General features: G+C 43.1%; 1 protein-coding gene across 1 annotated transcript; it reads left to right on the top strand.

The window, feature by feature from the left end:
* Positions 1 to 63,786: 63,786 nt before the first annotated feature.
* mmp16a (matrix metallopeptidase 16a (membrane-inserted)) lies at positions 63,787 to 139,542 on the top strand. The gene is made up of 10 exons (XM_084565918.1): positions 63,787 to 64,312; positions 82,485 to 82,633; positions 83,947 to 84,069; positions 91,550 to 91,854; positions 111,670 to 111,831; positions 117,015 to 117,232; positions 127,043 to 127,181; positions 132,564 to 132,714; positions 133,082 to 133,197; positions 137,501 to 139,542. Exons 1-10 carry the CDS (start codon positions 64,187 to 64,189, stop codon positions 137,833 to 137,835), a joined length of 1,824 nt encoding a protein of 607 aa, XP_084422044.1. The 5' UTR covers positions 63,787 to 64,186; the 3' UTR covers positions 137,836 to 139,542.
* The last annotated feature ends 4,637 nt before the right edge of the window (positions 139,543 to 144,179 follow it).

Here is a 144,179-nt window from a genome sequence, read left to right as displayed (position 1 = left end):
AGAAACTCTACAAGTCCAGTTGCCTTTCTTTAATATTTTTTGGATCTTCTTTATTCTTTCATCTCCCAAATTCATAGACAGAAGTAAAATATATATATGTTTTTTCAAACCATGCCTCCATTTCTGAAGTCGCTTTACAATCAATGTCTTGGATGTCAGTAGATCTCTTGGCTCTTATTACATAATTCAATAGGCATAGGTGATTGGTTATTATTTCCAGTAATGCAGCACACACAGCTGCTGAGGTGTGACCATTAGTGGATGTGTCTTGAGGGAAGATGGGGCGAGACCGTGGACATCGTGTCAGCAACTGATGGTAAAAGGTATTAAAGGTGAATTTAATTATAACAGCACTTGAGGGTAGCAGCCGACTGCTGCCCATATCAACACGCCATATTTCTCTGACTGAGTGGGCGTAGTGAGAGGTTTCATTTACAGGGAATCATCTGATTAAATTCACCTCACTCCGACACGGTCCGTGTCAGCGGAGGGCGGACAGGAGGAGAACGGCGTTATGATCTGCGAAACCTGAAATTCGACTGCGAGCAAATCTTGTCCTTGAGTATGTAAATGATAGTCACAGTTCAGAATTGTTCCAGATGCGGCCTCACTGACTTTTGTGAGGTAGTAGTAGTAGTAGTAGTAGCAGTAGTAGTAGTAGTATCAGGCACTTTGACAAATTTTTGTTTTAAATTACAAATATGTTTTATTTACATTATTTATCATATCAGTTCATCCTCCAATAAAACATGAAGTAGCCTACATCTGGAATTTACACCGCTCTCAGAGGCACGGATCATTACGATGGCTCGGGGCACATTTTTGGATGCTTCTTGCAGGAAAAACCTGGTGCGTCTCCACATTTAGAAGACAAATGCTCAGAAATAAATTCAGATGACATACCTGGGGTCTCATGTACAAAGACTTGCGTGGATTTCCTACTGAAACGTGGCCCACGCTCCGATCCAGAAGCACATTTCCTTTGTACATCCCACCCTATCCACGCCTCTTTTGAATAAGCAAATTATATTTAAATTGACCCTGCACCTGAGATTCCCCTCTCTGCACGATCAGAAAATGAAAACATAAGAATGAGTAAGACGGGAAAAAAGAAGAACTTCACAGAAAGCGAACTGGAGACGCTACTCACTGGAGTGGAGGTGCGCAAAAATGTCCTCTTTGGCACACTGTCCTCCACAGGCCATAATGTTGGTTAATTGCATTTGCGCATCACACATGATCTGTACATTGATCGAATGAAAATGTTTCCTGTTGACATTTACAAATTCATCATGTGATGGCGCTTTTATAGCAATGTGTGTGCAGTCGATAGCTCAGATTACATTCGGAAAACCGGTTCTCACTGCAAATTGCGCTTTAATGTTGACCTGTTCAGATGCATTGTATGGGAACTGAAGAAGCTACTCGGATGAGAGGTGAAACGTCTTTTCAAAAAACTCTTCAAGTCCAGTTGCCTTTTTTGAACCCTTTTTGGATTGTATGGGAATTTGATATACACCTGGCTGACATGCGGATAACTCCATCCCACACGGCTGGCATGGCTCTGCTCAGGGTCGACCGGCACAGTCCCGATCAGTCGGACTAATTGTTTTCACATTTCTGACAGTTTCCCAGCATCACCTCTAAGTGTCACCAAAGGATCAAGAGCTGTAGAAGCCAGTGTACGCCAGCCCTGAGGTTGGCGTGAGGCACGTACATGTTTGCGGTCGTTTCACTCTTGATACATCTGAACTTTTCCGTGAACAAGAGCGTACGGAACGTTTTTTTGCGTACGCACCCCTTGTACATGAGGCCCCAGGTGTCTTAAAGTCTAAATTTACACCTGAATATTCTTCTCCTTCATCTGCAAAGATTTTCGCTCTTATATGAATCAAATATCGACTATTTTCTTGTTTAGTTCTCTTTCTGTTTTCTTTTTATCAAATATTAAAGGACAGAAGTAAAATTTACTAATTCTTGTGCTAGCATTTGTCGTTTTTGCCTTTTAAGCTGAAAGTCAAATAAACTTTTGAGTGCATATTGGCGTTAATAGAAGCGTCAGTATGGGATTTTTTTTTTTTTTTTATAATTTCCTGGTTTCCCTTCTGCTCTTTTTTATTTATTTATTTTTTATTTGATATTAAACACTACTTTGGGACTCCATACCACAGATGTCTGATGTCAGTCGGACTCGCATTAACTTGTCTGTTTCTAATTCTCCTCACATATCCTGTGTCCGGCTGCCGCGAGCTGATAACGAATGGAAACAATAACCGTAAACACATCATGCAAATAAAAGATTGCCATCCCAAGCACTTTGCACTCCACTTCATCATTTTAAAAGTGCGGGGCCCTGTCAGGCATAAACGGATCCTGAGGAGAAACAAAGACTATAAAAAATATACAAAATAAAAACCCAAAGAGATGTGCTGCTGCAGATAAACATAACAGACAGACCGCGGGGAAGCAAAGCAGCTTTCAGCGCCCTGGGGGATTTGTTTAAAAAAGAAAGAGAGAAAAAAGGTTTTAACATACGGAGTGAAGTGGGTTTTGTTGCGAGCTGTCGGACATCCACTTAACTGAAGCAAACGGCATCATAAAAATCAACATATCCACAAAGCAAACAATGAGCAATGCAGATAAGTAAGCCAAATGCTGCGGGGGTATTATCCTAAAAGCAATGAATTGTGTTTTGAAAGTCTCTGTTCTGAATGCAAGAAGGTGAATAACTGAATGTTGTTATTTTAATTTGGCCCCGGAGTTGTTTATGCGTTACCGCCCTCCCCAACCCACGCTATGCTCTGCAGATAAGCGTGGATTATAGCCAGCTAATCTAATCAATATTAATTACAGCAAAATGAACGATTCAGAATGCTGCTTATCATCTATCATCCCCAGTGTGCCGCTTTTATATTTCTTTCCAGTCCATACAGTCATTTCATCCTGGGAGTGAATCATCATGCCCGAGCTGTAAGCCCTTTTTATTTAAGGGCCAGACGAGTTTTTTTAAATCGAAGATCCTGCAGGCCTCTTCTTCTCTCCTGAATTCCTTGGCGTAACAGAACGTCTATCCGAGCTGACCTTTTCTCTTTTGCCCATGACTCACTAGCCTCTTTCTGAGCTCCTGTTTTGGTGAGTCAGCAGACAATCACCACCGATCACTCCGAATATCACAACCCGTCAGCGGAGACGACAACGGGAGCTTCACTCGGTCTAGAGATGGTGAGGGGAAGAAACCTGCTTTTACAAGGCAAGGCGGTTGTTTGCAAATTAAATAGCAGCGTTTCGTTAAGACATAAGTGACAATCCTTATCATTTTATACCACATGCAGTTCCTTATGTGCAGCTATTTTCGATCACCCACTGATATGACAAAGTAGTGATTCATGGTACAGGCGGTTCAGTGAGTACCTGGTTGCATCATCTGGTCTACAGATCCAAACTAGCAGTTAAAATGAACAGTTCAGAGGGAGGAGTCGTGATTTGTTAAGCTGTGCCAAAAAAAAATGTAAAACGCAACATTTCGAAGTATAGTGAATGCAGATACCAGTAGTTGGCAGTAGTAGCCCTTAACCCTCATACCTGATTTTAAAATAGTTACGTTGTTACCACTAAGGGACAAAAGTGTCCTCTTTTAAAATGCCATAAAAATGGCATATGTTAATATTTTTTTCTGCTTTTTTTTGCATAAATCTTTTCATCTACTTCAGTCCTAATCATAAATACTAAATGTTTGATTATTTTCAATATTTTAACCCTTTATATGCCAGTGTTTGTGATGGCATCCAAAATGTATTGTAAAAAAACACACAAAAAATGAAATATTTTCAATAATCTGAATGCAAAGTGGATTTTTCTTGGGGGGATTATTAGAGCCTTGGATATGTCAATGAACAGTAGCAAGATTGATTTGGATGGATTTTTAGTTTTTTTGTAGTGTCAGATTTACAAAAATAGTTACGTTGTTACCACTAAGGGACAAAAGTGTCCTCTTTTAAAATGCCATAAAAATGGCATATGTTAATATTTTTTTCTGCTTTTTTTTACTTAAATCTTTTCATCTACTTCAGTCCTAATCATAAATACCAAATGTTTGACTATTTTCAATATTTTAACCCTTTATATGCCAGTGTTTGTGATGGCATCCAAAATTTATCGTAAAAAAACACACAAAAAATGAAATATTTTCAATAATCTAAATGCAAAGTGGATTTTTCTTGGGGGGATTATTAGAGCCTTGGATATGTCAATAAATGGAAGCAAGATTGATTTTGATGGATTATTTTGATAGTAGTATTAGTATTGTTTTTTTGTGCTGTGTACAAACAACTCCCATTGAAATCCAATGAACCTACTGTTTTGTACTTTGCACCTGCACCTGTGTGTCTTTGAAGTAAAAGGATACATGTTATAGATCAAACGCCTCAATTAGACACGCACTGCATCATCGTGTGGTATGGCAGCACTATGGCCGGGACCCCAAACGCCTGCAGAAAGGATCACCAGGACTCTACTGCCCTCTCTGCAGAATATCTACAAGCATAGAGTCCGCAGGAGAGCTGCCTCCATAACTAAGGACCCCACCTGCCCCCAACACAGACTGTTCACACTCCTACCTTCAGGAAGGAGGTACAGGAGTGTGAAATACAGGACCTTGAGACTGTTCTTCTTCCCCACTGCCATCAGAGTCCTCAAGAGCTGACAGGAGTCTACAATCACAGACTAAAATCATGCCATGTTCACTTTCCAGCTTCTGTTTACATTTTTTCAGTACATTGTTTTCATTTCATTTGCATATCGATATTTGCACTTCGTCTTCATCTTCTCGCGCTTATCCGGGTCCGGGTCGCGGGGGCAGCAGCTTCAGCAGGGAAGCCCAGACAGCCCTCTCCCCAGCCTCCTCCGGAGGAACCCCCAGGCGTTCCCAGGCCAGACGAGAGATGTAATCCTTCCATCGTGTCCTGGGTCCGACCCGAGGTCTCCTTCCAGTGGGACATGCCCGAAACACCTCTAGTTACGTTGTTGACACCCGGGAGGCGTCCAGGAGGCATCCTTACCAGATGACCTAGCCACCTCAACTGACTCCTCTCGACGTGGAGGAGCATCGGTTCTACTCTGAGCTCCTCCCGTATGTCCGAGCTCCTTACCCAATCTCTAAGGCTGAGCCCGACCACCCTGCGAAAGAAACTCATTTCGGCCGCTTGTATTTGCGATCTTGTTCTTTCGGTCATTATCCAAAGTTCATGACCATAGGTGAGGGTTGGAACGTAGATCAACGGGTAAATTGAGAGCCTCACCTTTCAGCTTAGCTCTCTCTTCACCACGACCGACCGGTTAAGTATCCACATCACTGCAGATACTGCTCTGATCCGCCTGGTGATCTCCTGCTCTCTCCTACCTTCACTCGATACGATATTTGCACTAGTTATCTTATATTTTTGTATTATATGTATCTTTTTATATTCTAATTGTACGATTTTTTTTTTTATATTCGTAGGCATTTGGGTGGACGGCAAAAGAAGAATTTCATTGTACAGGGAAACATGTTTCTACACCGTGCACATGAAAATAAACTCTTTGAATCTTGAACATACACGCGCGCGCGCACACACACACACACACACACACACAATCAATGCAAGGATCCCTTTCTCCTCATGAGCAATAACATCACTTTTATATCATAAGAAACTTGGGAGCTCCAAATCACAGCAACTGTGGAAAATACATTTGCAAAGTTCACACATCCTTTTGCTGCAGTTCCTGTGTATGAGGGTGAACTGAACTCACACACATGTACACACACGCACAAACACACACAACATTCCTGATGCCATTGATGTACTTTTCTGTTCCACATTTTTAAATATTTATGTTTTACTTCTAGAGCGATCGAAGTTGTTGGACACTGCACTCCTAATTGAAATGCATTGTATGTAATGCATTGTGATGCCATCACAAACACTGGCATATAAAGGGTTAAAACATTGAAAATAATCAAACATTTGGTATTTATGATTAGGACTGAAGTAGATGAAAAGATTTATGTAAAAAAAAGCAGAAAAAAATATTAACATATGCCATTTTTATGGCATTTTTGAAGAGGACACTTTTGTCCCTTAGTGGTAACAACGTAACTATTTTTGTAAATCTGACACTACAAAAAAACTAAAAATCCATCCAAATCAATCTTGCTACTGTTCATTGACATATCCAAGGCTCTAATAATCCCCCCAAGAAAAATCCACCTTGCATTCAGATTATTGAAAATATTTCATTTTTTGTGTGTTTTTTTACAATAAATTTTGGATGCCATCACAAACACTGGCATATAAAGGGTTAAAATATTGAAAATAATCAAACATTTGGTATTTATGATTAGGACTGAAGTAGATGAAAAGATTTATGTAAAAAAAAGCAGAAAAAAATATTAACATATGCCATTTTTATGGCTTTTTAAAAGAGGACACTTTTGTCCCTTAGTGGTAACAACGTAACTATTTAGGTTACACAGTGCAAAAATAGAGTATTATGGGATTTGTTTTTGAAATATCAAAATTTGTTCAAAAATACACACCTTTACCAAATATCATAGCAGCAAGCATAACCAACACTGAGTAATCAAAAAAATAAAATCTGAAAAGGACACTTTTGTCCATATCAGGTATAAGGGTTAAACTAGCTTGACAAACAGACTTGTGTTGGTTCATTAGTTGTCACGTTAAAGCTGTAGTCATTGTTTGGTTAGCGAAATCATAGTTTGTATAAAGATGGACAGCGGAACTGCTCCTCAAAAGTGAAGCCAAAGCAAGTAGAGCTCCCCCTGGTGACTGGTTGCAGTATAGGTCATAAGCTCCGCCTCCTCCATGTTAGTGGATGGGACTTGGGCCGAACTAAAATGCTAAAATACACGTTAATACTTGTGGTTAATATAAGGCTGATGCATACTCAAGTGTCAATATTTCAGATAAGTTTTATTTTTTATTTTTTTGATTTGACACTATAGAAACAGGATGTGACCTCATGATGACTTCCAGTTGCCATGCCAACCACTCAAAAAAAAACCAAAACAACAATGATAAGTACAGTGTTTAATCCAACGTTTCTACGGAGGTAGAGCAGAGTGCAGTATTAATTAAATGAAAATGCAAGCGAGTCTGGCAGAAGTGCAGGCGGTCCATCGATAACGTTGCTCCACTCTTGGACCGTACTGCGCAAACTCTGGCTTTAAATTCGCAAGATGCCACCTAGAGAATAGCATCAGTTATGCCAATTCAAAGAAGTGGGGATGCGTCGTCCGTATTTATATACGGTCTATGAGCGATTCACAAACTGTTTGTTATTTGATGCTGGTGAGACCCAAGAGACTCAACCGAAGTAGTAGTGTTGAGCCTTAAATCCAAAAACAACAAGCTGAAAGCATTTCATCCATTGTTGATGTAAAAGTTCTGATCGTGGCAACTTTAAAGGAAAACGACTTAATTGTATAAATATGTAATTTACCTCTGTAACTGTACCTGTTGCTTTAAAAACAGTTGCTTGCTAGGCTATAGCTTCGAGAGTGCATTGCGACATTATTTGAACAGCTCTCTTAAACTGGCAATGTAGAAAAACTGCCAGTGAAATTTCTCTACTAGAGGGAACACCATTGAGCCAGTGAATATATAGATACATGCAAGTGGATCTCATTCACTGTAGACCCTCTTACACTTACACGCATAAATTAATGGTATAATAATCAGACAGATTTTTTCCCCCCCCTCACTCAGTAAAAGAAATAGCCGCTTCTATTTTTAATCTTGCCTAGAGTGCACCAATGGGTTTCTCTAAGGACACTGGACCTGTTTGAATCACTGAAGCTGCGGGCGGCGATTTAATTGGATAGAAATGTATGTGAGCATAAAGATATTTGAAATTAAATTAAACTTAACACTATTTCTATAAAAGTTTATTGCTTCAGTGAGTGTTTATGGTAGAAAACTAAAGTCCCGTCCACATGTAAAACCATGCACTCGTTGTCCATCGCTTTGTAGCTGACAGTTGGTCACTGATGGACGTTCTAGGCTCTGGTTGCTGAGGTTGTAGGTTTCCCACCTCAAATATTTACAAGGGAAACAAGCTGAAACATCGAATTATTCCTAGTATATGGACAAAACTAGTAGGCGCTTCAAAAATTACCACTCATTTACTTTTCACAGACCTAGTACAGTTTTTTTAGCTCTAAACTGAACATTATAGATCGCCAAGAAAGGAATCAGCACTGTTTTCACCATCTCGGTTCACCCAACAGTCCAAGCCTATTGTTAGCATTGCGAAATTGGACGTTGGGAACCAAAGTCTTGGACGGTGTTTCCTTGTGGGAACCCACTGGTCATCGCCTCAATTGCGCCACCTCAGCGTTGAGATCAGTTAAACCTGGTACCCACCCACTTCACGTCTCCAAAGCTTTTTGTCTTTTCAGCTTTCTAAATGTCATTAATTAAATCCCTTAAATTAAAAATAAATCAAAGAAAAAGTTTGCAGACGCCCCCTAGAAAGTTTTGTGTGAAATTGTTTCTGCCGTGACTGTTCAGTTAAAACACCAAAAACATACAGCAACTATTTAAATGATCGTCTAGAAGGTAAAAAGTGCATAAATCTGTAAATTAATTATAAAATAACCTGTCGTACATCACAATACACCAACCCACAGCTGCACAATAATACCATTCAAAACGATTGTCTGAATTTAAGCTCTGACTATGAGATGTATGAAGGACACATTAGTATGCGGTCTACATGTGCAGTAGGTTGCGTATGCAGTGTGTGTATAGTGTGAGGTCAGTGTGACTGCATGTGCTGCCGCTTTAATGCATTTTATTAAGGTAAATGAAAGGCGGCGGGGTCCCGGTGTCAGCGTGGTTAACATAAGTGTTTTGGTATTTGGGGCGAGGTTGAAGTGCTGAAAGGTCGAACTCATTGTGGCGTCGCCTTAATATACGGCACAGCGACGACCTTCACCTCTCCATTGTCCTCCATCCTCCATCTCTCACCCACATCCCCACACACACACACACACACACAAACTTGACTTATATAAGAGGAGGGTGCGTTCTCCTGTATGCAAAGACTGTAACTAGAGGAGGGTTTCTTGAGGAAGGTTGTTGAGTCTCTGAACAACTCTCAGAGGACCTGTAGGCTTGTGCACAGTTAAGAAAAGAAGTTTTTTTTTTTTTTTTTTTTTTTTTAAAGATTGCGTGATGGAAATATTTGGAGGTCCTCCGTGGCCTCTATCTTGGTACGCTCTTAACGAGTCTCCGTCGATTTTGTTTGTCGCAGCTCTTCCTGGAACGGAGCTGCTCCCCTCCTACAGTTTCTGTTTTCATGCGTTCTGCTATTCTTTACTCCGTTTTCACACCTGTCTTCGAGCGGCTCGTACTGACGTCACTGGGTGTATGTAAATGCCACACATTAGACACAGGCAACTAAACGTATCTCTCCTTCATCACTTTGTTGTTGTTTTTGTTGTTCTTTGACATACTTTTTATTGCTGGCTTTTTCTTTCTCTCTCTGTTCTTGTTCCTCGCAGCCTCCCACGTTTTTTTTTAAAGCAGCATTTGTCCTCAAAGCGTTTATTATTACAGCACCACAGAGAGCAAAGATAAAGCAGAAATTGCCACGAAAGTAATGGAAAGTCGATTTAAAAAATTTAATTATAAGCTGAAGCATTTGTTCGGATAACGGCCTACAGTCATATATTCTCATGGAGGAAAAAGGAAAGAACACACATGACGGGAGGAGTGACTCACTTGACATTTCAAGTTTCTAAGTACAATACATGTATTTGACCGTAAGGGATGCCTCACGCCGCGGTGATATCATGTTGCTGTGAGTACACCCTCCTATGGATCCATGTTGTCCTCGCAGACAGAGTGATATCACAGAGTGAGTTTCTGCTGGATGATTACACCTCTGATGCGCCGGTTAATAACCTGATATTGGATCTGAAAATTGCTGTAAACCTGAGACCTTAAGGTGCATCAGAGCAACTGACATCACAGACCATTTACTCACTGTGTGAAGCACCGAAGAGTGTTAACCCCTTGTCTGTAGACCATTACTGATCAGGTGCATGAAATCTGGACCCAGGCAAAAATTAATTACGACCGACACAAGACGCTAGCAGCTGTTATGGTTCGACCATTACTAAGCAGCATTTGTGGGTAAGGGTTCCAGTCTGTGTCCTAGGAATCAATACAATGCACTTCACAGTTCACGCGATGTGTCTCCTAAGTGTTCCCAAAGGGAGCTGCTAATAAAATTAACTCCTGGTACTGTAACGGACGTGGACATACAGTAGAAAAAATAATAATAAACCAGAATCTGTGCATGCAAATAATTTTCAGTTAATCTTTTAAAGGCAACATAGGTTTTGCTTAAGAACTGTCTGCTTTAAATAAATAAATAAATTCTTCAGTGGCAAAGGGAATTTTTGACACCTGCTTACATGTACTTCATGCAGATCAGGTGAACAGCAACTGGGTGAGTTTTTAGCAAACAGGGCAGACAATAGAATAAAATATTTCACAGCAAAGAATCGCCTGATTTTCATAGTTAAGCCACGTTAACGCAAATAAATCATGTTTCTTAAATCTGTTTTAAACGTACCTGGAACTGATATTTTTCAAGTTTCTACGATTCTTGTCGACATCTCAGCTGCTCAGAAAGCTCCCTGCTCAGTTCACAACTCAATTTACATCAACAGTAAAACTTTGATAACTTCTTATCGAGAGAAGCGTCAAGCGAAGGCTTTGAAGCTGAATTTGCCGTCGAAAGATGCGTGTCTTCATCCTTTTCTGCTTTTTTGTTTTAGTCTGCTTTCTTCTGCTGCTTCTTTTGGGATTTTTGGCAGTTTTAAAGCTGCTAGGTGTATTATTTGACATGGCAGAGAAAAATTATTTACTACAAGTGCACTACTTTAGATTCTGCTTGCTTTTCACAGCGTTAGTGCTGCTTTGATCACTTCCTCACTTCTCCTAAACTATGGTGCGGTTTCCATAACAGAAAAAAAAGCTGAATCTGTGCATGCAAATTAACTTCACTTAACCTTTATATGTGCTTGAGAACTGACGCTTTTATAATTTTCTTTAGTATCAAAGTGACTCTGTATGTTTTTGATAGCATTCATTTGAATTTAAAGGCTAGATTTTACAGAGAGATGATTCAAATTTAGGAAAAGCAAAGATCTTCCCAGGAGGTGGGGAAAAAAAATCTTTTCAAGATGCAAGGACCAATGATTGTCCTGGAAAAAAAGAAATAAATGAAGGGAAGTAAATGTGGTCTGACAGTTTATTTTCGACAGTATTGCTGCCTTCTGCAGGGTAAAATTATTTATCATGACCACACTTAAGATTCTACTTGCTTTCCACAGCTTTACCGCTGCTTTAGTCACTTCCTGATTTCCCAAATTATGGTGCGGGCCGAGGTCATAATAAGAAAATGTGAGTGCGATAATCACACGTGACAGCCCTAATAAAAATTCAGCCCTTGTACAGTTGTCATAAATGAAGAAAACAGGTTTTCGTAACAGGTTTTTGACATGTTTGTGTCATGTAGGTTGAAGCCTGTGCATTTATCCACTTCACATCTCAACTACTTAAACACTTGATGTTTCTATACACTTGCAGAACCCGTTTGTTGCTTTTGCACATGCAAAACATCAGTAAATAACAGTAAACTTTGTCACAACACTCGCTAGGTATAAAATGTTTAAACTTGGATATAAATAAGTGAACATGTTGGCATCAACCTTAACTTCAAAGCATATGGGAGCACGAGGCTCAGTGCCGTGACTCCTTTATGTTGGACCGTATTGGATTTCACTTGGATCTTCCCACAGCCATACATATTTAATATAGGAGCATATGGTTGTCATCGGAGGAGGTCAGCGCTGTAGGCAAAGCTGCGGTCGTGTCCTGTTGGCTATACATCTGCCCTTCCCTTCCTTGGATGGGGTGAAAAGGGGGGGATGTAGGACTGCCTGATGAGTGGACTGTTAATGTGTAAAAATATTGTCTTAAAAGGGAACTACACATAAAGAAGTCAGTTTAGTGGTTTGATCAGCTTTTGATGGCCTCTGATAGTGTGAAAAGGATTTGCATCACTGAAATGCGCCTGGGAATAGTCGTTAATGTCTCATCTTGTGTTTTTAATGTACAAATTCTCATTCCTTTGACTTTCAATCAATGAATGAAGGGTGTGTCCTCATCTGTTGTTTATGGAAAATACAGGATCCAGGGTTCTTGGGACTTGGAGCAATATATAAAATCCGGGAACGTATCAGAACATCACTTTTTATCTAACGTCACTTTTGACAACGATGTCCTGGAAATCGGAAAGGACATGTGTCATTCTCAGCAGTTTGATCAGTAGCAACTAACTTTGACTTTGGGGAGATCCAAAGTCCCATTGGACCCATTGGGGGATGGGGGGAACAATAGAAATCCGCATGTATCCATATGCTCCAGAAATGTCCAACAGCCTTGTTATCTTACCATGGGAAACATAAGTGTCGTTTCATGTCGATTCTCTATTGAAAAATAAACCAGCTGCAGCATGGAAGTGATGAACACGTTAATTCATGTATAATTTCAATCCAATAATACAAAATATAATTCTGAGACCTGAGCCATAATGTGTAATGAGTAATGATTACATGCTGCCCTTAATTTATTATGCTAGCTTGTCGCTACGAATGCCACGGTGGTGCTGCACGACGGCGGGACACACAAATCAGTCCCAGGATTCGTCTGTACTATAGGTTTAAACAGTTTCGTCCTCTGCTACTCACTCACTGCTGGCTGACTTTGCCCCGTTAATTTGTCCATCCATCCCAGTCAGTCTTATTGACAGACAGCCTTAGGGCGGAGTAAGGTTGGATGCAGATGGGTGCACAGGATAAATCATGTAACTTCAATGCACATGACATATAGTTCAATTTAGTCTAATGCTGCACGTAAACCACTAAAAATATTTAAAAAGCTTCTTTTTACATACTATTCTGTTTAGATGTTGTCTATTTTTCGAGCATTGTTTAAGTCTCCAACCACCAATGATTGATGGAAGGCTTTCATATTGTTCAAATTGTAAGGAGACATCAAAAATGTCTACTCCGGTTTTAACTGAACGCACACGCTCCCATCTCCCGTCCCTGCGCGTACGGTGGCGCGACGCTTGGCCTCGGTTGACGTGGCTGATCTTCCTAATGCACCCTCCTCTGCAGAGGTCATAAATTAGTCTGAAATACAGAGCAGGCCGCTTCTGCCAACCTCATCTGCAAAGTGAGTGAAGTGAAGCAGAAAGCGGCAGCACCGAGATGCAGCGTCAGGCTCCTCTCGATACAGAAGTCTGGTATGTATGCGGTCTTCTATTCTGACTCAGAAATGAGATATTACATTCTGTCGTCTCCGAGTCCTCGTTTGTGCTCCACGGCTACGGCTGCATCGAGCTCCGGCTGTAGATAATATTGAGTGATCGGCCTCATTTTACAAACCCAGCATTAATTAGAATTTCTATGTGTAATAAAATGTGTTGGATTTCCATTATTATGGAGGAAGAGAGAGAGAGAGATAAGGAGCTCTTTTTGTCTGAGAGGATTTTCTTCGCTTTGCACGGCTGAAAGCACGAAGGACTCACAAGTGGAAAATGAAACAAAGATACAGCCTTTCCTAAATTTTGATTGTAATTTAATTTCCCTAACCTTTTGAACCGCCACAGAAATTGAAAATCAGACATTCCAAGAAAACACTAATTTCATTTTGACCCAAAAGGCAACCTTTTTATCGCCATCCTTCTATTATGTTCCCAAATGGTTTCTTTGTTTGGTTTGATTGGAAGGTAATTGTGCACTGATTGATAGTGTGACACCCTGTGGGCCTCAAGGCCTGTTTTTTGTTTAAGATGGCTACTAGGATCTGGGGAGGGGCTTATTTTCCCTTATTGATGACACCTGTTACCGCCCACCTATATATACTGGGGCAGGCAGTCTCAAGCTCCCCTCTCTTTTCTGGGTTGTGGTTTGAAGGAACACAATGGTTTGAATGTTCTCGCTTTTGTGCGGTATTGTTTAAGTTTGGTTAATAAATTTGACTTTTACTTTGAAAGAAACGTGTGTGGTCTCCACATTTTGTCCTTCCTCTGAGCCAGGTCGTGACAAAATGGGGGCTCGTCCGGGATGAGATTGTGAAAATGGCAGTTTTTGTATCTTTTTGTTGGAGCATCACACATGATGAGTATGTATTCTTAATTTGGAGAGCTTTCATTTGTAAACCATTTTAGCTCGTTGCTATTGAGGATGGCACATGGTGCTAAATTGTTTGGTGTGGTCTTGGTATAACTGGGGTTCTCCTCTGTTAGGTGTAGCAGCAGTTTCCCATAGGGACTCTGCTGAAAGGGGTTCTTAGTGTGACGGGGAAAGTGGTTAGAGCCATTGGCTCGGGATCACATTCAGGGTTTTGGAGTATTGCTGTTTCATGCAATTGCTTTCCAAGGCCGCTGAGTTTCAGTGAATAAATACCCACCACAAGTACCTGTACGAAGACTAGGTATCAGTTTAGTTATTTCTGCGGCTAGGTAGTTAGTGGGGAGACTCCAGTTTATTTGTTTGTTTTGGCCACTTCTCATATAGTCCAGTGCTTTGTACAGTGTACCTTGATTTGTTTTGTGGATTGTCCACTTTAGTTGGTGGGGATGGCTGACATTATTGCAGAATTCATTCAATCGCCCACCGAGGAGTTGCTGGATCAATGCACCAAGGAGCAGTTGGTCAAAATTGCTCAGCATTACTCTATTGCAGTTGATCTCAAGCGGACAAAGGACACCCTGAAAAGCATTGTAAAGGCTAACCTCCAAGATGGTGGTTTTCTGCCAGCTGGGGAAGGTAAGGGTAGAGTAAGTACTTCTTTCTCTGGCTTAACTTTTGAACAGCAAAAAGAATTGCTGCTGTTGAATTTAGAACATGAAAAGGAGTTGGAAAGAATGAAATACAAAATGGAACAACTGAAATTGGATGTGGAATTGCAAAAATTAGCAATGATTAAGGATGGTAAAATGTCTGCATCTCCTTTAATGGGGGAGGGCGTTGGTCCACGTTTTGATGTAGCCTATAACATGAGATTTGTGCCACAGTTTAATGAAAAAGATGTGGAAACTTTCTTTTGTATGTTTGAGCGTGTTGCAGATGCGAGAAGCTGGCCTGATGAGGAGCGGACGCTAATGCTGCAATGTGTCTTTACAGGTAAAGCACAAGAGGCTTACACTGCTCTATCCTCTGAGGACTGTAAAGATTACAAGTTGGTGAAAGCAGCAGTTCTGAAAGCATACGAGTTGGTTCCTGAAGCATATCGCCAACGTTTCAGGGGTTGGCGAAAGACCAGTAAACAAACACACGTGGAATTTGCACGTGATTTGGTTTCACATTTTAATCGCTGGTGCTCTTCGTCTGGTGTGAAAACATATGACAAGTTATGTGACCTTGTTGTTTTAGAACAGTTCAAACAGTCTGTGCCAGATTACATTGCAACTTACATTAATGAACACAAAATCATGTGTCCCAGCAAGGCTGCAGTACTGGCTGATGAATATGTACTGACACACAAGCGCATCTTTGGTGAGCGGTACCAGAGTGACAAATTCCAGAAAGTAAATTCCTTGTCTCCAAAGTTGAAACAGCATGCTATGGGTAAAAGTGATTTCAATGTATGTAATTATTGCCAACAGGAAGGTCACTGGAAAAAGGAATGTCCTCTGTTGCAAGGAAAAGGGAAAACCTCTCAGGTGAAGTCCGCTGGTCTGGCTGTTTCTGTTCCTAACCCCGCAGCAAAATTGGTGGCTCCATTTGAAATGCAAGTCAAACCAATAGGTACTTGTGAGATTGACGTAGGTTATGCTCCATTTATGTCTGATGGTTTTGTAACATTAGTTGGTGGTAACAAGAAGGTTCCAGTTAGAATTCTGAGGGACTCTGGGGCTTTGCATAGTTTTGTGAGGGCAGCAATCCTGCCCTTTTCTGCTGATTCGGACACAGGAAGCTGTGTTCCAGTCAGAGGAGTGGGTCTGCACACCATTTTTGTTCCTGTTCATAAAATGTTCCTGTCCTGTGGTTTGGTACAGGGGGAGGTGAAGGTTGCTGTTCGTCCCGAACTCCCAGTAGAGGGGGTTGACATGCTTTTGGGAAATGACCTAGCAGGTGCCCGGGTGTGGGCAGATGCTGTAAGGCCGGACAACGTACAAACATCTGATGCATGTGTTTTACTGCCAAACCCACTAGAGGTGATTAAACTCGAACTGTCTGGTTCGGGAGTTGGTGCTCCAAAACCGCCAGAGGATGCTAAACCAGAGCGAACTATTTCTTCAGTCTGTGCGGTGACTCGAGCAATGGCAGCTGCTCCTACTGATATTGGTGATGGGGTCATAGAAAAGTCTTGTGCATTTAAAAAGTTTGCATTTTCAGTGCCAACTGAACTTTCTGTTTCTCGTTCAGAACTGGTGAAGGAACAGAGGGAGGACCCAGCCTTTAAGAACATATATGACCTGGTTTTGCCTGTATCTCAGGTGGGAAATACTAAGCAGGGGTATTTTCTCCAGGATGACCTCTTGCTTAGAATGTGGGCTCCTCACGGGGAAGCATTCAGTGGTGATCCGGTTGTACAAATTGTTCTGCCATCAAAGTTTAGGACATCAGTTATTCAAGCAGCTCATGATGATGTTGGAGGACATATGGGTGTAAATAAAACCTATCATCGTGTGCTTCAGCATTTTTTCTGGCCACGTTTAAAGCGAGATGTTTCTGGATACATTAAGACATGTCATACGTGTCAGGTGACAAGCAAACCTAATCAGGCTATAAAGCCTGCACCTTTGTATCCCATACCTGCTGTGAGACAGCCTTTCGAGCATCTCATTATTGACTGCGTGGGCCCTCTACCCCGGTCTAAGTCGGGTAGTTCTTATTTGTTAACTGTGATGTGTCAGTCAACCAGATATCCAGCTGCTTATCCCCTGCGCACTGTTACTGCAAAATCTGTAGTCAAGGCCCTCAGCCAGTTCATTTCTGTGTTTGGGATCCCTAAAATTATACAGAGCGACCAAGGATCGAATTTTACATCCCGGTTGTTTGCACAAGTTCTTAAACACCTTCACGTAAAGCACAACATGGCCTCAGCGTACCATCCTCAGAGCCAAGGTGCTCTTGAACGCTTTCATCAGCATTTAAAATCGTTGCTGCGTGCTTACTGCACAGAGTTGAAGGCAGATTGGGAGGAGGGTTTACCATGGCTCTTGTTGGCAGCCAGAGAAGTGGTCCAAGAAAGTACAGGATTTAGTCCTAATGAACTTGTTTTTGCACACACTGTCCGTGGTCCCTTGTCGGTGGTGCATGATCAGTGGATGTTGCCTGACCCCCCCCAGAACTTGATAACTTATGTCAATGGTTTCAGGCACAGACTCTATGAGGCGGGGGAAATGGCAAAACAAAAACTACAGGCCTCTCAGAAAAAAATGAAAAGGTTGTTTGATCGCAGAGCAGAGAGACGTGAATTTAGTGCTGGCGATCAGGTTCTGGTTCTGTTGCCTCTTGTTCAGTCTCCTTTTCAGGCAAAATTCTTTGGTCCCTGCAGTGTGATCCGTAAAGTTTCGGAACAAAATTACCTGATTGAAATGCCAGGTAAAAGAAAGTCAACTAGGATTTGTCATGTTAACTTACTCAAACCTTATCATATGCGTGGTCCCTCAAGTTCCCAAGATTATCCAGTTTTACTTGCCAATACTACCAAGCAACCACTTGAGGAGGAGAAAATGTCTGAGGAGTTGTTACAGCCCAGACTTAAAAATTCAGAAGCTTTGTCTCAGTTAGATGCACTGCTGGGACATTTGGATGAGGATAAACGTAAGCAACTGGTGAATGTTATTCAAAGCTACCCATGTTTGTTTTCAGATACTCCATCTTGTACCAATTTAATAGAACACGATGTAGACGTAGGTGATGCCAAGCCAATCACACAGCGGTTCTATCGGGTTTCTCCAGAAAAAAGGAAAATCTTAGACTCAGAAGTGTCCTACATGTTGGCCAATGGTATAGCTGAGCCCTCTTCCTCTAGCTGGGCCTCTCCCTGCATTTTAGTTGGCAAACCTGATTCTACTCACAGGCCCTGCACGGATTTTCGAAAAGTTAATGCAGTGACGAAGCCTGATTCCTTTCCCCTTCCGAGAATGGAAGACTGTGTTGATCAGGTGGGGGCAGCGAAATATGTCAGTAAGTTCGATCTTCTTAAGGGTTACTGGCAGGTTCCCCTTTCTAGAAGAGCTAAGGAAATTTGTGCATTTGTCACACCATCAGGTTTATATTCTTACACTGTCATGCCATTTGGACTGCGAAATGCCCCAGCGACATTTCAGAGATTAATGAACAAAGTTGTGTGTGGCCTAGAGGGGTGTGCGGTTTATTTAGACGATGTGGTCATTTATAGTGACACATGGGAGGAACACCTCCAGAGGGTACAGGCTCTTTTTGACAGGTTGGTGTGGGCTCGTTTGACTATCAACTTATCGAAATGTGAGTTTGCAAAAGCCACAGTAACCTATTTAGGCAAGGTTGTGGGACAAGGGGAGGTTCGTCCCGTTCATGCCAAAGTTTTGGCAATACAGGCATTTCCTGTTCCGTCCACTAAGCGGGAGTTGTTGCGCTTTCTTGGGATGGCAGGTTATTATCGTGGGTTTTGTGCCAATTTCTCTTCAGTAGTGGCTCCACTAACAGAACTGTTAAAGGCTGATGTTAAATATGTTTGGTCTCCTCTTTGTCAGCAGGCATTTGACCGAGTGAAGAGCCTGTTGTCATCAGCCCCTGTGCTCGCTGCTCCCCAACTGGACCTGCCATTCCAGTTGCAAGTTGATGCAAGTGATTTTGGGGTTGGGGCAGTTCTCTTGCAGACAGATGAAAAGGGGATTGAAAGGCCAGTTAGCTTCTTCTCTAGGAAATTTAAAGTGTACCAGAGGCACTATTCAGTAATAGAGAAGGAAGCCCTTGCTCTTATTTGGGCTCTTCAACATTTTGATGTTTATGTTGGGTCAGGTTCTGCCTTGACAGTGTATACTGACCATAACCCACTAACTTTTTTGCGCTCACTTCAAAATCCCAATCAGAGGTTAATGCGCTGGGCCTTGTTTTTACAACCATATCATTTGGACATACGACATATTAAGGGCCGCGAGAATTTAGTTGCAGATGCACTGTCACGTGCACCTTTGTCCTGAGATGTCCTGGAGTAGAGTTGGTTACCTACCCTTTAACTGAATGTTTCTCCTTTCCCAGTTTTTTTGGTACTCTTAAATATGCTTCCTAAGGATCCAAGGTTGCTGAGACACATTTATTGGAAAGGGGGGGACAGAAGATATTGGGGGGGGGGTTTAAAAATAAGACCCTCTGACAAATGGATATGGTTGGTTGTTGTTTTTTTTTTGTATTTAATTTCTTTTCTTGTTTGTTCCAGGGTCCGAGGTGGTACCTCGCTCTTGGGGAGGGGGATGTGACACCCTGTGGGCCTCAAGGCCTGTTTTTTGTTTAAGATGGCTACTAGGATCTGGGGAGGGGCTTATTTTCCCTTATTGATGACACCTGTTACCGCCCACCTATATATACTGGGGCAGGCAGTCTCAAGCTCCCCTCTCTTTTCTGGGTTGTGGTTTGAAGGAACACAATGGTTTGAATGTTCTCGCTTTTGTGCGGTATTGTTTAAGTTTGGTTAATAAATTTGACTTTTACTTTGAAAGAAACGTGTGTGGTCTCCACATTTTGTCCTTCCTCTGAGCCAGGTCGTGACAATAGAAACCCAACAATAGTTAGCTTGTTTTACTACACTTCTGGTCCCGTATGTCTGTTCAAATCCTCTACTTCGCCAAGAACTTTGATAATTAACAGGATGCAGGAACTAAATAAATTCTACATCTGCTCGCTGCCAGGAAACATCAACTGCTTTAAAACCAATTTAAATAAGCTGTTCTAGGTCATGCTCTGTCATTTAAATGATTTTCTGAATATTTTCAAAAAGACACCGCATAGAAGTGTGTGTAAATCAGCACTCCGGCGAGTTAAAGGAGGAGAATCAGCTCGGCTAGACCGCTCGTTTATTCAGATTAGTTTCAGATTATACACGTCCCCTGAAAACTAAAGAGATTTGAAAATGTTGTCTGTCTTGTACAAGGTGAGATTTATTCCATGAGTTGTACAAAAAAAATTGATTAGTTTCTCTTTTATGTGCCCGAATAACAACTTATTTTGTTGGTGCGCATAAATCAAACACTGTCTGGTTGGTAGGTTGCAGTGTTGCTGCAGAGGTGTTTGCCTTGCCACCTCCACTTGTACAGACTTGCAGCAACAGCGTATTTTTCAGAGAAGAAAATATGATCACTAATTGGATACATTGTTTGAGGCTTACAGTATCAAACACATACAACCTTAAGGCCGTATCTGTATAAATATATATGAATAGCAAATTTTTTTATGTGTGTTAGCAGTGAAACTTTAAAACTCATATTATAGATGTCCTTCTTGGAGAATAGACTGTAAAAATTTGGACTGCTCCTCAAAAGTGAAGCCAAAGCAAGCTCCCCCTGGTGGTTGGCTGCAGTATAGGTCATAAGCTCCACCTCCTCCATGTTAGTGGATGGGACTTGGGCCAAACTAAAAGACCAAAATACACGTAAAATATATATTTTTTCAAGGATGGCTTCTGTCATTTTAGGTAGTTAATATAATGTTGAAGTGTTAATTGTTTGGATAAGTTTCAGTTAGTTCTTTGACACTATAGAAATAGGATATGACATACGACTACCAGTTGCCATGCCAACCACTCCGTAAAGCGCCCCATAGGACCGTGAGAATTGTATCAAAAAAAAATAAAGAAAAATAAGTACAGTGTATAATCCTACATTTCATTGTAACTGGTGGAGGTAGAGCAGAGCGCAATATTAATAAATTCTGGAAGCGGAAGTGTGGGTGGGTCATCGATATCGTGGCTCCGCGTGGCTCCACTCTCGGACCGTGCTGCGCAGACCCTGGCTTCAAATTTGCAAGATGCCGCTGCCTGTATACCCGGGAAAGTAGTGTCAGTGTTGCCAATGCAAGGAAGTGGGGATGCATTGTCCATATTTATATACAGTCTATGGTCTGGAGTTGGGAACGCCTGCAATTGTAGATTGGAATTGTGTCTGGCTAGCAGCAAAAACGAACTATTTTTGTTTTAATAAAGCAAACATGATCAGATTTTATGATGCACACGAACATGCATTAGCAGAAGCTAGTGAGAAGCTGAAGATTGAATCCTTGCAGCTCACATGCAGCTCTTCATCTAACAGCTTACCGTGGCTGCTCCTTCTTGTTCCATTACTCCCTGCAGTGTTTCTGGTTCTGGATGTCGAGAAACACAAGTTAAAAGCAAAAAATGAATGTTGGGCTTATATGAATCAGATGACCAAAAAGCGAATGTGTGCTGGTTGAGAAGGCGCACACACCTCACCCCACACACAGTCTCGCTCAAAGCAACCATTTAACATTTACAGTGTTTAATCAGCAGACGATGAAGGAAGAAGCCCGTTACGAGATTGGTTTAATCAGCCTCTTCCTGCTTCTCTTCCTGGCTCATTACAGCTCCGACACTAATGGTTTGGCACGTGTCAAGGTGCACATCAACAGGTGGGGCTGATACCTCAGGAACCTCTTCGTCAAGTCATCCAAAGAACAGTTCAGAGCCCGCTCACTTTTATGTATTTCACACTATGCATACTTCACAAATCATCACTTTTATTCTGTATTTAAGGTAAACGATTGTTCTGTAATCCATGGCTAGAAACAACAAGCTGACAAGACGAGCGTTCCAGCCATTTCAGTTGTACACCTCACATCCTCTCATTAATTAACGGCGTCCTGTGAGATCCTCCCTTTTGAAAAGCTCGCTTCAGCAGTCCTTGCCTTTGTGCATCCGAATGCCGGGCGCTCACTGTCTGCTGCAGACACACTTAAGATAATGAATAGCTGGAGGAGGCTGGCGTTCTTTACTGCAGCCCACTAAAAGGCCACTCTGTCTGGATCCACCAGGCAGAAAGAGAAAAATCTTTCCGGCAGCATCTGGTTGGACTGTGAAAGTCTGCACTCTGCTGAATGTTTTTAGATCCAGGCAAATTCAGATGGCCGTATTAAAGATGCATCATTTAATGTGGCCGTGAATGGCATATTTTTTAAAAAGACCACCTGAGAGCCCACAAAACGTCCTTATTCGCATTCTTTACCTCTTTTCGGTGCCTCTCCTTCCTGTAACTCGTCTGTGACGTGCCACAGGAAGGTCACTGCTCCACGGAAACAGGCTGGAGATGCCAATAACTAAAATGAGAAAAGGTCAACTGAGCCAGACTGGGGCTTTAGAGGAGCCATAGAAAGCAGATGATGAAGCCATTCGGGCTTTTCATTGTCGTCAAATTCATCTGCCAAGGTTTTCTTGGCAAAATCTTTTAAGTCTTTTTGAGTGGTAACCAATGAAATAATCTCAACTAAGCCAGCTATTGTCTATTGGCGCTTCTAATTACCCCTCTTTTAAGCTACGAGATAAAAGATGCTGTTTTATTGGGCACAAAATTTCGTTTGAGATGTTGGCTCTTTAGACGTATTTAATGAAGCTCATGTTACCTGGGAACAGATGGGACAACAACCACAGAAAAACTTCTTTATTAATATTTATTTATTATTTAGACACCACATGAGTTTGATAGAGAGTTTTCATTTGGTTTTATTAAAATCAAATCTACAATTTAAAGGGGAACTACTGTTTTTTACAACCTGGACCTTATTTCTGGCATAAAATACGATCGTTTACTCACCCATATAACTTTGGTGTAATTTGTAGTCATTCGGGAGATATTTAGATCTGCGTATATCCATATAGTGGGAGTGACTGGGGCACCGAAACGCAGCCTCTAAATAACGCATTATCTGCCGCGAAACTCGTTCATTTCACCAATATTTGTTATTGTACGCTAGTGCTATTCCCCGTTGAGTCTGGAGTTACCTGTTATCATCATCCAAACGAGCTACGCGGCAGATAATATGTTATTTAGAGGCTGCGTTTCGGTGCCCCAGTCACTCCCACTATATGGATATACGCAGATCTAAATATCTCCCAAACGACTACAAATTACACAAAAGTTATATGGGTGAGTAAACGATTGTATTTTATGCCAGAAATAAGGTCCAGGTTGTAAAAAACGGTAGTTCCCTTTAAGGTTTGAAGCAATCAGTTGCTTGTGAAAAGCACAGAAAGTTCGATTTTTAAAAATATGCTTTGTTTTTTCCTGAATAAACGAGACACTTAAAGACACGAGTAAGTCTAAACTTAAAATAAAACTGCATTGAATTAAACAGATATTGTTTCCATCCCCGAGGTCCAGTTCTCATGTAAATTAAAGCTTCTCCTGTGATTTAAGAGGTGCCTTGTTTATTCAGAAAAACATCTTTATTTCATAAAAATGTAAAAACCTTCTTAGAATTCTCATATAATAACCTTGTTGATTCAGAAAGACGGAAAAACTTCTTCTTTTTCCTCCAGTGAATGCATTACGCCTCTATTAAAATATGAAATATTAAATAAAGGAAATTACATGTTGTGTACATAAAAGTGCCACATAAATTAAGTTGTTTTTTAAGTCAGGCACAGTGGAAAACAACAAAACTGACTGCTGGCGCTTTTATTGTCAACACTGCATTAATTTAGTTAAACTCACTCCAATAAATTAACTTTATAAAAGACGAGCAACAGTCAACAAACAAATTAAGAATAAGGTTGATTTATATTGAAGATTTAAACTGTCGAAAGTCAATATCTTTGACAAAATCCGTCAAAAATCTCTCCAGAAATCACTTTAGACAGTGCAAAATAAAGCATCATTGTCAACTCATCAATATATGACCGGTAAGCCTGCACAAATCGCAGCTGTTTTGCTCACTGAACTGACAGAATCCACTTCAAACTCCAGCGGATCAGCCCCACTCTTTCTCTGACAGTTTTCTTCCCCTCCCAGACTGCCGACAGTATTACAGCAACCCTCCCAGACGGCCTTTTTATGCAAGAACAGCGTACACTGTCTCCGTCGAAAGCCTGAAGTGGGTCAGGGGATATTTAGGGACAAGACTGCGCCCGGGGAGTGAAGAAGGGAGGATTCGGAGGGATTTGAGGAGCTGCTTGTTTCATCACCATTTGTTATTGACGCAGAGGGGATTATGGTGCTAGGCCTGCATTTTTTTATCACTGCTTTCAGCATTACCGAGTGCGGATGTTTACTATTGCCAGGCGAATTGGGCCAAAAGGGCACTGTGCTTTAAAATGCAAGAGATTCTTTTAAGGTCGCCGACTTACTGTAAGCTATTTACATAATGAGCTCCCTGGATAGTTAGCGTTCCCAGGCTTGTTTGTGATATCTAAGACTGCACTGTAGAGACAAAAAACACTCTGCTAGCATTAACATAACGCTCTGATGTGTACAGTACATGCTTGCCTCTTTCCGTCTTGTCACTGTTGTCATTGTCTTTGAAATCACCTCTGATTTGATCTAAAGGAGCTTTCCAGATAACCATATGAGGAAATACACTTCATCGCTGAGCTGAATGATTTTTTTTCTTATTTTAAAGAAGTTTGAAGGATTATAACTTTCTGGTCTAATTGGCGAACAAATAATTTAAATAAAAAAACCTGAGCAGAGCCCTTTCATTAAATTCTAGCGCTGTACAGAACCAGTCAACTGCAACAAATCCAGTTGCCATTAAATCCAACAGAAAAACTGGAGCTATATTTTTGCAAATGCTTTCCAAACAGATTCCTGTGTGTGCACATGCAGCCCGGGTGTCCAACAGCACGACATTTAACTTAACGTACAGTGGGTTTGCCTGTATATCTGACATCTCTGCACTAGTTTTCACATCTAACAACCTTACCTCGCAGCTGACTTCTCTTGAGATTCATGTAAGAATGCATCACACCAGGCTCCAAGCTATTGCCTGGTAGCTGAATCTGTGTCCTCTGAGGCCACAACCAGTGTGTTGTGGCGACGGACGGACCGTGGCAAATACAGCTACGCACAAAAACAACTATGGTTGAAATTTGCCATAATGTGGTGACAAGAAATTCCCAGAGTTGTAGTGACGATTGGCAAAAAAACCTTTGGCGGGCACCAAGTTGAGTTAATGTCAAATTTGAGGCAATGACGACTGATGCAAGAATACCGGTCTACAGCCAACAATCAATGGTTGTTCAGCAAGTTGTAGTGATGATAGGCAGATGGGAACCTTTAGTGGACACATACCAAGGGGAACTAATCTCAGAGCATGGAAACTCTGTCGACAACTTTATGTTCTTATTTCCAAAATCTTAGTGCTTATAGCGGATTTGGGCTGGATTGTGTCCCACAGATACTTGATCAGTTTGGGATCTAGTGAATTTGGAGGCCAGGTCAACACCTTGTGCTGTTCCTCATGTTTTTTGAGTTCATTGCTATGGGATGGGGGTGCCTGGTCTGGTCTAGGCGGGTGCTACATGTCTAAGCAACATCCACATGAATAAATGCCAGGTCCAAAAGTTTCCCAGCAGAACACTGAACTGTCACAAGATGGTCGATATCTACTTCTCCTGTCAGTGGTTTTAATGTTGTAGCTGATCGGTGTATGAGAGGTTTACCGCCCTCAAACGTCCACTAGCAGCAGTCAGTTTAAAGCGATGGGCAGTGAGCGTATCACTTTATGCATGGGCTGGGTTTAAGAGTGCCTCTTATGCCCAAATTTACCGTACAACAAAGGCAAGAATACAGACACGCTAAAAATAGCTAGCTACACTGAACCCTTGCTTGCTTTCAAAGCTTCTCAGACGACAGCTTGTTGTTGTCTCTTCTTTTTTGGCACTCTGCTATGAATGATTTGCTAATACCTGCCAAGTATTGTAAGCACCTGACCTTTCTATGGACGACATTGCATATAGTTCTGTGTAACAAACAATTTGGCCACCCTACGTATATAAGCATTTTGGGGCGGGGGGTATTTCTGGGAAACAGTGCTATATATTCGTCTGAAAGGGCAATAAAAGCAACAAAATAGGACGTTCTGTGAAAGCAAAGTCCTCTGGTTGGACATATTTCATTTTCACCCACTCACTAACTAAGTACCTGGGGGTGTCTTAAGTGGCCTCCCATCTTGTCAGTATCACAGATGTGTCCCCATTGACTTATTTCATTCCCTGTATACGGGTCAGGCGGTGACACACACTGTAGTGCCAAGGGCCTGTGAACGCTCCTTTCGTCCTCGCATCACAAACACACTGCGACTCCATGCACGCTTGCATGCACTTGCAAGCAAACACAGACGAGCAGGCATGTACTCACACAAAAACACGCATTTGCAGCCTCGCTCTCACATACACAAACGCATATACGGGGTCATTTCTCGCTCTGGCGCTCTTCCACTCTCTCAAACACACACGCACACGCACACGCTGAGGAAAGAGGCCAGATGGAATCACAGCGTGGGTTGTTGGCCTTTCACACTCTGGAGACTCGATTTCTCACTGTTTCTTCTCCTTCCCCGACCCCTTTTCCCCCCTCTCTTCTTCCCACTTACCCCCTCTCTTCTTCGCTCTTTCATCTTTGTTAACGCGTCCTCGACTCGCTTTCACCTTTTATTTTCCTGCTGTTGGACCTTTCCATTTGTTCTCTGATTGCAGGTCCTTTTCATCTTACAAACAATACATGACCCAGAGTTGATTATTGTCTTCAATTGACAATCAGGTGAGCGTTCTCCGAAGACGCTCTTTGACTTCCAGAGGTGCAGTGGAAGGTCAAGAGTTGTCACATAGTGATGCTGGGAAAAAGCTGTAACCAGGAAGCGTACTTTCAATCTGGCTGCAGTCTTTCTTAATCAAATCAGAGGCAAGAGAAAAGAGGGAGAAATGCTTAGTCCTCCAAGCCTTTGGGTTGCCTGTGCCGTAAATATTGATTTCAGGTTAAAGGCAATTATAATAATGGACCAAAAAAAAAAAAAAAAAAAAAACTCGCAGCCTCTGCCAAAACATTCTTGGCTTTGACGTGCAGTTTATAGAATAAAGATGGTAGCGAAAGCTTGCAAGCAGGCCGGGTTCTGATTTAAAGAGTTTGGAGTGCCTTACCGAAATAAGCCCTTAATACGTCTAACAGAGAATAGTGCACATTATACAGCGCTGATCAAGATCCTGAGCAAGGGAAACCTGCTGCCAAGGGCTGGAAAGTCAAAATTAGACAAGGAAATGTGTTTAAGGAAAATCAGCAGCCTGAAAACAGGGATTTCATTAGTGGGAATAGGCAATTATATTCACAGTAATCTAGAGATGCTGCATAGACAAGTGGTTTCCAACCTTTTTTTTTGTCTGATGTACCGCCATCGTCCTGTCAGAACGCACTCCATCTTCTACTTGTGGCGTTCTAAATGCATTGATTTGACTCGTTTTTATATTTTTATATAATTTAACACCATTGATAATATAAAAAAGAGGATATTGTTGCAAAAAACCTTTGTAGAAATGAACTGATATACAAACTACTTATCCATTACTCTTGCTTTTTCAGCATAGTCTTTAAGCTAGCAATGTCACCTGTCACCTAGATTAATTGTTAACGTAACAATATCCATTACTTTTGTACTTATTTGCCACGCAGGCTAGACAACTGTTCTGTGTTTATCTCTTGCACAATCTGGAAACCCATCTGCTGACTTATCCTTTAGGGGGGGCAACAGCCAGTGTGTTGAGGACTCCGGTGTAGCGGGCAGATGTCCGAGGCCAAGACGTCCTGTTCCCTGGGCCGGCCTTTGTTTCATTTCAGGACACGATGCAACTTGAGAAGACGAGAGCGGAGCTGAAAGCTGACGTAAACAGTTCACACTCGCTTAACTGTTTATTCTGATAGATTTTCCTTTGAATAATTGTGTGTTTGTCGTCAGTAATTGTTGTCAAATATGATGGTTGAGTCACTGCATTAATATTGTTGTCACTTCTGTAGCTTAGCCCCCGGGCCAGTCGAAGAGGAGGCGGAAAGAACAAAAAATAACACTTAATAACCGGTCAGCTTAGGTTTCTGTAACCGCTTGTCCTCTGAAGGGTCGCGGGGTCTGCTGGAGCCTATCCCAGCTGTCTTCGGGCGGGAGGCGGGGTACACACTGGACAGGTCTCCAGTCTATCTCAGGGCTAACACAGAGAGACAGGCAACCATTCACACTCACACCTACGGCCAATTTAGAATCACTAATTAACCTAACAAGCATGTCTTTGGACGGTGGGAGGAAGCTGGAGTACCTGGAGAGAACCCACACAGACACAGGGAGAACATGCAAACTCCCCACTGAAAGGCCCCAGTCGGCCACTTTGCCATCTCCCCAATCAAGTTAGCCATCAGGAAATTTAGCTGATTGACATACGATGCTGCCAACAATGTTTTCAAAATGTCTGCTGCAAGGAAACGACTTTGGCTCCTACCACTAAATTCACCTTGCTTACAGCGGCCCTGTAGCGTCGCCCAGATGGAGCGGTAGCGACACTGACATATATTCCAGTAGAGAGCAGTGATTGAAAGAAGAGCTAGCTCTGTCCATATGCTAGCAATACTTCCATATTTGCGATAGACGACCAAGGCCTGGAGCATGAACTAGTGACAACATGCCGGCCACGAAGCAACATCCTTGACTGAACCGATCAGACTCAGTATGTCAGTAATCTTCCCACGGTTTCTATTTTTGCACTACTACTCCGCAGCTATTCAACGTAACTCTTGCCAGTTTGGTTATATATAAACCCCTGGTTGGCATATCTCCAGCGGGATAATGACCACATCCCTGATAGCGTATCATGACACGATCTGTATGAGGTGTTTCGATGCCAGGCTGCAGATGGCGGACACCCCCCAGGGCCCTGATTCAAAGCGAAGCAAGCAGAGCAGTCCAGTTATGTCTTACAGTGTCGCCATACAGCTCAGGGCAAAGTCTGTACTACACCCCCCCCCCCCCCCCCCCACTCTCTCTTTCTCTCTCTCTCTCTTTTCTCTCTCTCTTTTTCTCTCCTGACACCGGCTTTGTGTCAAAATGTCACATAAATATTTAAAGCGTGATCTGGGGACAGTGAGGCAGTCAGAGACCAGGGGCCAGACAGAGGTTTTTCCACAGGGGCCGACGAACTCCCATTTCTAGGCTCTCAATGTGATCCATTCTCTGCACATTTCCCACAGATCACAGAATGTGATCGACTCCAACACACACACACACATCCACACACTCTTTATCAATACAGGCATTCAATCAGCCGCACAGTGGGAGTGCTCTGTGGAATATACTTTAAATCCTACACAGGGCTAAGAACACTAGATAAAGCTCAGCTCTCTCTTTCTTCTAACGTGGAAGCTTCTTAGAAACCTGCACATTTTCCTTGTCCTTGCAGCTGGCCAAGAAAATTCAATCATCCAGACCTAAATCAAACACTCGTGATTTTCTAGGTCGCCGCAACTTCAGGGGGGTAAATAACTAACTCTGCTCATGGTTAACTACCTCCACCTCCAGTAAGAATCGCTCCTTCTGTGAGCGGATGTAATGTTATTTTTTCCTACCGTGACCAAATAAAGCGTTCTATTAGATGATCCTTCTCCGTAAGTCTTGCAGTCAAACCTCGGGCAGTGAAAATAAATCAGTCCTGCTTGTCCATTCAGCACTAACTGAGGTTCAGGAATGCAAACTGGGTGACGGTTTCACCTCAAATAAACATGGGGACCTCCGTGGCCCCTCAAGTGCCTCCCATAACCCCCCCAGTCCACTCACTGCAGAGGCTTTAAGGATGTTCTGGTACATGGTTACTCTCAAACTGACATGCTTTAACAAATGTGCGAGTTTAGGCATGCAGGGGAGTACATATTTGCTTGCGCTTGGCTGTGTACATGTGTAAACATGTGTCAGTATGTATGTATGTCCTTCGACTGATTGATATGCAGTGTGTTTGTGCGTGTGAATGGGGGTGTTGTGCTGCTTCTATGACAGCTAATGTTTCACGTGTGGGTGCATCACCCTCAAATGAAACATATTTAAACATTCTGGGTTGAGATTTAGCATGTAGCGACAGGGCACTTAGCTTAGAGGACGTAGCTTAGCCTAGCTTAGCATAAAATCTGGAATCAAACAAACTTCAAAAACCTTTAAATGCATATATTTCACATGCTTTATCCAGCTTGTTTAATCTTTAAAGAAATTAAAAGCAGCTAAGCTAATTGTTTTTTTAGCATACAAATGTGACCAGGACAGAAAACTACCAATAAGCGCATTTTAACGAAATCTAATCCAGTCAATTCCTATAAACACAATCACACTGGAACATGCAGTGCCCAGACTGGAGGCTCGTGTTGCTGCAGTAACGAGGCTAACATAATTGCACAAGAAATCGATGAAACAAAATGTAGTTATTAAATATTCAGCTCCAGCCCCTTCCTCCACCGCCTCACGCAGACAGGAGCTTATAAATCTTAGGCAATCAGGTCGCACGCCGAACGGACCACACAGAACTCTTAACTTTGGGGTATTAATTGCTTGTGCAAGTTTCCAAAAAGGGAGTTACCAGATATAACTGCTAGTTCACAACGTTGTTTTTAAAAAATATAACAAGAGTTAAATGAGGTAACTCTTTTCAAGCTTTCAAGCTCTCTACACTGCCCGGCCAAAAAAAAAGTCGCCACCAAAACAAAAAGGTCACACACTCTAATATTTTATTGGACCACCTTTAGCTTTGATTACAGCACACATTCACTTTAGCATTGTCTCAGTAATCTCCATCCATTAATTTTTCACCAAGATCTTGTATTAATGATGGGAGAGTCTGACCACTGCACAAAGTCTTCTCCAGCACATCCCAAAGATTCTCAATGGGTTAAGGTCTGGACTCTGTGGTGGCCTATGTGTGAAAATGATGTCTCATGCTCCCTGAACCACTCTTTCACAGTTTGAGCCCCATGAATCCTGGCATTGTCATCTTGGAATATGCCCGTGCCATCAGGGAAGAAAAAATCCATTGATGGAATAACCTGGTCATTCAGTATATTCAGGTAGTCAGCTGACCTCATTCTTTGGACACATAATTGTTGCTGAACCTAGACCTGAGCAACTGCAGCAACCCCAGATCATAGCACTGCCCCCACAGGCTTGTACAGTAGGCACTAGGCATGATGGGTGCATCACTTCATATGCCTCTCTTCTTACCCTGATGCCCCCATCACTCTGGAATAGGGTAAATCTGGACTCATCAGACCACATGACCTTCTTCTATTGCTCCAGAGTCCCATCTTCATGATTCCTAGTAAATTGAAGCCTTTTCTTCCTGTTAGCCTCACTGATTAGTGGTTTTCTTAAGGCTACACAGCTGTTCGGTCCCAATCCCTTGAGTTCCCTTCACATTGTACGTGTGGAAATGCTCTTACTTTCACTATTAAACATAGCCCTGAGTTCTACTGTTGTTTTTCTTGGATTTGATTTCACCAAACGTTTAAGTGATCGCCGATTACGGTCAATCAGGATTTTTTTCCAACCGCATTTCTTCTTAGAAGACGATGGTTCCCCACTATCCTTCCAGTTTTTAATAATGCGTTGGACAGTTCTTAACCCAATTTTAGTAGTTTCTTCAATCTCCTTAGATGTTTTCTCTTCTTGATGCATGCCAGTGATTTGACCCTTCTCAAACAGACTAACATCTTTTCCACGACCACAGGATGTGTCTTTAGACGTGGTCGTTTAAGAAATGAGAAGCTACTCATTGCATCCGTTGGGGTTAAATAACTTGTTGTCAGCTGAAAGATAATCACCCATGCAGTAATTATCCATTCAGAGGCTCATACCTCTTTGCTTGGTTAAATCCAGGTGGCGAATTTTGTTTTTGGCCAGGCAGTGTATTAGCAATGTAATTATGTATTTAAATAAGGTGCATGAGTGAAAGATCTTTTATTACTTTTGTGTGGATGTTACCTAGATATGTACCACCCACCTAGACCAGACCAGACCAGGCACCCCCACCCCATAGCAATGACTCTCCTTGATGGCAGTGGCCATCCCCAGCAGGATGCAGCCTGACACAGACACACACACAAAAACGCTTTAGGAACAACTCAAAAAACATGAAGAACAGCACAAGGTGTTGACCTGGCCTCCAAATTCACTAGATCCCAAACTGATCAAGTATCTGTGGGATGATCCACAGAGGCCCCTCCCCTCAACCCATAGGACCCAAAGCCCCCTGACTAACAACATTCTGTTACCAGACACCACAGGACACCCTCAGAAGGCCAATGTCCGTTCTCTGATGAGTCACAACTGTTTTAGAGGCACAAGTGAGACCTACACAATATTAGGAAGGTGGTCATAATGTTATGCCTGATCGGTGTATCAATCGTCGCATTGTTAAACAAGCCTCAGGGACACTATTCAAAGCACCAGTTGAAGTTGGTTTCTCTTGACTTCACATAATCTGAATGAAAACAGTACAAATGGATCATCTTGACAAGAGATCATCCCAGATCACTGACCTGATCTCTAAACCTCTGAGTTTATTCACTTTGATCCCTGAGCCTCCTCTATCCTCCCTCCCTCTGCAAAAGCCTCAGATCAGTCCGTGAAACAGAAACACACCAAGCAGATCAAAAAGAGGCCCTTCAATACAGAGAGAGCATAAAGAAGCCAAGAGTATATGGACCATGTGTGTGTGGACAGATATACAGTACTGTGTGTGTGTGTGTGTGTGTATTATAAAGGTGCTGTGATATAGGATATACCCGCCAGCAAGGGAAGAAAGACAGAGTTGGCAAAGTTGCTTTGCAGAAATTGCTTCCAGCTTTAACGGAAAAGAGGAAATACCATTCAAGGAGAGAAATCCTCGGAGTCTGTGTTAAACATCATAGGCGCTGTTCATGTCTGCAGTGTTTAAGCTGAAACACCTGCTCAACGAGCCCTGCTCAAGCTGAAGAAGCCAGTTTCGCCGTGTTCATTATTGAAGGTCGTCTTTCGAAAAGATGTAGACTGGAGACAGTTGTCGTATAATGGCCACGGTTAACCTGTTGGGGCCATTAGCATTTAGTTCGGCGCAGGGAGGCAGAAAAATGTTCCACACACTAAAGCAGGCAGGCAGTTAAAAGGGAGGAAATCACAAGGACTGACTTGTATTGAAAATATGCTGCAAAGTTAGAGTTCTGGACATTTAGCCCTTTTTTTTTTTTTTTTTTTGAACAACTGAAGCTGCATTGACTACTGACTGAGGAGAGGTGGGCATGTGTCGACTTTATAAAATCCACATCTGGTGTGATTTCATTGTCCAAGAGAGAACTAGATTGGTTTTGGACATCTCTATGGAATCCACGTAGCATTGTATTATTTGTATCTGTGGAAGTTCTCCATCCAGGTTGTGCTACATCCAAAACCAAGACGTTTCACCACTGATCCAAGAAACTTCTTCAGCCCTTGTTTCATGTGGACTGAATGTAAAATTGGAAAACCCTTCCCTAAACAGGGGAGGTGGACCAAGACATCATTTATCCACCACTTACAACCATAGACTGTATATAAATATGTCCCCGCTTTCTTGCATTGGCCAAACTGACGCCATTTTCCCAAGTATACGGCCATGTCAACTGGTAGTCGCCATTATGTCTGTACGTAACATTTGACACTTATCAACATAGTAACTACCTAAAATGACATCTTTGAAAAAAAAAACATGGAGGAGGCGGAGCTTATGACCTATACTGCAGCCAGCCACCAGGGGGAGCTCTACTTGCTTTGGCTTCACTTTTGAGGAGCAGTTCTGCCGTCCATCTTTATACAGTCTATGCTTACAACACAGTCTTAACATCTCTCCCCAAAAAGCTTCATTCACGCCAAGTCTGGAGTTTCTCACCGTTAATGAGCACTATTCACTGGGCGGGTGAATACAAATTAGTCATTTAAAACTTGGGTGAGCAGCGAAAAGACAACGAATCCAGCTGTCTTTGTTTTTGGACACAGAGCATCAGTTATTTCCATTAAGGATTCAAAGCATCTCAGGAAAATTAAAGTTCTGACGTTTCAGCGTCACTAAGTTTGTAGTATAAAGTGGTAAACCTAGTTTGCTGACACCAGTACTGATTTGGTTTGTGAGTCATTGGCAGCCCTTTCTAAACAGTGCTCTCCTCTTAAAGGCTGTTTGTTTGTTCTCGCTCCTCGGGCCGTGAGAACAAAATGACGTCGGCCCTCGTTTGGAAGTTCTCGCAGTTTGTTCTCGGCCGGGCAGAACTTTTTTTTTTCCTCATGCGGTGTCCGGTTACTATTCTGTGATTGATCAGAGATTGGAAGTGGATCTGCAAACTGTGTGTGGATACATGCTGAATCAATGGCATGATCCGACGGACACAGTCGTCAAACTGACTGGCTGGCGTCCGAAAATAATAAGAAAAGTTTCCCTCGTTGTCCGTCTCCCACAATACTTAGCACATGTGACGTATGCTGCAGTGGGAGGGCCCTATGAGGACTTCCCTGGAGTTTGGCACTTGAGTTTCTCGTGAAGTATGAATTACTTGGCCAGAAGAAACTTTTTTCTCACTTCTCTTCTGAAGTTCAAGGAACGTCTGGGAACACGACATTCAAGCGATGTAGCCTCTGCACGTAATTGGTTAGTTCTACAACCAATCAGAGCCATTATGTTGTAACTCTACTCAGATGGCGTGTATGACTACGTCGCTGTTATGCTTCTGTCTGTCACCGCATGAGGCCCCGCCCAAATGATTTGATTGGCCGGGCAGATCTTTCCTGGAGCATAATCAGTCCCCAACAAACAGACTCCAGACCAAAAACTTGATCTGGGAGAATGTGTAGAACTGATCTGGCTTCAAGGCTATAACTATTATACTTTTTCTGAAAATGTAAAAGAAAAAAAATCTCCCTTTGTCCACAAAAAAGTAGCAAAAAAATAGCATGGTGTGGAGGCCTCGGGACATCTGTATTTAAAAATTCTGGGCACAACCCTGCATATATGGAATTTGAAAATCTTGAACATATTGTATTAATTTATCCCGCTGAGCAGAAGCTGATTGAAAGGATCCGTGGAAGCTCCGTGTTCAGAATGTGATGGCTGACCCAAAGTACAACTGCATTTTTGTGGTGAAGCATATAGAAGGCAGCTGAAAGGCAAATCCCATTAAATAGCTCCATATAGGCCAAGGGAAAAAAGAAAAAAAAAAGTCCTCAGACGTTTCCTGAAAAGAGGTTTGTTGCTGATATAATCAAACACACATGCTGTACATAATGTACCACGCCAGGAGTATAGATGTATAACTATCAAATAGAGCTGAGACATTTTGGGCCAAATGTTCTGTTTTTAATGATCAACGGACCGGCCGTGATGACTTATGATGATCACTCAGCGGAGGACATAGTTCACCCACCCACCTCGTCTTATGTCTCTCTTTCTTCACTCTGTAGAGTTTGCAGTGCACGCAGAATCTCGTCATCGGCCATTTGGGCCCAGACTGCAGCACCAGATGGATAAAGCGAGAACCTTTCATACTGCAAAGGGAGGAAAAAAAAGAACATTTTCCAGCTGGTGGGAAAAGCAAAAGAATGTTTTGACACATACAAAATACTTTTTTGCCAAATGGGCCTTATAACAACCAGCATCCAAGCCCATGGTCAGACTTTTTTTTTCCTCAGTGCTGGGCCGTCACTGAGCATCAGTCAGGATTTTAATGGCGTGTCCCACATTTTTGGCACTAGTCAGACCCCTGCCTTCGACTTTTCTGCTAATTTAGCGAGTCAATTTTGCAGCACAGCAAGAGGATAATGAACCGCTGCATTAGAAAAGGAACGGAGGTGACAAAAGTTATCTAAGCGACAAAGTTCAAAAGGCTCTCAGTGGGCTTTTTTTTCGTTTTGCATCTTCATCTAATCTAAATTTTCACATACACAAATATCTACATGATCATCATAAATAAACTGTAGACCAAGTGATGGCTCGTAACTCTTTACAGCCTCCCAGCTAATTATAGCTACTCCGGTTTCCCCAGAAGCTTTTTTTTCCCCTCTCATGCAGGTGCAGAACATGCTGCATGCGCCAGCTGGGCATTGGCTGTAGTCTCTGCGGTGTGTTCAAGTGCAACCTTTTGGTCCAGAGTGATGTAACATTTGGCTTTTGTTGCCTGCTGTGTGTCAGTTTGTTGGCTCCTTGCAAGGAGAAGGAGGCTAATTGCTGAGTTATTTATTGAATGATGAATTAATGTGTGAAAATTCTTGCGGAAAACCTCTTTGCATTGCGCTGGGGATGTCTGCTGCCATCAAGGAGTGTCGTAGCTATGGGGTGGGGTTGTCTGGTCTGGTCTAGGTGGGTGCTACATGTCTAAGTAACATCCACGTGAATGAATGCCAGGTCCAAAAGTTTCCCAGCAGAACAAAGATGGTGACAAGATGGTCAAATGTGAAATAGCCTTAAAGATGCAACTTTCTCCTTAAAAAAAAAAGGTTTCTATATAATTTTCAGTTTGTAAACATCATCACATAACCTTCAGCTGAAATGGCTAACAGAGACTTTCAGTTATATCTTGTTCCAAGGTTGCTTCTACAAAGAGCTATTGCAGTGTTGCTGCAAATACAGCTCTCTTGAACGGATCTATAGCCTCACATCCTCAGCATGTCCTCCTGTTCACCCCTGTTCACCTCTGAATAGATCCTTCACTGTCTCATCGAGCCAGTCACTCCTATAAGAAGAATAATCCTAAGACCATGATACCCTTGAGTCTGCAGCTATAAACAAGGCTGCGTACATGGACGCACCATTTTTCCTTATTTAGCCTAATGAGATTGATGCTTGATCTGTCGTGTGAACTGTTCGGCCTCCGAGTTAACATGAACGGGGGACGGCGTAAGACAGCGAGAGGGAACAAGAGGGGAGCGAGAGAGATGAGATGGCGTCGGCTGGTCATGCCCCTCCATCAGGGGGTATGTTGGATATAATTCAAAGCCGGGACACGGCTGTTGACAGCACTGAGTGCCATACACTGCTATCCAGCTCTTGCTCTTTGATTTAAAGCTTACTTGTCCTTGACAGACCAGCCTTGAGACGCACAGGATTGTCAGGAGCCGAGTTTGTTCAGCAGCGTCGGTGCGGTTAGACCTCTCGATGAAAGAAAGTCAGAAACTTGTACTTTCGACTGAGCTACAGTTCACCGCACATATTGAGCTAAATTGTTAACTGTCTCAGTTGACCTCCGTCTGAGGCGCAGAGAAGCATTTCCTGCCCGGTGAGTGCCATGCTTGTTGAATCAAATTCTACTCAATTACTCTCTCCCATAAGTGCACCATGACCCCGGTGAAAGTATAGTGCTGCAGGGCTCGCAGGAGAGGAGGAAGATGGGACTCATTCTGACAATCTCCAGCAGAGTGTCTGGGGTTGATAACACCCGTAACCCACCAGTGTGTCCAATTTTTCAAGGTTTCACAGGGTTTGGACGTAAAAACACCCCCCCAAGGCAATCATAGCAGCTTGATTTTTATGCCACAGTGTGCTCTGACTCCATAAAATCTTCATGTCCTCTCATAACTGGCATTGCTACGCAAGCAACAGCGTATCAAGTCTTTATTGATAATGATTAGGTGTTTTTCTTGTCCTCCAGCCACTTTCATGGCTTCTGTCTGCAGCAAGTGACACAAACAATGGGAGGCTAATGTCTTAGAACTCCTTTCTGCGTATTAAGATCGGGTTTATTATTATTGCTCCCATAGGTGCACCGTCATCGTAAAAGTTTTCCCAATAATGATGCACAAGCCGCAGTGATGGCTGCAATACAGGGTTTCAGCAAGTTCTGAGTGTGCTCAGACAGTTTGCCTAAAGGGGAGATAAAAAATAATTGAAGAGCAACCTGTTGTTTTATGATCCTTTTCATATTTTTCAGAAGAGAATGTCTGGAAGACTTTCAGCTCTTACCCCAACAATATTTTCCTCCGAACGATGCAACCGTCGCTGGCTAGCGGCTAGTGCTTTGCTGGTTCGCTGGGTTTAATGTGCGACTCGTGATTTTGTTGGCTAATTGACAATCATCCTATTGAAAATGCACTTTGAAAAGTTTGGTAATGTCAACAAAACAAAAGAATGCAAGGGAGCATTTTGAAACATTCTGCTGAAGTCTCCATAATCATTATTGCTACATCTGCAGCGGTGCTTATTTTAAGCCAGACAGAAGAGCCACCAAAGGTCATTCCTTCATCACCTGTATTCCACGTGTTTCATAATGAGCAACGTACACCGACCACTGACAGGAGAAGTCAACGACATTGACCATCTTGTGACAATTCAGTGTTCTGCTGGGAAACTTTTGGACCTGGCATTCGTGTAGATGTTACTTAGACATGTAGCACCCACCTAGACCAGACCAGGCATCCCCACCCCATAGCAATGACCCTCATCCCCAGCAGGATGCAGCCTGACACACACACACACAAAAACGCTTTAGGAACAACTAAAAAAACACGAAGAACAGCACAAGGTGTTGACCTGGAATCCAAATTCACTAGATCTTAAACTGATCAAGTATCTGTGGGATGCTCCACAGAGGCCCCTCCCCTCAACCTATAGGACCCAAAGGCCCCCCACTAACAATATTCTGTTGCCAGACACCACAGGACACCCTCAGAAGACCCATGTCCATTCTCCACAACTTTGTGTATTTCCCTCGCCAAATCCCCTGTGGTGTCTTCTTATGATGAAAGACTGTTTTCGAGGACTTGACTTGATCGGACGCCATTTCTTTATTTTCCCATCGACTGTTGGTCCTACTTCCCACGGTGGCTGTATAAAAAAAAAAAGTATTCTGGTTTAGATAAACTTGATTAACACTGGCGTTGACAGTTTTACGTGTGTCAGAAATATTTTCTTATCTTAAATTGCGGTTGATGTTTCTTAAAAAATAACCTTCTTCCCAAGCACTACAGTGGCTCAGTGTACTGGCACATGTGTTAAGATTACACTATAGTAATTGGCCAAATAGATCACTCTGCCATTGTCCTGTTGACATTAGAACAGGGCAATATTCAGGCCAAGGTTTTATAAAATTTTAATGGGAATCTGTCTAAACCAGGTGCTTTGCCAGAGGGCATTAAGTGATTGGCGTCCTAAATTTCCTCCCCCGGTAAAACGAACATTTGGAAGAGCCGATGTTCATCTTCTGACACAGCAGGGTGAGGGCTCCTGTCCAAGTAGACCATTAAATCTTCTCATGAGCCCCTTTTTTTTTTTTTTACTTGGAGGCAAAGAGGGGTTTTTTAAAAAATCATGGAATCTGCTTTTAATGACCAGGAGAGGATAAGTAATAGTTCTTGGACTTTTTATTCTGCTTTCAGATGATTTGCAGATGACTGGGATGACTGAGTCCAAACTGGTAGCATGATTAATATCCCCACCTACTGAATTGTTGTTTAGTAAGAGCTGTTCTCAACATATTAAAGGGGAATTACCGTTTTTTTACAACCTGGACCTTATTTCTGGCATAAAATCATTTACTCACCAATATAACTTTGGAGTCATTCGGACGATATTTAAATCCGTGTATATCCATATAGTGGGAGTGACTGGGGCACCGAAACGCAACCTCTAAATAACGCGTTATCTGCCGCGAAACTCGTTCATTTCACCAATATTTTGTTATGATACGCTAGTGCTATTCCCCGTTGAGTCTAGAGTTACCTGTTATCGTCATCCGGGGTCTGGAGATTGACCTACTAACCTCTGACCTGGATGATGTCATCTCTGAGCGAAGTGCGTGCACCCGCAACAGTCGGTTTGTTTACCTGTAATTTGCTACTGCTAGTTTTTTGCAACATAGCTGAATATTTTTCCACTTCTGAGGTTGTGGACGACGACTTTGTTTATGATGGACGTCTTTACCGTTTTGAGCCAGAGTATACGGATGAGGAGCTCGTTGAAAGGAGGAAGCAGAGGCAGAGAGAGGAACAGCGGAACTGTGGACTCCTTCCGTTTCCTGGGCACCATCATCTCCCAGGACCTCAAATGGGAGCTGAACATCAGCGCCCTAATTAAAAAAGCACAGCAGAGGATGTACTTCCTGCAGCAGCTGAAGAAATTCAACCTGCCAAAGACAATGATGGTTCACTTCTACACTGCCATCATTGAGTCCATCCTCACCAACTCCACCACCACCTGGTATGCTGCAGCCTCTGCTAAGGACAAGAGCAAACTGCAGCGTGTCATTCGCTCTGCAGAGAAGGTGATTGGCTGCAGTCTGAAGTCTCTCGACGAGCTGTACGCTTCCAGGACTCTGAAGCGTGCAGCTAAGATTGTGGCTGATCCCTCTCACCCTGGACACGGACTATTCAACAGACTCCCCTCTGGCAGACGGCTGCGATCCATCGAGTGCAGGACCACTCGCATGGCGAACTGTTTTTTTCCATCCGCAGTGCGTCTGCTGAACAATGCCAAGCCCCCTCCATGAACACATCAAACCCACTACCATCCCACAGTAAATGTTCTGGTGGAATATACATATATATATACTGTGTATATATTTTTGTATTTTGTTGTATTTTTATGTTTATATATCTGAGAGCAAGTTTCTATATTTATTCTATAATATAGTTTCTATATTTTATTTTATTTTATTTTATTTTATTTTAGGCGTAACAACACCAAAGCAAATTCCTTGTATGTACGATCATGCTTGGCAATAAAGTCTATTCTGATTCTGATTCTGATTCTGAATAGCACTAGCGTATCATAACAAAATATTGGTGAAATTAACTAGTTTCGCGGCAGATAATGTGTTATTTAGAGGTTGCGTTTCAGTGCCCCAGTCACTCCCACTATATGGATATACGTGGATCTAAATATCGTCCGAATGAGTCCAAACGACACCAAAGTTATATGGGTGAGTAAACGTTCGCATTTTATGCCAGAAATAAGGTCCAGATTGTAAAAAACGGTAATTCCCCTTTAAGAGTTTAATCTCCAAAACAAAATTAGTTGGAATGTCTTATGCAACGCTTATCTGCTCCATTAGCATGTCCAGCTAACTAGATATCTTAAGCCCACCTATTAACCTGTCTAAACTACAGTTAGGTCCATATGTGTTTGGACAATAATACAATTACCTTTGCAAAATACCTCTGCATGCAACTGGATGGTCCTCCAACCAATCAGAGGCATTTCACTGTAAACAATTTCGACTCCACATCGCTCGGATTACAACGCTGTTTGCATCACCGCATAAAGACTTCCCAAGCAATCTTATTGGTCCAGCAGATCTTTGCTGGAGCATAATCGGTTCCTAACAGAGCAACTCCAGAACAACTTATTCCCACAATAATTTAAAGGGTGTTAGAAGTTTGGGCAATCTTCCAGGCAACCATGTTGCTGTATCCAAGGTAGCCTCTGTCCCTATATTTTGTTCTGATTCAGCGAGAGGTTGATCCAAAATAGTATCAAAGCTGCATTTAACCTTGTTTCGGTTTGTAATCACAGGGTAATCATGTCCTAAACACTGCGCTCTTGAAAGAAGTTTTGTGTGAAGCGAAAATGGAGCATCAGCAGCTGGTGTGGGCCCTGGCACTTATTTCTCTTGTGGTTCATGTCCCAGAGTTCGGTTATTGTTGATGTTCATGTTCAGTTAGATCAAGCAGCCGAGGCCATGTGTAGAACACTGTTTATGTATATATAATGAGAAGGAGGACTGCTGCTGACAGACACCGCTGTTGGTTGCACAGCAGTTCACGCCTGTCACTCAGTTTTTTTTCATTATAAGCTTATAAATAGTAGTTGTATCAGTCTGTGGGTAACTTGTAGTCACACTGTGGACAAACTGCTCTAGGGAGTGATTGCATTCGGCTCTAAGAACTTTTTTGAGTTCGGCTCATTTCTTCTGGAACGGAGACTGAATGCTGTGAAACTCCCAGAAATTAAACTCTATCAACATGATTATAATACATCACTTTTTCATGTTATATACAGTATTCCTTCTACCCATTCCAGTTAATCATTAAAAATGTATTTACTTGAGTAAATACATATTGCAGGAGAAATATACAAGAAGTCTCTTGGCAACTTTCTCATCTATCCAAGAGTTGAGAGAGCAGTATTCCTCTAAGACCAGATGTTTGGCCTCGGTTTAAGGTTGCACGTCGTCGAGTGAGAAGAAAAAGCTGTGCAACGCTGGTTTTCCCTGAGATGCTGGGAAGTGCAGCTGACGCATGTACGGGCCGTGAGGGAGGACATGTTTTGAAAATGACCTGTAATCTAATCCAAACTCCCCTCTTCCTCCCTGATGGGATTCCATCGCCGGGCCACTGTTGTTTTCATTTCTGACAACACGCCGAAGAGCATTTTATCTCCGCGGCGTGCGACCTCCTCCACGAGGAGTCATCCAGTACGCGTCCCTGCGATGATGCGGAGCCGGACGCCCTCGTTCAAAGGAGGACGTTGGTTTTCAAGGCGCTGGGTCTCCTGTGGTGAGAAAAAAAACAAAAAAAAACACAGGCTTTGCAACAACAAGCCTTAACGCCTGAACTGCACGGGGTTCATAGCTGGGTGCTCTGATTATACTGGGATTAGACTTTCATAGCAAATCACAGATGAATAGAACAGACAAAAGAGGCCCTGAACTTGTATTTATTATGTTCAGGAATGAGAAAGTGAAAGTGTCAGGAGATTAGCCTGTGCTGAAGGCAGATAGTCCTCTATAATAGTACATATACTGTATCCCTGAAGCTCTAAATATCTTCCTCAAGGAAATGCACATGGAAATTTGATCAAACAATAACTTAAACAGGATATTTATATTATTAGGATGTATTAAGAAATATTATATGACATTGAGTCAAGTCAAGTCAAGCCAATTTATTTATATAGCACATTTAAAAACAACAGAAGCTGACCCAAAGTGCTTTCCAGTCAGGGCAGATAAAAACATCTGCCTCCATACAAGTAAAACCCAATAATACAGAGGAACAGTAATGCACAGTATAATACAATAACAATGAAGCAGCAAACCGAAACCAAAATAATAAAATAAAAGTACAGTAAGAGAGTGAGTAAAATACAATAGGGGAACAATAAAAATCAGTTTAAAGTGGACTGGACAGAATTAGCCATAGGGCAACCTCAGACCGAACTAAACGCAAGAGAAAAGAGGTAGCACTTTAAATGATATTTAAAACAGTTGATAGTGGAGCCATGTGGCATGGAAGGCTATTCCACTATAGTTTTGGAGCGGCAACTGAAAAAGCCCGGCCACCTTTTGATTTAAGGCGAGAGTTTGGGACTGAGAGGAGTCGCTGTGAGGATGACCTTAGTGACCTGGGGGCTGAATATGGAGTTAGCATGTCGGAGATGTATTGAGGAGTTATGGGGTGGCAGCAATCAAGTTTTAATAGCACCACAAATGCATCCTCCAGAATAATCATACAGTTGAATAACCACCTTTCTGATGCTGTTTCAACACAAACTGAACATTAAAATAGTCACAAACAGAGGCTTAGTGCAGGGCTCTTATATTAGAATGCACCGGTCCTTTAAGAGAGCCCTAGATGTCATGTATAAGTTTCAATGTCAGCGTTAAAGTACTTTGTTTAAACTTTTTATTTAAATCTGCTCACTCTGCTGGACACAGATTCAGCCTTAGTTGTTCATTGATACGTTTTCTCTCTCGCTCTCCCTGTCCTTGCCCTGCAGCAGATTCTTCTGCAAAAAAAGTAGGATGCACAGCGAAAGCTTCCTTCGCCTGCAACGGCTCCATCTGGGCACCAAATGACGAGTGGGTGGAGAGAGGGGGAAAGTAAATGAGAGAGAGGGAGAGAGGGAGAGAGTGACCAGAGTCCCTCCCCAATGTCAGCTCGGTAACCGAGACAGATTGCAGTGGGAGGGACATGTCCCATTTCTGAGTGTGAGTAACACCGAAAGCAGATGACGGCGTGATCTCAATCAAAGATGTTGTCAGTGATGAAGGGATGGACGGAGAGAGAGAGAGAGAAAGAGGTGCAGAGCCAAAGCTCTGTGCAAAAACACAAAACAAAAAAACTGTTGTTTCGTTTTTGAACGAGTCTCAAAACTGTTTGGTGGATTGCGGCGATGAAAATCATCAATCGCCTTGACGTCAGACTTTTAATTCTTCTCACCTGTTGAGGAGGGAAACACAAGCCGATCTGATATCGCAGCTGCTGTGAACATATTTCCCTTTTTTCTTTTCTTTTTTTTTTTTTTAAACAGGATACAGTTAATTTGGGACATTTTTGGTGGAAACCGTCTGAACCTTAAGCCTTCGTGGTTCGTGTTTCCACGGCAGCTGTTGACCGACACGATTGCTGGTGTTGCTAGAATACGCGCTGTCAGCTTCCATAGGTGCTACATGTGAGTCCTTGTTGGCCACGAAGCTTCACATGGCGTTAGCTGCCATTAGCAGTTTTGCACCTCCATCCCTTTACGACATTCAGCATTAGGGAGGACCATCATGGTGTTGAATTATGTTTTGAATCATATCTGAATTCCACACACAAAGTAGAACAATTGACTTTAGTAGCTTGATATTGGGGATAGTTAAATTTTTATAAATGAAAGCTAGCTAGACACACTTGCTAGCTTCCCCGCTAGCTTCCCATATCCTGCGATATGAAGCATCAAGCTGACGTCTGGCAGTGGTGCCGGTCGTGCGACATGAACGACGAGTTGGCTTCGACCTTTTTTGTCGCTCCTCTGATGCCGTGATATGTCGACAGGTCGTATGCATTTAGCCGTTGCCATGTTAGGTGCATACCGCCAAAGCCCGTTCCAAACCCACCTGTTGAAGACGTCACAGAACGCTTGAGTGACTACTCCATCGTAGATTCAGCGCCAACGTCGCTGGCAATGCTAAACCAAGTTCGTTTGTAGTGTGAAAGTACCTTAACAAAGTCGGGAAAGGTCACATGTTGATATTGGGTTTGCGACTTATTGTGTCCTTGTGTGATGTTGGGAAAAGAAATTTCATGCATGACTGTCCCAAGTTGTTGGTGTCATATATGCCTATGCAAAAGAAACATGGCTGCAGTAAGTACCCTAATGCAATCTTGGCAAATTAAAGGGGAACTACTGTTTTTACAACCTGGACCTTATTTCTAGCATAAAATACAATCGTTTACTCACCCATAAAACCTTGGTGTTATTTGCACTCCTTCAGGAGATAATTAGATCAGCGTATATCCATATAGTGGGAGTGACTGGGGCACCGAAACACAGCTTCCAAATAATGCATTATCTGCCGCAAAACTCGTTCATTTCGCTAATATTTTGTTATGATACGCTAATGCTATTCCCCGTTGAGTCTGGAGTTACCTGTTATCATCCAGGGTCTGTAGATTGACCTACAGACCCTGGATGATGTCTTACAGGTAAACAAGCCAACCGTCGCGGGTGCGCGCGTTACTCAGAGATGACATCATCCAGGTCAGAAGACATTGGATGATGATAACAAGTAACTCTGGACTCAACAGGGATTAGTACTAGCATATCATAACAAAATATTGGCGAAATGAACGAGTTTCACGGCAGACAATGCGTTATTTAGAGGCTGCGTCTCGATGCCCCAGTCACTCCCACTATATGGATATACGCTGATCTAATTATCTCCTGAAGGAGTGCAAATAACACAAAATTATTGTATTTTATTGTAGAAATAAGGCCCAGATTGTAAAAAACAGTAGTTCCCCTTTAAGTTAACAACATTTTGCTACGAATAGTTTATTGAAACAACAAAAAGCAAAAACATACAGCACATTCAGTTGTAGTGTCCACATTGTTTCTACAGTCCAACTTAAAAGCCCACCAACGTCATGAAGATGGAAGAACAACTTAGCATGTGAATTCACAATTAATACCGGTTTTTCCAAACATCAGCATGAACCTGATCATCTCTGATCAAGTGGAAACAGAAAATTTCATTAATTTGTCTTTGAAAGTGCTCAAACTAATTATTTTGGCTTTCTCTTTGCTGCTGTGCCTTTGTGTCGAGCTTATTTTAGATCCCGTCTATTCAAGTGAGCTCTTTATTTTTCTAGAGTCCCCTCCCACAAATGTAACACAAGCAAATTAAATTCACACTTTAGTTTGTTATTAGTTTCATTTAGTATTCTTCCAAAAATCCCTTTCCTATCTGTTATTATTGTCGGATAAAGACACTGACAAGGAGATCCTGTGCATACTGACTTCTAATCAACATCTAATTTCAGTATCAGGATGATTTGGTAATAGAGGACTAACTTATAAATGCAGGATATGGAACATTGTTTGCTAGCTACAGATACCAGAAACACTGATGGAGCATTAAAAGCATACAGAATAGCTTCAACCCAGAATATCAACACGTCAGTGAATTTACGACCCTTTGCATCACTGCCGCTCGTGTCCCTGTGGCTCCGGCAGAGTGATTATGCTGTTCCCACTTGGACCATCCACCCTGCAGCTGGCTAAATGCTCAATAGCCACCCAGACAAATCACAAACAACCCAATCAGATAATCCAATTCCACCTGGTTGTCCAAATGACCGGCTGAGCTGCCTGAATGGTTATTAGCCATTGATTATAGCCTGCACGGAAGCCTATCGCGGTTCTAGATAAAGCTTTAAGCATTCATGTGCTGAAAGCCCATACTGGATTAAATGGATAATAATGCAGATAGCAGACAGTGATAGCAAAGAGAGCAAGCTGATTGCAGCGGCTGTCTGCAGCAGGCCACACCAGTGGCAGAGGACACTGACTGGATTCATTAGGAAACACAAATGGATGCGATTGGGCATCATTTGCTTTTTTTAATGGGGGTTAATGGTGATGATGAACTTTGCCGGCTTTAGAAGTTCAACAAGTTTGTGAGCAGACGCATTAAAGATGTAGATGCACAGATCAGGCATAACATTATGACCACCTTCCTAATATTGTGTAGGTCTCCCTTGTGCCTCCAAAACAGTTGTGACTCATCAGAGAATGGACATGGGCCTACTGAGGGTGTCCTGTGGTGTCTAGCAACAGAATGCCTTTGAGGGGAGGGCCCTCTGTGGATCATCCCACAGATACTTGATCAGTTTGAGATCTAGTGTATTTGGAGGCCAGGTCAACACCTTGTGCTGTTCTTCATGTTTTCTTGAGTTGTTCCTAAACCGTTTTTGTGTGTGTGCCTGTGTCAGGCTGCATCCTGCTATTAGGAGTGTCATTGCTATGGGGTGGGGGTGCCTGGTCTGGTCTAGGTGGGTGGTACATGTCTAAGTAACACCCACATGAATGAATGCCAGGTCCAAAAAGTTTCCCAGCAAAACATTGAATTTTCACAAGATGGTCAATGTTATTTACTTCTCCTGTCAGTGGTTTTAATGTTGTGACTGATCGGTGTATTGGTGGATAGTGTCTGGTGGTGCAGTATCTGTGATTATCTGCATATTCTTTTGTATATTGTCACATCACAACAAATAATGTCGAGAAGTGTCCTAATTCAATCTGCATGCAGACACTAGCTCGTTTGATCAATTGAACTTTCCTCGCGTTCGTTCATCTCGAGGACACCTTCCGGCTCCAGACTGTTCGATACACAGACAGTTTAATATTTGCAGACGCCTTCCCCTGCCCGCTTCAGACGAGTCCGACCTTTCACATGAATACGTCTTCTTATCATGAATACACCTCTGATGGATTTGTTTGCCGCCACGCCGAATGCAAACAGCAGCGCTTCCTTTGGCTGAATTTATTTGCGGTGGCATTTCGGACGAGGCACCCGCGCCCCACGCCGAGGGCCGCTCATCAGGAGGAGATCGCTGACCCGCGTCACACGCTAGTGACAACCCAGACCGAGGATAAAACGTCTGCTCTCCAACCCGTAGTCAACAATCCTCGCCCAATCCACAAACCTGTCTGGAGTTACGTAATGAAAAATGTACAGTGTGAAATTTACTGTTGGTGTGTGTAAACCCAGTCCAACACCATCAGCTCTTCTATCTGTCCTTTAAAAACAACCCTGTTATAAACCTGTATCTACTTTTTTTTTTTATTTGCAGTCCGTGGTGTTGCTAGATTAAACTGTCACATTAGAGACATTTCATCTCAAAAGTTTCCCCCTGAGAGATCTCAGCTGATCAGCTCTGCATTCGACTTTATAATGTAATCCTACAGACAAGCTGCCTTGTACTTATACCACATATACAGTACAGTATGTGCCACCGGATGATCACACTAGCTGACTTGTGACAACCGGCCAACACACAGTAAATATCAGAGGATGTGACCTATTACATCCTCTGTGCAGGGATCCAAAACGGATTCAACACACACACACACACACAGATGCACGTTGTACATCATCCTCACCCCAGTTGGAAGTTTGGTTTATGAGTCAGGGTCAAAAGCAGCAGGTAAACTTCCTGTGATGCCGTCACTTGTGTGTGTAGGGGGGCCCGGGGGCTGCCAGGAAGGGACACGTTGTCTGTGTGGCGATGCTGCCAGGTTGAAGTCTGACAAGCACAGATACACACACACACACACACACACACACACCCACACACACACACACACGCTTTGTCAGTGTGTTTATGTCTGTGACGCTCCCATATGTTTCTTCATATGATCTGCATCACTCGTTTCATTCATGTCACCGCCACATGGACCATGTGATCTCAGCTGGTTCTTGCCAGTAGTGTAATAGGCGGTTTAGTCTTCTGCGTCAATTTGACGTCCAGACTCTACGCAGACCCTAGCGCCGTACATGCACCTCCCCAGAAATGTAACGAAGCATCATGGCGACGCAGACCGCAAGAGCTGTGATTGGTCCGCTTGGTAGTAGCGTGTTTCCGCTTTAGTATTTCCAGCTGCTTCTGTTTTTGAATTTATGGTTTTGGATCATTACAGATGGAACACATGGAGGAAAGGTTAACTGAGGAGGTTCAGCGAAAGTTTCAGTCACCATTGTTGAAAGTGAAGCAGGAAGTGGAAACAAAAATGAACCCGACTGGCTGAAAAGACACAGCGCCGACTAGCGTTTGGGTGGAGTTTTTACAGAGCGAGCCAGACTGACAACTGCACAAGTATACATGGCTCGCACCGGCGTAGGTGTGAGGCGAAAAAAGGAGTCACTGCTCTTGCAATGAAGCCACACAGAAAAATGAAACAGTATTTATACACAATGGTAGATTATCTTCAGTACACATCATGCAGACTATCAACAAGCATGTCATCCATTCTCTGGAAGAAGGGAGTATCTCCCTTGAGACGGCAGCAAGGCCTCAGGCCTCATGCGCTCTCTTTGACCTACATCCAAAAAAGGTTAAAAAAAAAAGGCAACTGGACTTGTAGAGTTTTTTTGAGAAGACGTTTCACCACTCATAGGAGTAGCTTCTTCAGTTCTAGGGGACTGGTGGGAAGTTTGAGGTTTAAATAGGAACTCCTACTGAAACTTGCTTGTTGTGTTAACAACCAGAACCCGGTGCAGCTAATTTCCATTAACGGTTGGGTACTTACCTGTTGTTGAGGGGGGACTGTTTTGTCCCTGTCCTCTTCCCTATGAATGGTTCTCTAACGACTCTTGTCCGTCAGAGGCTCCAGTGTCAAGTTGTGAATAAGTTTGAAACTTTTTGGGGGCAGAAGTTAAAACTGTATTGTAAATAGATGGCAGATTAAATCTCAGTCCACCTCCTCTGTTCAGAGAAGGTTTTTCCAGTCTGACATAGATGGCTTCCTTTACTCCTCTTTCAAACTATCGCTCTTCTCTGGCTAAGATTTGGACGTTGTTATCTTCAAAGGAGTGCCCTTTGTCCTTCAGGCGTAGGTGGACCGCTGGATCATTTCCTGATGAACTGGCTCTCCTGTGTTGGTACATGTGTTTATGGATGGGTTCTTTGGTTTCTTCAATGTATAAGTCTCTTGCCCGGCTTTACATTTTCTCTAGGGCCTCCTGCAGCCTCTTTGAACTAATAGGTTTTCTACAAAAACAAAGCACTTAATTGTGCATGAATACAACCTGTTTACTAAACCTAGTTACTAAACCTAATATTTTTTGTAGGCTATGTGCGTAGGTTACGGTGTCTATGTCCCACAGTACTTTAAATGAGTCTATGAAGCTCTTCAAAATGAATATTGAGCCATTTTACTCCAAGTAGGCAACAAATCTTGTGTATTTTTCTAAACAAGCAAAAAAATTATTAACAAATCCATTTTAAACAAGACTCTAGAGACTCTGGAGACTATGTACAACTTTACGTAGCCGACACCCATGCCAGCAGCTCTGGCTACATTCTGTACTTTGCGCTAACATGCTAACGTAATTCACAAATTACGTTAGCATATGTACTGTTTAGACACAAATGAGGATTCGTCACTACTTTCTTACTTGAGTTTATTCCCATTCTTCATACTTCATACTCCTATCAGACAACATATTTTAAACTGTTATTTCCTCTTTATTTACTATCCTCAAAAGCTCTAAGTTTAGCATATTAGCATTGCTAGCATTTGCTAATGGGCACTCAACATAAAAAGAGTTGATTGGAGTGTCGTTTTCCAGATATATGGCGTGGATGGATAAAAAATATGACACGCTTGAATGAAAACCACCAGTTTCCCATTTTTCTTTTTGCCTGCAAGTGCCTCTGCATTGTGTAGCCTGCTGCACATGTGCATTTCACCAATAAGATTAGTGTTTATTCATGCGAATATGTCTGCCAGTCTTTTTATCTGATCAATTTCTTATTGTCTACTGTCCGAACAGTGTTCAGCAGTAATTTGCTGCACCTTAAAAGGTCAGTTCAGATCGAATTTAAAAAGATTGAAACAATCTTTGCATCGCTGCTCTTCGCTCAGTCATCCAGAGTCTTCTCCAACACTCCTCATACAGAATAATGACGACAAACATCAGCAGATTACGTACCTGGATGGAGTCACTTTAACAACCAAAACTCGCTCTGAAAGAAAACACGGCGCTCATGTCGGATCTCATTGCCCGTAGTCACAGACTGGTAGGGGGAAATTCATTCCGCAGAGCCTTTAAGTGAATTTAAATAACCATGAAAACACAGGACTGTTGTGTTTGCACTCTAGCTGCAATGGATTAGCGGTCTTAAGTCAGCTTAATGTCTGAGCTGCAGGTGTACTCTTTAAAAAGAAATATTTTTAATGAGATTCCATTATTTGGTGTTAACAAGCTCGGCAAGCCCTTGAATGCTCCCAGAAGTTTTTCCTGCTGAAAGTTGACATCTGCTTCAGAGTTAAACACAATAAATATCTCTCGGTCTCCTTTCCAGTGTCCCCGTTTCACCCCGCCTGTTAACAAAGAACACTTCTCTTTATGATCAAAATCTGTACATCTGCAGCATGGCCTCCTCATAAACTGCTTCTTAATTTCTGGAGCAAATATGCCTTTAAACGCTCAGGGCTTTATGCTTCTAATTAACATTTTTAAAAGCCTCTAATGTCATATCACCTCTGTTTTAATGTGATTCTTCATCTGAGAAGCATCTTTAGGGAAAGGGTTTTCCCATGGCATATTACATCTCATGATTATTCTTAGCCCCCGGGCGAATTAGTTTTAGATGTGCACTTGTATCTAAAGCTGTAGCATTTAGCTCTATAGCTCTATATCTCCATTAGAGCTGCTATATAATCAATATTTTCATACTGTACTGGCAACAGGCCACATAACTACAGGTAATGCGGAAGGTATAGCTCATGAAGACAAACCAACAGAGCATAACATTATGACCACCTTCCTAATATTGTGTAGGTCTCCCTTGTGTCTCCAAAACAGTTGTGGCTCAACAGAGAATGGACATGGGTCTTCTAAGGGTGTCCTGTGGTGTCTGGCTACAGGATGTTGTTGGGGGAAAGGAAATTTACGGTTTTTAGATGAATGTCTGTGGAGGAGAGAGCCTTTATTGTGGCGGTCGAGGTATTTCTGGGGTCCCTCTTTTCCGTGCACTTGGCCTCCAGGGTAATTAATACGAACACAAAGAAAGTGCTGCAGGAGAGAGCATTGGTACAATCGGATGCTATATAAAACCCCTTGCAGTGTGTAATTTGAAACGGCACAAGTGTGCAATTACGCCTTCCTTTTGCCACATTTTATATTTTTATTTAGTTTCGTTTGAGCGATGTTAACATTTGTCCGCCGTGGCTTATCGGGAGCTTAGCAGATGGAGTTGGGAATCTGAACTGATGTGAACTCTCGGCGCGGGCTTTGTTAAAAAAATGTATAGTTCCTGTACATTTTCTTTTCCCCTCCCTTGAGCTGAACTGACAGAAACTCTCTCTCTGCTAAGTCTCTTGCTTCACACTTCGTGACCTTGGCCAGTCTGGGCCGGCAATTCAGACACTTTTGAAAAACCAAAGGAGTGAACCCGACTGGCCCTGAGCCTGGTCGGCAATCAGGAGGTGTTTACTCTTCAACCCACTCAGACTACAAGATAATCTGTGCCGTAACAGCTGGGTTACTGCAGTCGCACTTTGAATAAGTATGAAACTAATCTAGTGTAAAATTGCTTTAATTTATATGCTAACCGTGGCCAGTCTGGGCTAACCCACTTCCGCAGGCTACACTCTGCTTTGTGATGTTCCGGCGTGACATGGTGCTTTGCCCAAGGCCAGGAACCAATTTAGCACTTGGCTAGGACCGGTGTGAGAACCGCTTCAGGGAGCTGTAATCAATCATAATTGCTTAAAGTAGGTGGTGAGTGCTTCGCTCACCTTTGCTGCTGTGGCAGTCCCGCCACCGCCGAACACGATCCATTCAGCTTTCTATTCAGCTGCGTGCCGAAGTGGACGACAGCCAGCAGCCGTCCGCCGCCGAGCCAGAAGTGCTTGAGTTTTCCGCCTTCACATAAGCTGTGTTAGAACGTGAACTCACACAAAGCCCAGATGTTTCCTGTAGTCTTAGGTCATAGCCAGCTCCTAATTCCTTCATCACACACGAACGCAAGCCTTTGAAGAAAATATTGCAGACATCATTAGACCCCGGCTGGTAAATTATAGATCGGCCGGTAATCACGGCACTCCCTTACTGAACTACAGCATTTTGTGCTTCTTCGCTACAGCATTTCAAAATATGACTCTACTAATTAATAATGTTTTGATGTCAGGAATTTATACTATCCAATTTATCTTTTCTCTTTACAAAGACAAGTGGCTCATTATGCGTCGTGTAAACTGTAATCATCAAAACTGGAAAATGTGAAGCGTTATTAAATCTTTTTTTAATGCCAATTCCTCCCTGACTTATCATCGCTTTGAGAGTTAATTTGACATTTTCTGTGCGCACTTTCCGTCTGAGAGAAGAAACCGCTCTGGGAATTTTTGTTAAATACGAAACTGCTGCCAGCAGCTGGTCCTCTACGCTTAGAATACAGACTGGAAACAGCTAACCTGTTCGCAGGTGACAAAATATGCCAGCCAGGACCTTTAAAGCTTACACTCTTTCACATATATTTGTTTGTTTATCCATTCATCCATGTTCCTGTTGATTATTCTGTGCTGGATTGTGCTGGTAGCAGGCAAAGCGACGTCTTCCAGCTCGCCCTGGGGTATTCCCAAAGTGTTCCAAAGCCAGGAGGGATGTATTATCCCGCCGCCATAAGGAAGCCAAACCTCATCCTCTGCTGGCTTTTCAAAGGGTGAGCCCAGCCACACTGCAGAGGAAGCTCATTCATTCAGCTTCTACCTGCAATGTCATTATTTCAATCCCTACCCAAAGCTTGGGACAATAGGTAACCTCACCCACACAGATACTCGGCTCACTGCCAACGCAAAAGAAGACAATCTGCCATATTATATCTGCTCTGCTTCCAACCCCTTAACACTTAGCTGCAAACTACCGCAACGCTTGTTTCAAGGTTATGGTCGCATTGTCTGCAAAAACATCTCTTGTGCATAAAGTTGCACCTTGAGATTTGAGATCCACTTCATGAATATGGAAATAATCTGAATGCTCTTGCTCAAATTGATTCAAAAAGTTAAAAAAAAAACTACACTTTGCATCACGAGTTTAAATGTCAGATTGTTTTTACTGATCCTCTCCCTGTTCCCAGTCTCTGTGGTGAGCTATGCTAACCTGCCTCCAGCTTCACATTTACTGTACAGACACGGCAGGAAACCATATTAAATCTGAACTATCCCTTGAAGTTAACTGGAAATAAAAAACAAAAGCAAACTATATAATTTCACATCTTGCCATCAAGTGCAGGAGATGGTACAGGAAGCGGCTATTGCCTTCTTTAGCATTGCATTGTACTCTCCAAGTTTCTCCCACTGAAGTTATTAACAGATCTGTTATGGCATCAGTTTACTTTATTCCCTCAAGCGCATGTTTGAAAAAGAAACTGTTGGCCACCCGGATCCAGAGCGAGAGAGAGAGAGAGTTTGCCGACAGCACCAATTGACCTACATCCGATTTTGCGGTGATGATCGGTTTCAGGTTTTTGGCCACTGGGTGGCTTAATAGTACGAATGTTTACCCCGTACAGGAAGGGTGGAAACATTTTTTGGTGCAGAGCTGAGACTCTGGGTTTAAGAGCCGCTGTAATCGCAACCAATCACAAGGGAAAATCTCCCCAAAGCCATTTGTGGGTGCGTTGCGTCTGTGTGTGTGTGTGTGTGTGTGTGTGGTGAATTACTTTCCAAAGCTCTGACTTTGAAGCTTAACTTTCTAGTCTTATCAGATCTGTGGGGAGGTACTGCACAACTATTTTTGATTACTGACCAAAATCAGTATAATACTATTGTATATGTTGGCTGATCCCTTCAATACGTACATGGCAATCGGGCAGATGGATGCAGCAAACTATGCAGCACACTGATTGTCTATGCTATTTTTTTTTTAAGCATATCAACAGATCAAATCTTTAACTCAAATAGTCATGAAGTTTTTGATACTGAACTCAATTTAATACGTTTTCTATATTTAAAGTAATCCATTGTCTTTACCTTTAACTCTCTGAGTTTTGTTTATGTGGTCAATGTCCATTTAACCCATGTCTGTCAAGGGGAATTACCATTTTTTACAACCTGGACCTTATTTCTGGCATAAAATACAATTGTTTACTCATCCATATAACTTTGGTGTCATTTGGAGTCGTTCGGAAGATATTTAGATCCAGTGGAGCGCCGCGTATATCCATATAGTGGGAGTGACTGGGGCACCGAAACTCAGCCTCTAAATAACGCATTATCTGCTGTGAAACTAGTTCATTTCGCCAATATTTTGCTATGACACACTAGTGCTATTCCCCGTTGAGTCCGGAGTTACCTGTTACCATCATCCGGGGTCTGTAGATTGTCCTATACTATTGGTGAAAGGAACAAGTTTCGCTGCAGATAATGCGTAATTTAGAGGCTGTGTTTCGGTGCCCCAGTCACTCCCACTATACGGATATACGCGGCGCTCCGCTGGATCTTAATATCTTCTGAACGACTCCAATTCACACCAAAGTTATATGGGTGAGTAAACGATCATATTTTATGCCAGAAATAAGGTCCAGGTTGTAAAAAACGGTAAGTCCCCTTTAGGTTTTGAGTTGAAAACGTACCATGAGGGAGGAGGAAAGGTGATATGATTTGAATACTGGCAAATACAGAGGCTGCCTCCATTTTCGCATTCCAGCGTCAGCAAAAATATTGCCAAAGTGCCAAAGCGGCTGTTTTTGGTGGATCAGATCTTAATGTCCTCCTCTCTAAACGGCCTAAATAAAATAAACGTTAAATTTCTGGCAAAATGGGAGCTGAATCTGTCTGAAGTTTACGTAAACATTAAAACTTGCCATTAGTCGTCAAGACTAGAAATCCGAGTAGAAAGAACAACATCAGTGCTCTCAACTCGAAACGGCAGAAGATATGAATTTAGTTAAATTGATCTTAACTTGGAAATGTGAGTTCATTTGACAAGATAAAATTAATATTCTCCAGTGGATAATGTAACCTAATAAGTTGTTTTAACTCATAATATCAAGTTAAAAGTCAGGTTGAGTTTATACACATTTTCGAGGCAGCAGGTGAACTTTGGTTTCTAAGTTTTACTGACTTGAAATGTTTTACAGTGTATATGCATATTTATTATCCGCTGTGTTTATTTTCTATTGCACCCATGTTTAATGTATCAGCCCAGACTCACCGGGAGTTTAAGTTATTCAAATTTACATCCAAATCAACATTCAGTGCCAGGTGTTGCCAGTCATTGCTTCTACCTCCATTCTTAGTTTTTCCTCCTCTGTTTGAGAAGAATCTAGGCACAAGTGATAGCTGTCCAAATACTAGTCCACTGAATAATTAGTCATTTATTTGAGTTTGATTGGAAAAGCAAATAAATCATCTCTCATTCGTGACTCCACTTGCCGATCTAAACCTTTAAGCCCAGCCCGTTTGATCATCTTTCATCAGCCAAAGTTGCTTAACTTGGTTGCTAGTGGACGTCGCAGGCTTTGCTCAGATATTTCTTACCCCATATATTTCAGAGTGAAACAAGCCGAATGTAAAACTACTGCTAGTGTCTGGACAGAAGTACCTTCTATTGTCGTCACCTTTTTACAGTCAATGTCAAAGAATTTGATGGTAGGAGCCAAAGTTGTGGTTGGTGTTTCTTTGCCGAAGACTGTCTCAATCTTGTTGCCCCAATGTTGAGGTGACTTCAACCTGCAACCAACTTTTTTCTCATCATTGCCACATCTCACTGTTACTGCCATTTAGCTCTCTCGGCTAGCTGGAGAGTGATGTTCGAAATGGTAGGAATTAGTAGTGAGAACTTTGTTGATGCGGGAACTTTCCTACACTGAACATTAATGATATAGATTTGTGAGAGGCTCAAAATGAATGCCCTGGGCTCAAGTACCAAACACAAATGTACATTTTCATTTCTCATGATTACAGCTTCCAGAATAATTTTCAAACTGCTCCAGATTTGGGACGCTCAGCAAATGAGATTGAATAAATCTTTGATAAATTAAAATATAGACGACATTACCTCTACCTGGGATCGCTTATGTAAAGTCTGACAGCGAGCCAGTTTGAATTCAATGAGGAGTTTTAAAAAAAAGAGCTACACGCAAACCACATCCCCAGCCTCCAAAATTGCAGACCATGTATAGTAAATTGTGCAGCATGTCCTACGCCATGCTTTTCGTTTCCACAGCCCTCCTACACGCCTTCTTTTTCCGTCTTCCTCTCTCTCTCTTTTGTCTCTTCTGTTTCCCTATTATTGTTTTTTTTTTGCTTTTATCAGCGAAGAGGCTGCCAGCATTTTCGAAGCCAACGAATCCATTGTCATCCCCACGCGTCCTCAACCAATTCACTGCCAAATCAACTGACTGCCCTGCTGACTGGCTTCGTCTTATTCATGCATCTATTTCTGTTCTCAGTAACCAGCCCAGACTGCGTCGAGTTGGGGTTTTTGAGTGCTGTGGTGGCAAACCTTTGTTACCTGGGTATTTCTCTCTCAGTCCAAATCACTGGGCACTATCGCTACTTGCTGGTGTGAGGCTGACTGCACAACTAAGCTTATTATGTAAATATGCAGTCTGTTTCAGCGGTGGCACTGTGTGGGCTGTAATCGGGTTATTTTTAAACCGAGCCGACCCATTTCTGCTGTTTGTCCAAATTTTAAACAAGCCAGTGCCCAGCACCGATGGAGCCACGTGGCAGGGACTCTGGTGTCACGGCTGGGTTAACAGAGATCAGCTCGCCGGCGTGTGTCAAAACTTCCTAGGAGGTGCATTCACATCACTGATGGGCCGCGATCGGAGCCAGGGACCCGGAGAACTGGGCCGAGCTGTGATTCAGAACGGCAAAATTACAGGTTCAGCCGGCATGCGGTGCCATATTCTGGGATGACTTCACATGCAGGAATGTGAACATGTGGGACTTTGTTTTTTGCTTTGCACAATGTTTTGTTTTATTTATTTTTTTTACAGTATACGCTGAGAATAACGGCACAAACCGTTCAATCATTTATTGAAGGTTGTTGTGATCTACCGTGTTGAAAGCAGCAGTGAGGTCCAAGAAGGTTTTCTTGGACCTCACTGCTGAGTTACCAAGCAACATGACAAACAACACGAATACCAGGTCCAAAAGTTTCCCAGCAGAATATAGTATTGTCGCAAGATGGTAAATGTTATTCACTTTACTGCCAGTTCATTAGGTACACTAGTGAAAATGAATGTATTCTAATATAACAGTCTGACACTAAATCTTATCTCCATGAAGGCTACGGTATTGTAGTCGTAGGCTAAACATTAAATTGAACATTAAAACAATCATGAAGCAAGATTTATTGCAGGACTGTTAGAAAGTATTAATTTTCAGCTTTTTCATTTTTATTTTGGATTAGATTTTTCACAAAAATGTGTCAGGGCATAAACAAAACGTAAGGCTGATGATTACAGATGGTTCGCGGTTTGGATGAATTTTCACGTGAAAGGAAAATACTGTAAAGGATGAAAACACCCAAAAAATGATTCTGGGTTCATACCCGCCTAAAATGGTCCAACTTTGAGAATAACTGGCTGGAGTGGTGGAGTTATTTCTTACTGGAGGGGTTTTTCCTTTCAGCTGGCGTCCGCTGACCGTACGATAACACACTCATCAATCGGATGTCTTATTGAAAGGCCGCCCTCGCTCTCTGCTTCCAGGCCGACCCCGGAGCTTCATCTGGAGAGACAGATCCGATGGTGATCCCACCCAACCTCAGGAAGCACATTAGAAATTAAACATGATGAGATGCTTTAAGTCCAAAGAAGTCTTCTCCAAAGAGCATTTTATTCATAATCTGTGGTATTTTTGAATTTTTAGTAAAGGAGCCAAAGTGGAAGTTCACCAGAATTCATCTCCAGAACAAAAGCACTGTAAGTTTTAGCTCAGGGACTCTTTGTTTAATTTACCAACCAGTGCTCCGCTGCAGATAGCTGGCCCCTCTTTGTCATGTCTTTCTTTTATTTATTCTTTTCCTGATAGAGAAAAGGGGAGACAGACGGGAGGCTTTGGATTCATGCTGCCAGGAGATCCAGGAGGTCTGACTGGGAGCAGATGCAGCAGTTATGAGACAGAGTCGTGTTTGCAAAGGGAGGCTTTGAGGATGCTGGCAAAGCTCTGCGCTGGTGGGAGGACCAGTTGGAAGGGGCCAGAACCTTTCAAAAAGGGGTATTCAGGATTATCGAGTTGAGAGAGGAAATCATTAAGGAGAGGAGAGGAAGAGGGACGACGAGTGCGAGAGGATTGGGGAAGGAGAGAGGAAGTCGGGATGAGAAAATGATTCATCCGGCCAATGAACCTCTGAATGAACACGAGGCAGACAAAGAAAGGATGTCAAACGTTTTCGCTCTGGCAAAAACTATTGTGAAAGTTGTGTCACGGCACAGAGCAGCGAAATTAATTAAAATCCCATGAATAATGTGAACGAGCGCAACGTCGGCCTCGCAACTCTGCAGTTATTCTCGGCCGTGTTTGTGTCATTTATTATGCGACAAATCTGATGCAAATTACATGGCAGCAAATCCATTCAGATCAACTTAATAAATAGCTTGCGCTGCTAATACATTTTAAAACCAGACTGGAATCAGTTGGAGCTGCTGTGAGAAGATCCGAGTGAGGTTTTGCTGCACAGACTGCAACAGTTATGGATGGAAAAGGTTCAAAATCCACGGAAGAAAATCTACCTTAGCTAATAATTTGCAATTAGCATCTTTTTTAATAATGTATTTTTCTTTATAAGAGAAACACCTGTTTTAAGGCCAGATTTTTAAGCTCACGCTGCTGCTCTGTGTCTACAGCTGTTTAATGAATATTGTAAGCATTAATCATTCCTCTCCATTAGCTGTACCCCCTGTAGGAAGTCCTGAGGGGCTGGAGCCTATGTCCCAGCTGGCACTGGGCAGGAGGGGAAGCCAGAACAGACAGACAACCACTCGCACTCACGTTTCAGTTTATTTTTTTAATTCTAATACTGCATCAACATTTCTTTACGTTTCTTGTGAATGAATTTATCCTTGTATAAACTGCAGTTACATCATAAGAGGTTTTGCACTGCCTAGCACTTCTTATGTATCTCCGTCTCCAGCGTACTATATTTAATGGCACTACTTTACATATTAGTGTAAACTGAAAAACATCTTTTAACTTTAATAGCAGGCAAACAGTGGGGTGCTGGGGCAGCCTTTTTTCTTTTTTCTTTTTTTTGAAAATAGAGCTTGTGAATGTGATATGGAAAGTCTTGTACACAAAATATCTGGGGTTCAAGTGGTGGCATCGGATGGAAATCGTGAGGTTTCACCTGCTTGGCAACTGTTGGCATGTAAAAGACAACAAGCCTAAAGCTTCAGCAAGATAATAATAAAGGTAACATTTTCCTCAGACATGTTATATATTACATCAGGCAGCAGTTCTCTCCATGTACTCCAGCTTCCTCCCACTGCACAAATACATGCTCGTTAGGTCCACTGGTGGTTCAAAATTGGCCGTAGATGTGAGTGTGAATCTGTCTCTCTGTGTTAGCCCTGTGATAGACTGGTGACCTGTTCAGGGTGTACTCCACATCTTGCCCGATGACAGCTGGGATAGGCTCCCCCTCCGACCTCCCCCTGCGACCCTTCAAAGAACAAGCAGTTACAGAAGATGAATGACTGAATGAATGAACTTACCATCTATCATTAGCAAACACTGCTGCCGTCAAAAGGGGTTTATGCTTACCATGTTCACGGTAAGAGTTTACATGAACTACTTCCTTTTGTGTTATTCACAACCTTTTAAGGTGACATTTTTGATTGTGAGTTCAGGGGTAGTATGACAAGTGTTGAAACGCTGCCTCTTTCAGGGAATAGTTGCCCAGCAGCAGTGTTCCCAAGACACAGGGGTTGACGTACTACGTGAACGTCAAACATACACTACATGACTGAATAATATTACTATGGTTAACGTTTACTCACCCGTATAACTTTTGTGTAATTTGTAGTCGTTAGGTAGATATTTACATCTGCGTATATCCATATAGTGGAAGTGACTGGGGCACCGAAACACAGCCTCTAAATAACGCATTATCTTCCACGAAACTCGTTCATTTCACCAATATTTTGTTATCATACACTAGTGCTATTCCCCGTTGAGTCCGGAGTTGCCTGTTATAATCAGCCAGGGTCTGTAGGTCAATCTACAGATGTCTTCTGACCTGGATGATGTCGTCTCTGAGCGCCGCATGCACCCGCAACGGTCGGCTTGTTTACCTGTAATTTGCTACTGCTAGTTTTTTACAACATGGCTGAATATTTTTCTGATTCTGAGGTTGTGGACGAACCATAGCAGTAGCAAATTACAAGTAAACAAGCCGACCGTCGTGGGTGCGCGCGGCGCTCAGAGATGACATCATCCAGGTCAGAAGACATCATCCAGGGTCTGTAGGTCAATCTACAGACCTCCGATGATGATAACAGGTAACTTTGGACTCAACGGGGAATAGCACTAATACATCATAACAAAATATTTGTGAAATGAACAAGTTTCGCGGCAGATAATGCGTTATTTAGAGGCTGCGTTTTGGTGCCCCAGTCACTCCCACTATGTGGATATACGCAGATCTAAATATCTGATGAACGACACAAAAGTTATATGGGTGAGTAAATGATCGTATTTTATGCCAGAAATAAGGTCCAGGTTGTAAAAAACAGTAGGTCGGCTAAATTACTCATAAGTCGCTATACACTTAAGCCGACAGTGTAGCTGGGAATGCTTTGGCCGAATATTTGGTGTAAACATAGCATCATCACTGCTTGTGCTTTTGACTTGTGCTGCAGGAAAAAAGTATGCAAATATAAAATGCTAACAGTATGTGCAGGTGACAGAACTTTCTTTTTATATGCTAGCATCGTGCGAGTGAGTTATGCGTCCGTGCCTTTAATATGTAGCCTACTTAACACTGATTTGTGGACTCAGTTTATTTCTTACAACTTGAAGAACCAAATTTATGTAGCCTGAGTAAGCATTTTTACCACCGCTAGCAAATTCCCGCTGGAATTTATGAGTCATGTTAGTTAGTTAGGACAGTATTTGCATACATATTTACCTCTAAACAGGAAGATGCATTTTTTTTTAAAAATGCAATAAATGTGCCATCATGAGGCGTTATGTTTTCTACCCCCTGCTGCTCATTTATTAAGCAGGAAACCCATCTATACATTATAACTATTCTGAGTCACAGGAGGACATTAGCGTCATCTCCACGGTCAGAAAACGAGAGCTTGTCACATCAATTTGAGATGCTCTGCTGGGGGCCGAGGCTGATTTTACTGTCTGTGTTGTCTTCAGCGTTGAGCTAAATAAACCGTCTCTGTCTCCACTTATTGCCCTCAGTTGTAAACAATGGCTCAGCTATGCAAAAGGTAAATCAACAATTCATGAGTCTGCAGTGCACCTTGTTAAACACAGTGTGAATTAACGGCCGTGTGGATGAGCCGTCATGTGCCAACTTAAAGTGTTTATCGCGGTCTGTGTCGAGATCCATTCACATTTACATGTGTAAACCATATGGTTCAGCTACTAAATACAGTGATCATACCCCGTGCAGACACTCGGCACATGGGAGACACAGGGTTCAGATGGATGGCATGCTGCCGGTGTGTTTTTGTAAAAAAGTGAGTTTTCCATTTAGTGCGATTGGTGAGAATTCCTCAGAGGAGGACGGGTGTGAAAATTGAAATCTCATCAATGGGCTAATGGCGCGGCTCACCTAACTTTGCTGTGGCCCACACACACACTCGCTTGTTCCTCATCCCTTGGTGTTAGTGTAAGTGGAAAATCATTGATCTGGCTCATTAGATCTGACCCTTCTTTATTATCCAAGGAGATTAAAGAAAGGCTTTTTCAGCAGACACGCGCTTTCTGTGTTACGAGGTGCCCGCAAGTCACTGCAAAGCTCTTTACAAGGGAGCGACACTATAATAAGTCATAATATATGACGCACAAATCTCTTTAACAGTATCTTTTATTCGCGTAAAGAAGAAGAAGAGACCTGAGTAAAAGGACTTAGAAACCTTGATCAAATCATTTTCCCAGCAATGACGGCCCTGATGGCATCAACATCTTCTACTGGAAGTGATGCTGACACACACACACACACACACACACACTCACACACGGAAGAGACTTCTGAGCAGGATAATGGTTTAATCTGACATGAGCCCATCATCGCCCTCTACTGGTAGTAGAGGGGTTACAACATAAACACAGCACACACACACACAATCAGAATTTATACTAGAGGAATGCATAAAAGTTAAAATAAGAAGACGTGAAAAGTCAGCTTTTATTTGAAGCACGTATTTCACTGCGGTTTAAGCAATTATAACAGTGTTAGTTATACGTATTTTAGTTGTGGTTAGAGGTTGAATTTGTTAGTGTTATGGTAAATTGACGCTGTCATGTGAAAAACTAATAATTAATTAATAAATGTGTCTATTATAGAAATGCAGTAAATAAGAAGGAGTGAAGAATAAGCGTGTCTGACTGTTTTTCTGGCAGTATTTGGATTAAGAGTGGGACGGATGGGGAGGGGAGGAGGGGGGGGGGGTGCGCTCATGCCAGCGCGCGCATGCGCACTCGGTGGGAAACGCGATTGAAAACGGGCAGCTATGCCGCGCGCTGCAGAAAACGGGCTGGACTCGTCCGCTTGGAACAACGGTCGCTGTACCGGAGGACTGACCCGGGGACTGCGGGACCGGGAGGCTGCTGCTGCCGCTGCTGCTCCTCCTGCTGCTGACAGGCGTTAACAGCGATTCTTTCCCCGGGGATAACCACCACCTCCTCCATACCCTCCTCCTCCTCCTCCTCCTCCTTCTCCTCCTTCTTCTTCTTCTTCTTCTCCCCCCCTGAAACCACCGCGACGCACCGCTCGACGAATCGGCTCCCGCTCCCATTTCCCATTCCCTTCTCCGCTCCTCCGCTGACTAGAGAGAGAGAGAGAGAGAGAGAGAGAGAGACGCGCACCGAGGCATCGGCAATGTCGCTGTAGGATTTATTCCCGTTGTCCGCTCGTTTTGTGTCGACTGTAAATAACACTGAGCTCAGACGGAGAAGCCACTACAGCGGGGTTCACTATGGTTTTACCGGCGCTCCGCGGTAGGAGATGTCTTAATAGCTGCTGTATGGGGACGTTATGCTTGCAGTTGTTGCTGTGGATTTTATGTGCCGTGAACGGAGAGGAGCAGCCGTTCAGTGTAGAGGTAAGACCCTTATTTTAATATTAAATATAAATATTAAACTCTTTTTTATTTATTTTTTTATTTTAGTCTGAACCCATGAGAATAAAGTGTTCCTCCTGCCTATGTTGGTGATTTAACAACAATAACAACAACAGGGTCTTTGTGAGATGCCCAGCTGGGTTGTAGCTCCTTCTTTTTTTTTTTTTTCTCCCCAGCACTTCTTTTCAAGAAAATTGCCAACATAAATAGAACATAAATGCATGAATTGTTCTTGTTTATGCTCTCAAAACATTTCATTTGTTGTGCATGCTTAATTTGAGTCTCAGCAGAAGTGTCCCAAGAAGAAAGCAAGAATTCCCACTTTTGTTTTCGTCATGTGAACACACCGTGCCATTCAAAACAAGAAAAACTCCCCAAAAGTCCAAATAATGTTCAGAGTACTACATGTTTGTTTGTTGTTGTTTTTTATTTATGGGGGAATAATAACGCCTCCGTCAGAGCATTCAGATACCATCACTTGTCACTGTGACAAAAGCAGCCTCGATGCTGTGAGGATTAACCCTGCAGAAACAGATCTCACGGGGTCACAGGCAACAATGTGGGCAGCCAGAGGAGATTTGAGTGGAGAGGAGGAGGTTTTCTTTACAAAAGGGGCTTTTATTCTGATCTGACTTAACTTAATGGGTTGTTTAAAAAAAAAAAAAAGGCTACAAGCGTTATCCTTTAGAGATTCTGATTCTTCGCTTTGGATTTTAAAAGTGGGTTTTTATTGACGTGTCTGGTTCACATCTCCCTCGAAATGTCACGCTGTAACCCCCCCCTCCCCTCTCGCCGTCCGCGTCTCACACTCGGCTGCACACGCAAAGGATCACCCTGGCTCGTGCACTGACAGTCATTCATGTCCCACTTCCACATATCCACATATCCACATATCAACATGATCTGCGAGCTTGGCGTGCCGCGCCGTTCCCTTTGGAAAAGAAAAGGCAGACGGGGCAGCAGATTTAGTCCAGATGCTGCAGGTTATTCGGTTAAAAACGTCCAAGCTCATGTGACAGAAGGAGGACACAAGTTGGGAAGATGTAAAGACCCCTTTTTCTTTTCCTCCCCTGTGCCTGTCTGACATCCTTTCTTTGTTCTTCTGCTGCAAGACATATTGCACAGTGTAATTAAAAGCCTAATATTAGCATTAACACCGTCGTCATACTTCAGAGCAGTCCCTTCTTCGTTTGAATGTTATTATCCACCCCCCCTCCAGCCCTTTGCATCTCTTATTTCTTTGTGTCACTGCATTATGCATGTGGCCATGAAACTCTTGACTTGTTCTTTAGAAACCTCACTACTGTAGTAAGTCAGCGCGTGCCGCCAAAAATCACTTACAACCAAGAGCATTTTTGCGTATTTTCATAAAAAGAAATGCAAGAACATTTCGACACGTGCAGGAGCATCAAAAGATGAGACGCTCTCCGTGTCGGCCAACCCTCCCGTCATGTGAAGACGCTGCTGAGCTCACGCTTGTCAGCACATTACCCTGACCCGGAGAACGTGGCACTGAATAAACGCGGGTTGCAGTGGTTTCATATCTGTGAGCGATGTGCTTTCAGCTCCCAGACGCGACAAGAAGCGTGTGTGTGCGCGCGGGGCTTTGAGAGCTTCCACATGTCGTCGTCCTTTTGTTTCGAGGAAGAAGGGGGGGGGGGGGGGGGGGGCTTTTCTGTGCAACATGACACTTTTATGGGCCCCTAATTTAACGGTCTTGATTGTGGTGAAGAGTGAAAAGCTTTTAGGAAGCGTTTTGTGCCCTGTTATGCTCGACTGCTGAGGAGCTCTTGAGCAAACTGAACGTTTTTGATTTGACTTTTTAGCTGACCGTTTGAGCTGAGGTTGAGATGTTAACAGGGAAGAAAGAAAGTGCACAGTTTAATTTGGCCTTAATGGGATTTTATGCCACGCTTAACCTCATGGGTTGAGGTTAAGTGGCCTGTGTCTTGGTTTATACTTGTAGAACTGCTAAACTTTGAGTCCTTCAAACAATGCCGAATGAAACTGAGCGGCTCAGTCGGAGATGGAGCTAAGAAATGGTAAACAACAGTTACTGTAATCGCTTCAGGGCAGAGAAGACAAAAAGATGACTGGGTAGACGGCGCATACAAGGCAGAAGTAAGGTGAACTTTCTGCAATTGTTCGAGCGCTGAGAGATGTGGACAAGGAAATGCATTTTGGACCAACCGTAGACGTTCAGGTCCGCCTCAATCTCTGTTGAGGTGCACGTCAGGCTACGACATGCAATATGGAGTCAGTCATCTAGGTGTATTTAAATTAAAGCTAAAACTAAGGCAACTGAGCTTGTTTCTTGAGGGTTTTTCCACCAACTGAGCTGAAGAAGCCGCTTGGGTGAGCGGTTAAACATCCCAGAGCGAGGTCAAACAAGCTCGGTTTCCTTAGTTTGGATGCACGGAGCTGTGGTGTACCTATGACGTAGATCTGACGTAGACCATTACACTGAAATGACCGTTTTTCTTTTGTATTGTTGTGACTTGCTCAGCTTCTGTTCTGCAGAAGCTGTGGGCTGAACTGGTTTCACTGGACCCACTTACTGCACTTGTTATGACTTGTTATGTGTTTTGTCTCCACACCTACACCACAGGTTGTAGAGGGTAATAATGAAGACAGAGACGAGGGTTTCTTCTAAATAGCAGGTGTGGTTTGAGGTGGAGGTCGTCCTTAACCGGCCCTGTAATTGCCGGTCAGACTGCGGCCTTTTAGAAAACCTTTGAATGGCACCTTCCCGGATTTGACTTCACGGCTGAACTAACTTTAATGGCGCCTTTTCCCTTTTTCCCCTTTTTCTCTTTCTTTGGATTCTATTTTTACAGAGAGCGCCGCCGCCTGTCACTTGGGCGATAAAACGGTAATTAATACTAACTTGTTACACCTCACTTCAACACTATAGATCTGCCCGTCTGCGCCCGCTGCAGAAATATATTCCCGAAAGCTCCTCGGCTTCTTTTGTTTATTCCGACCGTCCAACCCCGAAAGAAGTCATTTTCTCTGCAAATTAGACAGTGTCGTTAACAATGGCACGGCGGCGTGTTAATTTTTATTTATCTCCTCGTGAGTTTTATTTTTCCACATTGATTTTATGGGGGCAAAGATTTTGTGCGACGGTCCTTTTTAGCGGAGGTGGGCCGCGCGAGCAGGCGAGCTGTCTTGAGTTATTTTTGTCATTAGCTTTTATGTAACCCGGAGTAATTAAAAGAGGGATGATGGAGGCTTAATCTCTTTTTTTATTTATTTATTTTTTTCCTGTCGGTGTCTGACAGTTTCAGACAGTTTGGGTGATATGTCACTTAATGTTGCGTAAGAGGTTTCACCACCCGCTGCCACAAACACGCCAGACATCCTGAACTGTGTACTGCCATGCTCTCGTTTTGTTTAAAGCCTTAAAGGTCACGGTGCAACATTCATACTGAGAGTTTTTTTAAAAAAGGACAGGTGCGCCTGAAACTGTCACCTTTTGCACTGGATTGATTTCTGGTTTAAACACTTCATACATCTCCTTTTCTTATATTGTTATCTCATTGTCTCAAAGCTGTGTCTGTGGCTCTTTGTTCTTCTTCCTGTAGGGATTTGTGATATTTAGTTTTCTCTCTGCTGCAGCTTTCTCCAGGATCACAACAACAACAACAATGTGAAAGCCCCGAAGCCTCAAGAGCATTGCGCTGCCTTGGTTCCTCTCACAGAGAGGCATCAGGTGCAGCGCTGCTCTCTGAGTCACATTAAGTGTTTGAATCATGCCGCTGTGCTCACCAGAGACGAAGCGAAGTTGCTTTGTCAGAGATAATCTGCTGCGCAACACACAGAGAGAGAGAGAGAAAGAGAGAGAGAAACAGAGAGAGAGTTGCGCTCCCCGTCTCTGAACACATCCTGTCTCAGATGGATGGATGAATTAATAAAAGGGCGGTTTAGCTCGACTCTGCTGATTGTCGACTGTAATCATTAACTCCGTCGAGGATTTTATCTGCTCCCTCTGTTTGTCGGCTGAGGTATCTGGAAAATCGGGGAGCAGATTTCCATGAAATGGGCCGGGGCAGATTGAACTTTAGCCAGACGACAGCTCGTCGGACGTTGGTCCTCGTCCAGATGTCCGAATGGAACTTGTTGACTTTTAGACGTAACTATGACACAGACACAGATAGAGACCTATGAATGTTGAATATACGATAGTAAACGTAAAGATGCGAAGATGTTAATTGGGAACCATGCATGTTTTTAGTTAGATCTGTCTGATTTCCATGATGGCGCTGCCTATATCCCCAGGAAAATTCAGTTTGACCAATGCAAGGAGGTGGGGATGCATCGTCCATATTTATATACAGTCTATGCGTTGGACAGACAGATCCATCTTCTCCATCACCACCTGCCATGTCTTCCTGATTGAATTATGTTAAAATTTAGTTTGGGAATTACTTGGTTTATTCTACAGTGAGTTTGACAACAGTAATTGATTATCATAAATATGAAGCTGGAGCGTGTTAGCTTAGCTTAGCATAAGGAAGCAAGACGGCTCATCTGAGTCTGTCCAGGGTCCTGTAATTAACGCATATCTTATTAGGTTAATGCAGAAACACATCAGTCTGCAATGCAACCTCAATGTGGGGATGGATATAACTGGTTGATTTGAGGACTTTATGCTAAGCTAAGCTAATTGTCTCCTTTTTAATGGACAGGGCAAAGCAAATACACGTATCCCAGCTATGTGAATTGTCCCTTTAACACCACAGAGCAGATTATAAATAAAAAAGACCATTTACAAGAAGGAAGGCTGTGTATCATCATCTTATGTTTGTTGATGTAAGAACATTAGTCTCATCAATCTTAGTTACCGCACACACATGTTTTACTAGCTGTAGCTGTTTTCAGCCCCGTGCTCATGTCAAGCTCATCGCTGTCCACTGCCCAGTGCTGCTGTTGTTGCTATGTGAGGCATGGCAGAGCCTCATCCCCCCGTCTCAGCTCATGTTACCAGTTGGCATGCTCAGCCCCTGAGTGGCATCTGAATAATGGAAAGCAACTGGTGTGAATGTGTACGCGTGTGTCAGTTTTCTGTGTGTAAACATTTGCGGGTTCTCTCGCTTCCACGGATTATTTTCTTCTCTCTCTTGCTTGCAAGTGTTTTTGTGTGTGTGAGTGTGTGTGTTGGTGCTTTCGCTGCTCTCAGCTGCACCTCTGGCAGCCGCAGACCTGCAGGTCACCGCAACAAAGGAGAGACTTTTCATTTAGGCTTGAACGTAATGGCTTGCAATTGAAAAATCTTATTTGCTATTTTTGGTGATAAGCGCACGCTGGCATGGAGGTTTTTTTTTTTTTTTTTTTTTGCGTTCTGCATTTCCCAGAAATTACTTGGCAGTCAGGCTGTGTACTCAGTACTTTGGTGTGTTTTCCCTTGAAATATCTGGTAATGAAGTTTGAATGTTTCTTTACTTCCCTGCACCATGGTGGTTATCGGCACTGATATTAACTACTTACTCTAAACAGTTCTCTAAAATGGCCTCAAAGAGCCTCAAACTGAAAATGCATCACTCCCTCTGCAGCAGAGACTTTTTCCCAGAGCAACAAATGTAAGAAATGTCCTTTCAATCAGCGGACGTGATTAGACTTTCAGTTGTATGAAGAGACGGTCAGTTATTCCTTTATTTCCTTTACGCTGTTATCTTTGCAAATTAAATAGTTTGTTTCCCTGCAGCCATGCTTCCCTCCTACATACAGTACACTTTGTATGTATGAGCTCACCTCCCGTGTCTGAGTGCACGCAGGCGTATTTATGAGTGCAGTTATATTGGTGTGCTTCGGCCTCGTTTCTCACTGAGCAATCATATGGATCGCAAGCGCACAAACACACACACACACTCGCAGCGTTCTTGACGTCATTTGGCTCCGGTAGGACAGCAGATTTCTGAGCCACCGGGGTGTCTGTGTCAGTCTGTTCACCCGATCGTTGAGAAATACAACAACACCTGCACCGGCCTAAATGATTCATAATCCCACACCTGACTTTCCTCCGCCAGCCACTTGTTATTGTTACGGATTGTTCCAAAAAAAAAAAAAGAATTGAATCCTTCTCTCCGCACGCCAGCTGACAGTCTCCTTCTTTCTAGGACGCGTCTTTGGTCGCAGCTTACTGAGCCGTTAAATCTTTAATGTGACTGACAACGGCAACGTTAGATGGTGCCGGTGGGGCATCACGTGCGGGGCTGTCAATTAAGCTTTTGACAGAAACACTCGGGGACAAGCGTTGTGTGTCTCCGCACCGCGCAGTTTTTGTGAGTCATGACAACTGTGGCAATCTGTTTACGTGTGCAGTAACATAATCACATTCCAGCATGTCTGAGTAAGTGACGATAACTCTTCATCCCTAAAGTACCGTAAGCTGGAACTCGCATATCAAACATGGAGGTTTTTTTGTTTTTTGTTTGTCTTCTAGGAATGACTGATGTGAGATGCCGTGATGTAGACGTCTCTTTTTGTCGTTTTCCATCATCTCACGTCTTTAAAATACTTTGACAAACCTTTTAGACGATTATGCGCTCACGAGCCCCTGTTCTGATCAGTATGTATGACGCGACTGTGACATTTTGGTGTGACATTTTTATGGCATTTGGTCTGACGGGGCCACTGAGATGGTGGACATGGCATGCATAAAACAAGTGTGCATGCGTGCAGACGCTAGGGACTAAATACTGTATACTGTAGACGTGCCCCGCTCTGCTGCAACAGTCACGTTGCATTGAGGTCTGAAAAGTGCGGATGATAGCTTTGGTGTCATTAAAAGCAATGTTGTTGGGGATTTTTTTATTTATTTATTTTTTTCCACTCTTAATTTAAATTTTGCAGCGTGAATTCAAGTGGAGCAGTTTGGATTATGTGTGCATGTGTGTGGGTTTGTGGTTTTTGGTGTGGGCAGGAAAGGCTGTGGTTGCCTTGACGACCCTGGCACACTCGCCAGTGGTTTTCGACGAGTGTGTGTGTGTGTGTGTGTGAGCGATGAATAATTCAGGTTGGGGTCAGAGGCGGCAGGCTTTCCCAGGAGGCCGGGATCAAGTTCCAACGTTTCACCTGTGCTGAGAGCTCTGGTCACTCCCAGCCGTCCTAACTCTGTTGATGGACCATAGACTGTATAAAGATGGACATCGGAACTGCTCATCAAAAGTGGAGCCAAAGCAAGTAGAGCTCCCCCTGGTGGCTGGCTGCAGTATAGGTCATAAGCTCCACCTCGTCCATGCTAGTGGATGGGACTTGGGCCAAACTAAAACACTAAAATAGGTAGATAGAGCAGAGCATAGTATTAACTAAATACTACTGATCAGACACTGGCTCCAAACTTGCAAGATGGTGCTGCCCATATCCCCAGGAAAATAGCGTCAGTTTGGCTAATGCAAGGAAGTGGGGATGCATCGTCCATATTTATATACAGTCTATGCGTTGGACAGACAGATCCGTCTTTTCCATCACCACCTGCCACATCTTCCTACACAATCAGTCAAGATTAATGCAGAACCTGCTTGGACATTTAATGTGATGTATCTGGTTTGCTGAAAAAGATGAGTGTGCGTCCCGGTTATACTTAGAAACACTGGTTTAGTCTTTCTTAAATTTCCTGGCAGATGTCGCAGCTGGACTCATCCGCTTAAGTGATTTCTCTTTTAACGGCGGTTTAAAGTTAGAAATAATTGGCAGACCTTTTTATTTGTGGTATAAAAATCACTCGGGGCAAGGTCTTCCGCTGCTGATTTGCTCTCCTAGCGGGGAGCTAATTGTATTCTGTCAGGAACTTCGGGTGTAAATCATTCACTGATGAGATGACCAGGGCAAAAACTAGGAGGATGTTAAGTATCCTGTCGACTGACAGACACTGGCCTGGAGCGGGAGAGCTTGTTGGCTTTTTGCAGCCTTCAGACAGCGTTTCTGTCCTGTCGACACTTCACCTGAGTGCAGCCCTGCTAACGGTTGATGTTTGTGGTGCATTTTTGGTCACTATATAAAGTAACGTTCTCAGTTTTGACAGATGGGACTCCTTGGATTTACATAGACTTTAATCATCCACAAGGGAAATAATGAAAGAACAGGCACAGAGACAAGACTTACACATTTTCCGCTACAAGTAAAAGAAAACTTTATTTTGATGAGTGTCAGATTTCTAACTGTGCTGATGCATACTGACTACACAGAACGTTCTGTACAAACACCGATCAGGCCTAATATTGTGTAAGTCTCCCTTGCGCCTCCACAACAGTTGTGACTCATCAGAGAATGGACATAGGCCTTCTGAGGGTGTCCTGTGGTGTCTGGTAACAGGATGTTGTTAGTGGGGGCCTTTGAGGTGGGGGGCCTCTGTGGATCATCCCACAGATACTTGATCAGTTTGGGATCTAGTAAATTTGGAGGCCAGGTCAACACCTTGTGCTGTTCTTCATGTTTTTTTGAGTTGTTCCTAAAGCGTTTCTGTGGCTGCATCCTGCTGGGGATGGCTGCTGCCATCAAGGAGTGTCATTGTGCACTCTGCCTGCATAGCACTATTAAAATACTGTGTGAGGCTCAGTTGATCTACTCTAGCCTATAAACCTTCCCAGAGAAGCTCAGGCTTGTAAACAAACTCCCCTCTATGGCTGCATTCATTTAAGTTCTGGTTACAAACCTGTTCTGATTACGAGCATAATTCAGAGACTTGCAAACAGCCTGAGCCTAATTACATCCAGCGTTACTGTGTGTGTGTGTCTCACAGAGACTTGGAGGTGTTTGGCTGAAAGGAAAGAAAAAAAAAATAGAAGCCGTGGTCACATGAGCTGTCCCCGAAGTCTTTTTGCGGCTCCTCATAAAAATTTCAGGCAGTTTAAAGTCGCTTTAATGTCAAAGGAACTTCGCCTCCACGACTCGCCATGAACAATTAATGCGCACGTGATCTGCGTCGTGCTGTGTCTGCAACCTGAGCGCAGACCGAGCTCCTCTCAGCTGATCAGACGCAAACATCAGCCACGTGTTGCCATGCCGACCAGGCTTCCTGAGCTCCATCTCATCCATAATTCCGTCCTCTTACAAGTTGGCCTTTTGATGCCACCCATCGGCTAATTAGCCCGCCTTCTGCCCGCCAGGTAGCGGGCCGAGCCAGGTGTTTGAGAGGTGGTCTGAGGACATGAGCGCCGCGAGTTCACCTCAGTTCAGTGACTGTGGGAGACATCTGGACGAGGACAAGGCCTCTGACTCACTCCAGTATTCTACCTTTTCTTTTTTACCGGGTAACTCGCCTCTCACTTAAGTGTACCTGAGGTGGCTTTGCTAATGGGGATTCAGGTTTTAGTCTCTCTGTTTGAGACCATTCTCTGCCTGAAAGGTCTTAAGTAGTTGGATAAGAGGCTTAGAGGAACAGGAAATTGTATTTTTCTTTAGATAAGGACGCGTAAATGCACTGAAGAGTCCTCTCGCTATGACGGACACTATTTTAAAGCAGGAGCTGTAATGCGGCAAAGGTGGAAAAGAAATGCACTCTGCGTGAAGAGGTCCACACGGAGGCGAGGCGAGCCCAGGTTCTTCTTGCATCTGAAGCATGAGAATAATCTACTTGAAAGTGAAGTGAAATCAAGTGTGGAGAACCCCAAAAATAGACACTCATACATTTCAGAGATTTTCAGCCCTCATCAGGGCATAGCTGGTGGACTCCTTATCTTTCCACTTCAACAGTGCCTTGATTTCTGGAGAAGTTTAACCTCATTATAGTCCGCACTGCTTTCTGCTTCCAGGAAGTACTCACTATTTCGAACAACATTTTCATTACCTCACACATGAGAGACCAACGCTTGCTCTATGACACATTAACGCCTGGCTGATTTAAAGCAGTTGAACCGTGGTGTGGGTTAGATTTAGAGTCGGGCGGAACGCGTAAATAAAGCAAACTGACACGGCAAGATTATTTCCGGTTTGTTTGTGGCGAGGATGTAAACCACACGCGGCGTTGAAATTGATGTAGTATAGAATTTAAATGCTTCTCTGTTCACGAGAAGAGAATAAGTGTAGTTACGGTCTTCGATGTGTTTGAGTTTTGGAATCAACTATTGTTCATTGTTTTGCCGAGAGTAAGACCAGAAGATGAATCTAAAGCTAGTGGGATGCTTAGCTTAGCCTAGCTTAGCTTAGCCTAGCTTAGCATGAGACTAGAAGCATGGGCAAATTGTAACATATAATTTGGTTTATTTATGGATAAAAAGTTAGTTTTGGATGAACTGTAGATGCGTCAATAAAGGTACGTTGCAAGTTTGGACAAGACAGGCTATATTGACCTTCTCAACAATTTCTTGTGTGGTGAGGTGGTTAGCACTGATGCCTCACAGCGAGAAGGTCCTGGGTTCGAATCCATGGGCCGACTGGGCCTTTCTGTGTGGACTTTGCATGTTCTCCCTGTGTCTGCGTGGGTTCTCTCCGGGTACTCCGTCTTTTTTTATCATTTTTGTTCCTCGATATTTATTTAGGCTTTACTTTGCAAAACTTCACACTGTAAGAACTAAAATGCACCAGTGTATAATTTTCTGCTTTGATCCAGAGAACTGAACTACAGAGTGAACATGCTGTGAATATCTCCTCATTAAGAATTCATGCAGTTTTCCACCCCCCTACTTTTTCCCCATTCTGTGATGGTGTGACGTTCTGCTCAGAACAGTTTTTTTTGTCCTACTTGTGTTTTCCCTGAGCCTCCGGAGGCCACGGTACCCTGGTGACTACATGAACTATGCTCGCCGCTCTGTGTCACCGTTATTACGCCAACAAGGGGTCCAAATTGCGGCTCTGTCGAACGGCACCATCCACGCTTACGAGCGCCCTCGTTATCCATTTGCAGAGCGAGGACGGGGAGGAATTTCTGTCTTGTTGAATAAAAGAGGCTGTCAAGCCGGAGCCTCCTGCTCTCAGGAATCCTTACATCGGCAGAACGCCGGGAACCATAGATCATGAAGCGAAACAGTGAATCAATGAGAAGGAGAGGTGGGCCGCAGAGAGGGGAGATAAAGAAAGAAAACAAAAAGAGATGAGGACGGGTAGGAGAGTTGAAGGTAGTAAAGAAGAGCTTGGCACTGATGCAGAAACACTTTAGGATCTGCTGTTTCTCGCATAATTAAAACTCCTGGTTTAATAATACTTTTGGTTTGTCGTAGTTGTAGTCTAGAGTAATGATAAAAGTGATAAATACTTGCAATAGTGTTTTCGTATTACTGCTCTGTTTAGTCATAGAGGTCACAGAATGCTAATAATCTATAAACTTAAATAGAAAAAATGCATAAAAAATGCAGTATTCAAATATTTGAGCCTTGAGTCTGTGCTTTTGATTCTCATATTGGAGCGTACGGACCAGGGACGTTTCAGGTTAGCTGTTTCACGGATGAACAAAGACAAAATGTGATCAGTAGCACAGTTCTTAAAAGTCCTTTTAAACACGTAACCATGAAGCTGAAATATTAAAGACGCTCCAACACAAAGATGACGTATTACAATCTGGGCTAATGGGATGAAGTTGCATTCACTTCCTCTTTCTTGAGTGGGCCTTTGTCTGAAGCAGGGGTCGCGTTAACCGAATGTTTTCCGTCACTGACCGTTTTTTTTTTCAAATCTGTGACGAAAAAATCTGAAGGCCATCTGTCACTTTGACAGATTGCAATTCACACCCCTGACCACTTGGTGGCGAGTGACGTTATTAATTGGCTCTTGTCTCTAATCGCAGTTTACATTCCAAACATCGCAGAAGTTTTGTCAGTGCACGATTTCCTGGTACAAAAACTACCTGATGGCATCCTTGATAAAAGCGGAGTTTTGTGCAAATTGTGCAAAAATAAAAGAGTTTGCATACCACCGAAGCACGTCAACCCTACGGTGCCATCTAAGAGCTGTTAGCGCTAGCAGTCCCGGTACGAGTACGGACAAGACGTGTCGGCAGCCCAATTTTAATTTTTTTTTACAGTTTAAAGTCAATACTGTTCTGAAATAGTACTTAAAGTTAATGAAAATTTAATGAAAATTAATTCAAACAATTAAAGTGACGGGTAAAAATAGATTATGGCGGGATTTTTATGACCCTGTCAGTCAAAATGACCGACAACGAAAAAGTCTAGCACAAACTCTGGTCCGAAGTGTTGTTAACATCACGTGGGCAGATGAAAGATGACGTTAGATATGTAAACAGCCAACAGCCATACTTTATTCAGAATTACAAAAATTAGCTAGCTAGGGTGTCAGCTGGCGTTAGCTCAAAGGGCTAAAGTTAGACTAATAATGCCTGGCTTCGAGCGAGTTAAGAAAATATTGTAAATCTAAAATATGTTACAGATTCATTATTATTAGTTTCAATACCTTCTCAAGATATGTGGTTCATGGGAAATGGGTCCAATATTTAGATTCTATACTATAGGGTAGAAGAAATATGTCCGAATCTGTGCTCATGGTCACTTTTCCCATTGGAGCGACTCGACCCAGGACGTGGCGCTAGCCTCCTAAAACGCCGGGGACCACGTGACACATATACAGGAACTGACTGTTAAATGCACCGCCTGTGTTTTTGTGAACAGCCCGGCAGTGTGCTGTAACTCTATATTCATCTCCGTATCAGTAGCCTCATTTTGATTATTCTGCAAAAATGTTGCCGCGGGAAGAGTCGCGGTGACCAGGAATGACTGCGTCTGCCGTCAGCGCGTAGAAAGTTTTATCGAAATCACCGACTCGCTCGGCTGTATTCATCCTTCGTGCCGTCTGGCTGTTTCCCCCCGTGGTGCCGTATATAAAGAAGCAGCATGACAGCTACACCCTCCGCATCCTGCCTCCGTCTCTCTGTCTCGTACTCTCTTGTGGGACACTGCAAACCCCATCACCTCCATCACAGACACCCTCCAATATCCTGTCCGTGTCTCAGCGGCGCACACAACAACAGTCTCGTCTTTCTGTGTACCTGATGGCTCTAATACACATCTGTGTCTGATAATGGCTGCGATGTCTGGAAGTACAAGGACGCCACACAGCTCCGCTTAATGCTCAGCTATCTTGTCTTTTGATTTACATAATAGTCTCGTAGCTCTGTATCTTTAAGCATTCATACATTCATATGCAACAAACAGTTTCTGCAGCATGTGTGTTTTTTTTGCGTGTGTGGTTGTATCGTAGTTGTAATACTGCAGAGCAAAAAAAACACATTTGTTCAGATACACAGTGCCACGTCGGTACTGTATCTTAGTTTTTTCTCCTCCCTCTTTCACCCTGAAAAGCACCAGGGAAACTCACCAGGACAGTGGTGGGAGGACAGAGCTGAAGTTTGGTTACAATAAAAAAAAAAACTCGGATGTCAGAGAGGAGATGAGAGGGAGGGACAGACATGATTACAGGACCAGAAAAAGGAAAATAGACATTAGGAGGAAAAGAGAGTGACACGACAGAGCGAGAAGATGTGGGGAAAAGGGAAACGCCAAGCTTCGCAGGAAGAGAACATCTTGCAGTGCTTCGGATACTTGTGATACCAGCTGGAGAACATTAGCATGAATATGTAATGGCTCCTGAGATGCGACCAGATTTACAATCATGAAACTGAAAATTTTTGGAAGTTTATAAAGTTTGCTGTTAGATTTAATTTAAGTTTGTGTGCACGTTTGTTCTGCAGAGACTTAAACAACGTGTCCTAATGGAGAAATGACTCCGGTGATTGCCTGTGATTCTTACACAGTAGGATTGTTTGGGTGACGTGGAATAAAGACACGTAAAGTCCAGTATAGAGCTGGGGACGTTCTGCCAGGAGACTTGGGTTTGTCTCCCTTGTTGGACCGTAACTTCTTCACATAATGACTTCTCTTTTTAGAGTATTTCTCTCTTTTGCCGTCTCTGTTTGGTTAGGCTAAGTCAACTAAACCCCATGTTTAGGTTTAGGCACCAAAGCTACTTGTTAAGCTTTAGAAAAAACATCATGGCTTGAGGTTTAAAGAGACAATTTCACAACCTTAAATACATGCTACAAGGCAAACGTTGCAAGGAGCTTCCTTGCCACCATTGGTTTCCGCGTGCAGCCCCATCTGGGAGATTTACGTGCACTTGTTTGCACAATGGGCACAGTGACAGATTCCGACCACTGCTGTTGTTTTTCTGTTGAGGCCGTTATTAATAACAGTGTTTTAACTGGAGAGAGATCAGGAACTCAACTCGATTCTTGTCAGGGTATTATGAACGGGCAGTAAATCATAAGAGCATTTTAAACCTAAATTATTGTTTATGCTTTCACAACCTCGCATTAAGTTTTAGAAAGGCTTTTACGTCACACACCGTGGCTTTCCCTAACCAGATTAATAATTCATGTCAGATTAAAATAGAACGCGCCGCTTGTATCGAAGAGAGAGAGATTTGTTGATGTGCTCGCTTGTGTTTGTTTGGCTCCGGCGCTGTCTCATGAGACTTCACCGTTGTACTGTCATGTGTCATTTCATGGCTGAGCCCTCTGACAGTGACAGTGACACAGATTGTTTGGAAGTGTTTCATGAATGTGTGTCTGCAGCTTTGTCCGAGCTTGTGCATATTTGCTACACCACCTCTGCAGCCGAACGAGATTCCCACCCATGAACCTCTCTCCCCCGGAGGTTGGTGTAGGAGTGTACACAACCTGACACACGTTGAAATGTTATCACCCGATGTCTAGGTGCGAGGGGACTAGGGGTAGAGGCGGTAGGAAGTAAAGTAGAAACGCAAAAGAGACGAGAGCGCAGAAAGTTAACAAAAAAATTTAAGAGGGAAAAGGCGTAAGAAAGAACGCCATTCTTAGGAGGAGGGCCCTTGGGTGCAAAGGATGGCGTTAGGAAATATGAATGACGACATGAGCCAAACATTTTGACATCTGCCACACTGACAAGAGTTGGGGATGATACAGCATTAGAGCAGAGTGTGAATCTGTAGTCCTCAGTAGGCAGAGCATCAGAGTTTTGTCAATGTGCCCATCAAAACACACAAAAACTAGTTAATATCTCACTGGAACCCTATCAAATATGTGTATCATGCATTTTTCTCATGTTATTCACATGTGAAGCTCTGCAGTATATCAATATCAATCAGATTCAGTATTACCGAACTCTGCTGATAGTTTATTTTCCTGAAACAATCACTAATTTGGGGCTCGGCAATGGAAATGTTGAGTCAAAGTTATTTGAAATTAGCCAGTTGTGTTGGGTGTAAAAGCAGTTGTTGATTCTGTCTCATTATGTTCAATTATATTAAATTGTTGGCTTGCCTCTGGACAGATTTTTACATTTTTGCAAGATCAGCTGACCTGCTGTTCACTGAATAAAAGATTATATTGCACTAACTTGAAAGTGTTATTAATAATTTGTACAGTAGATTTAACAATGAAACACCCCATTTCCACATATTATTATATTATTGTCACTATATCCACTTTATTATCCAGCTCATTTCTTGCAAATCTTTACAGGGAACTGTAAGACCCAGTGTTGTTGTCTGAATAAGTACTTCTAAGAGTACTAAATATCTCAAATATGGATTTTCCTGATCTTTAAGTGAGTAGTTCTGCGATATAAACTTGTTTACGTTGTTGTGGAGAGTTAGCCGAGAAGATCGATATCAGACACTGCAAGGTTTCACCTGGCAGGCTGTTAGCTTAGCTTAGCATCAAGACTGAAAGCAGGGTCACTTGACCTCATCTGAATGAGACAAAATAAAACAAAATTATGATTTTTATTGTTTGTTTTGCAGAAGAAATAAAGAAGAAATAACACATTTAGTGACATTTAGAGATGCTGGAAGATTTTGTTAACATTGGACATTGACTAGCCACCTGTTTGTTCATTAGCCTAATCGTATGCTAAGCTACGCTAATCATCTCTTTAAAAGTATTCGTTTAAAGGGATGCCCGTCAGTGAGGCTTTTGAGTTCAACAAATCTCTAGCTTATCCTCTTTGGCCATCATATTCACTCAAAATAAGCACCAATAGTAGCCAAGCATCGTTATCAATATCAGCAAATGTTTTTTAAAGAGGAATTTCCAAAAGATTAACTGTGCCTCATTTTCTAAGTTATTCTTTTAGGGTTATGTGAATGGGACATTTTTATGAGACATGACCCGAGCCGTTAAAATTTACAGTTGCAGTCAGGATCTGCTTTGTACACTAACTGTTTAACCACGTGCCGATGCAGATACTGTACACACACAGTGTTCAGGCATCTTGGCATCCCTCTGATGCAGTATAAGTAGGTGTTTCTCTTTTACTTTCCCCATTTGTGAGCGAGCTGAGCGCCATCCTCGAGCTCAGTTCAATTTCTCGAATACCAGAAGCAAAAGAAACAAAGCGAGGCATCTTTCACAGCTGTGGCAGACATATAATTTGTCTTGCTTGTGCCACTGTTTAAATATATACAAACAGCCCATACAATGAGTTTCTTAAAGAGCTCATTGTTCCTTTTTAGCTTGGAGCCTGACACGAGACTCACTCACTGTAACGGAAGCCGCAGACTCGCATTTGTTCCATTGTTGAGTAATGGTTTGCCTTTTTATCGCGGTCTACTCGCTCACTCTCACACCGCGCTTCCCTCCCTTGTTTAGTGAATTTCATTCTCAGTGTGTATGCTATCCCGAGCAGCAGGCCTCCATGATGACTGAGGCGGCTCGACAACATTGTGTACCAGAATAGCGTTCAGGTTTCACGGCGCAGCGCCTCTGAATGAGGAATACGGCAAATACTCAGCCTGGCACTCCTGAGTTCATTGGGTCCGTGAGACTCTAGGCCAGTGTTGTGTTGTTTCACGTTCGCTACACTTCAAGATGAAAACCGAACTTCCTTTTTATCGGTTGGGTGGCTTTGTTTTGCAAAATGCAGCAGTTAGTGAATGTGTTTACCATTTTTATGTTGAAGACTGAGAGAATACAGAGAGGCTGGAACGATCCAAATCCCTAAAGCCTCCTCAGTGGGAAAGCCCAGACGACCCCCCCCCCTCTCTTGCCTGGTCCAAAAGATCTGAGCTTTCATTCCCTCTGGCAGGATTTTATGGAGATACTGAAATCTCTGTTACACAAAAGCCTTTTTTTTGTGACAAGCAGAACGATATGACAACAGGTGACATTTCGCACTTTAAACTGGCATTGAGATGTTTTCTGTTTCTACCGATGCCCTTTGACAAATATCTTTTAAAATGCGTCTTTGGATCTGTTACATCGTTGATCTTTGATCTCTCTGGATACAAAGCTGTTGTGTTTTTACTTTTTCAAGACTTTTGTTTGATTCGCGGCTTTTTTCTGCCTCTTGTCTCTTAAGAATTGTGAAGGATGTGCTGTAAATCAAAGTTTGAACAGATGTTAGGGTAAAACATTGAGATGTCGCTGACCCGTTCACCCGTTTAGACAGATGGGTGAATGGTGGGGCTGATTTAAATACTGCCATTTCTGAATCACGTGACATTCCCAGGTAAAACTAGTCCAGTTTACATTATATACCGCTGAATAGCTTCATTTCTTGGGATTAGAATGATGCACACCATTTTAGGATACAAGCATAACTGCAGGCTCAGTCAACACTCATGTCAGACCGGTCGCAAACAAAAACATGAATACCACTCATCTATTCCAAGAGCAGACATTTTGAAGGCAAATCATTCTTTTTCAGCGTATTCAAACTCCTATTACTCAGTGCCGGTAGCACTTAGACTGATTCTTGTTGGGGTGAAAAATTCAGAGCGTTATCTTTCAAAGGAGGCCAAAACCATGCCTGTACTCCAAATGGTTCAGGAGCAGTTTTAATTTTACTTTGGCTATGCCTTTTTTAGGCGTTTTAGACAGAAATTACAGGAATTTCAACAGATTAAAGAAACATATAAACTCACACTTTGATTCTATTTGCTCTGTGATGCCCTGCTGGACCAGGTGTAGGTGTAGAGAGCATATTTATTTAACTTTGTACAGAGTTACGCTAGATAGCCTTCTCCTGGTACTAGCTTCATATTTGGCTGTTTGTGTTAGAGCTTCCAATTCAACCCTGATCAAGAAAACCAATCGTCAGACATTATTTCCCAGAATGAACCACTTGACTACAGTCAACTTCATGTATTTAAACTCTTTGCCTTGACATTAGTCTCCGGGCTTTAATTTCTAACCTTTTCCTCTTCATTTCCTTGTTTCCTATAGGCATGGCTCCAGAGGTATGGCTACCTCCCTCCTGCAGACCCCAGAATGTCTGTGCTGCGTTCTGCTCGAGTCATGCAGTCTGCTATCGCTGCCATGCAGCGCCGCTACGGCCTAAGTGTCACAGGGACTCTGGACGAGAGCACTATAGAGTGAGTCGTAAAAAATACCCCTAAAGATGCCACAATGTGACAGTGTGTGTGTTAATGTGTGAAGAAAAGATGGTGGAGTGAGGTGGACAGGAAGGGGCTGATAGCAATTATGGCTAATAAAATGTATAATTAATTATCGAAATACCAAAACAGAAGCCTGAAAGTGAACGCTTATAAGATCTCTTTAGAAGTTGCTTCTAATTACAAATGATATTTTTACGATTTGATAAATGATGACAATTTAATCTGCTCAAGGCCTCAGGCATAGATTTATGTTTTACAGGAGTAGTGAACAAATGCCAGGAGGTAAAACCTGCTCTAGACTATGCAGATGTTGTTTTCAATGGAAGATCCACAGCGTTCACTGTGCAAGCGGACTTGACATTTCCAAAATGTGTGTACAAATGGTTGGTGCGTCTTTCATTCAGCCCCCTGCTCTGCATTCAGAGGCGAAGCAGAGCAATTTTGCCCGACACAAAGTTACCGTGACATAGATTAAGTGGGGCGTTTTAATTTGATCAAAGAGGCCTTTTGCAAGAGAGTGCACCTCCGATGTCAGAACAAAGGCCGCAAAAATATCTTAGTATTAATACTCAGTGGAAGAGAAGGCTGAACAGGGCAGTGTTTCGTTGCACCCCGTTCTGTCAGTCAAACCTCAATGCAGCAGTTGCATGCAGATAAGGATGACACATTGGTTTCGGTTAATAAATAATTATCTTGTACAGTAACCTGCAGCAACCTGAGGCTTCTTCAAATCTCCAGTTTTATTTAAATTATGCATCACGCTAATAACCACTGGGATTTTTAAATCAAATGTAGTCCAGATTTCACGCAGTTCTAACCTCTGCGCCTCATCCAGATGTCTTTATACCGGCACATTACCAAAACAGTGTTCACTGACATTTATGCCCACCAACAGTAAAATACCATCCGTGCTACAAAAAGCAAATGAGCCCAAATTGGCCACTGAACTGTAACGCGGCAATGTGGTGGCCAGCGAATGTAGACGTAGCAGCTGTCCTCACCACTGGGCTCAGACAGTCATATGTAATAAACTAACAGTATGTCTGCTTTCTCCCTGCTGCTTCTCTTGGTTGAAGCAGAGATACAACAGTAAGGTGAGGCCTCTTTTGTGCATTATGTTGTTTATGTGTGCATTTGTGTGTTTCTTCTGTCTGCTACATAAATATACAAACAACATCATACAGTATGAACCGTATACAGTCGTCGGCGTAGAGGTACATCACTTGGCGGAGCTATGCCGCTAATGTATGTTAAAATGCTAAATGTCCATTAACTTCTCTCTCCTGCAGGTGGATGAAGAAGCCCAGATGTGGCGTTCCTGACCAGATAGGGGGTTCGTCCAAATTCAGCGTCAGGAAACGGCGGTACGCCCTCACGGGACAGAAGTGGCAACACAAACATATCACATACAGGTGAGTGGACTTGAATTCACTGTAGCGAGTTTTCAGAATAATCCCGCTCACCTCCTCCTCCAATCCCTGTGACCTCCCCAGCATACAACTCCAACTGACTTCTTTCCCATCAGAGCAGCTTTTGTCAAATTGTGAAGGCACCCAGTCAACATGATTAATCCAGTACTGGCCTACAGCCACAGAAAAATAACAAAAATCTGCACACACACACACACAGACAGAGATACTTGCACACAAACAAGACTGCCGGTGACCTTTTCATTCAAATTCACAGAGATTCTGGCTGGCTAGAATATTCCCTGCATATCTTCCTATTTTTTATTTTTTATCCTGCATCTCATAATTTTTCCATGATGTGGCCGCCTGCTTGAAACGGTACAGTGTTCTCAGAGCTTTTGAGTTGGACAGTCCCCTGTCTCTGACTATCTGTAGGATTTATTTGTACCCCATTCCAATTTATGAAGCCAACAGCTGAACTTGCACAGACACAAAAGATCTTTTGGACAGCAGATATGTTTGTTGGAGAAAGTAGCCTGGTTCTGTGTGTGTCTGCACTGCAGCAACTAAGTACAATTGTAGTTCACAGGACTGTGTTTTATGCTCTTTTTAGCTCCTAAATCAGATTAGGTGCTTTACCGGCACAAGAGGAACCTTTAAGGCTCATTTAACGTACTGAGGGACATAGACGTATCCTAGCCATTTATACTTGTGCACTCGTCAGTCTGGCTCGCTCTGTAAATATGCCAGTTGAGTTTTTGTTTCTACTTCCTGCTTCACTTTCAGTAATGGAGACTTAAACTTTTGCCCATATGTTGTACAAATGCTTGTATCGCCGAGCCTCCTCAGTTAACCTTTCCAAAACAATAGATTCGAAAGTTGTGTAGATTTAGAAGCAGCTGGAAATACTTAAGCAGAAACACGCTACTACCAAGAGGACCAATCACAGCTCTTGCGGCCTGCGTCGCCACAATGTGTAGTTAAATTTCTGGGGAGCTGCACGTCAACTTAAAGTGTTAGGGTCTACGTAGGGTCTGGGCTGTTAAATTAACGCAGAAGCCTAAACTGATAAGTACAATGATTGGTCCAGATGCAAGTGTATGTTGATTGGTTGATGCATGAATGCAGCACTGGCAACCAAAATGTGAAATCTCTTAAAAACTTGAGTCCAGGCTTCGTCAGGTCTGTATGTGACCACTTTTCTGTATGACATCATAAAATATTAGCCATGCAACAGCCCCAAAGATCAGTGAAGTTGCTACACCAACCAACCAACAACCATTTCAGTGTTTCCTCTTGATGGTGCATAAAGAAAAAGGCTATTGAAGGTACGTCATCTTCTGGGGAGCTCCCCAGTTGGAAGTTAAACTCAGAGAGTCCTCAGAGGTCAGCTGATGTTCCATATCGCCAAAAGCCAACATCTCATTACACAAAAAACTGTCCGTGCTCTTCATCAACTTCTCACTGTAGCAAATGTTTATCCCACACATTTTCTGACATCCAGCTACGTGAATTATGATGTACAGGACGACAGGTTTTGGTTATGTAACATTTCTCTGTTCATTTAGCTGAGTAGTAATCCAGATTCTGTTATGTTTCATATGTGCTATATTATCGTTCCATGTTTCAAGGGATAATCCTTAAGAAGAGAACTTTTTGATCTGCCCAGCGATAAATGTATAAGCGGCATTACATGTTCAGTATAATCTATGGATCAGTGGCCTACTGCTATAGTGGGTCTGTATATCACTGATGGCGCAACTGTCCAAATTCATGCCTGTGCATTTTTCACTATGCCGGGTTTTTGGGGTTTTAAAATGAGTTTCATCTGCGAGTGCACCAATATGGAAAGAAGCAAATGAGCTGGCTTGATGAAGAGTGCAGGACTACATAGCTGGAAATGAGGAGTGGAGGGAGGTAGGGAGGCGAAGCAGCTGCAGAGAGAAAGAGATGAGCTGAGAGGAGAGGAGAGGAGGAAACCCCGGTGGAAGGCAGAGGGTGCTCTCTGACAGATTAGGGTTACGTAACAGGACGGGAGCTTTTTAAGAGTGTGTGCTCATGTGTGTGCATATTTATCAGTGTGTGTGTGTGTGTGTGTTGTACATGGGCATCCAGTCAGTAGTCAGATGTGCCTGCAGCTGCTCCTTTTTATCTCAGATCGGTGCAACGGAGGTAGTCAGAGAATGCAGCGCATTCATCTTAAGATTCGTCTAATGGCTTTAAAGGTTGTGTGTGTGTGTGTGTGTGTAGCGTACAACTCTGTGCTATATTTAAATCTGATATATACTGTAAGTATCAGCATGTTACTAATAATATAAGATATGCTGTAATGCAAGAAGAAGGATTCTTCAAAACAAGGACTCTGACTCATGTAGATGAAAAGAACGGGAACATGAAGGAGAATCTTCATTACTTATTAATCTCAGTTTGTAGAAAAATAAGGAGATTTCTTAAAATAATTGTCGGTTCAGTGCGGCTTGGATCTTAACTGCAAATTAAGTTACTGAGAGCCGGATTATCAAGACCACTTCATTGCTCGTAACCCTTCCGTTTGCACAGGAGAACTGTGTTCGCTCAAAACATCAAGTGGTTGAACAAGAATTGGATCAGATTTCTCTTTCTTTTATGCATTGCTCACATCAGAGTTTGCTTTTCCGTTCATCTGATGCGTTTTTTTTGCCACTTTTTGTCCTGTTACCAGATCGTAAATCTAGATACTACACGAATAACTACAAATTTTTGATCTATGGCCCAACACAATTTCATAAAATGCTTCCATGACACTGGGTCGCTATAAGGAGCTTGCATAGCTGTACTGGATTTAACTGCATACGTGGTTAGCAGACTACTGCATTAGTCAAACTTTAGACTTAAACTGACAGTACTTTGGTCTTTTATAAAATTAAGATTACAACTTCCGTAACCCTACTACTAACCTTGAGCTTAGCGCTAGGTTAGTAGTGAGTGTTTGGCTAATTGCACGACTTGTTTTTTTGTGCTATTGACGTTCATTCATTCGTCCCAGCTGTCAGTGGGCAAGAGGTGGGGTACACCCTGGACAGGTTGCCAGTCTGTCGCAGGGCTAACACAGAGAGACAGACAACCATTCACACTCAAACTTAGGACCAATCGAAAATCACCAGTTAACCTAACGAGCATGTCTTTGGATGGTGGGAGGAAGCCGGAGTACCCGGAGAGAACCTGGAGAGAACCCGCGCAGACACAGGGAGAACATGCACAAAGAAACCACTGTCCCGGCCCATGACATAAACATGGCATTGTTTAAAAGAGTTTCGCTGTACTGCAGAATTTTTCAACCAATAATGGCGACTGTTGCTATGGCTGCCCGTGTCACATGGTCAGATGTCGTGCAATTATCTAAATTAATGCTGAAATGCGCTTTGAGCCGAGAGTTCAACACTGATATCATTACATGCCTTTAAATAAATAGACTGTTGGTTTACAGGCAAACACCCCAAAATAAACAGACATCAGGTCAATAGGAGCATCAGTTTCCAACTGTCCTTTCAGTTAGAGCTTGAAGTCCGGTGAGAAGTGACACAATGCACAGTGAGGGAACCCTACTTTTCCCTCCTGATGTTCCGTCGCTCTATCTGCCTGTAAAAACTCTACAGGTTTTAAAATAATCCTGAACAACAACGCTGGCATTTGGAAAGTATAACAAATGCATGGCCGCCCCGGGTGCCTGCATCTTTCTATGTATCCATATACAGCGCTCGCTGCGAGGAGGCACTAATTAGCTTTGGCTTCCCTACTGTTCCCGCTGCATGCAGGTACTATTACAGCGCACGAGCTGCATCTGGAATCATTATCACCTCGCAACATGGAGTTTAATATCTGATATGGCCTCAGAGCAGGCTGGGGTTCATTTAATTTGTTGTTTTGCAGCTTCTCCCCGCGTGTGTTTGTCTATTTATCTTAAAATTGGACACACACATACAGCAAGTCGGGTCATAGATTCAAATGAAACCATGCTTTTATTTCTAAAGTGGCTGCAGTTGCTGGGTAAGGCCTTTCAGAGAGATCAGGATAAGAGCATGTATTCATGGAGTGCCCTGGAGGGGCTTCACTGTCTTTTGTATCTTTGCAGACTCTCTTTGGGTCAGATGTTATTGATTTGATAGAGGCTGTTTCATTCTCTTGATCGTGCTTGTACTTCTGTCTGCTCCACATAAGCCCTTCAAAAGACAAAGAAGCCATTTGTGCTCCGTCCTTAAGTGGTCTCAATCAGGCAGAGACAGTTTGCTTACTCAACAGCCAGCCGGCGCACTAATGCATCTTCAGCTGATGTTCAACAATATTTCTGTAATTTAAGGGTTTGTCGGCACCCATCATGAGACGCTCACGTTTATTACAGGACCGTCGAGGACGCGCACAATTTTCAAGCTGTTATTCGTTGCACTTTGTATCTGCGAGACAGATGTAATCACATCCAGCAACAAGCTGTCAGAGTTCGGTGATTGCGGATTTCACAGCAGAGGGAGAAACTCAGCATAAACACTTACTAAAGTAGTGGAGCATTTATCAAATAAAGAGACACCCTGTTTACATATTTTCTCTCAGGAGTTGCCCGAGACCAAAACAAAGCTAAAAGGAGAGTGGATGTTGGACTTTAAAATGTGGGCAGAGGTACAACTCTAATTGCTTTTGTTTCTTCTCTGGGTCTGTTCGATGTGTAAATGAGTTGAGGCCAAATTATACAGCTTTAAATCTGGGACAGACTTTTATTGCGTTCAGACACGAATATTTAATGATCATCACCTGGCTAAAACAAACACTCAGCCTCTTCTTTACATTCCCGGGCATTTGTTTCTGTCTTTTTAACATGACATATATCTCACTTCTTCGTGGTTTGGTGTGTGGATTAGTTTTACACAACCTGTGACGGCGTAATTAGCTCAAGCTTGTCTCTACTCAAGTGGAAGACGGCTGTCAGTGAGTCTGTTCACACATGTTGCGTAAGTGTGCTCAAGATGCATTGACATCAGATGCAGCGTGATTGCGAATGTATTGTTTAGATCCCCTTTTTCTCCTTCTTCTTTTCTTTTTTCCATCAGATTAGGCAAGACAGTTTGTTTTTGAAAAAAGGAAAAAAAGATTCACATGTTTATTTGCGTCTTTGGCAAGAGGGATCCTTTCCCAAGTGGTCACTCAAGATGTGTACGGACGCCCATTCACCCGTGCCAGGTGTGAGTTGACTTTGAGTAGTTTAAAGTCTTCCATTGCCAGATTTTAAACGAGAGAGAGCATGAATGAACTTTAAGGAGCGCCAAGGCCAAAACAACACAAATCCACCATAAATAGAAGTAAAACTCCCAGCTGGCCTAAACTAAGCAAAAAGAAAACACACACAAACCTGCGACTAAGCCCCTTGACAGTGTGAGAAAAACTAGACAACAGCACTATCAACAATAATGGCAGCTCACCCTTAAAAGCTCGTACTGGCAAGCGCTATATAAACATTAAAATCGTTCTACAAAGGTTGAATTACCGAAGGGTTCATTTACAAAATAAACTGCAACAACCCAACCATTTACCACAGGATACACAGAACCTACATCCTAAGGCCCAACACAAACAACTCACAACGCCGGGTTGTGCTGGCAGTCATGAATGGCCAAGAGGCCCAGCAATGCTTCTTCTCGGTCCTTATACAGCCTGCTGGTGGACATCGATTGGCTGCAAAAGACCAGATGTAAGCCAATGTCCAAGAGAGGAGGGAGAGCCAGAAACAACAATCTCTAGAGCAGCACAACACACATTAACACACTGTAACACTTACATACTGCAAGTCCACTTGTGTTCAGATCGCCCAAGATGTGTGTTAATGCCACGTGTGACTGCAAGTCCTCAGTCATTTGGTCACACTGATCAGGCATAACATTATGACCACCTTCCTGATAGTGTGTAGGTCTCGATTGCACCTCCAAAACAGTTGTGACTCATCAGAGAATGGACATTGAGGGTCTTCTGAGGGTGTCCTGTGGTGTCTGGCAACATGATGTTGTTAGTCGGGGGCCTTTGGGTCCTATGGGTTGAGGGGAGGGGCCTCTATGGATCATTCCACAGATACTTGATCAGTTTGGGATCTAGTGAATTTGGAAGCCAGGTCAACACCTTGTGCTGTTCTTCATGTTTTTTTGAGTTGTTCCTAAAGCGTCTTTGTGTGTGTGCCTGTGTCAGGCTGCATCCTGCTATGGGTTGGGGCTGCCTGGGCTGGTCTAGGTGGGTGGTACAAGTAACATCCACACAAATGAATGCCATGTCCAAAAGTTTTCCAGCAGAACACTGAATTGTCACAAGATGGTCAATGTTGTTTACTTCTCCTGTCAGTGGTTATAATGTTGTGACTGATAAACATTTACACAGTAGCACTCTATTTATGTTCAAGAACCAGCCTCGACGTTCCCTCAATCAAATTGAGTTTGATTTAATAATGAATCTGAGCTTGCATCCCGTATAAATAAGCTGTAAATAAACGTGCCTCCCGGCGGCACACAAAGACGCGCTAATAATATTTATAACTATTATGAAAAATGACAGCTTGACAGCCAAACACCAGACAGTGTGAAGAACAAAAAATAAAAAATAAAAAAAAGGCAGCTAAGGCGAGGAGGTGACAGAAGGTACACAAAAGACATTATGCCTAATACAGGCATTGCACTAGCAGAAGCACAAACAGAGTATTGTATGTTTAAGTGTCAAAGTTGAAGGATGTAAACTACACCTATCTCTCTATCCCTGGAGACAAACCAGTTATTAATAGAGCGTGACACTGAGATATTTTCAGAGTGAATAAAGTATAGAGTGTTTTTTTTTTTGTTTTTTTTTCTGATTGCCCAGACCAGGCAGCGGCTCTCAGCGGGCAGTGGGCTGTTGATAATCCTTAATTAGAAAATAAATTCCAGAGGCAGGAAATTGTCCCGTCCTCTCCACACCTGCAGCAACTCAAAGCCGGCAGGGGAGGACTCAGCTGTTCTCTCTCACAAATCGCTCCATTTAGCTCTCTGTTGGCGAACAGGATGAGCGTGAAATAGCAGCATGCAGTAAAATAAAAAAATAAAAAAGGAGTGATAGGAGGTTGGAGTTTTTTTTTGTTTTTTTGCATTGTGAGAGCTCGTTGATTGACATGCAGCAGTGTTCTCCATTTTCAGCCCTTCTGCTTCACTAAATTGATTATTTTAGTTTTCTATTCCATCATATCTCATGCTCTGGAGGAGTTGGACGCTGTTTACTTTCCCTGAGTAGACTTTATTCTTTACATTTTCCTGTGCATGGTATGAGCCACTCTTAGGTGTGTTTGTTTTACTACCCTGAGCATCTAGGAGTCTTGGGTGATCAGACCACTTTGCAGTGGATTTGCTCACCCTGACAGGGCTCACTAGGGCATGATGATAAGAGAAAAAGACTTCTAGTGTTTTCTGAGTCTAACGTAGCCGTCTTTTTATCCACGCCTCCGCAGCATAAAGAACGTGACGCCCAAAGTGGGCGCCGAGGAGACCCACGACGCCATCCGGCGAGCCTTCGACGTGTGGCAAAACGTGACGCCGCTGCGCTTCGAGGCCGTGCCCTACAGCGAGCTGGAGAGGACCAAGAAGGACGTCGACATCACCATCATCTTTGCTTCAGGTTTCCACGGCGACAGCTCGCCCTTCGACGGCGAGGGGGGCTTCCTGGCCCACGCCTACTTCCCAGGGCCGGGAATCGGAGGCGACACGCACTTTGACTCAGACGAGCCGTGGACGCTGGGCAACCCCAACCACGACGGTAAGCTTTTTTAAATCTACCGTGGAGTGTGTGGAGTTTGCATGTGAGGCTTATCACAAGCTTCGTCCCTCAGTCCAAGGACATGCACGTTAGGTTAACTGATGTTTCTCCTGTGGGAATGAATGGTCGTTTGTCTCTGTGTTAGCTCTGTAATGGACTGATGACCTGTCCAGGGTGTAGCCTGCCTCTTGCTCAATGCCAGCGGAGATAGGGTCCAGCCCCCGTGACCTTCTGCAGGATAAGCAGTTATAGATGATGCATTAAACAGAACATTTCAATCATTAATCATTGCGCAGCCGACCAACTCATGTGTCTGATGGATGAATATATCGGTGTGCATGTAAATATGTCGTCCTTGGTGTGTCTGAAAATGTGTTTAAATCGTAAGTTTACCATAAATCACGATGTGATTGTGTACAATGAAGGGAACCAACAGAGCAGACACATTTCAATGGGAATAATACTGCCGTGTTAATATTATTACAGCATCTGGAATAGTAATTTATTGCTTTACACTCGTCTTTCAGAAATGGAGTAATGTTATCTGTGCAGACTGGAAAGCAGAGGCATTTGCAGCTTTAAAATGTGTCTCTCCAAGAAACTAGACCGGTTCATACATATAATACTAAAGCCTTGAGCCACAAATGGAAGTAGAATATATTTTGATTTTGTGCAGTACATCTTCTCTCACTGCTTTGCTAGCAGGTGTGATGTGCTGCCGTGCCATGCGTGCTGGATGCTGGACATCGCTGGTCAGTGCGCTGCTGATTTCTGCTCTGCTCTGGTGTGATTTCAGTCTGATTTGCTGAGGCTCTCTCTCTCTCTGAAAGGAGATATCTCCCTTGCTGAACTACAGTAATCATATCACCTCTCACTCGGCGCTGACCTCCAGCCCGTGCCCTAGCTGAGTACTTGCCCTCGGAGCCTTGCAGCTTGTCAGGCTGCCTTTAGCGGGGTCCTTGTGTCATTCTGCTTTGTGGGTTGCATGTTGAGCAGCTGTGTTGCTGTTTGGTGTTGTGCGACGGCGCAACGCTACTTGTGTGCGTGCGTGTTTGTGAACTAGTGGCAGCCTGCAGCAAGTCGACTAAGCTCCTAGGTCGACCTCTGAGTCCTTCAGTGAGAACAAATGAAGAAAGAGCTGGAGGAAGGCATGCGACATAGAAAGAAAGGGCTGCAGAGGAGGTGCAAGCAGAAATACAAGAAAATAAAAGCTCGATACATTTCAAACTTGTTTCCGTTTTCGGTTCGTGTCCTTGGATTGCCTGCTCAATCTAAGGAGCAGATCTGCCCCGCGGTCCACACAGACAGCCAAAGAGGAGTCATGACTGTTACTGAGTCATGAGTCAAAACAATGACAGAGATGGCTGAGCGAGAGGCAAGGAGAAGCGCTCTCAAGAAATTGGGACGCGAGCGAAAGGAAGAGAAGAAAACAGATGAGTTTACCAGCAGGAAGGCGGCAGAGATAACAGGGAGCGAAAGAGAGGATAAGAGAGAATGGCTGAGTAACTCTAGACAAATATTGGAGGTTCAAGAGCTCACAAGAGAGACACGCGGAGAGGGGGAAGACCGAACGAGCAGCAAAGCGAGAAGTAAAGAAAACATTTGAAGAGGAAAGGGGAGAGAGGAGAGCAGAGATGAGTGGGAGCCACTGAGCACTACGCGTCGGAAATAGAAGTGAGGAACTTGCTGTTAAAGGCAGAATTTTAAGCAGGAGCCGTTTGTAGGCTCAGATAATACGTTGCGAACAGCTTCATTTAAGGCTTTCGAGATGTGTAGATTGATTGAACTGACAAAGAATCAGTTAGTGCCACAGCTGATTGGATAATAAAAACCAAGACACATCTGTGCACGGTGTTGTGTCATTGCTGCTCTCGCGCCTTAAGAGGAAGGATAAGCAGCTGTCATTGGAGGCTACGATTCACTTCCTCCGACACACACTCTCTTCCACCGCTCAGTGCAATATTAATACAGTCCTGCCGGGGCCCGCACCCCTGTGAAAGCATCCCATAATGCATGCAGGTCTATTACGCTCTCTCTCCAGCATGAATCTCTGGGGTTCTCTTATTCCTCCACGATGACCCGCGTTGCTCCGAGATGAGTTCGCGAAGACAGATGCGGGCCGAAGCCGCCTGCAGCCGATATTTTTATTTTTTTGCTGAGGCTGAATATCTTGAGATGTAACAGTTCTCCTGCCAGAAACTACTACAAATATCAGGTATTCTGTATTCCCGCCAGATTGCTTTTGTCTTGGCACGAAAACAAAACCTCTGAGGCAGCGTGTAGCTTTTGGCAGGCTTAGACTTAAAACCTGTAAATCATAGCACTGCGAGTAATACCACTGACGTTGGGTTACTACTAATAATTAAACATAGTCCTGTTTCATGGCGGTGCAGCATTGATCAGATGAATATATCGTGATACAGTCTCTTGTGATACAATATTGACATTCTGGCTGCAGTGTTTCTGTATCAGACGGGCTTTTGAACACATTTAAACTCTGAGCTCTTCCTCTGGGAGCTCAGTTTTCGGTTTGTGTGTGTGTGTGTGTGTGTGTGTGTGTGTGTATGCACTGCTGAATGTTTGCAAAGCTGCACGCTTGTTACAATGCAATACAAAATACATTATTAGTGTTTGAAGCCCAGCCATTGTTGGATTTTGGGGCAAAAATAAGTACTCGATTAAGCATTTTTTACATGTGCGCACAATAAAACAAACATTTAATGGTTAAGAAATGTCAGCTGACAAGGGATAGATGACTAAACTGCAAATATAACTGAACATGCATAGAGGAGGATTTCACTGACTGGCCAGTATCAGGTTTTTAAAGCAAAGTAATTAATCGTCAAGCAAAAAACAACCTATGACTGCGAGTGGATTGTAAAGTGCGACAGTTTTGTGTTTGGCATCCTGGTAGCTGATGTGGCAACATGAGACCCTGAGATGCATGTTAAGTTCAGTAAAAAAAAAAAAAAAACTTTAGAAATGGGGCGACACAATGGCGTGGTGGTTAGCCTCACAGCAAGAAGGTTCTGGGTTTGAATCCAGACCGACTGGGGCCTTTCTGTGTGGAGTTTGCATGTTCTCCCTGTGCCTCCGTCTCCGGCTTCCTCCCACTGTCCAAAGACGTGCTAGGTGTGCATGTGAGTGTGAATGGTTGTCTGTCTCTCTGTGTTAGCCCTGCGATAGACTGGCGACCTGTCCAGGGTGTACCCCGCCTCTCATCTGATGACAGCTGGGATAGGCTCCAGCCCGTCCGCTGTCCTTCACAGGACAAGCGGTTACAGAAGATGGACCCTTAGAAATGTGAAGTGGCCGGGTATCAAGTTAAACTAATGTCAAATTTGAGAATCTAGATGGAGCGGTGCCATTGTTGACAGTATCTTATTATCTATTACTAGCAGTATCCCCCCCGCCCCCGTTCCAAGAGGAACGTCCAAGATCCTGCCATCAAAGATGCAAACCACATCCATGTTTGTTTTTCCATGTCAGAATCCAATAATAAAGTAAAAAGAGGTTTATTTTAGTCCAGGTAGTGTCACATCAGAGCTGGACATCTTCCATATATTCCCCCGTACATGTTGTTTTGAGGATTTGCAATCCATCCATCACGCTCCGCGGGGAACATCTGGGAAAGATGCAAATTTAGCCCAGATCAGCACATGACGTCTGGCCTTTTCCTTCCTCTGTCTCGTCTCTCTTTCTTTTTCGTCTACTTTCCCTCCTTTTTTGTTTAGTTAGACACACACACACACACACACACGGATGCACACACGGGCTCCGGAGATGAGCCTCTGTCCTGTAAGCTGCCCGTGTCTGTCACACCTAATCCTCCCCGTACACTGTTGTCGAGAAGGATCAGTCGTCACAGCGACAGTTGCCAGGATCACACCATAGATGCTGTTGTTGTTGTTGTTTTGGACGACGACGTCACCGATGCACACTGGAGGATTAATTCCTGCCTGCATGGAGATAAACGCTCGCATGCACGTGTTTGAGTATCCACACTTTCTCTCTCACACGTATCCACCTGCAATGTTTTGTCTGCACCCTCTCTCACAATGCAGCTCAGGCATTTGAGGACAGATGATTACTCAGAAGTAACAATCAACTAGATTGTCATGGGAAAATATTTGTTAATTTTTTTTGCAAATTTTCACTTCATGACATTGCCCATTAAGCATCTAAATAGTTTTGGATAGATTAACAAAGCCGAATGCATGACTTTAGGTTTTGGAGAATAATATTTACAATCCTTCGCACCCATTTTTCTGCCAAAATGATTAATTGAGAGCATCATTGTCAGATTAATTGATGATGAATGTCAGCTGCAGCTCCTCGTGCGTGTAAACACGCCGTGGCTGTGGCACACCATCTGTGGAGGCTTCATCCATTTATTAGCTGTGCATCCGCTAATAGCGACATTATGTGGGGTTTTCAGACGCATTTCTAACAAGTCGATGGAGCAGAATGTGCCAAAAGAAATGTTGCTGCGTATATTATAGATCACAGAAGAGCTATCCTAGCCTGGAGGCCGACTTGAACTTCCCCTGCCCTTCAAATGCCTGGCCAATCAAATCGTTTGGGCGGGATTTATGCAGCGATGGACAGAAGAGGAATAGCGGCGTAGTCGTACATGTCTCATTTAAGTGCCGTACAACAAAATTGCTCTGGTTGCATGCAGACATACACCGATCAGCCACAACATAGATCCTTTTGGACCTGATATTCATTCGTGTGGATGTTACTTAGACATGTACCGCCCGCATAGACCAGACCAGACCAGACCCCCCCCCACCCCCCCCCCCCCCCCCCACCCCCCACCCCACCCCATAGCAATGACCCTCCTTGATGGGAGCAGCCATCCCCAGCAGGATGCAGCCTGACACAGGCACACACACAAAAATAGTTTAGGAACAACTAAAAAAAACATGAAAAACAGCACAAGGTGTTGACCTGGCCTCCAAATTCACTAGATCCCAAACTGATCAAGTATCTGTGCGATGATCCACAGAGGCCCCTCCCCTCAACCCATAGCACCCAAATGCCCCACTAACAACATCCTGTTGCCAGACACCACAGGAACTTAGTGTTGTATTTGAAACTGGACCGTCCTCGTCTGTACTAGCGGTGGTGTTATCTGAGCATCACGACCGAGCGAGAGAGCTGAGGGAACTCTAGGGAGGTGAATCTCACATTCAGCCTCAGTCAGACCTGTTTTATGGCCTCTGCTTCACACTGAACCCTCTCCTCAGCGCTACCTGTAAGGTAACGAGTCCTGTAGCTGACAGTGGACTCCACGGTCAAGACCCGCATGCCAAACCTTGGCACCGACATCTTTCACATGCAGCATATCATGCCTGTGAAACCGGGAGCCGGCGAGTTCTTTTTGAACTGAAGGATTTACTTGTTTCCACCCTCTCCTCCTGCATGTTTCCTTTTGTTTGCTGAAATGTGTGTCGGCCTTTGGTTGCTGCTTTAAAACAAAGGGGGCTTGCGGTCGAGGGAAAGGATTTGTTTAAGCAACATTTATATGAACAAACATTTCCAGCAGTGGATTAGAGCTTGCTTCTTTTTCTTTTTTTTTTTTTAAGAGCTGTTTCATTCCATCCTAATGAGGCTCTAGTTAACAACAAAGCACTGGCTGTAAACAATCTGGTAGATACTGTGTCTGTCCTCTATCTTTGTATATGTCGTTCTCTCGCTCTGTTTATTTCACACTGCGAACACGTTATTGTGTTAAGAATTGCACAGCGATAGCTCCCAGTGTTATTACAGCCAGCAGGACGGTGCGGAGCGAGAGACAACGGGAAAGCGGCGCGAGGGGGTGGATGATCGGCCAATACTCCCATTCAACAGTGCAACGACCCTACGGCCAAAACAGAGAGACGCTCCCCACAGCTGCTCTGCGCTCCTGGACTGTTTGTCTTTAGAGCTTGATGGATGAGTAGCTGTGAGGGATCAATAGACGGAGGGATGGATGGATGGATGGATAGATGTAAGTAAAGATATAATAGGTTACAAGAGGAGAGGGTTGAGACGAAATAGGAAAATTATGCAGTGAGAGTAAGAGGATGAAGTATGATTGCTGGAGGCATCGTGGAAGAATTAAAATGGGGATGCAGAGCGTTGCAGGGCAGAAAGGAGAGGATTGTGGAGGGATTTAGAGTGAACGTAAGAAAAAGGACTGGAAATGGAGATGGAGATGATTAGATTGTCTTTTCATCAGACCTTGGCGCAGACGCGACCACTTCTGCAACGGGGAACACGCGGCGAACGCTCATCTGCGCTTTATCACAAGGTCATCGTTGTGGGCTGAGGCCGGCGTGTTTTTCCTTTGTGGAAAATCAAAGCCGACTCACGCAGGAATAGATAAGACGGATTCCGTTTAGACGTTCAGTCACAGTGAGGCTGATTGGATTTTACCAAAAAAAAAAAAAAGAGCTCGGCCCTAGATATAATAATAATAATAATAAAAAAAAAAAAAGGTTTCATCACCTCTCTGCCTCCGCTGCATACCATGACTGTATACAAACACGCCCTGTTTCACCCGAGGGTGACTTATAAGGCTTGGTATGTCTTCAAGGACCTCTAGCCTCCAGTAATATCAGCCGAAAACTATGTAACAACACAGCATGCGAGCTAGACCTACACACAGGAAATGAGAGATTCCAAGGCTTTATTATGTTCTTCACCCTTGCCCCCAAAATGAACCAAAGAGGTTATAAAAACACCGGGAGAAAAATAGAGTTTCCAGGTATTAGGATTAGACAACAGGGGCTGGGTATGTGGGACAACTGGGTAACGGGAGTGATGGTTTGGACGTGCTCCGCATCAATCCGCTGACTGATGGATTGATCGATGGTCGTAGGAGACGGCTCGTCTCCCCCGACGTCGATTGGCAGAGCGCTTTATCATTGATGTCCAATCCCGTTAGTCGGCTGTACGCTCGACGCTAGCTGTCATTTTGGGGTGTATTTACCAGCCAACGACCAAAAGAGATCCGTTTTCGGCTTCTCAGCGGCAGCAGGCGGGCGGGGGGTTTGGCATTGTTATCTGTCAAGTCAGGGTACCGTAAAGAAAGAGAAAACAACAAGACTGGGGGGAAAAAATCACAGAGTTAGACCAGGTAGAGTACAAGAAACGAAAAAGGAAGAGTAGCTGAGGAATAGAAGAGCATATGGTGTCCTTGCAGGTTTATTTTTAGGTTCCTTCTCCTACTGGGTGATGAGGAGGAAGCAGAGCACTCTGTCTTTTCAACCCTGTTTCTCTTTTTCTGTTGTTTCCTTTTCCTCGCTTGTCATTCTTGCACTCCCCTCCGCTGAGGTCAGTCGGTTTGGTTGGCACCACGCTTGATGTGCTTCCAAACCTCTGTTTATAGCCGCTGAAGTAATAGCAACTACAAAACAAATCATCGGGAATAAGTATGTGAAATATGTAAGAGAGACAGAAGCGGAGAAACCGACTTTATTTAGGGTTGATTGGGTTGATGACGTTTCCCGCTGTCTGTCCCCTTTTTTGTGGCGGGCAGTAACATGTTTAACAGCCAGAGTCATTTCGCCTTGTTGTCCAGACACTGAAATTACACTGTATATTTTTCCAAGTGTCGGAAAGAATGTCTCTGTGCGCTGTTTGGACAAAGTTTTTAGGAAGTTAAGTTTGTCTGGAGAGCGAGGTCGGTCGGGTGGTCGGTCGCTCTGTGTGCTGTCAGACTACGGCCCTGGTTCTTTTTTAGATTTCTTATCAGGATTTTTATTTTAAACTCAGTTAGTCTGCCGCTGCGTGTCGTTCCGGGTTTATTTTTGGATTTGTCGTTCCATTCCAGCGAGCGATGTGTTTTTGTTTTTCTTCAGTTGTGATTTAGTTTTAGACATGTCCTCCATGGCGGCTGGCTCAGGTTTGTGATCACTGGCGTTTAGCAGGAAAGGCCCGGATAATGTTAAAAGAGTCACTATATTTAGAATTTAACTAAGCCTTAAATATACTTCCACATCTCTGCCACTCAGATTTTTGTGCCAATGTCTTTATCAGAGAGACTAAAGTGAAATACCTCTTTAAAACCCAGAGCATTGTATTGATTCAGTTGATTGTCTCAACATTTTATGCTCTGCAGTGTAGTTGTGTAGTTAGAGGACCACATCATATTCTTTCACCAGAAAAATACGGAGGTCGGAAACCGTCATAATAAAAAAAACAGAGAAATAAATGACTTGATGAATAGACACCAAAATGGTATTTAAAAAAACAAATGGATGCATTTAATTTATAAAATGTGACATAAATAGAAGGCAGTAGCCATTTCTATTGTGAGTCTGGCTCTGGTGTTGATCAAAGACTTAATGAATACCCCTCTAATTTTTATAATGAAGCAGAAATGTGCAATAAAATGTAAAGAGAAACAACTGAAATAGTTGGAACGGTACATTTTATAGTTAACCCTGTATTTAATTTGTATTGCCTTTAATGGCGTATACATTGTTTATTGAGTAATTTTGTATTGCTTTTTAAATTTTTTTACGATTGTGAAAAACTGTGAAATTTTGCCCAAAATATGTGTTTATTCATCATATTCACTCAAAAATGTGAAAACCTTTAAACCTTTTAGGCGATTTTGAACATGAAAAATGTCAGAAAATGTCCTGTGAGTAAGTGCTTTTGCCCATTTTCCAGAGAACCTGAAACTTAAAATGTGGCAGTTATTTACAAATTACCGTAATGACACCGATTGGCTGTAAAGCGCGACGTCTCAGCTTTCAGAAACAGTTGGAATATTTTCCGAGAGGGCAAAGTGTGACGTGATTACAATAATCCAAATTGTGCTAGCGACGCATTCGGGTTTTAAAAGGGTAAAGTAGAATTTGGATGAGAATTTGAATGCTCAACGGGACAGAATTACTTTTAATCCTCCACTTGAATTTTCTAAGAAATCTTAAGTAAAGTAACTAGCCAGATTTTCAGCCATATGAAATCGCACATTGTGTCCCTTGAACCTAAATCTCTTTACACAATGAATTCTTTTAGTAGCGACTGAAAACGTCCAAGGCTGCATTAAGGTCCTTTAGAGGAAAAGAAGAGTGTCGTCTGCGTAGAGTAGGATTTGTGAGTGATTAAAATATTGAAAAGGCTAAAACGCTGATCCAGCTCTTATTCAATTTAGAGCCAAGTAACTTTCTTTTCAAGAGAGTTCAACAAAGAAAACTCTTTTCTTCAAAGGTTTTTAATCTTTCATGTGTCCTTCAGTCTATCTTTGTCCTTCTATCTCCTCTACTCTGTATCTCCCACAGAAAACAAATGGGGAGGTTCAGTGTTTTTTGGGTTTTTTGTCCACCGGAGTAGATTTTTATCTCTCACTGGAAACGTGTGTGAGCCCCGAGGATGTCCAGCGTGGCTACATTTGGGCTGGCAGTACCAACTGTGTATTGATGGCCGGGTTAGTGTAAGAAGTAGACAAAACGGCACTGAAATACACACCAACCATTTTCAAGGGTGTTGGGAGAACTCACTACATTGCAGGCAATTTATCTCAAGGATGCTGCGTGACAGTTGACATTACATGATGTAATGCTAGTTGATACAGAGCAATATAATTGATCACTATACAATAAAACGGTGTCTAGTTCAGGAGCATGATGAATATACATAATATATATGCTGTACACTGCACTGTACGGTGTCTATCTGGGAAATATGATGTGATAGATATAGATCAGTATGCTCAAGGAACAACCAGTAAGCTTTTTTGTCCTGGGTTTTGTCTCTCAGGTAACATACAGGCTGTCATAACAGTGGTTTGTAGTGTTGGGGCTACACATGGCCTATTCTTTTACTAGTGTACATCAGTCAAAGGTACAAATAGGGAGGTCAAGCCAATGACAGAGACATGCGAACAGTTGAGCATGTGTTTATTGGCCGTGAAGTCTCTCTATCTCATCTTCACACTGCTGCTTATTTTTCTACAAATATATCTTTGGCGATTACATAACCACATTTCCAACTTCCAGTTTGGAGATTTAAAAATCACTGCAATGAAGAGAGAAAAGAAAGCAGAGCTATCACCTCCGTGCGTTCCCGCCCACCGCGCTGCCACTAGAAATAGACGGCCGCCCACTGGCAGCAGCATCAACTTCCACGTGGGCGCCAACGCTCTCTTCCGCCCCCACACATGCGAACACACTCACGCATGCATTTAAAATCTCCAAGGCACACAAATCGCGCGCCTGGGGAGGCTTGCCCTCCCACTGGTTGGTCAGATGCTGTCATAAACTCGTACCCGTAGTCCTTAGCAAACAGAAAGTGTAAACATCCTTCTCAGGGTACGTCTCGTTCTGAGACCATACAAAATAATCTTGAAGGAATATCACTTGTGTCTCTTCCGATGTGTTTTGCACATTTTTGTATTTTAATGACTTAAGTGTACATGTTATCAGAATTTCTGTAATCTTTGAGGATGCTTTGGTGCTTTGGACGGCTCATACTTCAGTAAATTGGTTCATTGAAGGAAAATGTTTTTGATACAGACCTTGACAGTTGCTAACTTACACTAAGACCTCAGGCTAGACGCATTGAGACACATCCACAAAGGCAACATTTTTCTGTAAATATCTGATTTGATCCTGGGAGAACGTTGCACCTACATTTGCTGCCGATACGGAACAAAAACAAGAAGGCAGACGGAATAAAGATGTCAGATTGCCCCACAAGAAGACGGAAAAGTGGAACGCTGAGTTTGGCAGCCAAGACATTTGAAACAGCTGCAAATGTTGCAACAGCTGAAGCATTACTGTAGTTGGAAGCGACAGCTGGAAGACAGACGCAGAAAGAAGTTGGAATGGCAGCGGAAATGGAAACACTCTCAGAACACTCTGTTGTTTTAAGAGCGAAGTCATTTGGTGCTGAAAGTAGTTGTTAGGCTAAGTGAACCGGAGGTGACAGTTGAAGTGGGCGTTGTTAAAGAAAAGCATGCAGTTTCAAATAAAAAAGATTAATAAGATATAAGATACAGTTTTGCATGCAACTGTTATCAGTTGCTTGCTGAACGTACTACAGAATCTTTGTGACCTAGCAACTGCAAGAAATTAAATTTTAAAGGTATTAAATGTCATTTTAAGTTCTGCAGCTTCAGTTAAAGTCTGTCGTGATCATATATCAGGCTAGTTTAAATGCAGAAAGTTTCTTCCAGCTTTTTTTTTTGTGCTGAAGTAACATTACTCTTACTTTTGCAACGTCCATTGACACAGCTGCTCAAATTTATGCAAACGCATGCACACACCACTGCTTCACTTACCATGGCCAGTGCATTATCAGTGATTAATGATCAGAATGAAAATGTACACACATCCTCGTCTCGCTCACAGGTGCTGCAGAGAGATAAACATGACAGAAATAAAAGATGTCCTCTCCTTAGCGGCGTTTTTTTCCACCTTTCTGCTGGTTTATTTACCTCGAGTCCACAGGAACGGCCAATATTTGGATCCCTGGCAACGTCCCACACTCCGAATTTCAGTCTGTAGCAGCCTCTGTAAATAAATAATTACTCAAGAGTACATATGTTGTTCTCATCAGCAGGGGTTTTGTTCTTTGACAAGCTTGTGGGAATGAAGTGTAAGAGATTCAACAGCCAGGAGCGAGGGGAAAAGATATAGGAAGAGGACAGAGGGTAGAAGAAGGCTTGAGCAAGTGGAACACCAGACTGTTTTTGTAGGATGGTGTAATTCGATGGACAGCTAGATGGTTGGGCCTTTGATTAACGTTTTGCACAATGAGGTTAGCTGAATTTTCCATTGGTTCTTGTGGTCAGTTTCAAATATGAAAGCATTTTCAGAGAGACAGAAAATTTGAGGTTACATTGCAAAAGCATGACACCTTTATTAAATTATGCCTTGTTTTGCAACCTCATTCGTAACCTGGCTCTAATCTTCTGAGCAGAAATACCGAAAAAGTTATGATTTCACCCTAGAAATTTGAGGTGTACTTGCAGATACTGTATAAGCGTTATGCATTTCATGAAAGATTTTAAATGATCATGTTATAATTAGGTCTACTTTATCTGAGTCCAGTATTATTATCCAGTATTACTGATGTAAACATTTTTTCTTCATCAGAAAACGGTATTGTGATTACATGATACCACTGTGACACGATATCTTGAGATTATGGACCATCTTGTGCCCACAGTGGCCATTAAAAGGCCATTGGCATTCTGCAGTCTGATATCGGAAAATTTATACTTCAAGTTAATTTGATGAAATGCACCAAATGACACGCAGCATGTTTCTGTTTTGTCTGGTGAGGGTGTGTTGGAAGCAGAGAGAGTGTGGGAGCAAACCGAGCAGAATGCAGCCATTGTACATTGGCCGCATTCTTCACAATGGTCACTCTGTCAAATCAGGCACACGGCTCTGGTTTGACAGCCAGCAGAGCTCTGTGTGCCCGGGGCCCTCTGAGCCAGGCACTGAACCACTGGGGTGAGATCCTCTGGCAGCTTGTCAGTACAGCACAGCACTCCTGGACAGCCAGTGCTCTCATTGACTCGTTGCCTGTGCTGCCTCTCTGGACTCTCTGCTTCTCCTTCTTACTTCTCATATCTCCACCTTCCTTCAGGGTCAAGGTTGTACTGATTTCTGATGAAGTACTGCCTCGGACAAACAACATCCAGTGTCAGGATTGTGAACTTCACGCCAGCTAGTAGATAAGAGCTGATTTCCTTCCTTTTCCGTCTCCGTCCTCCACACACCACAATCTCAGTCAGTGTTAGGAATAGTAAAGTGTAGCAAAGTTAGCCCCTTACTTTGTATATAGTTTTTCAAAATCCAGTGGTAATGTCTGGATTAGTGCTGGTCAATCAGTTGAAATAGTTAGCTTAAAGTAATGAATAAATAATGGAAAATAGTTATATATAAAAAGAGTGGAGAAACCTTGTGAAATGGATGCTGAAGGTAAAACATAAGAAGTGATGGATAAACAGTGGAAACGGTTAGATAAAGGTAATGGATAAAGAGTTGAAACGGTTAGCTAACGGTAATAGATTGACAGTTGACAAAGTTAGCTCACGGTAATGGACAAACAGTGTAAACAGGTAACGGTAATGGATAAACAGTGGAAACTTAGGTAACGGTAAAGGATTGACAGTTGACAAGGTTAGCTAACGGTAATGGATAAACAGTGGAAATAATTAGCTAAACATAATGGATAAACAGTGGAAACGGTTAGTTAACGGTAATGGAAAAACAGTGTAAACACTTAGCTAACGGTAATGGTTAAAAAGTGGAAACTGTTAGTTAACGGTAATGGATAAACAGTGGAAACAGTTAGCTAACGGTAATGGTTAAAAAGTGGAAACTGTTTGTTAATGGTAATGGATAAACAGTGGAAACAGTTAGCTAATGGTAATGGTTAAACAGTGGAAACTGTTAGCAAATGGTAATAGATTGAGAGTTGACAAGGTTAGCTAAGGGTAATCAATAAACAGTGGAAACGGTTAGCTAATGGTAATGGATAAACAGTAGAAATAGTCAGCTAAACATAATGGATAAACAGTCGAAACAGTTAGCTAATGGTAATGGATAAACAGTGGAAATAGTTGGCTCAACATAATGGACAAACAGTGGAAGGGGTTTACTAACAGTAATGGATAAAGAGTGGGATCGGTTAGCTAAAACTGTTATACTAACAGATGGTTGGCTCTAAGTAGTTGTTATGCTAAATTATTGCCCATGCCGGGATGAGATCAATTGTTTATATAGCTTTAAATAAACAGTTGAAAATAGATGACTTTTAAATGTACAGATTAATGCATATAGCCTACCTGCTGTATTACTTCTATTGCCAAACTGCTTGGAACAAGGGTTCCACTTCTTTACCATGAAGTTCACTCTTACTGCGATTTACTTTTTGGGATGTCACAAATAATACTTATTCCTGCACATCTTAAAAAACATATTTACAAATGGAGGGTGGCTTTGAGTTATTCTGATGTTGCTCTAAACATCAGAAACCACTATCCTACTTTCCGGTGCTCTCCCAAGAACAGTCCCTAAATTCCAATTAACATTTTGCATTTACTGTGCCACGCTACTTTTTCCCCAAGACCTTTCATGAAAGCGCAGTGTCGGCCACGCAGGGAGCTGTGGGAGCTAAACAATGGGAAACATTTGAGGTCCTCTGAGACAAACAGAGTGCTTATGCTTGCTTACACTTGGACTGGGGGAATCAACAATTGCCGCTCAGTTTTCCAATGAAAAGGCGGGGGAGTTAGAAATGGTCCATGTGGGGATGGACGCCCTCTTCTCTACAATAGCAGGAGTTGTAATTGCTTTGTTTGAGGGTTTTCACTAGTTGAAGAAGTTGTTGGCGGTAATGTCACAGGGGATGTTGTGCTTTTGAAAACTTGATTCCTTGGAAGTGTTTTTGATTTATACACACAGGGGAAAAAAGGATAAGATAATGAGGATGTGAAAGCTGAGGGAAAACTTCTGCAGAAAGAAATAGAACAAGAAAACTAAGAAATGCGATGAAAAAAAAAACCCACAACAGCAGTTAGTTAAGCAGTGAGGAGGCAGAGTGGAATACAAGCCCCTGGAGGCATCTTCTGACAGCCTGAGCTATTACTGCAATTGAACAGTGGTGACCCGAGCCCCACATCTGATTTGTGGGCCAGTGTGTGTTTATCTGTGTGTGTTTATGTCTCGGGAACCATGTCCCATGTCGTGTGCCCTCCCTCAGCCGTCTGTAGCAGAGCTGACTTGTGCAGAGAGGCGGTAAATTATGAAGAAAGATCGGGTCCAGGGTTCTGGTTTCTAATCACAACCCCTGTTTACTTTACTGCTACCACCGTGGGGAAAAGCAGAGGGAGGCACATCTGATCATATATCCCCTGTGACTTTCCTCTTTTACTCCATCTTGCCTTTTTTATTTATTCTCAGCTGCACTATCTCATTAGCGGCAACCTTGACCTATCCTAAGCGGAGTGACGGCAAGACTTCTGCCGCTGTTGCCGCGGGCCGCCGCTGCGATCATTGCCTATTTCACGTTGGGGGGGAGAAGAAACTGCTAAATAATTTAACAGAAGTGGAATTTAGTTGCTTCAAATTTAGCTTCCATGGTTTAAATAGATGCTTGAGATGACTTATTGTTATGCTAAATTATTGCCCATGCTGGGATGAGGATGATGAATCTCCATATGATAAAAATATCAAACTCACTCTTTCCTCCCACAAACAAAAAATGTTGCCCTCAGTGGGTTATCACGCTGAACGCTTTGTAGTGTTTTCCCATCTCCTGGCACAGTTTCCTTCAGCTGTATCCTCTATTTTTTAGCCGTATTATTCTGTGTTGTGGCCACTGACGGGAGGGTGGTGTTATAAATGCTGAGGTCAAAGGTTAAAGTTGTATAATTCATCATCTGCATCATCTGTGATTGCATAAACGCTGGAACATCTCACAAGATAACAAACAGTCCCAAGCTTTATCGCTTTTTCTCGCCTCAGTTTTTCCCCTTCTCTTTATCATCCTTGTTTTTTCGTTTATCATCCTTCACACAGCTGTCACTCCAGACACCCTTTCTCCTCAGTTTACCTCACCTTTTTATTCATCTCTGTATTTATCTGCTCTTTTGAATCTTTGTCTCCCACTCATCCCATAACTTTTTTCGCTCGCCTCCTTCTCCTTCATCTTTTTTTTTTTTTCTTTACATCTCCCTTATACTCTGCCCTTCTCTTCTCTCACCTCACTGCTTCCCGTGTAGGCTCTACATACCTTCCAGCTGGTAATTAGCCAGGCAGTACAGACCACCGTAACACGCTTACGTAAGCAGCTGAAACAAAGTGACGACGCTGGCCTCGGATGCACCCAGGAGGTAGAAAGGCTGACTCAAGATTGAAGGAAGGCTTGGCTATAAGAAGTACTGTACACTGCGTGCACAATTATTAGGCAAGTTGCACTTTTGGTCAATCAAAAATGTTAATAAACCTCAAACCTGAATATTTAAGGAGGTGAAAGTGAGATTTTGGCTTTTGTATCTGTGTGTGCACAATGATTAGTCAACTATTAGTGTGCAGAATTATTACGCTCAAAGAAAGAACTCACTTCTTTATTTTCATCTTTTAAAGTCAGAATAATAAACAACTCAAACTTCACAAATAAACATTTCAGTGACCAATATAGCCACCCTTCTTTTCAACAACACCCAAAAGTCTTTTTTCCATGGAGTCAGTCAGTTCCTTGATCACTTGACCATCAACTTTTTGTGCAGCAGTGACAACCAAGCCTCCCAGACACTGTTCAGAGAGGTGTACTGTTTTCCTTCACCGTACATCTCACGTTTAAGAAGGGCCCACAAGCTCTCAATAGGGTTTAGGTCAGGTGAAGAAGGGGGCCATGTCATTATTCTTTCATCTTTAAGGCCTTTACTGGCTAGCCATGCAGTGGAGTACTTTGATGCATGAGGTGGAGAGTTGTCCTGCATAAAAATCATGGTCTTCTTGAAAGATGCAGACTTTTTCCTGTACCACTGTGTGAAGAATGTTGGTTTAGTAGGTTTGGGAGTTGAGTTTGAGTCCATCTTCAACACGAAAAGGTCCAACAAGTTCCTCTTTATGATTTCAGCCCATAGTCTCAGTTGGAGTGGATTTCTATGCCCATTGCGGATCCAGACACAGGCCCATCCATCTGGTCCATCAAGAGTCACTCTCATCTCATCAATCCATAAGACCTTTGAAAAATATGTCTTCAGATACTTCTTGGCCCAGTCGTGGCCTTTCTTACCTTGGCCATGTCTCTGAGCACTGAACGCCTTGTACTTTTGGACACTCCTGGTAGGTTGCAGTTCTGGAATATGACAGCACTGGAGGATAATGGGTTCCTGGTAGCTTCACGTTTGATTCTTCTCAAATTCTTGGCAGTTAATTTGCGTCGTTTTCTCTCAACACGTTCCTTGCAACAAAACCTTTGATGGTTATGTGGTCACGTCCTAATATCTTGGCAATTTCAAGAGTTCTGCATCCCTCTGAAAGATGTCCTATAGTTTTTGACGTTTCAGAGTCTGTTACATCTCTTTTCTGGCCCATATTGCCTGAGGAAAAGAAGCTGCCTATGAAATGTGCACACCTGATATAGGGTGTTGATCTCCTAAGGCCACACCATCCCTCATTACACAAATGCACATCACGTAGTATGCTTAAGTCCAATAGGCATTCACGTTTATTCAGCTTGGAGCTGGAAAGTATACATAGAAATGTAGATATGGTCAAAATACTCACTTGCCTAATAATTGTGCATGCAGTGTATGGTTAAGAATAAAGGTCAGAGAGTGCAGTGTACTGAAGCTATTGGCAACATCAGACTCTTTACACCAATATTACATTTTTCCACTTCATAAAGTCTCAATGCATGATTGATATGATTTATTTTTGTAGTTCGATGTTGCAAAGCTGAGGTCGGCTCACCATTTATAACATTTAAAGGGCGTTTTAAAGTTTTTCCTTGCTGCTGGTGCCTCAGTGCTCGATAAAGGGGTTTCAGACTCAAATAAATTGAATGTAACTGCATTGAATTTTGCACCGTTTCAAATATATATAGTGCATTTCAATCTCTGGAGACTCTTTCACCGCTCATATGATAATGAAAGTGTTAACGTCACCTTGTGATGGAGTGAGATGAGAGTACAATACATTGAAGCCGGTGCATGGATCCCTCAGCTTTCACCAGAGATTCTGCCCTTGTATTTTTAGTGGAATCAGCGCCATTCTGAAGCCAATTTGACATAAATCATTTAAAGTGCAAAAGCCTCACCATTTAAAAATGTTTTTACATGCTTGTCTTGCAGCAGGGATGATTTCTCACTTTCTAGTAAGAGTGCACACACTTTTATCTTTTTTTATTTAGGGGCTCATCCTTGTTTTTTCTTGTAAAGGTATGAAACCAACATCAAAGAAGTAGTACCGGCAATGAAGGCAGACTGTGACCTCACCTCATATCGTCTGTTTCTGGACCAAAGCTTGAACACTTGAGCACAAAGATTGCAGCCGCTGGCCAGCTGGCACATATGTGCTGTGCCTGCGTGAGAGGAAATAACTCTTCCGGGAAATCGCTTTTCTTCCCATGCCCTGGCTCTCTAAGATAATCTGACTATCGGAGAGAGATCTCTGTGACCAACTTCTCCGCCGCCAATTCAGTTTGTTGAATCAGCCAGGACAAAGGTCCGACTAGTCGCAACTGTGCACACTAGAAAAACTAGAGTCACAGGAAGTAGCCTGAAGTGGCGGCCACAGCTGCAGAGCTGCGTGACCTTATTTCCTCCTCAAGTGATTTCTAAATCACAGAGCTGTATCTGTCTTTCTCCCCTTTGTCTCTTTTCTTTTTTTTTTATTTGCTTTAAACCAAATCTCCAGATACTTGTTCATTATTACAAGCATGCATAAATTCTGCCTCAATTTCTGGACCTCTCCAACTTTTACAAGCCATCTATTTTCATTGGAAGACTTTGGCTGAAACCCGAAGCTTGTTCAGCGAAAGCCGCGGATATTAATGCGATCGCGTGCGGCGAAGGACTTTACATCAAGCCTATAAAGACTCGCTGACATTTATACGGTCCGGCATCATTCACCAGGTCCCAATTAAGTCATTTCTTTGTGGTAGCCTGGTCCCTACCTGCCATGAAGTGATCTGAATCCCCGTCTCTGTCTGCTGATGTGTTATTCATGTGACAGATTTGCAGCAGATAAGTGCCTCACTTTAGTAGGAATTCCAATGAATAAATGATGCTCATTTCCATTTCTGTCGAGTCTCGGCGCGATAAGAAAAAGTGAGAAAGGTAAAATTGAAGGGAGGTGGCAGCTTGGAGAGCATCAAGAGAGCAACCTTGAAACGATCCTTTTTTTTTTTTTTTTTTTTGCTATTGACCACCACCCTTGTAAATTCAAATTTGCCAATATGAAGTTTCATTAGTTTTATTAAATGCAAAAAGAGACCGTAACATTTAAAGTATGACAGCGGGAAAAAGAAACCCTTTGAAGTTCAAGAATAACTTGAAGCAAGCTCATTGGAATCGGATTAATAGCTTCCCACAGACAGCCTGTGGACTAATATAAATAACAGAAGACATCGCAGTGTGACCCTAATTGTGTGATGATTAGCTTCTTTACGGTTTACATTTGACATCTTGGCTAAACATCAGAGGTGTGGTTGAGGAGGGGTGGTTTTTGTTGCTTTGGTTGCCGGTGACGTAAGCTGAGGAATAGGACGCAGGGGGGGGGCGGCTTTGGAAATCTCCAAAGTCTCGACTTAATACATTTGGGATTGGTTTGGGGCTTGGTTGTCAGCCACACAGGGTGTTCTGAGTCAAAAGGTCAACCCAGTGTAGTCATCAGCTTACCACGACTCGAGACTAATTACAGAGCGCTGCGTTTTCTGTGCTGTGTGAAGGGGCGTCTGTGTTTGTATGGAACAACTCATTAGCTGCGGAGATGGTAGGGGGTTATTTGTGGTCACGCAGACATCTGCAGACGTTTTAATGTATATAATGTGTGAGAACTATACAGGGATTGTTTTACTGTCTAAACTAACAGGAAAATTGTCCCTTAAAAGTTTATTTAAACCAGCCAGAGCAAATCTTGGCTCCGTTTATAAGGAGCAACTCTGGCACCGCCGACCAGAACAGGTGCAAACTCACAAGCCGCGAGGTGACAAAGAAAGAATAACCCGAGGCTGACCGAGATTTTTTATTCATCAGCGTTCGCTTGTGAGAGACATAAAATGCCGCAATTTCGCTGCCAGCAGATCTGACAGAAGCGCTCACCCTCCCTCTCGTTTCTGTGTTTCTAGGTAACGATTTGTTCCTGGTAGCCGTCCACGAGCTCGGTCACGCGCTGGGCCTCGAGCACTCGAACGACCCCACGGCTATCATGGCTCCTTTTTACCAGTACATGGACACCGACAACTTCAAACTGCCCATGGACGACCTGCTGGGAATCCAGAAGATTTATGGTAAGGCCGCCTGGCTTCGTTTAAATGCACAAATTATCAGTCTGACGCTCTAGCAACTCAAAGACATTTATCTGCTTGTGATTTTGAGATCTGTGGGTCGAGATGCTTGACTTGCAAAAGCTACATTCATTCATCTTCTGTAACCGCTTGTCCTCTGGAGGCTCTTGAGAGGGCTGGAGCATATCCCAGCTGTCATCGGTTGCCATTCACAACCATTCACACTCACACCTATGGCCAATTTACATGGATTCAAACCTAGAACCTTCTTGCTGTGAGGTGCAATAGCTACATGCTAAAAAATAAAAAAGTAAACACAGTATTCAGGAGACAGTCAGCTCTACAAGTCCTTAGTGGAGCCATGGAGAAGCTCAAGTGAAAGTAATTAATGTCAAGACTTATTGATTAGCAGCAAAAATATTCATTTATCACAGACGTGTATTTGAAATGAATCCTTACCACTTCAAAATAGAAAGCTCAAGTCATGATGTCACATCAGTCTCTCAAATCAATCTCTTCATCTTTCTTTCATCTGTCTTTTAAAAAAAAACATTGACACATACGCTACACCATTCGAATAAATCAGCCCCCGAAGCCTTAACTTCCACAGCGGCCGTTCTGTTGCTTTGTGTAGCTTCCCATTAGAAGCTGCCGTCTTTATCCGCACATATGAAGCTTTTACGTAGAGTTTTAAATGCCGTCACAGCTTGGTTCCTCGCAGCTGGAATAGTTTATTTTCTGCTATTCTAACCCAGTTATGGCATAAAACCACTTTGATAACAGATCGGATAAAAGGCCCGAATGTAAGATCACAGGCGCTCCTCACTGACACACATTCTGAGTTGACAGACACTTGATTGCCGAGCGCTTTGTCTCCTCATAAAGCTGATGTAGCTCTGGGGTGTGAAAGTCAATTTGACGGTTAAGGATTTTTACACTCTCAGAGTTGAATTAGTAGATGCGGTGTTTCTTGTAAAGACACTTTTAATGCGTCGTTCCAGGGAGGTGGTGGGCGTATTGAAGAGGTTAATGTTTAAATGTGTTATCTGACTCTACTTTAGTTTGACGTCTAAGTTAGAAAACAACTTGCTGGTAAGTGACAGTATTGCCTTATAGCTGTCGGCCGCTGGAAAGCAGTCACACTTTCCTGAGACGACTGTGGTCTGCACACACTTAACACACTAACACAAAAGAACCTGCCATCTGCTTACATGGTCGGGGTACATCCCTCTGGGAGCGACAGACCCGGGCAAGCGATCAAATCTCCCCTCATCCCTCTCGTGTTTTACTCCTCTCCTCCGCTGCCTCCTCCTCTCCGTTGTACGAAGAGTTGAAGGGCAGGACAAGTGATGGCAGCTCCTCTCTTAGCCCCGTTTTTATTCTTTTCTTTTTTTTTTTCCTCTGCTCTAACTGGCCTCCTTTTCTTCCTCGCGGCAGCACCGACGCTAGCTGTGGAAACGGGGACTAAGGAGGGGAGGTGCGCAGTTTAGATGGATTACGAGGTGGCTGACTTGAGTAGGAAGATGTGTGAATGAGTCCTCGTGAAGGTGTCAAGCAAACGATGGGTGAAAAGAAGCTGAAACAGGCCTTCATTTAGGATTTTGATTTGCAGTCAAGGGGGGGAGTCAGGCACAGTCACACTTGTGGGACTCGTGAGAATAAAAGGTCTGACAGCGGTCGGATAAGCTTGAGGCTGAAGATCAGTTCACTGTTACAGTTTCTGAACGTGTAGGTGTTTCTGTTTATTACCTCAGCGCTTTGTACTGTAGAGAAGAAAAGCCTGCCGGGTGCACTTATTCCTTTTACAAACACATAATGATCGCATGAATAATAAAACCAGAAGAACAGAACATATTTATTGCCTGGGACGCGACTGGAAGTGACTATAAATAATAAATATAGATCTTATATAAATATATAGACGTATAATTACCGTGATTGCTTTTATTTCCTCATGCACCGATCGCGTATTTCTCGCTGAGCTTTGAACATAATGACTTCCTGCCCTTTTGATGTGAATAGCTCACTTCCTGTTTACACAGGCCGGTGTTTTAAGACAACACTGATATCACTGTGCATGACAAAGTTAACAACTGGGGAGGAAATTCATCCCACGCCATTAAGTTAATTCATCCCTTAATAAAAATAAATCTAAGTACATAAAAGACTCTTCAAGAAACCAAATGAGCAAACAACGGCGTTACAACAACAAATGGATTTGGCCGTATGAAGATGGTGACGTTGTAAAGGATTAAATACACTGGTCTGGCATAACATTATGACCACCTTCCTAATATTGTGTAGGTCTCCTTTGTGCCTCCAAAACAGTTGTGACTCATCAGAGAATGGACATGGACCTTCTGAGGGTGTCCTGTGGTGTCTGGCAACAGAATGTTGTTAGTGGGGGCCTTTGGGTCCTATGGGTTGAGGGGAGGGGCCTCTGTGGATCATCCCACAGATACTTGATCAGTTTGGGATCTAGTGAATTTGGAGGCCAGGTCAACACCTTGTGCCTACGTTTTATTTGAGTTGTTCGTAAACTGTTCCTGGCAGCAGCCATCCTGCCGGGGATCAGGGAGTGTCATTGCTATGGGGTGGGGGTGCCTGGTCTGATCTAGGTGGGTGCTACATGTCTACGTAACATCCACACAAATGAATGCCAGGTCCAGAAGTTTCCCAGCAGAAACTAAGGAGAGGAGGTACACAGTTTAGATGGATTACGAGGTGGCTGACTTGAGTATGAAGATGTGTGAATAAGGTCCTCATGAAGGTGTCAAGCAAACGATGGGTGAAAAGAAGCTGAAACAGGCCTTAATTTAGGATTTTGATTTGCAGTCAGGGGGAGTCAGGCACAGATACTTGATCAGTTTGGGATCTAGTGAATTTGGAGGCCAGGTCAACACCTTGTGCCTATGTTTTTTTTGATTTGTTCGTAAACTGTTCCTGGGCTGGTTGGTGCCTGGCCTAGGTGGCTGGTACATGTCTAAGTAACATCCACACGAAGGAATGCCAGGTCCAAAAGTTTCCCAGCAGAACATTGTATTGTAACAAGATGGTCTCTTGTTGTATTGCCTTCAAATTGGGTCATGTTCGCTGCTTTCACAAGATGAGTCCATACTGTGGTGTTTATAACTTCCAGAGTGGACGTGACAGCTTTGAGTTCACACTACCGGCTCATTAACTTGCTGATTTGTTAGCAAGATTGCGTCAATACACGGACAGTTGCCTAGCAGCTGTGTGGCAGCGGATGTTGCCGTTTCAACACCATGAATTACGGGTACTTGACTTTCCATGTTGTAGTCAGAAGCTCACAAGTTCTATTTAAAGGCAGAATCAGGTCACTGTCAGGTCTCCTATAAGCCTATCTAGCTATGTACTACATAACAGAATTGAATTAATTTCTCTCCTGATGTATTTGACTAAAAACTATTGGTAGTATGTGGCAGTACTTGTTGCCCTCTATCGTGTCTAGGTCCTGTGAGTACCAGATTCTAGTGAGCCAGCACACCAGCTGATTCACTGATTAGACTCCTGTTCTCTGGTTTCAAGTGCACTAAACATAAACGGATCATGAAATGAGCTGATGGGCCGAGACAATCCGCTCAGCATTGGTCTACCTCCTCTTGAAGATCTCCTGGTCATTGGACCCAAGTAAATTAACGATCAGATGCCGAAGTCCCAAATCTGCCAAATGCCCCGTTTAATTCTTCTTGTCATTGCTTTACCATTATGTCGCTGTGTGAACACATTCGCCTGTTTGTTTACACGTCCCATCTGACTGCGAATCTCGCCCGTGCTTACATAACAGCAGTTGGCCCGACTAATCTGGGATGTATTTCAGGGGATTTAATTCAGTCAGTGAATGGAGTCGCTCTCGTGTCAACCCCGCTGATCAGTTTTGTGGACCGGCCGATGTCTTAATCCTGCAATCGGCTGGTTTGTCAAGTAGTTTGCTGGTTTTATCGTCCATTATTCCTTCATTTGATTGCTCACTATAGATTGACCCATTCGGTTAAATTAGAATTTGCTCACTGAGTTATTTAATCCTGCCATTATTCGCCTTTAAATCACCGTTTAAATCGTTCCATTACTCATGCGTCGCTCCTGAATGTTTCCAGCAGAGTTCAAAGTTATTATTTATATAAGCCACCATTACTCATTGATACTTTTGCATACTGGGGTGGAGTTGGAGCTGCTTGTTACATTTGCGTCTTAATGCGGTCATCTATTCCTGTATCTGTTGGCCCCAATCAACACGTGGCAACTCATATCCTCACAGTTACACGGTGTGTTATTCACGCGTTGTCATATGCTCAATTATTCATGCACACACATCCCACATGTTCGCCACGCCTCTACCTCTCTGTCCTCGCTCTGTTCTTCCTCCGCATGCATCGCCCTCTTTCTCTCATGTAATTCATGAATGTTACATGACACCAAGGCATGTCTGGGCCTCCGTTTGGGGAGGAAATATTATTTTTATCTCCACAGTATCTACATTTTTAACCTTGAAGTTTTTTACATTCATCTTTACATATCATGTTGTGCTTTGGTGAGCTGAATCTCCAAACTTGGCAGCGTTGAAGTCTGCCCACTGATATTTGCATGACCTTGTTTTTACAGTTTTCTTCTTTGCCTCTCATTCATTCATTCTTTTAAATCCGTGTTGTCAGTTTTCCTTCATCACATACTTATTTTTTCGCCGTCATAGATCAGATTCCAGTTAAAAGGTTGAACTTGACACACAAAAGTTCCTACATTCATGTGTTTCTAGGCGATTGGTGATTTCTGACTTTTCCTAAAGGGTGACATTCATGATTTTGAGTGAAATGCCTCAGCAACTCTTTGATGAATTGCGATGAAATTTGGTACATCCATTTATGTCTCCCTCAGGATGAACTCTAGTAATTTTTGTGATCCTAACTTTCAGGGCCATTGAATACCTGCTGATGGAGTTTGTATTAGCTGTAGCTAACAAATTAAATTAAATCAGGCGTAAAGATCAAACCAGCAAAACACCAACATGCTAACATGATCAATTTGTGCCAAGAGCTGCCAGCAGAGCCTGATCCTAGCTACCACATGTGCCCATTATTGTATGGTTACAGTAAGTTTGTCAAAAAGGTAGTTTGGATGTAAAGTATGCATCACATCAAACTGAGATGTTTTTCTCTGGCTTCCTCCAGGGCCTCCTGATAAGATTCCCCAGCCCACCAAGCCTTTGCCAACGGCGCCCCCTCCCCGCTCCCATCCTCCTTCGGACCCCCGAAAGCCAGACAGGCAGACGCGACCCCCGAGGCTGCCTCCAGGGGACAGGCCGTCCCACCCGAATTCTAAACCCAACATCTGCGACGGAGGCTTCAACACCCTCGCCATCCTGAGGAGAGAGATGTTTGTCTTCAAGGTAAATGGAAGAATCTGTGATATCAAAACAAACCTGGGGCTTTTTTCCCAATCCTGCAGTCATTATGAACCCTTGGAACTGTTTTGCTTTTACATATAGCCTGGATTTCTCAGCATTGTGAGAGTGCAGTGATCAGTCTCTGTAGGCAAACAACACTGTATGCCCGAAGAGAGTCTTTTACAGCATGACATTTCTGGCTGTAATGCAGAACTTAATTGACTGATAAATGCAACAAAAGAACAATTTGGCCCTTAATTCTAGCAATAAATAATGATGTGTACAGCTTGTTTGAAAATTGCCCGTAGAGAGAGAAAGCTGCAGCCGACAGTAGTTGCATGCAGAAGGGACTACTTGAGAGCTTGGAGGATTACCTAAATATACAGAGGGTGGGATTTTTTTCCCCCCCTGCTAATCTGCTTCATGTTTAGCATGTGCATAGTGTGCATAATGTGGAAAAAGCTCACTTGGATGAGATGTAAATGATTCTGTTGGAAAGTTGGCTGCACTTTTCTGGAGAGAAGGCTCGACGCTGTGGTTACAGCTTGTAGAAATTAGACGGAACCTGTTCTGTTATCTTAAAGCTAGTGTCTGTGTGTTTTATTGCAAAATTAAAAGAGCCTTCGTCTGAATGAAATCTTTCCAGGTTACTTGGGGCCCGTTGGGCTAGAATTTGGAGAAAATGGGTATTTTACTCAGAAAGAAACAACACGCCGTTTCCCTCCAAAGCTGCTAGGTTCAGTTGAAATTTGTGTGATCGCTAAATGAAAAGACGATCTATTTTGCCAGGCTTCAGTCAGTCATCAGCTCATGAGAAACTCTGGATTGTGACGGTGGTCACAGCGTCCAGGATAATAATCATCCACCAACATGCTAACATCATAGCTAGCTACACTGACTCCATGCTGGCTTTCAGAAGTCCTCAGGCTGCGGCTTATTGCACTTCCTCTACTACTCCCTCCCACTACGTTATGTGGTTCACTTATCATCTATCTTGGTTCATCCACTCGCCCACCAAGTGTTTTTTTTTTTCTTCCTAAGTGCCTCTACTTTTCCAAACGGTTTACAAGGACAACTTTCCAGATGGTTCTGTGTAACAAACCATCTGGCACTTCGGGTTAACCATACCATGCACAGTGCAATCCTGTTTCCCTTTCTCCCAATAAACGCAGCGTGGTTTCCATTCCAGTGCGAGAGAAAAAAGTGCAAATCTCTATCCTCAGTCTAAGCTTGTGAGCACAAGGCCTTGGCAACACGCAGAAAGGGAACAGAGAAAAACCTTGAGGCAACACAAAGCTGTCCTGTGTTCTCCACAGAAAGGAGAAAGAGTGCCTCTGATGCTTCATGTGTGTGTATTTTTTCTGGGGATATAAATAGATAGTATTCATTGGTTAAATAAGAGGCTTGTGGAACTAAGGAAAAAGCCCTTTCTGCCCCCTCTGCCCCCTTCGACCGGTGTGTTCTTTTCGATTTGAAATAATAAATCTATCCTGGAAGCAGAGCTGCTACCTGTGGAGGTATTTAACCAAAATTAGACCCAGAGTCTGTTATGCTGTGGAAATAATATCTGCCTGTCAGAAAAGTCTAAATACAGCCCCTTGTCTCTTTCACATAGTGTCTGCAGCAGCTCCCGTCAGCCTTCATTACTCCCAGGCCCGGCAGCCTGGACTGATAGAGTGATGAGGATCATGGGATTTCTTGCGGGGCTCAGGGGTAGCGCTGAGACAAAAAGGATGTTCAGCAATCATCCAACCTTTTTACGAGTTTAGGAAGCGAAGGAGACGAGGACAGAATGGCTCTTAAACGCGTCTACTATCACACTAATCTGAAATTAAATTTGGATGCATTGCTGCAGAAATCTCGGCCAGTTTCTGCCTCTGTCATCTTTGCCATAGGAAACATCACATCAACAATATTGCTCACAACAGTTGAATCAGTTCTTTCAGCAACTACCAGCTGATGAGCAGTTCATATCTAGATGCTTTCTCCTTATCTGACCTCTTTTCCAATGTTATAATCTGTTGAAATATTTATCAGACAGGAAGCCCTTTGTTTGGATGCCATATCACATCCACAGTGACATTTTGTATTGTTATTTTCAGCCACAACATTAAAACCACTGACAGGAGAAGTAAATAACTTTGACCATCTTGAATGAATCTCGCATTCATTGGTGTGGATGTTACTTAGACATGTAGCACCCACCTAGACCAGACCAGGCACCCCCACCCCATAGCAATGACACTCCTTGATGGCAACAGCCATCCTCAGCAGGATGCAGCCTGACACAGGAACACACACAAAAACGGTTTAGGAACAACTAAAAAAAAAGGTGTTGACCTGGCCTCCAAATTCACTAGATCCCAACTAATCTAGTATCTGTGGGATGATCCACAGAGGCCCCTCCCCATAGGACCCATAGGACCCAGACACCACAGGACACCCTCAGAAGGCTCATGTCCATTCTCTGATGAGGCACAAAGGAGACCTACACAATATTAGGAAGGTGGTCATAATGTTATGCCTGATTGGTGTAGATGAACATATACTGGGCTCAGAAACAACCAACATGTAAACGATATAATCTCAGACGTCAGCAAACTCACAACTAATGTGAAGTTTTTTATTTTTTTTGCTTCCATCGCTTCAAGGTCTTTGAATTTTTCACCGGCACTTACTCACATTTTCCTGAAGATCCAGAGGAGTAGAGTGGAAAGACTGACAGAGAGCAGTGATTTATTGCCGAACACTTGTAAGCGTAGTTGTAAATCCACAATGTTTGCATCATTAGGACCACCGGTAATGTTAGTACCCTTCATGATTCGAGGAAACCGTGTTTCAAGTGAAATCCATAAGGCCTCGCGGCGGGTTTGACTTGGATCCTCTCTGTTAGTGTGTCTCACCGGACGAGCAGGTGGTCCCAATAATTCTTGGTTCTCAGTGAGCGTTTTGCCGGTTTTCTCACAGAAGACCAAGGTATCGTGTTAGCAGGTTCTTTTCTCCTGGTAGACGAAGCTGCCCAACTCTAAAACCGTTTATCTGGAATTATAATTAAAGACGTTGGTATTACTCCAGACCTGGATATATTCCCTTTAGACGCTGCCAAGCTCTACGTATCAGACTAAAGGCCGGTTGAAGTGATGGCTCCCAGAGTAGGAATAATCTGCGTTTGTGTCTCATTTGGGGTTTATTTGAAATTTCTGAGGCTTGACGCTCTCATTTTTTTATTTATTTTTTTGCTTGGCCGTTCAATTGATCATGGTTACTTGGTTGTGTGTGTCCACTTAGCCTGCACAGCTTGGCTTTACTCACCATTCCCACTTGATTGTTTTGGAAGTCTAGAGTCTGGTCGATGCCAAGTCATTATAGCAGAGATCTCAGCAGGCTCGCTGCCCCTGACGTCCACAGGTGGTCCCGAAATTTAAAGCAAGGGGCTTTAGAATGAGGTTTATCTGGTGAAACACACTGGGAGCAATGGAGCAATGCCTTAGTTCACGGCACAACTCCGATGACCACCCTTGTCAAAACTTCTAATATTGTTCCCACTTTATTGTCTTCTGCCTTTCAAAGCGGATTGGAGGCTTCAGGTTTGTGTATTGCCCTCGCCGTCATTGACATGTAAATAGAGCATTTCTTCTCCATCCACTGTGCTAGACTTCCAGAGCCTTTCAGAGCCTTGTAATATCTGACGTTTGTACCAAAACAGCCTCTGCAGCTTCATGTTTTTGGCAAGAGAAAGTGGGGAAAACAGGGATCGTACACAGCCCTGCAGAGACGGAGGTTATTGTTTGAAAAAATATTTAACTGTTCCACTTTGGAAATCACGGAGCAGTGCAGCTCATTCAAGGACTGCTGGGAAAGCTGGTCCTCGTGCAACCTCTTGCAGCAGGTTAATCGGCAACAGAAGGACGGTCGGAAACCAGCATTGTTATTCATTAGACCTTACCGCGGCCTCCTGAATAACCACTTCAGGATCTATATTTTCTGAACAGAACCGTTGCGACTAATGCAAATTTAGGTGTAATAAGGTCGGAGGCAGTGTTAAGCTCTTCCTCCCAACAGTGCAGAGAGGTGCCTGATTTATACGAGGCACGTTAATCTACAAAGCCAGGCTAGGAGTCATGCTTGTTAAGGTGGCTATTTTACGGTCGCTCATTTTTCTTTCCAGTGAGGTGACCTTGGGTCAGTTAAGGTTCACAGACGACTGCCTGGATCCAGTGTCTCTAGTAAATGTCCTATTAAAAACTACAAAGTTACCAGCAGTCACTCTAGGTTCAACTTTCTATGAACCCACAAAGCCATATGGCATCCCACTGGAGCTAGACCTGCAATGTGTATTCATGTATATGCATGTGTTCACACATGACTTAGTGCTTTTCTCATTAATTCCAACCAGTTTTCTCCAGTTGTGCCAGAAATGTACTGGACTGTGATACAATGTCTTCAGACAGAAGGTGTCCAAGAGTTTTCCATGCATCAGTTTTGGATCATTGTAAAATATGGATGTAGAGTCTCAGACATCATTGAGGTTTGGATTCGGGTTTAGGGCTCTTGTCAGGTTGTAGAGCCAGAAAATCCAAACAGGCTTTAGAGACTTAGACCAAACATTCCCTACTAAATACAGTACTTCTCTTAAGGATTTAATACTTCTTTTCTTTTTTAACGGAGCATGAGTTATGTTGAGTGTTGAGGAGGTAGGACTCAAATGTAGACACACGGGGTGTGCAGGAGCAGGAAACAAAAGAACTTTAATGAAAACTTACAAAATCAGGAACAAAAAGCGCTGCAGGGTAGGGCAGAGTAACTGAAAACACAAATTCAAAAACTGGTGAAATCCCAAAACCAAAAGCGAGACAAAACCTCTGAATCCAACCGAGCCAACACACACAATAACTGAACTTGGCTATCAGCTATTTTCATATCCATCAAAGCCATCTATTTATTGGCTCGTACGAGCTCAAGGAACTCACAGAACCTCTCACCACTTTCCTCGTGTTGAGGAAAAACTGCTTGCCTCCACTTTCTCCAGCTCAGTCCTCCGTCATCAGTCCATTGCCCAGCTCTCAACAAGAGGCGGTTTAAAATAAGGGGGAAACTACCAGCCTTTCTCCACTCACTATACTTCCTTCCTTGATGTGGACAGATATAGAGCAGCGGATTCTGGGACGCCGGAGTGTCCCTCGCTGTGCAGGGCTGCCCATGTTGGAGCTATTCTTTGAATCTGACATCACGTTAATGAGAACACCGTGTCAAAGTGGGCAGTAAGCCGTCCACTCTTCTAAGTGTCTTGTCCCTTCCCGGTAATGGAAGGATGGAGATGGAGAGTTTGGGAATAGCAGGATGTCTCAGTAGAAACCAATTCATCTTTTAACCAGTTTAAGACTTAAGTCAAACAAGGCTTCAAAAGAAAAGACGATTACAAGTTTAGATACCGATTGGTTTACGGGAGTTTTAACACAAAGCAAGTTAGATAAAAACATTAACACAAAGCTTAACGTAAGGAAAGGGGAAGCAGCTAACCTGACTCTGTCCAACTGTACTAAAAACCCAACCAGCTACTGACTGATTATTGTATTATGAACAGTATTACTTGTTTAATCTGTACAGAAACTGCCAGTTAAAACACCAACATGCTATCTTTTCACCATCCTCCCAGTCTTCGTGCTAAGCTAAACGTGCTAAGCTAACCGTCTTCTTCCTCTTGCTTTATTTTTAGTGTCAAACTCTGGTTCAGGGGCCACATACAGCCCACTAACACAACAACATAGTAACCTATAAATAACGCCAACTCGAGATTTTTCCATTTGGTTTAGTGCGGAGAAGAACAAGTAAATTAGGAGAATGTTTTTTAAAAGAAAATGGAAATTTCTTAAGAAAAATAAGTGCAATTTGGGCCACGTTGCTCTCTGCTGTTTAGTCCTGGGTCTCAGTGTTGTGTTCTGGTGATGGTGTCGCCGTCTTCTATGTAGTTTTCACACTTTGCAAAGTCATGCTACGGCCCGGATTAGACCCTCTGGCGGGCCGCTTTTGGCCTGCGGGCCGTTTGTTTGACACCTGTAGTGTGCAGAGCGAGAGAAGACTGCAAAATACTCAAATCTCCCATCATGTCATGGAATTTATTACTTAAAATTAATGCTTTTAACAAGTTGTATTCTTAGGAAATGCACTTTTTCACTGTAGAACACAAATTCCCTAAGTTTGTCAAAGTTAAAGTTTGTTTAAAAGCCTAAAATGTGCTGAATATTTATCAGAATCAGCTATTTTAGTGTCTTTTTGTGACTTTCTGTATTTGATGACACTTTCTGCTCTCTGATTTGGCGTATGCAGGCTTACTGATTACATAGCCTGCACAGAGTTCTGTGCTGTGTTGACATTTTCTGAATTGGAAAAACCTGCCACATGGATGAACTGTAAAGCTGCCACATTAGAACCAACAGTAATGGAAAGAAACAGCTGCAGGCCTGAAGAGTTGTGAACCGGTGTTTATTGCTCTGATGATGACTGCATCTCAAGGTCATACTTCACTATTTACAACGGTTGCACGTCCGCGCCTTTTTAGAGGAGCTTATGTGCCTTGGCTCTCGGCACAACTGCAAAATTAGAAAAGCCGGTGTTCTGCTCTTAATTTCCACAATGAAAAGAGTCGACGTTTGGCACGAGACCCGGGGGTGATCTCAGGCTTCAACCCCAATCCTCACCCCTCTTAGTTATTTGCTCCCACGTCCCGCTTACAATCGCGAGCGTGCGTCACACTAACCGACCGAGAGGTGTCATCCCGACACCCCTGTCTGTCATATTCCCACCTTTTCACTCAAACACACACATGGTAGCAGCAGATGCTCACCCAGGGTTGACCTGTTTGACGCTGCTGTCTGTGTTTTATCCATTTAACCTCATTGCTGCGTTACGACCTGACCCGATAAACTAAATTCCATTTAATAGCGTTCATTCTCAGTTAATAAAAAGATTTTTGAGCGAAGACACGAACGAGGTAGCAGGTGTCAGGTGAATCCGCTTTCCTTTTCCTCTCTGAACGCCCAAGTGAACAGTGAGCTTCTTTTAAAGATTAACTTGAGTGAGACACTTCATAAATATCCCTTTTTTTTCCCCAAATACCGAAATCAGCTCTTTGTAGGCGTAATATAATTCTGAGAGTGTGATCTAGAAATGTTCTAAGCTTTGCAAAACCCACACGAGTCCCCCCTGGATGCTTTGAGTGTCAGAAACGCCTTTGTATTCATTTTGTGTCACCGAATTGTCATTTTGCACGTCTTTCCAGTCTTTCTGTGTCACTTTGTCGCCTGCCTTTTAAGTCTTTGTAGTCATTTTGTGTCTTTTTTTAAGACTTCATAGTCACTCCGTGCGTCTTTGTTGTCTTTTCTGTCTTTTTGTTGACTGTTTTTGTGTCTTTGTTGCTGTTGTAGGTCTCTCGTATCCAACCAGAGCGTATAGTTTATATAGTGGCCATTTGCTCCTCCTTACTTTGCAGCAATATATGAGCAAACACCTGTTAAATTAACATATTAATGAAATACTAAGCGGTTACCATTGTGTGTCTGTTTGAAAGCTGAAAGTTATTTAGTTGTTTTGTCAGCTCGTGCAGCACTCTGATGTGTTGTGCTGTATTGATTTTGAGTTTACAGAATATGCAGTTCAGCCGTCGGCAGGGCAATTTCTGACGCTCGCGTTCCGCTCCAGAAACCCTCCTCGACACTGGCAAAAACTCATGGCTGGAGACAGTTTATTAATGCTGCCGAGTGCGGCCCGGAAATTCACATTCCTATGGAGAGCATATGGTAATTTAGCCTCATTGCTCTGAATGCATTATCATGCACTATGAGACAGTGTGCGTGACAAACCCTGCGCTGCCCTTTCTCTCAAAGCAGAGAACACGAGTTGCAGTATAATATTTCCAACTTCTGTTAGAGCGAACGTTGTTGTGATTATTCTGGACATTCCTGTAACTGCCAAGTGCCTTCTGAAATTTTCTACAAATGAAGTCTGCTCTGCCCGAGCTTTATTTTCAAAGCAGGAGCGTGATGGTCGGGCGGCAGAAAGAACATTTTGCCTTTTTATAAAGTCAAAAGGCTTCAGAGGGGTCGGATTTCACGGTTTGATCTGCTTTCAATTACTGGGTCGGTACAGTAGAAAATGCTGAACAACTGAAATCTGCAGAGACGGCAGGTAAAGGGCGCGAAAGGGAGAGGACGAGAGGAACTGAAATGAGAGACGTGGGAAAATAAAAAAGAAAGTTGAAGGAGAGCGGTGAGTCCCGGAGAAACAATTGGATTAGACAAAGAGAGAGAAAGAGAGCAGCGCAGTGAGCGCTTGATAAATGGGTTGTTTATTTAGCTTTCGCTGTGGATGAGGCGGGGTGTGATGATGTGTTGTCTCCCCTCTCTCTCTCTCTCTCTCTCTGTCTCTGCATCCCTCGTTACGAGGTCAGGTTTTTTTGGCCCCGGCCGCTCATCGCGCTCAGGAGGCGCAATTGCTCGTTCATTGCCAAAGGGTGGGACATCTCTCGGAGTCCTAATGGCTTTCGCAGCTGGGTCTCCCCTGGCTCCCTGTGTCATCAAGTTTCATCCAACATCAAAAAGACACACCTTCCACTTGGCCGCGCTCATGTCCCACCCCCCCTCCCCGGAGGAAATCAGAGACTCTTGGCTTCTCATAAAGCTCCTGGCTATTGCTCTGCCCCCGTTACTTGATGGTTTTCCCAGTGTGTTCAAGTTCGGCATGTGTAGCGACAATCCCCGACGCTTTCTAGGCAACCTGAGATGGTGTATGTGGATCTTACAGACATCAGTGCTGTCAAAGCACCAGCCGGAGGTGATCTTTGTTGTACGAGTTGAGCTGACCTGGTATTTACCAACTCTGTTGTATGTAGAACGATGTGCAGTGTGTGTTTTGTGTCATCTTCTGTAAGCGCTAGTCCTGTGAAGGGTCAAGGGGGGGCTGGAGCCTATCCCAGCTTTCATTGGGCGAGAGGCAGGGTACACCATGGACAGGTCTCCAGTCTATCGCAGGGCTAACACAGAGAGACAGACAATGATTCACACTCATGTGCACACCTACAGCCAATTTAGAATCACCAATTAGACATCCACACAGAAAGGCCTGGATTCGAACCCAGAACCTTCTTGTGAGGCATCAGTACTAACCACATCACGGTGCCACCCCAGTAACTATTTCAAATGTTTTAATACAACTTTTCTAGTATCTTTTTCTACTTTTTCATTTCACAGTTTTCCGTATAGAGACGCAGACCACACGTGCTTGAACACACACATCGTAACATTACGTCTTATCCGCCGGGAGACGGTCCTGGATGCTTAAGAAGCGTCTCAGTTTCTCTTTATCAGCGGGTGGGTTGAGGCTAAACCTGCGATAAATGATTTACGGTCGCTTGGGGCAATGGGAACAAGCTGTAAACACATCTGTGAACTTTCATATTAACAGATCCATCAGAGGCAGATTAACTTTGTCGTTTATTTGGAGTCATGTCTCTGGCAATGTTCGGTCTCCTTTTTTTTTTTAGCTTTTTCCTTTTTTTTTCATAACAAAACATCACTATCGTTATTTGGTGTTCGAAGTTTTAGACCTTGTAGTGTTGTGGCCAAAAAAAACGAAAGTCTCTGCTCCTGTAAAACCAAGAAAAAGGCACACAGAAATGTACGTGGTTGGTTTAGTTAACCTCCCCGTCGCTATCTGCATCCCAAATGGTCGCCACTTTGTATCAGAGCTTCCACTTTGTAATTGTTGATCTTAATCGTGCCTTCCTGTTTCCTGACAGCCCTCTTTGTTCTTTCTCAGGACCACTGGTTTTGGCGGGTGAGAGATAACACCGTGATGCCGGGATACCCCATGCTCATCAGCGTTTTCTGGAGGGGCCTGCCGGCGAAGATCGACGCAGTCTACGAGAACAGCGAGGGCAAGTTTGTCTTCTTCAAAGGTAAATCCCTGCTCTCCGTCACCATCATCGCTGTTGCTTTGTGAAAAGCTCTTTTCCGTTTGAGGCAAAGCATCATAAGGCTTTGATGTTTTCTGATCAAGAAGACCAATCCGAACAGCGCAATCTGGGTTTCCATTAGCTCCATGTCATCTATCTTATATATTATTCATTCATGCACAGAAATCCCAAGATATGTTTTGTTACTGTGGTTGACCAGTCGTCCTTTTGAATCAGCTGTACACTCGTGCGTTGTTTTAATGTTTAATGAACGTTTGCTCCACATGTATCTGTGCTTAAAAAGCAAAAAAATACTTGTTTTTATGATTCTCGGTAACCGCTATATGTTATCATGCTCACACAAAGCTCTGCCTTGATCTTATCTGTGTATGTGTGTGAGTTCAGTGTAAATCTGGAGGAGATTAAAGCAGTATTTTGCCGGGTTGGAAAATCTACCATAATCCCCCAGTGACGTTTAATAATACATGTGTTGTGTGCTGGTGCCACTGATGTATTTTAGCATAAACCTGCAGCTGTAGCTAGACGTCACCTGCATGCGTAGCTCTTGGAAATCACTGTGACGACACCGCTGTCAGTGTTTGAGTTTTATACCTTCCTCCTGAAAAGATTTGCCCAGATATTTAAATCTAGACTAAGCTAGCCTCCCAAAAAACACAAAGCTTCAACGCTAATTACGTCTAAAGCTGTAAATGCCACTTAGAAGAGACGGCAAACAAACCAGCGCTCTCCTCGTATTTGCATACACTCCAGAGGAGAAGATGGCGAAACAGGCCGGGATGGAAGGGTGGTGATTAAAGGAGACGTTGGTAAGCAATGAAAAGTCTGCCTGGGATAAAAACTACAAATCTTCCCTTAAATCTGTTTCTGTTTTCAACAACAAACGTTTCCTGGAAATGCAGACAGCTTGTCACGTGGCCGCCGCAAGTTGGATTTTCCTCCACCCTGCCCTGCTCTCTACACGGGCAGGGCGGATTTAGAAGATTCGTACTAACAGAACACCATTTTTCATTTGAATACACACAGCTGATTTCCCAGAAGGCCCTATTCTGTCCGTCCCCGTTTAGAGTGAAATAAAAATTAGGAGGAAAGTCGGTCAGCAGGCGCAGCACTCCAGGTCCATGTCTAACCAGCCGTTGTGAATGTCCTCTAACCGCTGAATTCTGCTCAAATAAATGCCCAGATGGGGACTTGAGAGTCCAGTTTGCGCTGAAGTCATGGCTCTGATTAGCTTACTGCTTTTTAAAGGCATCACAGCGCAGGTCAGAAAGCAGACACCGCTGGTACACATTACAAGTACTGTAGATTCAGCATGTGTTGTTGATTCCCCACACTGAAATACCGTGCCAAAACTTAGTCATTGTTTCCCCCGTTTCCATTCTTCTGAGACAATTGACATCCAAGACAAGAGTGTGTATTTAAAAATTTATATGCAGCCGTGGAACCGAGCCCGTTGCAGGCTTCTGCTAATGAGGCCGAACATCTTCATGGAATCACAGCTGAACAACATTACACAAGCAGATGTTGAAGTATTGCTCTTTTTATGTAGAAATATTGAATTGCCCCAAACTAAAAGATAAGAGGCTGCGTTAAAAAAATAGAAATCAAATGAAACACATTAAATGTAGGCTTTTGCATACAAAACACCCAACATATGTAGTATTCTCTGTACATCAGTGTGCATTTACCTCCTGGGAGGCAGGATCCAATCAGAGCTTGATTGGGGCTTTTGTGACGGAGCACATACAGAGTAGCTTGATTCGTTTGCATATATCAGTATTAGCATGTGCATTGGATGAAGCTATAGAATAGAAATACAAAGGTTTGAGCTTATTTTGAGTCACCATGACATTATTTATCCTCTGGAAAGCACTGACAAGTGTATTTTTTACCTGTAAAATGTTTTTCTCATATCGTCTGCCACTTTCGTTTACTCTTTGTATATGTGTCATGCTACTGGCGACCTGTTCAGGATGTACATGGTGGGAAAATCACCAGCTCCCCTGCAAACCTTAAAGGGGAACTACCTTTTTTTACAACCTGGACCTTATTTCTGGCATAAAATACGATCATTTACTCACCCATATAACTTTGGTGTTATTTGGAGTCCTTCAGAAGATATTTAGATCCGCTTATATCCGTATAGTGGGAGTGAATGGGGCACCGAAACGCAGCCTCTAAAAAAACACATTATCCGCCGTGAAACTTGTTCATTTCACCAATATTTTGTTATGATACGCTAGTGCTATTCCCTGTTGAGTCCGGAGTTACCTGTTGTCTATTCGCGGATGTGCAGTGGTTTGTTGTTCTTTGGCCAGCTGTTCCTCTCTCTGCCTCTGCATCTTCCTTTCAACGAGCTCCTCATCCGTATACTCTGGCTCAAAATGGTTAGGACGTCCATCATGAACAAAGTCATCGTCCACAACCTCAGAATCGGAAAAATATTTAGCCATGTTGCAAAAAACTAGCAGTAGCAAATTACAGGTAAACAAGCCGACCATCATGGGTGCGCTCGCTCAGTGTTTACATCACCCCGGTCAGAGGTTAGTAGGTCAGTCTATAGACCCCGGATGATGATAACAGGTAACTCAACGGGGAATAGCACTAGTGTATCATAACATAAAATTTGTGAAATGAACGAGTTTCATGGCAGATAATGCGTTATTTAGAGGCTGCGTTTCGGTGCCCCAGTCACTCCCACTATATGGATATACCCAGCGCTCCACTGGAGCTAAATATCTTTCAAAGGACTCCAAATGACCCCAAAGTTATATGGGTGAGTAAACGATCGTATTTTATGCCACAAATAAGGTCCAGGTTGTAGAAAATGGTAGTTCCCCTTTAATAGGATAAGGGGTTGATCCATGTTTTGGCCATGACACTTAAAAAAATAAAGGGTATAAAGATTGCCAGGACTTTACATAGGAAAAACAGATTTGTATTTCTGGATCTTCACTAATAGTTTTATTCCTCTGTTTACCCTGTCAGCGGGGATTTTAGAACAATAAACTACGTGTTCCAGATAAAACGTCTGTCTTTAATTGGCAGATGATTCATGTCCGACTCTAAGGTATTACAGTAAAGCTATTTAGCGCTACAGTTATTGTACAATATCACTCATTAACGTTATTCATTCTCACCTAAAAAAGAGAAAGGCACAGTTCAAAGAGTAAATTGTGAGTTTGGCACAAGTTTGTTGAGATTTCGTTGGCGTGTAAACGCCCAGACCACATAAAAATCTGATTAGCAGAGCTGCTAATCTTAGCATAAATAAACATAAAAGCATTTTTCTTCTCTCCCAAATTGAAAGTGAACCGTTCTAGGACACTGAAACCACCGTTCCAACATAAAAATGCAGTCACTTAACGATGAGCTGCTCTAAAACTGGGTTACCGCTGAATTAGTAAATTAGTTAGTCAGACATGCTAACGTTTGTGTTAGCGGATGGGTCCAATAGAGCCTGACAGGAGGAGCAGGGGCATGACAAAAAGTACTGCTCTTATCAGAGCCCCACGAGCACAGTTTTAGTCTCTGATGAAAGTCAAACTCTGACAGGCCTAAAAAATTTATAAACCATGTGGCGCAGTCAGGGTATTAAGAGGAGCCCTATAATTTGAGTGAACGTACAAGAGGGTATTTTACGCACTGTGAGACATATCCTTTGCATTTCTCAAGCATTTCTACCACATGATTGCTTTGGGTGTGCGTATGCATAATAAGTTAAGTGCTCGCATGCACAAGTGTGGTTTATTTTCCTGTATGATGGATTGTTTTTTGGAACGAATCTTCATCCTATATAACTCTTCATACACAGTTGAGGGCGAGCAGGGGATTAGCCACTACATCAAAGCAGCCCTCGCAGCTCTGAAGATGGAGCTGGGCCCTTTTTTATGTGGAGAGCGGTGCAATTTAACAAGAAAGAAAAAGCATTTTATGTCGGATAAAAAGAGACAGAAAGTATGGTTTGGGTTTTTTGTCTTTTTGTTGGGGGTGGGGGGGGGTGGGTGGGAGACTATTAATCTCAGGGCGCGGTGTGCGTTCGTGTGTGCGTCAAGGCCGGAGGAAGCGTGACCCAGAGTGAGCGGAGCTCTGTAAGAGAAAGAGGTGAAATGACAGGAATTTCCTTTTCCAAGAAGAGGCCAGTGCAGGTCTCCCCTCCCCACTTAGCATTCGAGCAACACCCTTGTCCTACTGTTCCTTCCTCATCCCCATCTATAACACTCTGTGTGGACTTATTTTAAGGTTAAATGTCAGACGTGTGGCCTTTCTGAAGCATGAGAATGAGGGTAAATATTGCCGGGATCATGTCTTCCTTATTTCACACCCATTTCCTGTATTTGTTAAAGAAAAGTGCTGGGGTCGTCTTAAAGCTGACCTTGCAAAAGCTCCACATGGTTTTTCAGACTCAGACACCGAGGATCATCCGGCTCTTCAAACACTGCTGGTTAATCAGTTTCTGCAAACACCCCTCTGATAGTCTACCTTTGACGGAGACGTTCCTTTTCTCAAATATTAATTAAGCTTTAAAGAACTTATAAATGCCTCGATTTATGCGTTTATTGCACATATATATCTGCCAGTTTCCTCCTTCCTCCTGCGCATTTCAGCCGTCTTTCTCAGCCTAATTTATTTTTGTCAGTCCTGAGATAATTAAACGTCTCTTTTTTTAATTTGGAGATGTAATCATATTTATAGTCTTGTGATTCATTCTGTTTTCCTTCTCGTGAAAAAACTCAATCTGCTCAGCCTTCGTCGTTCCACGTTCATCTTTTCTTTTTACCCTTTTGTGACGCACACCTCCCCCACTAGCGCTCACTTCCTCGCGGCCCAGCCTCCACCTTCCACCTTCACCTCCACCAGTGATGAAGAAATGCCCTTCCTGGGGTCGCACTGAGTCGGAAATGTGCTGTTTAACCCAATTACTCCACAGGAAGGTGGGCATACAGGAGGAAAGTGGGTAACAGGAACAAACTGAGAAGTCACACAATTTAATATGATTTAAAAAAAAAAAAAAAAACTGTACATGGGACACGGTTTGACCCGGATATTTCTTTTTCATCTCAGCTGAGTAGTAACCAGCTCAGCTTACCACAGCTGAAAACTTCCCAAAATACCTCTAAGCAAGGGCAAGGAGAACCTGTAAGCGTGTCTGTGTCCTATTTTGAATTAAGGAAACATCAACATCAAATACAGTAATATAAAGCAACAGGTTATTGCCTGCCATTTGTTACAAGGCTTGTATCTGTCCTTTCAAATCTGCCCTTGGTGTGTATTTTGCTCCTGGAGGGTAGTTCCTGCTGTTACTTGGCCTTCTTCTTCTAATATATTTTCCCCCTCTCTCTCTCTCTCTCTCTCTCTGATGTACAGGAAAGCAGTTCTGGGTGTTTAAGGACACGGTGCTGCAATCTGGATACCCCAAGGATATCACCCAGTTTGGCCACGGCATGCCGGCCCAGAGCATCGAGACGGCCGTGTGGTGGGAAGACGTGGCCAAGACCTACTTCTTTAAAGGGGACAGGTGAGTGGAGGAGTGTTTTTAGATAAGGTTTAGGCAAGACATCTTATTAAAAACCCTAAATAATCAATAAAATGTAGCTGAAGCAGTCTTTTACGACAATAGAGGAGACTGCCGTCATTAGAGTTTTGCTTTGATTTGTCACATTTCCCAGAAGATATAGAAATGAATCCTTCTTTTAAAGGCTTCACGATGCTTTTTGTTCTTTTAGGATAGATAGTCAAGCCCTTAGCATGACATGTGGTATTACGATACGAGGTATGACCATAAAATACCATCTGTTGTCGGTTTCAACCCTCCTTACCCCAGCGCTCGCAGACATACATTACCTGCTTTGTGTCCCTGTGGCTCATTATTTGTTCCTGTTTAGGTACTGGCGCTACAATGAGGAAATGAGAACCATGGACCCTGGCTATCCTAAGCCCATCACAGTGTGGAGAGGTGTGCCTGATTCGCCACAGGGGGCCTTCGTCGACAAAGCCAACGGTACGATTTGTGCTGCCCAATACTCTGATTTGGCAATAACACCACGGTTCATGTGCCAAGCAGCATCGATTTCAGCTGGTCACTGGCACATGCTGTGCGGGAGGTAAACCAGGGTAGCATTGATTGAAATTTGCCCCAGTTATTATACTAGTGTTAGTGGGTGGCACACTTCCATACATCCACTATGCAGAGAAATAGGCAGTGTTCTCATGTTGCAAACGGACGATTAAAACCGCTCCAGAGATGCTCCGGTTTTTTTGAATTGTTTCAGAAGTGAAATTTTTCCGTTATCAGCTCGTCCTGCTCACTGTGCCATAAGACCCAGTTGGAGCAGGACTGTGGAAAGCAGAAAGGACAAGACCACCACTGGGCTCTCATTCCGGTTTAAGCCAATTGGCCCTCGCCAAGCGTTGGTAGGCGGGATTTGTAACTCGTACGGAGCTCGCCGATAGGCCAGTCAGACAGCATGAGAAGGTAAAAACCTTTTTCCATTGGATGCATCATGCCAGGTGGGTTTGGGTCTGGTCTTGGCAGCAACTCGGTTGGAAAAAACTGAGCAGGTGGTGTTGAGCGCTCAGGCCATCTGTGTCGAGGATTTGCTGCCAGATCCGTCGCTGGGTTGGTCTGCCGGTGAGGCCAGGTGGAGCGGGCATCACTCAGAGCATGAAGGGTGGATGGTTATCCAAGGGGATGATGGGTGTTTGTACGTATTTCTTCTGGTATATGTGTCAGCCGGCGTTTATTTGGCGGGCGGGCTGTTTAGGGAGACAGTGTGTCAAGAGGCGCGCTCATAACATTGACCCAGACAACCAGACTTAATTGAGTACGCTGCTGTAGTCAATGATAGTGTGTGTGTGAGGCAGCACGTTTCAGAGTAGGGACCCCAGGGCGATGTTGACCCAGCTCTAACCCACAATGGCTCAGCCTGTTTCATCTCTCATCCTCCCCCCCTCTCTTCATAGTCATATGTGTCAGTGGGCAGTATGTTTGTTTCTGTCTGTTGCTTCTTCTGGCTGTTTGACTCTTGTGTTAAATGTAGGAGAAAGTCTACACTTAATTTATTTTCTGCTAAAAAGTCAGAAACAAAACAAAAAAACATCCTTATTTTCATTCAATCTGGTTCTTTACAACAGATGTTTCTTGGGGAAAGACCTTGTGCTTCTCCATTTTCAGACAACAAACACTCAGAGATAAATTCACATGACATATCTTGTGTCTTAAAGTCTAAAATTATCTCTGAATATTGTTGCAGAGTCATGTAAGCGGTCCGTTTTGACCAACAGAAAAGTTTTTCACAGAGAGCTATAAAATCATTGACGGTTGTAAACAACGCCTGTTTTCTCGTTTACGTCTGTTTTTATATTTTAAACAACAAAAGATAGATTTACTCTACTACTAAATTTAGCACACAGAACTTTGACATTTTGGAAAATCATATTTTTTGGAACTTTCTTGCTAACTTTCCCACTCGTTAGCTTCACTCATTAGCCTCAGTGGCAATCACTGCCCAACGATGGTGTTCCCCTGATTGCACCGCTTGCAACGCCAAACATTTTGTGGACTTCCCATGTCATTAACACAAGTTTGACATTTTAGCATGTATCAAGCATAAAGCTAGAGCTGGGAAACTGTTAGCTTAGCATTAAAACGGAAAACGGGGGGAAGTTGTTAGCCTGGCTCACCGCTAAAGCTCAAACTTCTGCCCGCAAGCTCGCTAATTAGCATGCTAGTTTGCTTAATCTGTAAACAGAAATGTAGAAAACAACAATTTGTGGTTACACGGTGTTTGTCAGCTTGACGACGAAGCTCTGGATAGTTTCTTAAAGCACATATCTGTCTAAAACATGGGAAACACAACATGTTAATCATTCACCGACTTAGCCAAGCTAGCTATCTACCCAGTTACAATCAGTATGCTAACGATTTGGCCAAGCTGCTTCCTGTATCAATCTTTGCTTGTAATTTCCAATAAAAAAAAAAAAAAAAATAGCTATATTTCCCTAATTAAACTGGAAATATACTTTATGCAAGCCTGTGATTTTCTGCTTTTCATGATTTACAAAGGCTCAAAACTGCACTATAAACACTATCAGTTTTCTGTACTGTGATCAGACCATCAGTTCACCAGAGAGAAGGGGCAACACAATAATTAGTTAGCTCTTCTTTATCCTTTGAGGATGTCCTAATGCTCCTGAGAGGAATCTTGTAGGAGGTCTTCACGTCCTTTGTAACAAGCGATTTTAAAAAGGCCTTTCTTTTGGGTGAAATTTTAAAGCACATCTTCCCTCATCTTCCCAGAGACGAATGTACATGAATAATAAATCTCCAGACACACAGAGTGTAAATGGGGCCAGTGAGGAAGAGGAGAGCTTGAGAATTCAGCCAAGCTTTACACAGCATGTATTTTCCTTGAACGAGTGTTTGAGGGAGAGTGACTTGAAGGAACCAGGGAAATTTAGTGTCAACCCACATAGACAGTGAGTTGTTATCTTGGAACGGAGAAAAAAAAATAAATGTCTTGACATGAGTGTGTGTGCACAGTCTCTATTTTGTCTTCCTATTTTTGTTGCAAAGAGGACCAAAGTGTGAAATAACCCTCACTTGAATGAGCACTGACTGACTGTGGTTGCAGACCTATTAATTTACGTGTCTCTGGGACAATTGCCTCCGCGTTGCTGTCAAAAACCCACTGTCACTCTGGTGTCTTGGAAAGCAGCGTGCTCTCTGTGACATTTGCTGCGCTGTTGTGTGATTCTGGCTGTGGGGTCGGTCGGGCTCCTGTATGGGTGTGCTCTCTCTTCCGTGATGGTTATAATTAGTCCTAAGGGACGGTCGGACACGTCTTAGCAGAGCAGTAGAGCCGAAACGAAAACAGCAACAGCTTGTTTGCCTTAACTAGCTGGTTGTCTTCTCTTAAAAATCAGCTGAATTAGTTTGGAAAAGTAGCTTTGTTGCATATTTTGATGATTTATAGGCGGTTTAGACTGAAATAGACGCAGAAGCTAAGGCGATAACGTAGCACCATAATTGACATGCACCTCCCCAGAAATGTCACTACGAGCTGTGATTGGTCCGTTTGGTAGTAGCGTATTTCAACTTTAGTATTTCCTGCTGCTTCTCCATCTCCGCAATTTGCGAATTGATTGTTTTGGATCAATAATAGACCGTATAAATAAGGACAATGTGTCTGTATTTCCTGGCATCGGCCAAACTGACGCTAATTTACCGGCGATACGGGCGGCGCCATCTTGCCACTTTGGACGGTCCGAGAGTGGAGCAAAGTTTTCGCTTAATTAATACTACGCTCTGCTCTACCTCCACCAGTCACAAGGAAATGTTGGATTATATGCTGTACTCATTTTTAAAAATTGTTATTGACACAATGGCAACTGGTAGTCGCCATTGTGTCACATCCTGTTTTTAACTAAAACTAAACCTATCCAAAATAAATTGACACTTGAAGATGCATCAACATTATATTAACTACCTAAAATGACTGAAACCATTCTTGAAAAAAATGTATTTGACGTGTATTTTAGTGGTTTAGTTCGACCCAAGTCCCATCCACTAACATGGAGGGGGTGGAGCTTATGACGTATACTGCAGTCAGCCACCAGGGGGAGCTCTACTTGCTGTGGCTTCACTTTTGAAGAGCAGCTCAGTCGTCCATATTTTTATACGGCCTATGGGATCAGTACAGATGGAACGCATCGAGGAAAGGTTAACTGAAGAGGTTGGGTGATACAAACATTTCTATGACTTGCCATTGTTGAAAGTGAAAAATTAACAAGACTGGCAAAAAAAAAAAAAAGACAGCGCAGTGCGAAATTTACGGTGTCTATGTCCCGCAGTGCTCTAAAAGAGCCTTAAGAGACCCATTTATCCTGCGCAGAGTATGAACAGACTCTTATTAAAGTCAGCCAGTTGACTTATGTGCTGTTTGTTGGAGGTGATTGATGGAAACGGCAATCAAATACTTTATTTTATTGTACTGACTACAGAATCTTCTTCTTTCATCCGTAAATAAGATTCATTATATTTGCCTCGAGACTTAACTGGTGACCTTTCCATCTCCTAAATTAAAGTGTAATTGTTGTATCCAGTTTGACGGCTTCTCAGTGACAGCTTAATGCACTTTTAATTAGTTTTCTCTATCTTTTTTTATATGGAGCAGAATAAAAGCTTGTTTTTTTTTTTTACATATGACCATGCTGGAGTGATGTAGACGTGTCTCTGACATCTCTGTTGGGCGTCTGTAGGAATGACACAAGCTTGACTCTCATGTCTCGTTTCCTTACTTCAGGTTTCACCTACTTCTACAAGGGGAAGGAGTACTGGAAGTTCAACAACCAGCTGTTGCGAGTTGAGCCGGGTTACCCGCGCTCCATCCTCAAAGACTTCATGGGCTGCGACCTGACCCCCATCGACCCCGGGCGCCCGCCGACCGACGACGGCAACACGGACGTGGTGATCGAGCTGGACAACGAGGCCAACACGGTGAAGGCCATCGCCATCGTCATCCCCTGCGTGCTCGCCCTGTGCCTGCTGGTGCTGGTCTACACCGTGGTGCAGTTCAAGAGGAAGGGCACGCCGCGCCACATACTGTACTGCAAACGCTCCATGCAGGAGTGGGTCTGAAAACATCGGGAAGGGACGAGAGAGGGAGGGGCGGGGGCGAGGGTGGTTAGAGGAGAGGCTGGCGAAAACAGGACGACAGCCCCCGCTTTCACGGAGAGGAGGATGGGCGGACTTTGGACAGCTTTATTAAAAAAAAAAATGAAAAAATGCCATGCCACCTCCTCTTGGGTGTTCTGAGTCCTTCGATCAGACCCACAGGAACAGAGATCCCTCGTACGGACCTGAAGCTGACTCTGCTAGCCCTGAGCCTTTTTAACAAACAGGGAAGCAGAGGGACAGTTTGTGAGCGGGAGGGAGGGGTGGGGGGGTTAGTCGGAAATGTCCTTCGGCCTCAGTCCAAAAGGAGGAAAAAAAAAAGAAAACAAAAAAAACTTGAGGGTCAGCATCACTTTGTATCTCAGAAACTTGACTTCCTGTCCTCTTCCTCTTTTATTATTTCTCTGCCCCACTGCTTTTATTCAGAGGGAGGACTTTTCAGGGGCGCTCGCTCTCTCTCTCCACAGGGCACTGCATCGTCATCCGTCATATCAGCCCGTTGTTAAAACAAAAAACAGAAAAAAAACAGAAAACAACAACAGCTTTTCTCTTTTCTGATCAGGTTCCCCCGCTTCATTCAGTCTCAGATAAGCACGACTTTAAACCCCATTACCGATCACAAATCCGTTTTCTGTCGCTTTTTTCTAATTTCAACTTTAGGAATTTGAGTTCATTTGAGAAAAGGAGGTCCTCACGGTTCCCTTTAAGACACTCCTGAGACCAAACTAAACCAAATAAAGTCTATTTCTCTCCAAAGAGGATCACATTATTATTATTATTATTATTATTTTTATATATTTTCTTTTTGTTTCTCATTTCAGTTTCATTCTTCTTTCCCTTCTCTGGATCCTTGAAGCGATTAAGAGTCGGGGAGCTCTGACTGTTGTGGCAGTCTGTTCGAGACACAGGGGCCAAATTATTCTGCAATATTTTAACTCGCCTTAATTATAGATTATACTACTTGTGCTTGTTTTTTTTTGTTTTTTTTTTGCCGTTCTTGGTGTTTTGTTTTAATTTTATTTTATTTCTATACCGCTTTTGATTTGTTCGTTTGTTTGTTTGTTTGTTAAAGAAGCTAAGTAACTGCTTCTCATGATTGGTATTTTCTGGATTTTATTACGTTACACCGGATCCTCAGCACTGGCTTGCTGAGCCATTCTGGACAGAATATACAGTCAGCCTGTACTAAGAGTAATGTATTCGTATCGTAAAGAAGAAACAAAAACAAGATGATGGAAAGCTCTGGAGTAAAGCCACTATTTTATTTTTTTTTGTGTGTGTATGTGTTAAGATATTTCTTACTTTTATTATTTCCATACGACAGAAATCAGGCTAATAAGAGCTTGAGAGCTATTGGATTTGGCCCGTACTGAAGAACGGTTCAAGCGTGCATCCGAAACGGTCTTTTTTTTTCATTTTTTTATGTTTTACTTTCTTGAAATCATGTTGACTGCCTTGTCTGAGAGAGCTCACACTTCCCAGAATGCTCTTGTCCCGCGAACTGAGACACCGAGTCAAAGATCAGTGCCTGTCTCAACGTGCATGCAAGCATTATTAACTGGACGCCCGGCCCGGTTCTGCTCAACGTGGCTTTGGAACCCGCTGAAAAGAAGCAGAGGAGGAAGTTTTCTCTTAAAAAAAAATAAAAAATAAAATACTGTTTGCATTTTATTTTTGTATCTTTTAGTTGTACCTCCCCTCCCTCCCACCCTCTTTCCCTCCAGGTACATTTAAATCTAACAGATAAGAAGAAAACATTCAAGTGGTACATTTGGGAAGCGACCTGATACGGGTCAAATTGGCCTCAACCAAAAAGCATCAGAAACGGCGAGCAGTCTCTGAATGTGTGTTTGTTTTCATGATCGCATTACTGTTTTTTTTTTATTATTTCTCTCCTGTTTTCTTGGTCAAAACTATTTGGACATCTCACAATGACTTCTTTGTGTAAGACTTTGGGACGAGAGGAGGAAAAAAAAAAAAAAAAAAAAACTAACCTCGTCCCGACTGAATGAATAAACGGATCAATATATGACTTGAGAGCCGCCTTCAAACTCTCCGCTCGTCTTTTAAACTTGTCTGTGAGAGCGTTTCGGCGCCAAAAAAAAAAAAAAAAAAAAGTGTCTTTACGCCGAGCTTGTTTGGTGCTGTCTGTGTGCCGTGGTGATTGTTGAGTGTCCGGAAATCATGTCAGATCATAACTCAGAACCTGAAGATGCAGAGAAACGAGAGGAGATTTGAATTCACAGAGCGTTCGCCGCAAAAGAAAATCATATTTTTTGCTTTGCTTTGCTAGCTTTGTTAAATTAACATCATAAACAGCTAGCCAAGCTAACTCCAGTACACGTTTCTTGCATTTTTTGTTCTTTTTGTACACTTCAGGAAGTAACTGTAACTAGCCCTGAACAAACCCCCCCCCCCCCCCCCCCCCGAACGAAATAAAACTAAAAGTTCTCGCTTTTACACTTTTTTTTTCCTTATATATGTTAAACGAACTAGATCCGTGAGCTTTAAGAGGTGCTAGATATTCTCAGAGACGGAAAGAGCGAGCCGTTTTCCAGCTAAGCTAACCGATTGTCGCTTCATGTTTACAAAAGCTCACGTCTAACTGTAAAAAAAATAAATAAAGTGTTCCCCCCAAAAACCACCACTAAATTGTTCTTTTAAATGCAACGTGACTCGGGCCAGTGTTCTCCCGCCTCCCCCTCCCGCCCCAGCGCTCGCCGAGGGCTGACATACAGTAAATTAGGGCATTGGCTCAAACTCCAGAGATTAACTGAACCAGCAGCGACGGAAAAATAAAATAAATAAATAAAAAGTGGCATTATTTTGGACTCACAGAAATGTGTGTACGTGTTGAGCTGGGCTCCGAGAGCTCAGCAGTCCTCTGGTTTATTGGGGGTGTGGGGTGGGAGGGGGGGCTCTTTAGATGCACGGTTCCCCGGGGTGCGGCGTTGGCATTTACTGCCGACTTGCTGTGAAACGGGAGCCTCGTGCGGCCCGGTGATGTTTATTCCAGCTTTGCCGGGCCACATTTCATGTACAGTTACAGACAACAAAGAGGGAGAGGTCAAGCCAGTTTACTGACTCAGACTGTGTGTGTGTGTGTGTGATTAAATTACACTCTTAGGGATAACACTTCATTGGTTCTCACCGTAGGACTGTTCACTGGTGAAACTGCCTCTTTGCTTTTAGACAAAGGCATTATGTGCTCAGCTATGTTTAGTTCGGTGCTTTTTCCGGAGGCTTTTACTTATTTGTCTGTCCTCCCCTCTTGTCCCTGTAAATCCAGGACTTGGAGCGTGTCCTCATACGTCCCGGGGTTGTGTTTACCGTACGTACGAGTCCTCCAGCTGCGTTACGAGCACTTTAAGTTAGTTAGAAGGTCCCGCAGCGCTGACAAAAGAGCTGTTAAAGAAGTTAGAAGTCTCCGAACCCCGCTTTGCTTTTCCCATCATGTGTGCGTCTGGTTTCTAATACGTCTCTTTGTGCATCTTGATCGCGTGCATGCCTGCTGGACAATGCGTGGGACTGTGTGTGTGTTTTTCGCGAGCTTGTCCGCCTCACAACTGGAGCCTGGACAAAACCCCGTGGGCCCAGCAGCCTCTTCTGCGCCTGCCAGGCTAAAACATTGGTGCTAAACTGACCTACACTGGCCAGGGCTGTTTTTCCACAGTGCTATTTTTGTCAGCACTCCTCTGCCGCCTCCTCCTCCTCCTCCTCCTCCTCCTCCTCCTGCTGTCACTGGCTCAAAGCTTGAATGATTACAACAGGATCCGAAGTCATACATTTTCATTTAACCCGAGTCCTTACAGTGCACCACTTACCCTCTTGGGTTGAGGACCATATATATCCTAGCCGTGGTTATTAGCGCAACGCCGCGAAGCAGCTCATCGGAGGTCAGGAGGGGTCAAGTTGTTGCCACGCGCAGAGATCAATGGTTGTTTACTTGTGCTGTCCTGCAGCAGGGAGGATCATCAAGAATCAGATGATTGTACCATCTTTTCTGTCGTCTGCTTGTCAGATCATTATGTGGCAGTTAATGTGTTCACTGTACGCACGTGTGACATGTCAGCGCCTCCTCAGCGTTCGGCCAGCCAAAAATTGATCGTTTGCTGAACCTCTCCCCGAGATTAATTATTCGGCACAGCGGGACTGTCAGGCGACGGATGTTTCCATTCGAGTTTGAAGGGCGATGCTGCCCAAAAACACAAGTTTAAAGTAAGGGACACAGATCTCACATCTCAAGAGCCCTTAACCTAAGCTACAGCCTTTAGCACGTCCAGCTAATTAGCCTTTAGCTTAGCATTTAAGAGTTACATCCATGACCAAACATCATTCACTTTTTGGGGGTTATAGGTCAAACAGAAAAATAAAATCCATGACTGGTACACCTATTATGATGAAGTCAGTCCTGGAAGCTATTAGCTTAGGCTAACGTTAGCAGCTTTAGCGTGCTCTTTAGCAAATTTGGAGAAACCAAGCACCGTAATGTTTGGATAAAATTATTCTTCCACTATAATCCTGATTTTAGTAGTTTTGCAATACCAGAACAGTGCGTTCTTGTGTGTTCCTGCATGGATGGATCAGTCGGCGATGATGCTAGCTGTGATATGCAGCGTTAGCATCAGAGTTTTAGCAGGACAACACATTGTAAGCCACTCAGAGCTCATAAAAAGGCTTTTCCAGGAACTTTTAAAAGTCGAGCAATCGCAGCCTTTTCATCCAAGTTGTGTAGTAAATGTTTAATTAGCAGACTGCGCCAGCAATCAAAAGTTCCCAAATAGAAATGAGGTGCCCGTGCAGCCGCTGTTTCAGTATTGTCAAGACTTTTAGAGCGGTAACTGTGCCACTGCTATCTCTGTAAACTGCACATGTGCCTGCGAGAACAAAGAGCTTGACAGGAATAGACAGGAGGAAGGAGGATGGGTGGAAGCCGGGGGCGGTGGGGGCGGTTGGCGAACCATCAATTGAGCTGTCCAATCATGTCCTTCTGTTCGGGAATGCACTCTGATGACACCCATTTTTCTTTATTTTTAACGAAAATGTCAGTTCTTTTTATACCATGTTTTTTTTTTTTTTTTCATTGAATGTCTCTCTGCATTGTTCTTCTGTTGTAGTCCGTCTTTGGAAAGCGCCGCTCTGTCGATCAATAAATAACGTTTGAAATGACGTTCCCATGCATCCTTGTCTCGTTCATGCATGCCTCGTCTTGACCCCGCCGCCATTCCCTGCAGGAGTCCCTACAGTGGCGCTCGCTCATTCATAATCCCTGAACAGATATGTAGACTCTGTGGGCAAGGGACAAGGCTGTGGTGCTGGGTGTTTTCTGATTTCTGTTTAATCAGTCCAGCTGGAGACCCCTGTTAGCAACCTAACCATAGACTGCAGGAAAAATGAGGGACACGTCTCCACTTCCTCCCATTGGTCAAACTGAGGCTAAAACCTCCAGGGATACGGGCAGTATCTTTCCAGTTTGAACCCAGAGTCTGAGGAGTACTGTCCAAGAGTGGAGCCACGTGATTAATGACCAGCCAACAGAGCTAACGTAGGAATCTTGTTCTAGTTCATTACAAATATTCGCTTGTCACAATCTCACCCAACGAAAGTTTAATTCACCGAAAAACCTGCCAAGATTCCTCAGATCCTTGACATCGGTTTGCGCAGATTACACAACAACTTAGTCATTATGTAGGTTTCAATTAGGCATTATTTCCACGTTCGTACCCTCAATACAAATCGTGAAAAAAAGATGTTGTCAATGGCGACTGCCAATCACAGCAGTTATCATCATGACGTCACATCCTGTTTTGAATGGCGTCTAAACTGAAACCATTTTAATATGTCAGAAAACATCTTAGCAAAACGAAGTGTTTTAGTCCCATCCACTAACATGGAGGGGGTGGAGCTTATGACCTATACTTCAGCCAGCCACCAGGGGGAGCTCCACCTGCATGAACAGGTGATGGGTGTTAAAGGAGAATTACCATTTTTTACAACCTGGCATAAAATACCATCGTTTGCTCACCCATATAACATTGGTGTCATTTGGAGTCGTTCGGACGATATTTAGATCAGCGTATATCCATATAATGGGAGTGACTGGGGCACCGAAACGCAGCCTCTAAATAACGCATTCTCTGCCGCGAAACTCGTTCATTCCACCAATATGTTGTTATGATACGCTAGTGCTATTCCCCGTTTCACCAAATATTGGTGAAATGAACAAGTTTCGTGGCAGATGATGGGTTATTTAGAGGCTGCATTTTGGTGCCCCAGTCACTCCCATTGTATGGATATACTCAGATCTA

Source organism: Chelon labrosus (assembly GCF_963514085.1).
Source record: "Chelon labrosus genome assembly, chromosome: 18".
Classification (NCBI taxonomy): Eukaryota; Metazoa; Chordata; class Actinopteri; order Mugiliformes; family Mugilidae; genus Chelon; species Chelon labrosus.
Note: the sequence above shows the minus strand (reverse complement) of the source record. Positions and strands in the feature narration are given on the sequence as shown.

Coding starts and splice junctions, on each gene's coding strand:
- mmp16a (XM_084565918.1), top strand. CDS start 64,187: ATGGTTTTACCGGCGCTCCGCGGTAGGAGATGTCTTAATAGCTGCTGT. Junction 91,855..111,669: donor GGGCAACCCCAACCACGACG/GTAAGCTTTTTT, acceptor CTGTGTTTCTAG/GTAACGATTTGTTCCTGGTA. Junction 133,198..137,500: donor CTTCGTCGACAAAGCCAACG/GTACGATTTGTG, acceptor TCCTTACTTCAG/GTTTCACCTACTTCTACAAG.